This window comes from Carassius gibelio, chromosome B20, assembly GCF_023724105.1.
Source record: "Carassius gibelio isolate Cgi1373 ecotype wild population from Czech Republic chromosome B20, carGib1.2-hapl.c, whole genome shotgun sequence".
In the NCBI taxonomy this organism is placed as follows: Eukaryota; Metazoa; Chordata; class Actinopteri; order Cypriniformes; family Cyprinidae; genus Carassius; species Carassius gibelio.
In genome coordinates, this window is record NC_068415.1 from 21572224 (window position 1) to 21716402 (window position 144179).

At 37.4% G+C, this 144179-nt stretch overlaps 9 protein-coding genes across 16 annotated transcripts in view; 4 read left to right on the forward strand and 5 right to left on the reverse strand.

Annotated features, from left to right (window-relative positions):
• Window positions 1-9415: 9415 nt before the first annotated feature.
• On the reverse strand, window positions 9416-10717 carry LOC127983736 (potassium voltage-gated channel subfamily S member 3-like). Its single transcript, XM_052585993.1, has 2 exons — window positions 9826-10717; window positions 9416-9719 (listed from the first exon to the last, which is right to left on the reverse strand). Exons 1-2 carry the CDS (start codon window positions 10276-10278, stop codon window positions 9690-9692), a joined length of 483 nt encoding a protein of 160 aa, XP_052441953.1. The 5' UTR covers window positions 10279-10717; the 3' UTR covers window positions 9416-9689.
• Window positions 10718-11213: 496 nt separating this feature from the next.
• LOC127983714 (uncharacterized) lies at window positions 11214-19206 on the forward strand. 4 transcript variants are annotated; one of them, XM_052585967.1, is made up of 21 exons: window positions 11214-11274; window positions 12073-12125; window positions 12198-12290; window positions 12373-12497; window positions 12666-12806; window positions 12927-12980; window positions 13452-13619; window positions 13685-13781; window positions 13856-14073; window positions 14149-14299; window positions 14386-14594; window positions 14680-14797; window positions 15705-15907; window positions 16114-16228; window positions 16304-16473; window positions 16545-16636; window positions 17714-17844; window positions 18140-18329; window positions 18405-18567; window positions 18659-18770; window positions 18839-19206. In XM_052585967.1, exons 2-21 carry the CDS (start codon window positions 12086-12088, stop codon window positions 18907-18909), a joined length of 2661 nt encoding a protein of 886 aa, XP_052441927.1. In that variant the 5' UTR covers window positions 11214-11274; window positions 12073-12085; the 3' UTR covers window positions 18910-19206. The 4 variants fall into 4 exon arrangements, with proteins under 4 accessions (XP_052441927.1, XP_052441929.1, XP_052441928.1 ...); XM_052585968.1 differs by lacking the exon at window positions 11214-11274 and adding an exon at window positions 11612-11997 and having other exon boundaries at window positions 14506-14594; XM_052585966.1 differs by lacking the exon at window positions 11214-11274 and adding an exon at window positions 11615-11997.
• Window positions 19207-36966: 17760 nt separating this feature from the next.
• LOC127983721 (ammonium transporter Rh type A) lies at window positions 36967-46454 on the forward strand. Its single transcript, XM_052585975.1, has 10 exons — window positions 36967-37279; window positions 42704-42887; window positions 43020-43170; window positions 43739-43886; window positions 44180-44346; window positions 44445-44582; window positions 44668-44789; window positions 44884-44957; window positions 45389-45462; window positions 45592-46454. Exons 1-10 carry the CDS (start codon window positions 36982-36984, stop codon window positions 45664-45666), a joined length of 1431 nt encoding a protein of 476 aa, XP_052441935.1. The 5' UTR covers window positions 36967-36981; the 3' UTR covers window positions 45667-46454.
• Window positions 46455-48790: 2336 nt separating this feature from the next.
• Window positions 48791-51925, forward strand: si:ch211-22i13.2 (uncharacterized protein LOC553945 homolog). Of its 2 annotated transcripts, none has more exons than XM_052585992.1 (7): window positions 48791-48933; window positions 49249-49315; window positions 49428-49577; window positions 49756-49814; window positions 50824-50913; window positions 51063-51155; window positions 51368-51925. In XM_052585992.1, exons 1-7 carry the CDS (start codon window positions 48931-48933, stop codon window positions 51416-51418), a joined length of 513 nt encoding a protein of 170 aa, XP_052441952.1. In that variant the 5' UTR covers window positions 48791-48930; the 3' UTR covers window positions 51419-51925. The 2 variants fall into 2 exon arrangements, 1 of the variants encoding a protein (XP_052441952.1); XR_008160492.1 differs by having other exon boundaries at window positions 48855-48994.
• Window positions 51926-61573: 9648 nt separating this feature from the next.
• Window positions 61574-68748, reverse strand: LOC127983733 (protein RD3-like). Its single transcript, XM_052585990.1, has 3 exons — window positions 68614-68748; window positions 66372-66685; window positions 61574-63575 (listed from the first exon to the last, which is right to left on the reverse strand). Exons 2-3 carry the CDS (start codon window positions 66656-66658, stop codon window positions 63209-63211), a joined length of 654 nt encoding a protein of 217 aa, XP_052441950.1. The 5' UTR covers window positions 66659-66685; window positions 68614-68748; the 3' UTR covers window positions 61574-63208.
• A 10071-nt stretch (window positions 68749-78819) lies between these two features.
• On the reverse strand, window positions 78820-85004 carry slc30a1a (solute carrier family 30 member 1a). 2 transcript variants are annotated; one of them, XM_052585973.1, is made up of 2 exons: window positions 84164-85004; window positions 78820-81066 (listed from the first exon to the last, which is right to left on the reverse strand). In XM_052585973.1, the coding sequence occupies exons 1-2, from the start codon at window positions 84774-84776 to the stop codon at window positions 80174-80176; spliced, it is 1506 nt and encodes a 501-aa protein (XP_052441933.1). In that variant the 5' UTR covers window positions 84777-85004; the 3' UTR covers window positions 78820-80173. The 2 variants fall into 2 exon arrangements, with proteins under 2 accessions (XP_052441933.1, XP_052441934.1); XM_052585974.1 differs by having other exon boundaries at window positions 84173-84982.
• Window positions 85005-85557: 553 nt separating this feature from the next.
• Window positions 85558-92942, reverse strand: LOC127983723 (serine/threonine-protein kinase Nek2-like). Of its 2 annotated transcripts, XM_052585978.1 has the most exons (11): window positions 92891-92942; window positions 92153-92401; window positions 91951-92074; window positions 91408-91625; window positions 90488-90728; window positions 88215-88297; window positions 87965-88091; window positions 87217-87439; window positions 86872-86926; window positions 86669-86739; window positions 85558-86042 (listed from the first exon to the last, which is right to left on the reverse strand). In XM_052585978.1, exons 3-11 carry the CDS (start codon window positions 92044-92046, stop codon window positions 85831-85833), a joined length of 1326 nt encoding a protein of 441 aa, XP_052441938.1. In that variant the 5' UTR covers window positions 92047-92074; window positions 92153-92401; window positions 92891-92942; the 3' UTR covers window positions 85558-85830. The 2 variants fall into 2 exon arrangements, with proteins under 2 accessions (XP_052441938.1, XP_052441937.1); XM_052585977.1 differs by lacking the exon at window positions 92891-92942 and having other exon boundaries at window positions 92153-92649.
• A 1629-nt stretch (window positions 92943-94571) lies between these two features.
• Window positions 94572-120173, reverse strand: LOC127983726 (acyl-CoA:lysophosphatidylglycerol acyltransferase 1). Of its 2 annotated transcripts, none has more exons than XM_052585982.1 (8): window positions 119634-120173; window positions 118185-118437; window positions 110103-110221; window positions 109868-109963; window positions 109420-109696; window positions 105156-105282; window positions 96871-96977; window positions 94572-96760 (listed from the first exon to the last, which is right to left on the reverse strand). In XM_052585982.1, exons 2-8 carry the CDS (start codon window positions 118420-118422, stop codon window positions 96609-96611), a joined length of 1116 nt encoding a protein of 371 aa, XP_052441942.1. In that variant the 5' UTR covers window positions 118423-118437; window positions 119634-120173; the 3' UTR covers window positions 94572-96608. The 2 variants fall into 2 exon arrangements, with proteins under 2 accessions (XP_052441942.1, XP_052441943.1); XM_052585983.1 differs by lacking the exon at window positions 119634-120173 and adding an exon at window positions 118544-118773.
• A 17008-nt stretch (window positions 120174-137181) lies between these two features.
• The window catches only part of LOC127984296 (rho GTPase-activating protein 20-like), a 16940-nt gene continuing 9942 nt past the window's right edge, over window positions 137182-144179 (forward strand). Inside the window, exons 1-4 of the mRNA XM_052586875.1 lie at window positions 137182-137304; window positions 140383-140468; window positions 140748-140918; window positions 143344-143508. Of these exons, the coding sequence (XP_052442835.1) occupies window positions 137257-137304; window positions 140383-140468; window positions 140748-140918; window positions 143344-143508 (470 nt within the window). The 5' untranslated portion in view covers window positions 137182-137256. The remainder of the gene's footprint in view (window positions 137305-140382; window positions 140469-140747; window positions 140919-143343; window positions 143509-144179) is intronic.

Genomic DNA, 144179 nt, shown 5'->3' on the forward strand with positions numbered 1-144179 from the left:
AATATTTGCGTTCTTGCACAAAACCTCTTTCCCCAGAGAAGAGTTTTTTTTTTCTTTTTTTTTTTTTTTTATTCACTCACAAAACATTTGTGTTGATATGAGGTGGCTATATTTCAAAGCTTTTTGCAGGGAAACATTTCTGGGGGGAATGCAATACTTTATTTTGCTAAGAAATATAATTTCTATTTCCATGTCCCCCTCGGGGCTCCAGTGAATGTCATAGTATTTAATATAAAAGAAAAAGAGACGTAAAAGTATGTGATACTTCTGTAATGACGAAAAACTACTTTCTATAATCTTTAATGTAATCTGACCATTCAGACGCAGTCTAAAAGATTTTCAGATGACTATATCTAGATGTAGTTTGGAAACATCAGATTCCAAAAGAATTTATAAATCATATTCAAATAAATCAGAATTTTGCTGCCTGTCTGAACAAAGCCAAAGTCTAACCCTCAGCATAGGCACAGTTAACACTCCTTTCAGAAAATGTATTCTATAGCACTGGCACAAAACTAATGTCACAACATAGTCACTTCATCCACACGGGAAAATAAAATGACTCTAAACTTGACTTAGTTTGGAGTTTAGATTTAAATAAGCGAATTTAAGATTGCAAAGTCTTTACTGCTTAAAAGGTTGTGCAGAGCAGTTCTACTTCTTAAATGATCCACATTTGTATTTCCAACGGAAATGTTGATCTTGATCCTCGTGATGTTGTCGCATTTGGGGATTCGCATGAAGGTTTTGCTTCTAGACTTCAATTTAGTTTTAGCTTCAGGGCTGACAGAGATTAAATCTAGTTCTGGACTTAATTACACTGTCAAAGAGAGTTTAAAACATCCTTTTATTCAATTGCTAAGGTTTCAAATCCATTCAGCCCAAAAAGGACTCGATATCATTCAGTCATAGCTTGACTTTCATTGACTGACCACCGGTTTTACACAAAAACATTTACAGAGAAGTATTTATAACACCAATCTTCCTCAGTGTTCACCACTCAAGGTAGTCTGTGACATATAAAGGTGCAAAAGAAACTTTAATAATATTACTGTAAATGGTGCTGCTTTATACTCTAAAATGTAGAAGCCCCCCTCCTCTCCTTTCTGCACAGCACTATAAACCACCTTTGGACTTTTTAAAGGGAGGTTTAACACGGTGTCTCAATGCATCTCGGATTATTATATTTACGGTCACTGGTTTGTTGAAAAGAAATTCATGTATTTTAGGTTCGACAGTTATGCTTTTTGTATATCACAGTTTTTCGGTCCAGCATTTGCACAACAATGTGCCCATCTGCCTTGTCACTTTTGAGAATAGAAACCGGGGTCTGCAACAGGGGTCTCTGTGATGAATTGTTGAATTCAAATACCATATTTTCAGTCGGGTGGCAACAACTCCGCTTTTTATTTTTAATTTGGCTTTTTCATTCATTACCTGGATTGTGGGCTAAATTATAACCAACAGCAGCATTAGATTCAGCGCCTTACATTTGTAAATTCAACAGCTATTTAACAGCAATTATTATTTATTTTTACTGGCACAATGATGAATTTTAACTGTCCACAACTGTGATTCCGGGTTTTTTCCCCTGGTTCCAGACCTAACTATCCAGAGATATCCAGAGACTGTTTATCCTCTTAGCATAACGTCTGCTAACATCCATAATACATTAGTAAGCAGCATTTAAATCTCTGGCTTTTTAGCTATTTCCTTTACCTGGCAGCCTTACAGCATCTTAAGCAAAAAGCATTGTGAATGTACTGCCCTGCTCTTGCAAAAAAATAAAAATAGATAATAATTTAAAAATAAAATAAAAAAGGATAAAACTACATTTTAAAAAAAGTCAAAAAATGAAGAATAATTGAAGGAACTGTCAATAAATGTTTCAGCTCGTTTTAGAAATAAATTCAGTCTCGTTGTACTGGAAAAAATAAATAAATTGGGTAATGATTAGTTTTAACACCCCAGTTTAACCAAGGGATAGTTCAACCTAAAATGATTTATTATCATCTTTCTACAACGTGGAAAAAGATGGCGAGATTTAAAAAATAAATCGGATGGTAGGACTAGAGCTTAAAAGTTTGGGTCACCATACCTCACTGCAAGGACAAAAGCAGTCAGGACATTCTGCACAACATCTTATTATATGAGGAACTGATTATGTTTTTGGGGTGAACTATCCCTTGAAGAAGTGAGATACGTTGAGTTTGTAATGCCGTGCTTTTACACTCTGTAGTGGCTCAGTATTACGGTCTCAGTTCTTCTTTCAGTGGACTGAAAGCCCTACATACACAAAGAAATTATAAATGCTTTACAATTAGTCCAAATCGTTTGAGAGAAAGTTATCTTAACTCGTGTAAAAGTTGGATCCCAAATTTTATTTAGAATTTTTTGCTTCACGGCTGTTGCGTTTCTCTTCATGGCAACTGTAAGTCAGTGGGAAGACATTGACTCGCTACCAACTGCTGCTAAATATGTACACTGAGGTACAGTTATCATCTTGCACATTTTATATGAATATATAACAGCTAATATATGATAGCCCACAGGACAGGTGTCTTTTTCAATGATTTGCATATTTTAGTCCATTTTAAGTGTACTTTACAACTAGGTCCCTTTTTCAGAGAAACTTCCAGCCCTGTTTTAAAAGATATTGTCATAAAATAATGTGTACAGGCAGTGCTGACAAGTTGTGGCTAGATGTATCGCTGCTTGTGTAAATGTAAATAGTTGTAGAGTGCCATCAACTGACACATGCCATGTGTCTTTTCTTAATTTCTTTTTCTTTAAAGTAGAGATCTAGATATTGGTGATTATAAAAGGTGGAAACATCCATAGGTGCCTTATAATCAGTGTTGGAGACTTAAAATGATTTGCATGAGATACGACTTATGCAGAGGAAATGTCGCTTATGGTCAAAGACTGGCGAAACCCTGCAGTTTTATTTCTTTGTCATGCATTTCTGATCATCTGATCTTGTTGGGGCTCAAAAATGTCAAAACAGATGCATGATTGGTGGGATCATTGATATTTTGATGAAAATTTGTTTGCTTAGAACGTCATCTCTTGGATTCGCTTGTGCAAATTTGGGTTCTGTACTTCATCAGGACTGTGTGATAGTGATGTGTTCAGTAAAAATATTGACAGCTATTAGGGGTATTAATATAATGTTGTATCAGTATGGATGTCTAAAGGTGCGGTCACATTAAACTTTAACAACCATTCATACACAAGTGAAACAGTGAGAAGTCTTCAGTTCCAAAAAATACAGACCTCAAAGATGCATAGTTTGCAGAGTTATGAAATGGTGGAGTAGATCAAATATACAGAATATCTGGTCAACATTTCAAGCAACTTATGATTATTGGAAAAACGTTCCTAATTACATTTTTGCAAAAGTCCACGTGTTGGGGCGCAGTAATGGGGCGAAGGTTAGGACCATTTCAAGGGCCCTGATGAGGGATTTCTATCGAGGGAGGCCTGAATCAATATTGCAGTTTCCAGCTGACTATGTTACAACCTCAAAAGACTTTTACAATAGTACATGGTTTGTAAACGAACACATTTTGATGATTGCATAACATAACCTGCTCCTTATGTATGGCTTTTCTTAAGTAACGAACTTGCTCGATAGCACACCCGGTATAGCATTTAACTTAAGGGGGGGGGGTGAAATGCTCGTTTTCACTCAATATCCTGTTAATCTTGAGTACATATAGAGTAGTACTGCATCCTTCATAACGCCAAAAAGTCTTTAGTTTTATTATATTCATAAGAGAAAGATAGTCTGTACCGATTTTTCCCGGAAAAACACGACCGGCTGGAGGCGTGACGTGTGGGCGGAGCTAAAGAATCACGAGCGCGAGTAAGCTTTTGCATTGAGAGCGTTTGGAAGCTGTGACTTTACCTTGAGGAAAAAACCATCATCCAAAACAAACCATGCCAACAGTCAGATTCAGCCGTTTATTTATGACCCAGAATCAGATCCCGAGGCTGAAACTGAACGAGAGCAGCAGCAGCAACGACTCGCTCCGAGCGGGGCTCGAACCCGGGTCTCCGGCATGGGAGGGGGACGCACTAACAAGGAGCCAGAGATATTTTAAGCAGTTTTACTCACCGCCTGCGGTTCCAACACACGATTGTGACCCTTTTTCGTTGGGATTGCATCATCCTTAAGAAATAAACGATACGCAAATCCGTCGTCAAACTGGGCCTTGTTTGTAAAACAAGCATCTTCGAAATGCAGGGAACAAACAAAAACACTTGCACAACTCCGTTGATGCTCTGTAAAAATAAACTCCATCCACTGGTCCCTTAATGCTGGTTTTTTTTTTTTGGTAATCTGTGCAGGGTTGTCTTGCCCTGGCAACCAAAAACACACTTCTTTTGTGAATTTTCGCGACACTCTCGCTCTGATCGGTGAATCATTCTGATCAGTGAAGTCTGTTGTGCTCTCAGTGCTCTGCTATACGGGAGCGCGCGCTCTTCCGGCAAAAGTGCCCTCAGGACCCATATAAGGAAATTCCACTCCATCTAACGTCACACAGAGCCATACTCGAAAAAAACTTTCCGAAACTTGTGACAAACTGGAAGGAGTATTTTGGGAACAAAAATACTCCTTCAAACGTACAACTTAATTTTTGAAACTTCCGTTTAGCATGAGAATCCAACTCTTTAACAGTGTAAAAAACTCAGTATGCATGAAATAGCATTTCACCCCCCCCCCCCCCCTTTAAAGTTTAACTTGAAGTTATTACCAAGAAGTTCATAAGAACGAGTCCTATAAAAGACCAGTCATAAGAGTGTAATTGAACAAAAATGGCATGGATGCTTCAGTGTTTTTATCTCATGTTTGCTTTTGTTTACACTATTGGTTGGGTTTAGTGAAGTAAAGTCTTAAGCTCCTTTCACACTGCACATTGGACCCGGAAAATTGCCGGAACATTGCCGGGTCGCCTTCTGTGTGAACGCAAACACGGGGAATTAGTAACATTGCCTGGTTCAGTCCCGGAACGAGCGCTGTGTGAACAAAAACCAGAACTAATGCCGTAAAGTTTGTGTCGTACTGATGACGCACTTTATCACGCCAATCTTTTACCAGGTGTTTTGAAGGCAGATCAATGTTCGCGATGAAAAAAATATGTGCAAACTGTAATAAAGCAGAGATCAGTTAGTTTATCTGCTGAAGCAAAGATCATTCGCTAGCTTAAGTGAAAGTTAATGTGCTAGCGTTTTCGACTCATTCATTACACATAACATCCTGATGTCACGTGTCATTACGGGATCTTTACGGGTTGTGTGTGAAAACACGCACATATCCCGGGTAATCACTGGCAGTGTGAAAGTGCAAAATCTAGCGACCCAGGAAACAATTGCCGTGACACATTACCTGTGTATTTTCTGGAATCGCCGTGTGAAAGGGGCTTTACTGTGACAGAGCATTAAAGGGTTAGTTCACCCAAGAATTAACATTTGTCCACGTTCTTCTCACCCTCGAAGCATCCTATGTGTATGTGACTTTCTTCGTTCAGAATAATCCCCCAAAAAATTGTCCTTGCTCTTCCAAGCCTATCATTGGGGTAAGTGGGTGTTTGTTGTCAACTGCTCAGAAGACGTGAAATAAAGTGCACGCATCTGTAATAAAACGTCCCTCACACGGCTCCACAGGGTGAATAAAGGCCCCCTCTAGCGAATCCAATGCATTTTTTTAAAAAGATAAATATCCAGATTTATTTTTTTCTAACATCTGCGCCTGTGCCTCTGGGAAATGTACGAGCACAGGAGGTTGTTTTCTTTACAAATCCTCATTTTGTGCTCCTAATTCATGACCAGCATTTTGTTTTGTTCGCTCTCCACGCTCGTCACTAACCACGCAGTGCTGACGAACTACGACATCCGTCTACATGTCTTCCGGTTCCCCACAGTCAGCAGAAGAAAAAAAAAAAAAGAAGAATATTTATCTTACAAAAACGCATGGATTTGCTATAGGGGGCATTTATTTACCCCCCGGAGCCGTGTGAGGGACGTTTTATTACAGATGTGCACACTTTATTTCACGTCTTCTGAGCAGTTGACAGCAAACACCTGCTTACCCCCATTGAAAAGCTTGGAAGAGCAAGGACAACTGTTATATAACTTCGATTGGATTATTCTGAAAGAAGAAAGTCATACACACCTAGGATGCTTTGAGGGTGAGTAGAAGATGGACGCATTTTTATTCTCAGGTGAACTAACCCTTTAACCTTTTGGTGCCACTCAATAGATATTTCATTTCAGAACTTCTGTGATACAAAAACCAGTGTTATAAATCTTTGCTTGACTCATGTTCATCTGTTTCATATAAAACTTAAATGCACTATTACCGCCACTCACTTAGTCATTTCACTTTGAAATTACAGTGAAACAAAGGAGAAGCAATATGTTATCATTCTGCAGACATGTCACCACAGGAACGGTTTTCCAATAAGCCTGGGTTGATAAAAAATTTATTTTCTGATTTATCAATAACATCCTGTTGGCCATATTCATTGCACCATCTGACATTTGGTTAGTGTAACCGCACCTTAAGACCGAGGAAAGTGTTAAATGCAGGTAACTTCAGTTTTGATTTATATATGTCCTCTGTTATGACGGACACATGAGGGCTTCACATTGTTCATCTCGACGAAACAATACACAGTATCAGACTAATTGTCAGTGTCCAGCTCTCGCGTGCTTACACACTCTACCAGACTTGCCAGAATGTGCAATAGTGTATAAATACATGGCAGGCACATGGTGTCATTACCTCTTAGTGTGTGGTATCAATGGCAGGACACTACACTAGTGCTAGTAAAGTCTCTCTACTAGCACCGAGTCTCTCTGCAATCAGTTCAAGGCAAACAGAGTGATTTGTCATGCCTTTCAACTATGCAGCAGCTCTAGTCTGACTTTCTGAGTTTCAGAAGAGACGCTTATTCACAGAAACTATATGTTTTACCCGTTTTTGTGAATAGATTTAATTGAGGAATAGCAAAATATGCCTTGCAACCCTGTTGAAAGATGATAGAGCTGATTTAGAAAAGAAAAGAAAAGAAAGATTTAGAGCTGGTTTGATGCTGGTCTAGCTGGTGGACCAGGTATAGCTTTGCTGTTCACCAGCAAAAAATACTACATAGGTTGCCCTACAAAGGCAAAACGCATGAACAACCCTTTATTTTCAAAACTTATTTAGTCCTGAAATCTGGACTTTTAGACTCTGATCTGTACAATTTGGCTCAACTATCATCAGATTCAAATATATATATATTTTTTAATCTTAAATAAATGTATCTCGGTTGCTGTAGTTACTGGATTTGCAGCCGAAAATTGTAATTAGGCGGTGTTTTTTGTTTTGTTTTTTTTTTTACCCCCCGGAGGCGTGTGAGACTTTTTTTTTTTTTTTTAATGGAAGGGTGCTTTTTATTTCACGTCTTTTGGACTGAAGCATTGCAACACCTGCTGACTGCAGTGATAGAGCTTGAAAGATCAAAGACACATTTTAACATAACTCTGATGCGATTCGTCTGAAAGCAGATAATCATATACATCTAGGATGCCTCGGGGGTGAATGAAACGCAGCCTAATTCTCATTTTTGGGTGAAGTAACCCTTGAAGCTAGTTAAAAACGCCACTTCCCGCATCTAAACCACAACATGCTGGTGACCAGCAATGCTGCTTCGTTCAACATGGTTGCAGTTTATTTATTCACTACTTTTCCGGAGTATAGAGTTTCTTGACTATAAAATATTTTATAAAGTTGTGGCCAGTGTGTGCACGGATATATACAGTAAAGCCGCATTGCAAATGCATTACATCATTACAAAAAAAACTGCGCTGCCACTTTCAGTTTACTGACGTACTGCAGGGAAGCCCTTTAATAGGTTTTGTTCGTTTCCGATCCTCCTCTTTGAGGGTCAGCTCCTCCATAATGCAAAGACGGCTATTGTTCTATGAACAATGCTGTTATTTCTTTTACTGAAAATGTGAAACATTGTAAACAACTGTTTAAAAATACATTAAGACGTTCGAGAGGTCAAAATGGTGCTTTTGTCATAGAGGTGTGCTGGATACATTTAGGCTTGGATTGGTTTTACCGGGACAATCAACATGCATACAGTATACTCGCACTCATACAGAAACAATATGTTCAGTAGAGTATAGGCCTCACTGTCTGCCTTCCAAGTGGCATGATTACCTTTTTAAGAGAGAATATATGTATAATTGCTTATAATTACAAAATGAAAGATTATATCCTTTATCAGATGTTCTCTACCCCGCGCTCCATTTTCATTTGTCCACCTATTCAAGGCTTCTCTGCAAAGAAATCACAGTATTATAGACAGCTGAATGAGTGTTCAGCTGTAGAAATTAAGTACAGATGTTTCGCTGCCTGTTCAGCAATAACCTGAGATCAGTGATCATGGCACAGACACAATTCGACATCCTTTCCTTGGTGAAAATAATGATTCTTTAGGATGTTGAGGTCTGTCTTTGGTGCTCCGTTGACTTTTCAGAGCGTGAGGTGGGATTCAAGGCAGTTTTGCTGTGTATTCACAGTTTTTGGTCAACCATAACCTTAGTATAAAAATATATTGGTCTTCGTTTCTCATGGCTAATTTGTCAAGGGGAGGGATTTTCTCGTTTTTGTTTTGTTTTCCAGCACATCTGATGTAATGTGGTTTGAATAAGTGAGACCTCTCATAAATGGGCTATTAACAATGAGTTTTTGAGAATGGTTTGGCTTCAAACTTGTTTTGAATCATAAAATATATCAATAATAAGGATGAATCTAATGCCAAATATACATTGTTTATTTAGAGAAAAAAATACATATATTGATAAATGAATATATGCTTAATTTAAATAGTTTTTATTTGCTCTAACCCATGTTCATTTGAATTTTATCAAGATTATTTTATAGAGCTATGACAGCATGCAGGATCGTGAAAAAAAAATAAATGTATGATTTGATGTTTCATTGCTGTTAGTTGTTTTGGCATTTTACAAATAGTTTGGTATTTGTACAAATAATTTGCTTTTTTATTTTTAATTCACTGAGTCAAATTCACATATCTAAATATGAGATGTTGGGTTTTTTTGCAGGTGAGGATTTTATGAAGGGTTTGGTCCTTCTCTGCTTTAGTTTTGCTTCAGTATTTTGCCTAATTTCAGATTTGATCAATCTGCCTCTTTGAAGAACTGAATATTAAGTATGATCATTTGTTGTACATAGAAATACTATTAAACTTTTTTGAAGAAAAGAAAGAATTTTGTGCTGCTCGTTTTCATTCGTCATTTGAATTGACTTTCAAGTGCTGGTGGATATTCTAGGTCCTTCACGTTTTCCAAACACCTCACATTGTTGTTTAAAATGAAGTATTTAACACTAAGATGATGGATGGCTTTATTTTTATTGATAAATTTCAAGATTGTCAAAAAGTTTAGATTGCAAAAGCAAACCAAAATTTTAAACCACAGGGAATCCATTGACATTTTCCTATGTTTTAGCTTCTGAAAGGCGCCACTTAATTGTATTTTTATCAAAGTACTTTGAAAAGTTGTTCATGATGGTGATGGTGATGGGTAAAGAAGCAACCCACAGAGAATGCAAAGTGTAGCTACAATCCTCCCAGCTGCTGTCCTTGTATCCCCATAGCCCACCATAATCATTGAAATAATGGCCCACCACCGACAAACTGGAATAGAAGAGAGTTTGGAAGAAACGTCTTCCTTTTCAGTGTAGTAGATAAGAGTCGAGAACAATGATATTGCAACAGTAATGAAAAGAATAAGCAAACCCACCTCGCATTGGCAGTTCTTTAGAGTTTCTCCAAAAGCTCTCACTCCTTCTGAATGTTGATGAAGCTTTAGGACCCTGATTAACCGGAGAACCTGAACCACCTTCCCCATGTTGACCAGATGTTGGTTTCCCTCCCCATCCTCTTCATCCAAACTTTCAAAGGCCAGCGTCACATAGAAAGGCAAGATAGAAGCCCTGTCAATCATGTTCAGAGGGTTTCCCAAAAACATCCGTGTCTGAGGAGCTGCTATGACTCGCAGGACAAACTCCACTGAGAAGAAAATAATACAGATGAGCTCCAGAGAGCCCAGGACAGACTGTCGGATGCATACCTGAAATTCGGGCATACTGTGGATACACATGGCCACAATGGAGGTCAAAATGACCAGGACGGAAAACGCAGCTACACCTTTGGAACACTTGGAGTGATTGGGATCTTCAAAGGTTTGCCACATGAAGGTGCGCACATCTGAACACCACGTGCCTTCAAACCTCCTCAGGTCACTGCTCACAGCCGAGATCTCTCCAGACGACCCTGCATTACTAGACCGGCCAGACACATTCTGCTCCCGCTCATCTTTGCGCTCAAGGAACCATTCGAGACAGCAGGCTTCCTGATCCTGTTCACCAATGCCCCAGTATTCGATCTCCTGTCTGAAGAAGAAAACACAGAGCTCCTCCAAAGCATGAAAGGGTCCTGTACGGTAGAAGTTCAGAACACAGTGGAAGACTTGCGGGCTCCTGTCGAATTAGTATTCCTGCTCAGCGGGGCTGTAGCTGTCACAGTTCCAGGATTGTGGCATCGCTGCAGCACTGGATTAAAGCATATAAACTCTAGATGAGATGCAATGATTTGCCACCAATTTGCCAAAACTTAAAATAGTTATGAAATGCCTCGATATTATGTTGAAAAAAAACAAAAAAACACCGGTAATTCACACAGATTCTTGAAAATTCAACAGTAACCTTTTTTTAAATGAAGTAACTGGTCATAGATTACGATATATCAGAATTATTTTAATTATATACAACAGCATTTAGAAAAATGGACTACTTAACTTCAACTATACTGTCAATGCTGTAAGCAAGACTGAAACATAACAACTTCAGGTGTATTATATATTATATTATATCATATCATATCATATTATATCATATCATATCATATCATATCATATTATATTATATTATATTATATTATATTATATTATAGTTTTGGAACAACCCTTTCTAATGAATAGGTTTGACTTTAAAAAATTTCCATGAGTAATGGTATTCTAGGGAACTGTGTGCTTCTAGATTTATAGCAGCTGTTTGGACAGGACCCTTTTCTATTCTAAAATGACAATGCCTGTGTGTATATAAGGCAAGGTTCAAAAAGAAATGAGGGATTCAGTGAGTGTGGAAGAACTTGCCTGGTCTGCAGAAAGCTGATTATGTCCCAATCCCAGGTGAGTTTAGATGCAGACCTTGAGCCAAGAACTCAAACACCGATGACTTATACATACACATATGGACAGAAGTATTGAAACACTCCCTTCTTTAGAACAGAAAAAGGCTCCTTTTGAATCTTGTCTTAAAGGAATTATCATATGTGACCCCAGTCATAAGAGTAATAGGGTAAGCTTTCCATTGATGTATGGTTTGTTAGGATTGGACAACATTTGGCCGAGATTCAACTATTTTAAAATCTGGAATCTGGGGGTGCAAAAAAAAAAAAAAAAAAAAAAAAAAAAAAAAAAAAAAAATTATATATATATATATATAATATAAGAGAGAGAAATCTTAATAAATCTTAAAATATAAAGTCTACTGAAGATCACATACCCACCACGCGCCTCTTCGTCGAAATCAAAATCATTTGAAAACTCTACAGAAACAGTCACTTTATCAATAATACATGGTAGCTATAGGCACAAAGAGTCCGCGGTTTCCCGTTAACTTTTAAATCCAGGTCCACACCTAGCAAGGCGGAGAGTCCCGTCCACGAGCGCTGGAAGCCGCGCGAGCTGTTTGAGTTCCTCACCTGCGCGCAATACTGTGCAATCAGACGAAACGCGCACGAGACACTGTTCATTAATCACCTGCCGCTTAGGACGCTCGCGCGTTTCTGTAGAAGACAAAAGTAAACAACAACAAAAAAGAGATTTCATAATGGGATGCTTTGAGATAGGGTATGTTTTAGGATATGGAAATATGAGTGTTTGAATTCACCAAGAGATGTGTTGATTTGTTTATGATATTTGCAGGGCTTTATGGCTTATGGTCACTTTAATAAGCATTCATGCAGATCCCTCAGCAGGTAAGCCATGCTGTGCCTTCCCTATTTTAAGTCATGTAATTTATTACTTAATGACACGTTTCTTGATTGCAGATGAAGTCCAAGCTGAATGTCTTGGAAATAGGGTACAGTTTACCCTCCCTGGTTCTTTGAGTGCAGGAGGTCCTTTAGAGCTTTATGCAGTCAGTAAGTTAATTATCTCATTGTTCGTGTGCCAATGAGTGTCATACACCCAGCTATCAATTCAGACCTTCTCTGGGTGTTTCAGATGACACACAGACAGTCCTTCTCACACCTCACCTGGCGGCTCAATGTGGCTATACACAGAAATCTGACCCTTTGGGGAACACGATAGTGTCAGCTTCCCTACAGAGTTGTTATGCAGAGAAGCAGGTTTGTGTCTTTTATAAATTAACCATTTCTTTAACCAGCTCTAGTTCAGGAGCTATAGCTCATTATGTAAATAATTAAGAAAATATGAAAGTTGAAATGTGGGAGTGGATGTTTAATAAGGGAATTGGTTTATTTCTAAGTGCACATACCTCACCATTTTTCCAATAGGGTGACAATGAATTTAGAGTAGCCATGCAGTTTAAACCGTATGAATTCCCAACGCTATCTGAGAAAGTCTACGAAGTGTTCAAGTTCTGCAGTCACACCGTGTCTTCACGTGAGATTTTGTGTGAGACAAACTACATGGAGGCAAGTGATTGTTTTCTTAAATGTCATTTTTTAACTTTTGATAAAAACGTGGACATTTCTGACATTATGTGTGGAGGTTACGCATTTCTGCAATGCATTGTGTTATTGCTGTTTTGTCAGGTATCTGTAAGAAATGCGATACCAGAAATCAAGACCGCATCAGTCAAACAGCTGGTATGTATAATAATCTTTGTAGTGGTGCTTCAGTAAGCTGCTGGTGTCCATTTATACTACCTGAATGATGTCTAAAATTGTTTGTTTTAAGGAGTGTGTGCTGTTACTAATGCAAGCAATCACACTGGAATTATTTGCATAGTTTGAAAAATCTCACTAGTTGAATCTAAAACTGTGTAGTTACAAACAATATCGTATTCAGTGTTAGAAGTTACTTTTAAAAGAACTGATTTACAAAAGTGTTACTCCCTGAAAAGTCATTGCATCACTAGTTTCTTCTTATGGGATGAAATGCATTACTTTTTCTCATCTGGCCAGGGCTTGTTTATTTTTAAATCTAAAAAATATATATATTTTTGGCACTTACATTATTGTATTTTGTTATTTATTATATATACATTTTCATAATTCTTGATAGATATTTTCATGTTTTTCTTTGATACTGAATCTTCTGTTGTTCCTCTTTAACAGCCCACAGTTATACCTAACTTGCAACTCTGGAGAATCCTACTCTATAGTCCTGAAGAGAAGTCTTTTGATAAAGAGACCCTTCAAGCGATGGGCTACAGTGTTCAGAGTTCTCCAACACGACTGGTCATGCGAAGCCCATACAACACGCTCGAAACCTTTCTCCAAAATGTATGAACGGTTTCATGTGCCAGCTTTAATTTCTCTCTAGTGCCTGAAGTATTTTTCCTTGCTAGGTTGACGATGTTGATATGATGGTGTTCAAATCGGTGGTCTTGTTCCGAGACCGCTGGATGATGGCTTTAGTCGAGTCGGCAGCTGCCTGTCCAATCAGTGAGATTTCATTCACACACTTTTTTTTGCCATTTTGGTGTTCTACAACTCCTTGTGCTCTGATCTGACTCCAGGTGGAGCTTCATTTGTGGGTCAGATGATTTATTGGAGAGTTCCTCTGCACATAACTCCTTTGGTTTCCTTGGAAGTGGAGATCCTGGATGTGCACATGGGCATCAATGGCAGAAGGCTCACATCTGATGAGATGGAAAACCATAACTATACCATGACTTTCAATGAGTCCCATGTAGTTGTTGAGATTCCTGTTGGGGCTTCTGATGGATACTACAAGGTGGAGTTGTCAATGGTTTTCTGTCTTCCATTTAACTTGAAGATAATGAGTAAGACACATTTTTGTTAATTACAGAGTCACGTTCTTGAGGGCCAGTACCATGTCAGTTACACCATAGAACCCATGCTTGAGTTTCTGTGGAAGGAGGGCCAGGATGAGACCATGTATAAAGTCTTGTTCCCCATCACCACTCCTTTGACACCATGGTCACCCCAAGTTACAGACTGTGAGTGTTGAATTTAGGGCAGAAAGGCTGATATTTTTGTATGCGTGCGTGTATGTGTGTAGAGAGATTAATTATTTTGTGATCAGACACTGAACTTGAGCTGAGGGTATTTGATGTGTTTCTGGGTTTCTTCCCACCTGATGTGGAGCTGCTGAATATCACCTTTGGCTCTGAAATGCTCACGGTCTCTGAGATTAATATTAAAGGCATTAACCTGGAAGAGCACAGCTTTCCGAATAACACCAAAGCCTTTGCTGTCCAGGTTCCCTTCTCTGAACCTCATGTGCAAATAAAGGTATGCATTTCACTTTTGTCCATGCAGCTGTCTTCCCAACTCCTGTGATTTGCCTTGTCTTCAAATGCTTTCATTTGTAATGCAGACGTTTCGGCCTGATTTAAGAACCTACGTGCTCGATTTGGTCTTTGGTTTCGTCATCTTGCCTGAACACACAGCATTTTCACACTCCATGGTACTAGAAGCTTCTTCAGCTGACACTGGTAAGATCTTTAGGCTGCATTTACACTGCAGGTCTTTATGTCCAAATCCGATTTTCTGACTATATCCGATTTTTTTTGACGACCTGCTTACATTATCTTTTAAAAGTGTCCCGTATCCGATTTTTGCATTTACACTATACACTGCCGAAACTACCAAACGTAGACATTCTGATCCGGAAAAGGAAGTAAAACAGCACGAAATACAATGGATGCAGATGCAAATAAAATTATACAGTGTTTTGCTTTCCACAATATTTTGAAAAGTCAACAAAAAAAATCAGCAAAACATTGGTCTCGTACGGCGGAGAATAAAGAGGAGCCCTTGTTGCAGCCTGGGCGAATTTCGCGCCTATAATAAGTCATGTGAGCTCAGTTGGTGGGGTCCCCCTGAGTTGACGTCACTTTTTTTAAATGACGTACGACTCCCATTTACTGGGGAATATCCGATTTGTCTGCTTACATGGCACAAGCAAATGCACGTATCCAATTTATAACCACATATGAATGAGGCCTGAATCCGATCTGAGAACATTGGAATCCATGCGTTTTTTTCCTGCCTACACGTTCACCGGTCATATCCGATCTGTGCCACATGAGAGGAAAAAAATCGGATCTGGGTCACTTGAACCATGCAGTGTAAATGGGGCCTTAGACTGGAAAAGAGTGGAGCAAGGTCCTGCTCCTGGAGATTGATCTTGTGATATCCAGGTAGTATATAAATACAACATTGTTGTTCTAGTGCCGCTTTAAGGCTTCAACATTCAATCAGCATTGTCTGATGGTTAATCTTTTGCTAACCGTTGTCTGGGGGGTGAGGGGCTACAGTAAACTATGCAGATCTCTAGGAGCAGAATTGCGCATAACTGGTTTGTGCTGATTTTTACCTTTTGTGTCTTTTTCTCTGCAGTCCTTCCACATGTAGGGGGAAGTTGCAACGAGGACAGTTTCAACATTTACGTCACATATGGGAGCACCCCAAGTTCCCAAACAAAGATCCATCTGGGACATTTGGAGTTGAATGATAAGATTTTACAGCAGTATGAGCATCATTCGAATGAAACCCATTTAGTACTCATCGTGCCATTCCTAGCACCAGTTGTGGCTTTTGAGGTATTCTTCAGATGTCCTGGGTTGCACTAATGATAAGCAAAGTCTACCAGTCATAAGTGATGCCCACACTTATACAAAGGCATAGTTTACCAAAACATTTAGCTTAACGTAATTTTTTTTTTTTTACGTTTTCTAATAATCTCTATGGACTGTTCCCTACCACCTTCTTAATTCCCCTGACTGTTTTTAAAACTTTGTTTTTCAAGTCTGTTCAGCTGACTGGAATCCTGGGAAGAATTGACGTGGAAATTTACGATTCGTTGAATAACTTGAGCTTCAATGAGTTCTCCCTTTCCTGCCCCTTTTTTGTAATCTTGTCAGGTTGGTTTGTATTTTACTTCGTAATGATGTCTTGTTGCCATTTTACGATTGTGAATCTCTTTGTTGTTGTGCCAGAGTGTTTTTCTAATGGAACAATAACTGTGGTGCTTCCCAAACTGGAGTCGGTTCCACATCTTCTTCCCGGTGAACTCGCTCTAAGAGACCCGTCCTGCAAACCCTCCTACAGTCAAGACTACTACGCTTATTTTCACTTTGGTGTCACCACTTGTGGTACCACACGAAAGGTACAAGGGTGCTCGCATCAAATACCTTATTATAAGTAAAAAAGTGACTTATTAACTCTTACCTTGTTCAGTTTGTTGAGGATACCATGATATACGAGAATGAAGTCACCTGGAAGAGAGATGCACCTTTTCCAGAGACGGTACTCCCCGACCAGGAATACAGGTTAGCTACGTAGATTAATTTTTTTTTTTCTTTCTCGTGTATATCAAGAGCCTCACAAATTTGTCCATTGAAACAAGCATGTAGTGTTTAAACCTGTAACTCTTAGGGTGCTTTCACACTAGCACTTTTGGTGCGCACCAGGGTTCGATTGACGTCAGAGTTGGGTTCGTTTGAATGATGTGAACGCTGTCTTCTGTACTCTGATGCGCACCTGCGAACCGTACCCGAGTCCGCTTAAAAATGGTGGTCTGGGGTATGCTTCATGTGAACTCTGGTACGGTTTGCTGCTTATGTGAATGCAACCGTACCAAATCACGGAAGTGAGCCGCTTTTAATGACAAATTATTTTATGAAAATGTGTGTTTGTGTGTGTGTTTCACTCACTTTCCTAATGAGCGTGACTGACGCGCTGCAGAGAGCTGTATATCTCATTTATGGTCGCCTTCAACGTTCTTTAGAGCATTTTCAGTAAGACAGACGCAAGTGCCATTATGTACCAAAGCTTTATAAACGAACAGTTCAAAAACGCATACAAGTGCAGAGAGTAATGTTATGCATTTGCCTCCTCCTCCTGCGCTGTCATTACCAAGCAACGGGGTAAACAGCTGCTGGCTTGATGACGCAAGCGAACCCTGGTTCGGACTCAAATATTATAATATGAACACAGTCCAGCGGGGGCAGGGGGAGGGGGGAGCAACCGAACTCCGGTTTGGGCCAGGCAAGTGAACCAAGTGTGAAAGCCCCCTTAGTGTTTAACCTTTTGCTAAACCAAATAAACCGACTATTAAAATATACATTATATTTTTATAAACTTGCACAGCAAAATGTCTGATGCCCAGTCCTGGCATTATCAGTAATTCAGAAGGGATAAATTGACTTCAGTTTCTAGGGGTGCTCCGATCACGATCGGCCGATCGTTAATGCCCCTATCAGTTTCCTTTATTGATGTATCCGTGTAAGCTTAGTAATACCTTTCTTTATTGTTACCACAATAATTCAAGTTGTAAACATTAAGAACTTAAATGGTGAAATACGACAATGACTGAAATGTAAATTAAGTCTGCTAATCTCAAACAGGTTCACGGTATCCTGCGTTTATATCGCAAACGCCACCCAAGACATGATCTTTCATGCGGTTTCACACTTAAAAGAGCCACACACAGATGTTGGGAAGGGTGAACTCACTGTAAGCCTGAGGCTTTCCAAGGGTATGCAGACTACTTTTGCTAATGGTTTCTTTGTCCAGTGTTTTGTTTTTGGGAATGCCGTGCAATCATGAAGCATTCACATTAAGTCCAGGAGCGCCCAATAAAGTAAATTGCATACTTTATAAATACATGTTGACTTTTAATTACTTTGATAAGCCAGGGTTGCAAAATGTATTTTTTTTTGCTAACTTGCTTACGTGCTTTCTTGCTAACTTGATTAAGACAAATGCCTGTTAGTCTGAGCAATGCATGGTTTAATTACACCGCCCCCTACCCCCCCCCCCCCCACCCCCAGATATGGTTTACCGGCTCTTCTATCATGACGGCGACTACCCAGTTTTAAAGTTTCTGAAACAGTCTCTATATTTTGAGGTGGGTATGGATCGCTCCAAGGACTCCAGGGCAGCAGTAGTCCTGGAAAACTGTTGGGCAACATTATCCAAGGACAAGGAATCCAAACCTAGATGGGATTTAATAGTTGATGGGTACGTTTGAAACATTGCATGCATTTGTGGAACATTTCTACTTGATGCCGGTTCTGATTCTTCATCTCGAACCAGATGTGCCAGCCCTAAAGTCCCTGAACAGACCATCTTCCATCCTGTAGTCGCAGATGACCGATTGCACATCCCAGATCACTTCAGAAGATTTGAAGTTAAAACATCTGCGTGGAAGGAGGACGATGAGAGTTCTGAAAGTGAGGGTGACACCTCGGCCAGAAGGGTAAGTTGAAAAGTTTCCAGAATTTGTTGTTCTCATGTATTGTGGCTTGAACTGATAACCCTTTAACAGTTAATTTACTTTGCAAACGTAGGTTTTTGTCCATTGTGATGTCATTATTTGTCATGTCGATGACACTGCTGATGGAGGTTGCTACAAAGGGTGCCCAGAAGCTCTGAATCCGGATGGGAGCAGTTCGAATAGAGGTAACTATTTCAGTTCAGTCAGGTGAAAGTGCAGTTTCTCTTCTGTGACCGGTCTTACTCTTCCACAGTTCGCAGAAGTTCAGGCTTTTCAGAGGAAGCCCTGCAGCATGTGTCAATAGGCCCCATTCTGTTGATATGAACCTGTAAGTTTCAGATTTCCAGTTTATCACAGGAAATGCACTTTGAGTAATTCTGAAGGCATCAACACAAGGAAACTTCAGGTTGTGAACACCACTTGGTGCAACATGGGACTCGAATGAGGTCATATATCTGATGCAGATGATGATGTGGACATTCTGCGTTGAATAACCCCTGCCTTGTGGAGTTTCCACGAATAGATGTCTGTAACGGACACTCTCCCGGTGCGATTACTAGATGCTGTGATTGTCCACACGATGGCGTCTCAAGTGCAATAAAGCGTTTTAACCCATTCAAAGTTGGGAGTTTGTTTCAGAAGATATACCACATAACAAAATAATTTAAGAATGCAGACATGGGAATCATATTTGACTGTTAAAAGCAAATTAATGGATGCATATAGGGTTTTCTGGACCATTTAGACCAAAACTTAATTTAAATTTAAAAAAGATGATGTCAAATAAATGGTGAAAATCATTGATTTGTTTCTCCATATTTTTGGATGCATTTCTTATGAATCATTCTGATTATGAACTGAACAGTGTAGATATGAGCGGTGCAAACTTTAAGGCCAGCATATGACCTTTCTGCATGAAGATAATAATTATCTTTTAATAGCAAATATATTCTATTTGATTAAATGTTGACATTTTTTTTTGAATGTGAAACCTGGAAAGTACAGTGTAAGCTGTGGCCAAACTGGTTCCTTACTGAATTTGTCTGACACAAAAATAAATGAATCTTGTATTGAATATTTAAATTTAGTTTTCTCTTTTTACATAAACAATCAAATAAAGATTTATGAAATGTATCTTTTCGCAAAGTACCAACTGAATAAAATGTGATAATGTGCTTTCTGAAAAGCAAAAGTAAAAATAGGTTTTCTGTATGTAATATAGTATATATTTTATAAATATATTACTTAATAAAATTAATGTTTCCTGCAAAAGACCTTTCCAGACCTTTCATTGGTTAGCTCCATATATCCTGATGCAGAAGAGTGTAAGGACCTTGTTGTTGTTGTTGTTTTTACAGAATCCTATTAAACACAATTCATAATTTGAAATGTGTTGTCATTTTTTTATATATCCATGTGGGAACTTGTGATTGTTCAGAATAGTTTAAGAGAGTTCACAGCACCAAAAGTGATCACACTGGTTAACACATACAGTATCTGGAGATGTTTAAACAATGGCCTCATGTAGAACTCACTGAATGAGCCAGTGCACAGTCTCCACTAGATGGCATTATATAATGTGCACAGCTCTGTGTCCATGGAAGAGAAGAATGAACTGTGCGTGAGCGTGATCTGTCCAAGAACAACATAACACACTGCTGCCAGGAAACAGATGTATACAAAGGCAAATATATTTGCAATATATAACATTCAGCCAGACTCAGTTAAGTGAAGTATGCCTTATTTAGTTTTCTGTCATATAGGTAGGAAGGTGCACAAGGGTTTTTGTTTACCAGTGTTTGAAAGCCTTTATGTTTATATATGATTAGGTCACGCCAACTGTCATTGTTTACAAAGGATCAAATTATTATTGTCAGTCAGATTTTTCCAACTAAATGATTGAGCCAGTCCACAAAACCGCACTTCTTCAGTTCACTGATTAAATGATCTGGTCACAGTTATTAAGACCACTGACAGTTGAAGAGATCAACTTTGATTATTTCATTACAATGGCACCTGTCCAGGAGTGGGGCATATTTGACAGCAGAAATCAAGAGTTCTTCAGTTTTAATTGTTGGAAGCAGGAAACAAGTGCAAGAGAGAACGTCTGAGCATCTCTAAACAGCAAGTCTTGTATGCTGTTCCTAGTATGCAGTTGTTAGTACTGTACCTAGAACAGTGGTGCTAGGAAGGACAACCTTTGAACTGTCATCAGGATCATGAGCTCCCAAGGCTCACTGATGGATGTGTGGAGCGAAGGCTAGTCCATTTGGTGCAATCACACAGAAGAGCTGCTGTAGCTCAAACTGCTGAAGAACTTAATTCTGGCAATGATAGTAAGGTATCAGAACACACAGAGCATCGCTTTTTTGCTGCATATGGAGCTGCATATGGACTGTCAGATTGCCAAGACTAACATTGGTTTTATTCCAATTCCGAGCTCAACGCAGCCACTGAGATCCAGTCCATATCCAGACCAGATGGTGGATCAGCACCTAAAGATGACCTCTACAGCCCTTAATGTCAGCAGAGACCATGTCCACTAGATGAGCCTTAGACAGTTCCCCGGCAAAGACCTCGTCGGCCGTCGGCACAAGTCCACGAGAACCAGAGGAGTCCTCTGCACAATCTAACTTGCATCGCATTCTGAAATTAAACCACGCCAGGCTGGTTTCGTCTGGCCTCAACTGAGCCCTTTTTTTCCCCATATTTCTGTCACGATGGACATTTGGTTCCTTGCCATTGTCACCTTTGACTTGCTTGCTTGGGGACACTGTTCTGTTGAATTTTGTTGACTTGATTGCAAAGACACTATTGAAAGAGAACTGAATGGATGACATCACTGAATCAACAATGAACTGACTTTAAAAACTGGAAAACTGACTATTTTCTGTTGTCCTCTTGCATTATCAGCACACATTTTCCCTGTTTAACACTGTTAAATGCTTTGACATGATCGGTATTGTATGAAGCACTATATAAAAACAGATGACTTGATTTAATAACCCCTGTCCACCACTGGAAGTGCTTGCAACGGAGACGTGAGCGTCAGATTTAAACCATGAAGTGATAAGGTTGCCTGCTCTGATGAATCATGTTTTCTTTTAGATCAGGTGGATTGGGTGGATGCTTGTGTTGTTCACCTTAGAAAGAGATGGCAGAAGATGCACTATATTCACTGTAAGACGGCAGGCCAACGGAGGTCTGAAGGTCTGAAACCTTGGATGTGGATGAATACCACCTGCATAAAGACTGTTGCAGACTTCTTGTAGATTGTTCAGGAATACAAAGAGTTTAAAGTATTGCCCTGGCCTCCAAATCCCCCAGATATCCTTACACCAAACCTACACCTAAACATATTACTGTGTGCATTTTTAGATTCTCAAAAAGGCTATTTCTGTTTGTTTTAGATGTCTTTTGAATTAAAGCGTGTATACGCAGACGCAACTAAAATACGGTATAACTTCTCACAGTGCCACTTGTGTTGCTACAGTATTCATACTGTGTTCCAGTCGAGTTTCCAGCTCCACACACTCTCATTATGTTTCTTCAGCAGTCAGGAAAACAATCCTCCTTTAAGACCCTTGACATCAAACATATGCTAGGCTACTTATCAGGCTGAAGATAAAGATTATCTTAATGTTTAAAAAACACTGATCTCCAGCCCTAATGAGGCAAATATCTGCTAAAGGTCTTGAAACTGTATAATGATGTAATACAATATGATATATATGTATTATTATTAAAATATAATCCACATATTGCTAGTGCTTTTTAATGATTAGCTTTTTAGTCACAAAAAATGTATTTAATTAATCAGCATATCATTTAGTAAACATTCGTACACAGTGAAAACAAAATCCATAATCATGCATCAGGTGTTATAGATAATAACTCAAGAGGTTGAACTGGATCAAATGTGTTGAGACTCATTACTGAATGACCCACAGAAGCAGAAGCCTGCTCTGTTTGATAACACTGGCTCCATCATTCAGGGCTTCTTATCACTAACAAAACATTCTTGCCGTTATTCTTCAACTTTTGGTGGCACGGCATGCCTGCAGTGAAGTATCTTAAAGGGGGGGTGAAATGCTATTTCATGCATACTGAGTTTTTTACACTGTTAAAGAGTTGGATTCCCAAAGTTTCAAAAATGAAGTTGTATGTTTGAAGGAGTATTTCTGTTCCCAAAATACTCCTTCCGGTTTGTCACAAGTTTCAGAAAGTTTTTTTCGAGTATGGCTCTGTGTGACGTTAGATGGAGCGGAATTTCCTTATATGGGTCCTAAGTGCACTTCTGCCGGAAGAGTGCGCGCTCCCGTATAGCAGAGCACTGAGAGCACAACAGACATTCACTGATCAGAGCGAGAGTGTCGCAAAAAGTCACAAAAGGAGTGTGTTTTTGGTTGCCAGGGCAAGACAACCCTGCACAGATTACCAAAAGAGAAACAGCATTAAGGGACCAGTGGATGGAGTTTATTTTTACAGAGCATCAATGGAGTTGTGCAAGTGTTTGTGTTTGTTTCCTGCATTTCGAAGATGCTTGTTTTACAAACAAGGCCCAGTTCGACGCCGGATTTGCACATTGTTTATTTCTTAAGGATAATGCGGTCCCAACGAAAAAGGGTCACGATCGTGTGTTGAAACCGCAGGCGGTGAGTAAAACTGCTTCAAATATCTCTGTGTTGTTAACTTAGCTATCGGCGCGTAAGCACATCAAGTAAACAACATGCGATGTTGTCATCAAACTGCACTTTCCACATGTACAGCTAAAAAAAAAAAAAAAAAAAACATGACATAAAGTGGAACTTAGTCATTTTCCAAAACCGCTAAACAAATATATACAGTTTCAGTACATACCACATAGAGATGTCGTTGCTGATGCTGCTCTTGTTAAATTTCAGCCTCTGGATCTGATTCTGGATCATAAATATATGCTGAATCTGACTGTTAGCCATGGTTTGTTTTGGATGGTTTTTTCCTCACGGTTATGTCACTTCTTCGCTCTCAACGCAAAGGCTTACGCGCACTCGTGATTCTTTAGCTCCGCCCAAACGTCACGCCTCCAGCCGCTCGTGTTTTTCCGGGAAAAATCGGTACAGACTATCTTTCTCTTATGAATATAATAAAACTTAAGACTTTTTGGAGTTATGAAGGATGCAGTACTACTCTATAGGTACTCAAGATTAACAGGATATTGAGTGAAAACAAGCATTTCACCCCCCCCCCCCCCCTTTAATGAATTCAAAAGATTTAATGTAGTCGAAAGATGAATGTAGTTAATCAGTCATAATCAGATGGCTTACAGATTTGTTCAAATATATTAATCAATCAGCTTGTCATAATGTATGTTCATCTGCCCAAGGTAATTTTGTAGCCCCAAATATTCATCAAAATCAGTCCAATTGGAAGGTAAACTACCCAATCAGGAAACACTGATTGTGTGGTGCAATCAACAACAGTATATTTATTAATATTGAAAACATATGTGCGGTCAGGGTTTAGATTGTGGCGTTTTCGTAAACAGAAACCTTAAGGTTGTGCTTTTTCAGTTTTTGTTTTTTGTTTTTTCTTCCTGCACCTGGGTTGTTTGGATGTGCACACTTCTTTTTTTTCACCTTTTAAACTCACACCACCAGGCAAAAGTTTGGAATATTTACGTTTTGTTTTTTTTCTCTATCTCTCTCCAATAAATCTCTCGTGCTCACCATTGATCAAAAGTAACAGAAAAGACATTTATAATGTTGCAAATGGCTTCTATTTCAAATCAATAGTATTCATTGAACTTCTATTTATCCGAAAACTCTGGAAAAAATGTCCGTTTTACATGGTTGTAAGCAGCAAAGCATAATTAACAATATGGCAGCAAAAATAACTGATAATACCTGAGCACCAAATCAACATGATTTCTGAAGGATCATTTGATATTGAAGACTGGAGGAATGATGCTGAATATCCAGCTTTGATATCGTAGGGGGAAAAAATAATACTTTAGCATAAATTAGAAATAGATACCAATCATTTTCATTCGTACTAATATTTCACAGTATTATTGTCTTTACTGGTAGTGCATGTTCATCCATGAATCAAAGAACTGGATAAATATTACAGATAAAAAGTGTATTCACCCATGACCTTCTGAGCTTCTTTATGCTATACATACTCTTTTTTTTTTTCTACGCTCACATCCATTACTAAACGACTCTCTAGGCTTCTCTGATATGCGCTTGATACGTGCCTCATCAATTATGATGCTCTAGTCTCGGGTCTTTAACATCTGCCTCTCTGAATCGAACTGTTATTTGACCCAGACGTTTTCCAGGTTTTCCCTTTTCTCCATCCTCCAGGATCTGTTAGCCATTATGGAGTTGCACAAGGAGCCATCCGTAAACGTGACAGAGAAAGGTCAGCTGCTGGTCACACACATGTAGTTTGCAGTGTTCGTGTCTACACCGATAAGCCTCCCTCGGTACTGATTATTACTGCCTGCTGTTTCTGACCGGAGTAAGTTTTGTCATCTGACACACAACACTCACAAATGCAGTAATAAGAATCATTTTAAAAATCGCTCTCAGTGACTTAACACCTTTCTCGTTTTTATAGCCGAGATGTGATTCACACCTATTCACATTGTTCTAGTTTGATTCATATTTGATTCATTTTGATTTTTAGTCTCGTGTAGATACTGTAACATTTATATTTTTGTTTATATTTGCTGATTTTTGTAATGTGTAATTCTATTTAGTAATTCCATTTGATTTAATTCATAACTAGCTGTTTTCTCCTTTATTGTAAGCAATGCAGATTTACATATAAATGATTTAAAGCTATTTCTATTCTTCTCTCTCGTTTATTTACAACAATGCATCACTAATCGTTGACGTCCTGTACACACATCCTGATTTCCTTTTGCTTTGTTTTTTCCGTCTGGCAGGTTGGAGCCAATCCTGTAGGTTGTTCAAAGGCATCCTGATTGATTAAAGCTCTGGAGGAAAGGGTGGATGAGGCCGCTTCAATTAAGCCCAGTTTAAGGAAACTAACATTGTAGACTGTAGAACTACTTTAAAGCCCAGCTCAGCTCTATTGTCCATTAAAGTTAACCGATCGGTCTTAAAAGAGGCATTGCAAATTGCTGTTTGGCTGCAGTTTTCTTTGGGAATGTTTCTCTGAAAAATATTTCTATACAATTGTTTTAAACAAAGAGACGGAATATTTTGAAAGAGGTCGAGATAATCATACATTTCAAGTTGGCAGTGGACTGAGACAAACTTCTGCTTTTGTTATCTGCATAATTGAGGAAAAAGAATTTAAAGATGGTATCTAAAGCTTTACTATCAGAAGAAAAGAACACAGATTTGAATATGTTGAATATGGCTGGGACTTTGCGTTTGATCTGGCGTCAAATTCTTTCAGCTTAAAACAAAAAGGGAATTCATATAATCACAAAATTCATGTGTTAATAACCAGTGTGCTAATTTTAGTACCATTCGTTGCACACAAACAAAAAAATCCTGTGATCTTTGCAGAAGGGAGGAAGACCAGCAGATAAACCAGGAAATCATTTGGAAAACGTAATTAGTTTGAGTGTTTCTGTTCTTCTCGTCTCTCTCACTAAGAATAGAATGCAGAATGAAAACCACTTGGAATATTTAGATTTTGCACGAGGATTCACTGAAAAATACTGTAAATATAAATTATATTGACTTTGGGCCTAGCATTGGCATCTCATATTCTATTTTAAAATTCATGTGCAAACTTATGCTCCGTGCATATCCGAAGAAATCCCCATTGCAACACACTCTTGACTTGATTTCATGGGCTGAAGCCTTGCGTGCGAGTCAAATAGTTGCGCTCGCAGGCCATCCCTCTCTCCGCCATCAATAACGCTCCTGCAGCACATTCCACAGCACTGAATCCAGACCCTCCTGCTGTCAGACGCTCACAAATGATCCCAGGCGCTCTGAGCTATCTTAAAACACATTCTGATTCATGCATTCATATACAGTCCAACAGGCAAAACATATGCCAGGATACATGATTATATATGCATGCAGTTTATATGACATGCATGATACTCAAATCGCCATAGATTCAAATTCTATAGTCAAACCAGATTTTGGCACAGATGGTACAAATATTACTCCAATTTTGTACAAACAAAGTGATTTTCTATAAGTATTACGTAATGGTTAGGTACAGCCTGATGCTAAACAAACAAGATGCTGACTTGTGATTGTTCTTGATTACCAACATCCAACCTACTGATTACTTGCCTGTCTGTGTTTCCATCCTGACCCCCTTATCAGGCGGCACAAGATTTCCCACAGCCCCTTACCACAGGAAATGAGGGTGTGGTGGATTTGGGAAGGGGTGCTGCTGGCATCTCGAATCCTCCAGAACGGACAGAGGTACCACAACAGGGTCTGTTATCAACTCTAAAGCTTCTGTGCAGACCCCATCGCCCACTGTCCAATCATGAGTAATTGGGTTTGTAACTATGGCAAATCAGGAATTTCGTTGGACCATTAGGATTCAACGAAATTGAACTGAGCAAAAATAAGTTGAATGAGATATCATGAATAGACCCAGAAGCCTTTTTTTTTTTTTTTTGCATCTTTGGTTCTAATTTTTGTGGAAATGGATCATACGAGGTCTACACATAAAAGTCTACCACTATCCAGATCTTACGAAAATATATGAATGAGGAGATCCTGAATTAATGTAAGAATTCACATAATTTGCCAAAATTTAAAATAGCTATGAATAAAACAAAATAAAAAAGAACGTTTAAAATAAAAAATAAAGGCACATTGTGAGGATATAAAGAAATTATGCTAATATCATTTAATATTGCAATTGCAAAAGAAAATGTTAACTTATAGCAATACTTGCAATAGTCACATTGTGTGATATGAAATCACAGTTATGGAAAAAGCCTCAACTATGAAATCTAAAGTAATTTGATATAAAACATCACTATTGTGAGATCTAAATTCACAGTTTTGACTTCAGTTCAGATATAAAGTTGCAGCTGTGATACGAGGTCAGTTTTGAGATAAAAAGTCACACACACAAACATAAATGCATCTTGACAAAAAGTCGGCAACACTTTATAATATCTTTCATTAATTAATCTTTATATATAACTTTATATATATTCACATATCTATAAATCTGAGATAATGTGCTTGTTAATGGTAACATTACTAAATGATTAACAGATCATAAATTAATGTAAATTAAAATGCTAACAAATGTTATTAAACTTTCAATATATACATCAAATATTTTGACAAATGGTTTATTAATAATGATTAAAAGCTTCATTAATAAATCGTTAACAAGCATTATATAACGCTTAACGGGTCTTTAGTTTATGTTCACAAATGTCATTTAACTTTCAATGCTTTTTAAAAATCCACAAATGATTTTAACAGACAGACAATATTAACAAATTTATTTGTTAATGTACTTTTGAATGCTTACAAAGGACATTAAACTTCAGTTCAAATATTAGCTAATGCTCATTTTTATGTTTACAGATGTTAAAATATAGCTTAATTAGTCATTTTAAGCACTTCACAAAATATTCATGTTAAAATATTCATTAACTCATAATCACAGTCTGTAAAGATCATTATATCTGGCCTTTGTTTGTTGTGTAGACTTCTATTATTTGCACATCTTAAATCATTTATTAATTGTTTGTTAATGTTTTTGCAGTACAAAATCTAAAGTGGAGACTATGCATCAGTTGTAAATGTTTATAAACAATCTTTATTGGCACTGGACTTTTATCTACTTTATTAATGTATGTGTTAAGGGCAGAGATGTATAGTAACGAAGTAGAACTACTTCACTACTGTACTTAAGTACTAAAAGGCGGTATCTGTACTTTACTAGAGTATTATTTTTTTCTCCTACTTCCACTTTTACTTCGGTACATATTTTCGCTGAGTTTAATACTTTTACTCCGATATTTTTTTTATGTGCTGCATCGTTACTCGTTACAATTATAATAATGTTACGAATCATTCCATTACAAACCACTGCCAGAACTGTAGATGGCAGGTTTGATGGCACATCATTGAGCGAATCAAGCGAGACTGCGCGTGCTGACTGAACTGCTGTGAAGAGAGAGATGAACACCGAGCCGAGCCAGATAATGACTCGTTCACGAGTCAAGAGCCGGTTGCATCGGTTCTCGGATGACCAGTAACGTTAGTTCTTTCTGACAGTTCGATTCAATAAACCAGCTGAAGAAAACAGTTCACCGATTCTTTTGCGCTCGACGCAATGGCGTCATTGGCGTTGACTGCACCTGGGCTCATAACATTAACACAGAATCAGTTCAGAATCAATCACCAAAAGAATCAGTTCGGTTCAAGACGCTCTGTGTGTCGGTTTGCTTCACGCTAAATCACACATGCGCAGTATCATCAGCTCCTCGGTTCACGAATCGGACGCGTCTGACAGAAACGGTTCTTGACTCGTGAACGAGTCATTATCTGGCTCTGCTCGGTGTTCATCTTCAGTTCTCTCTTAACAGCAGTTCAGTCAGTGTACTGTTTGAGTCAATGAATTACTCCGGGATATTGGTTTGTTTGAACTCAGAGAGAGTGTCAGACACATTAAACAAGTTAACAGCTTAATTCATCTGTGGATTAATGCGCAATGGAGACGCGAACTGTTTAAAACGATTCAGTTCGATTTGGTGGACCGTTTCAAAAAGATCCGGTTACATCGAATGATTCGTTCGCGAACCAGATATCACAAACTGCTTTGTTTTTAACTGTCTTACAACAGACACAGAAGAGAAGACAATGCTGAATAAAGTCGTAGTTTTTGCTATTTTTGGACCAAAATGTATTTTCGATGCTTCAAAAAATTCTAAATGACCCTCTGATGTCTTAGGGGTTTGAAACAACATGAGGGTAAGTTATTAATGACATCATTTTGCAAATTGGGCTAACTAACCCTAGTAACCGTTTTTTGTTTACAATAAGTTAGTCAAAGGAATTGTGATTGTCCTTTAGGTTAATCATTTGAAATAGTAAAAACAATATGTTCAAACTTTTGACTACTTTCTTTAATAGCTACCTAACACAGTACTTCTACTTTTACTTTCAGTACTTGAGTAGTAAATTTTAAAATAGACTACTTGCAATACTTAAGTACAAAAAATGTTGAATACTTTAGTACTTCTACTTAAGTGTGGTGCTTAAAGAGCACTTCTACTTCTACTCAAGTCACTTTTTTGATAGAGCACTTGTACTTTTACTCAAGTATGGGTCTCTAGTACTTTATACATCTCTGGTTAAGGGTGGTTAGTTAAGTTTAGCTAGATGCATGGTAAAAACATATCACACATTGTAATTTGGGTGCAAAACATGTTTTTATCACCTCAACAGTTATACTACTGTGAATCATTAAACAGAATATTCCTTGAGTCATACATCAACAGGAGGGGAAAAAATACAAATTTTCAAGAAAATACTGCTTTTATCAAAACAATATAAATAAATGCAATATAAACAGTTTGAATCATGTTCCCTTATCAAATTGACCCCTGCACACTTGTTGACCCCTACCCAACATTAAACCTACCCAGACCACCAAACCAGGAGATCTGCATTCCACATGGGTCTTTAAGTTCAAACCATTATGAAACACACTGTTCATGTGGGACCACGGACAAAAAAAAGAAAAAATCATAATTACTTTTGTTCAAAGCATAATCATACTTTTACAATTTACAAAAACTGGAATTCCATCAAAACACATCAATGGAAAAATCTTCTAACAAGATCAGCCGTCAGTGTTGAATGGGGCATTTACAGCCTGGACTTTCTTCAGGGGTTTTCAGCGTTCTAGAAGCAGATGGAAGTTCATGTTGGAAGGCCTTCGACAAATACATTGGGAAACTTTGTAACTATAGATGAACACACCTAGCGTTTCTGTGAGTATGCAGAGGCCCAGGGCTCCTGCTGACAGACCTGGGCCGGCGTGTGTATTGATGCAGTGGAGCAGCTGTGGGATCCTTGGGGTGAGGAATCGGTGGACAGCTGCGGGTCAGCACAGATTCGCTTTCACCAGCCTCAAACACACAACATGTGAGCTTTGGGATGAGCTTGTTTCTTTCATGTAATGATAAATATGCAATACATATTCTGAAGTACAGGCGGGAGATTATTCTAAGAGTGCTGAATGGAAAACATTGATCTATGAGACATCTTTCATTCCTAAAAGGTCACGTCACAGTGATTGATATCTGCTGTCTCCATAAACCCCTTACATTTTTCATTTTCATGTACATTTATTCATTTGACAGATGCTTTTATCCGAAGCGACGTTGACAATAAACGAGAAGTGTCTGTTATACAAGATTTTAGTCATCATTCAAAATATTAAAAGCTAAGACAGGAAGGGATAATGGATAATAAGTAAATAGAAAAAGTCAGAGATTTTATATATATATATATATATATATATATATATATATATATATATATATAAAATCTCTGATGGAGTTAGGTAGGTCATTCCACAAACAGGGGACCTCTCCAGGGGACCACGAGCCGGCTGCTCATTTGCTGACCACAGACTTTGGTAGGAGATGAAGACGCATTGAAGAGAGCAGATGCAGAAGGGTGTGGAGCCCATGGCTGTTCTGTAGACAAGCACCAATGTTTTGAACTTGATGCAAACCACAACTGATATCCAGTACAGAGACAGAGGTGTCACATGGACTCTCTAGTGCTCACTGAAAACAAGACGTGCTGCTGCATTTTGAATCATTTGATGAGGTCAGATTGCACATGTTATTAGTCCAGCCAGAAGAGCATTGCATTGGTCCTGGCTAGAAATGACAAGCGCCTGGACAAAAAGCTGTTTTGCATTGATCAATTGATGTGATTTGAATACATCTCTGCAATTTATTTGTAAAGCACCATTAAAAACAACAGTTAGTTAGTAACCAATATGCTGTACATCTTTTAAAACATAAACAAAAAAACACCAATACACCCTGAAAGACCTACTTACCTTAAACCAGTGTAGTGCGGTGATGCCCAGCGATGTGAGAGTAGATGGGAGGATTGATGATTAACAGTGTCGAATGCAGCATGAGAACTGAAGATCTGTACTCAGCTTTTGCACTCCGTAGCACATCACTGACTCACAACAAGACAGTTGCAGCTGAATGGCCAGATTCCTTTAAATCCTTAATTAAATGGGATTTAGTTCATATAGTTCACTCAAAACCAAGAGAATAAAATAATAATAATCCATTCATACAGTATGACTTGTCTGAAAATAAATAAATAAATAAACAAACAGTTATTTAAGTTAAAATACTTCATTGCTGTTTTGTTAGTCTTTCTAAACACTGCTCAGAAAATCATGAGATTAAAAAGGAAAAAACACTGGATGGAAACGCCAAGATGTGCATAAATTCAAAAAATGCATATCAAAATCTCATGTGACTTTGCTTAAATGGACGGTATAACTAAACTAACCAGCGTATCTCATTGCACAATGTCTGAAATGTTGTTTTAGTTGTTCTGAAATGCCGAAGTCTTTCATCAAAGTGGTTGGGTGTAATTACCTTACAGAACTGTTTTACACAACGTTCCCAAACAGCAGGCATCCATCTCCAAGCATCAAGATAACATGACCGCATTTACTGCATTTTGTCAATGCACTCTGAGGAACAAGATATTTATCTGAACCAAAAGAAACGACCCATGGTTGCTTCTCCTGCTGCAGCAAATTAGCTTTTTCGTAGTGATATTTGGTGCCAATTTATCAGGATGTTAAAATGTTGTCGGAAACTGGATACCCAATTTTGTGCATCAGTTAAATTAGTTAAATGGATTGAATCATTGCTATTTCTAAAGAAAAAACTATTTGGACATTCTGCTAAATAACTTATTTTGTGTTTCACTGAAGAAAGAACAAGGAACAAGAGTATGAAGACGATGACAGAAATATCCCAGTGACAAACCTGGGTGAAATATACCTTTAAAGGGACTTTGTAAAAACATGTCTTGTCAGTTTGTTCTGTAATTATAATCAATCAGGAACAAATACAGACTACCTACAATACCATAAATAAGAATGTGTTTTTCCAAGAATTATTTGTCTCTGTGACAAAAACACAGGAATGTTTAAATTGCATCTGTCTCTCTTTTCTGCATACATTCCTCCCAGAAGGATACAATAAATCAGAGGCGATCCAGTCCACTGGGTGATGCATGATGTGTGATATAGGACGGCCGCTCATATAGACATTCCTTTCCCACACAGTGCTGGGTTATGTCACATTCACCCAACTAATCTGCTGTTACAGCGCTGACTTTCCTAAGCTAGAGTCTACATTTTATACCAATCAAATGTTTACCATTGAAAGACTAAATATCAATGATGATGACAAGGCTTCATTTTTTTTAAAACAAAACCTCTAGACTTCATGTTATAGGAAAGCATATGATGCTGAGTATCTAATCTTCATATCGTAATCTTTTTACATCCTCTTGAGTGCCTCTGGTACTGTGCTATATGACAGTCAACACTAGAGGAATGAGCTCTGATTTACTTATAGAGGACGGGAAACCCTGAGACGGTTGCATGAGGGGAGTGCTGGGTATGAAATAGGAGAATCCTTTGAAAGAGGCTACTGGTTAATGATTGAGTGACCCACAGTGTCTGCACAGACACTCAAAGCTTGGCTCAAAGCTGCCATCATCCCATCAGGTGCAGAAATATGCACAGCTTTCGTTCAGAACTGGCTAACATTATGATCTAATGAATGTGTTTGTGGTGGCAGAAGTCTTTAAAAAAAGTCTTCTAAGAGATTGTGTTTATCTTAAAGGTGAATGCAAAAATCACTTTTATAAGGTGTTGTGTGGCGCAGTGTGTGAAAGCAACCATCCCATAATGGTAAAAATCCACTCACTCGTTGTATCATTCCAAAAAAGTCATAAACAGTCTCTCCACACAAGCAGTTCCAGACTTTGACGACATAGTCGATGAAAGTCCCGCCCATTTGTGACGCTCTCTGCCCTATTAGCATACAGTATACACAGACCTGAGTGAGAAGCTGCAGTCCGCCATTACTGTTCTCCATAGACCGCTAAGGACACAGTGGTAAACTTTAATTTCCAAAGGAAATGTCTCAAAAAAATAAGAAAACAAAGAAAAATCCTATATTTTGTGCTAACATTTTACACAGGAGTCGACTGCCTAACAAACAAGGATCAGTTCAGCGCTGGGCAAATATTGCTTCTGGAAGAGGGATCAATACCAACGCTTTGTGCACAAATGTCCAAAAGAGATTCTTGGCTCTCTGTAAGGCTAATGTTGCTAAAGCTACCACTAGCCACTTTTCGACTGTCGGGCCAGTGTGAGCCAGTGCTATAAAAGGTCCAGACGAGGCTAATAGCCTCGGACATATAGCACCGTAAGTAATACGTTTTTAATGCTGGTGTTATAGCTGTGAGCTTTATGAAATGATCCGCGGCGCTGACTCTCTCCAGACGCGCAATACTCCACCTTTGTTCTTAACCACTCCTCTAACCCCAGCTGGCCTGTTTGGCCCAAGGTTTTTTTGGTCCAAAAAACCCGGGCAGTTGGCCCCGACGAGAAACGATCAAGCCCCGGAAGTGACAGTGGAAACGTGACAATTGGCAATTTCAAGAAACTATAAAAAAAAAAATTAGATAAAACTTGGCATACACACTGTGGGGGTATCAGAGAACAATTTAAAATATTGTTTCAATGCATTCTATGGCACCTTTAAAAAGTCATAATAACAATAAATAAGAAGCTTCTAAGTTTGTAAATCTACACTGACTCTCCAAGAGTGTTCAATTTACTCCATTACTAGCAACATCATTATTATAGATCAAATGAATATAACTGAATGTTATTCATTGCGACGTGGAATTTTGTTTGCCATACTTTAAAAAAGGACCTAGAGAAAGAACATTTAAGCACTAACAGAATATAATGTTTTCAGGCACTTAAATGCAAGTTATTTACAACTAAAAAAAAAAAAACAGTTAACATTCATGCGAAACCTCTGAAATTAGTTGAGCTTTGGAATGCTCTTTTTGACTTTATATGCAACTTTATAAATACATCTATTGTCTTTGTACTGACAATCATTGTTAGCAAACTAAAATATGCTTCAATATCAATTCTTTGCATATGCAGATGTAAGGCCCACTTTACATTAGGTGTCTATAACTACTGTGTAACTGTGTAAATAAAAAAATATATAAATTAGAAAATAGATACATTTATTTTCTTTGTCTTTCGAAAATGATTACATTTTCTATGTATTAGAATGTAGTAAGTTAACATGAGTTTTGTCAACATTCTAAAACAAAACTAACATTAGAAATGAAATATAGTATTGCTGAACATTTCTGAGTTGTTTAATCATCCTCTGGTGAGATCTTCAGAGATTTTGCATGTTATTTTTTTAATTTAAAGCAGTCTCTGCTTGTTCTCATTGTTCTTCCATCTTTCCTTCAGTGATTTTTCAGTGTTTGAAGGTTTGAAGGTTTATTTGCAATTATAACATTTGAAATACAACTTTACAAATCCATTGAAGAAAAAAAGAAAACAAAATACTGTGCTGGAGAGAGTGAGAAGACCATAAGGTCTTATGAAACCACCTCCCCAAAATCTCATTAAATGAACGTAAAATTACATGATCAAGCAAGACAATACAATCAGTACATCAAACATTTTAATAAACAAATTACCAAGATAAACTTATTTATATGTTAACATTATTTTCAGCTCTCTTTTGAAAGAATTTAGAGTGGTTTTAGTCTTTAAAGCAGGGTCTAAATGATTCCAGAGGGAAGGCCCTCTGTATTTCAGTGTAGATTGGTTGGCTGTAGTTCTACAAAAAGGAAGATAAAAATCTTTGCAGCGCCTTTTGGAGTAAGCATGAACATCCGAAGAATACATGAAAAAGTTATTAAAAACTCTGGGCATAATATTTGTCATATACACATACTTGTACATAAAGGTATTTATGCAATAGATGTTAACATTGAATATTTTCAAAATGTTATATTTTATGAAAAGCGGAGCAGATGATGACAATCTATTTGAATTACTCATAATTCTTAAGAATTTCTTTTGTATTAATAAAATCTTATTTAGATACGTTTGGCATGTTGCACCCCAAACAATATTACAGTACAAAATGTGGGGATAGATCAAGCTGTAATATATTGTTTTCATACATGAAATATCAATTAAAGAACGAACTCTACTCAGTATACCAACAGATTTCATTATTTTTCTGCAAACATGCTGGATATGATATTTCCAGGTTAGTTTATGGTCGACAATGACCTAAAGATTTTATTTGGTTCACTTGGCCAATTTTTAAACCATCAATTGATACCTCTATGTCCTGACAATCTCCTTTGTTTTTTGTGCTAAAAATCATAAAGTTAGTTTTTTTTTATATTAAGAGAGAGTTGATTAATTTTAAACCATTTAGAAATATTTTGTAATTCTTAATTTACTACTCTTATCAATGTGTCAATGTCAGAATGAGATAACAGAAGACATGTATCATCTGCAAACATGAGTGGCATAACATTTTTACAAACACTTAAATCACTGATATAAATTAGAAATAATAGAGGTCCCAAAATGGACACCTGCGGTACCCCACATAAAAGTTTTCCCCTACTTGAGCTCAGATTGTTGAAATAAACAAATTGCTCTCTCTCTTCCAAATAATTTTGTACCCAAGTTAAGGCTATATGTTTAATGCCATAATTCTCTAATTTTGCAAGGATGAGGCAAATCAAAAAATTGTTACGTTTATGTTCAATGTCACTCCACAAATCTTTACTGTTAACATTACAAAAAAATAAATTTCTTTATTTAGGAAGTGAGAACCCAATAACATTATCAACAATACTTGTTTTCTCTACGCTCTACTACTCAGCTCTCAAGCTTCAGGGTGTGTTCAGTCTAAAAGAGGAACCAAAATACACAGATCCAAAACAATATAAAATCAAATTAAAAGCCAATAATAAAAAAGAGGTCATTTTTACAGTGTAAACCCATGAAATGTTTTTCAAATTACAATGTGTAACCAGTCATGTGGTAAAACATTGAATTTCCATATAATACAATCAATGATTAAAGTGTTGTTACATTTATAGTTCCCTAAGGAGACATATAAGCCATATATGCTTGTGTTTGTTTATTTTGTGAATTTAAAACACATTTAAATATGTAGGAGGAGAAAGGAAATCCATTCCTACAAGTACAGTGCAACAGGGGGTGTGACTGTCCCCACTTTAATGATCTCTCTCGTCATTGGTCTTCCAAAACCCGCAGCCAATTCAAAACCACATGCCACTTTCTGCACTCCCCCCACAAGCCCCAGACAGCGTGAAGAGTGAGAGAGGAAGAGACAAGAGGGAGAATCACCCAGAGAGGAAAAACGGCAGAACAGAGAAGGTTTTAAGCATGCCAGCATATGCCACCAACATGAGGCTCAAGTTCCCCATTCTGGCCTTAATACTGGAAGCCGTGACCATTGTCCTGTACGCTCTCCTTGTGGTATATGACACCGGTAAAGCTCACAAAGATGGGAGTCATGAAGAATCGAATACAACTCATTCAAGCAGCCCAATGACCCTTTATCCCAGTAAGTACCCACCTGTTAGATATGTGTTGTGTTGTAGATGTGTGTATACTGTACATCCGGTCTTGTTTTGACATGCAAATTCATTGGTTTCAATTAAGGATAAAATTGTATTTAAACCTTTTCTAATTGGCTCAACTTGAACACATTATGTTATAAGGAACTTTAAGGGCTAGATCACATGGATGTAGTTGGAAATTGCTGTTAACATGTCATTGCCTTCATGCTTTTGGCCATTGTCTGAATAAAATATTTTCTGGATGATTTGTAAATGAATTCATCTTTTTTAAAACAGATATTTACTACAATACTTTGCATTTAAGATTTATGGTGCTACGCACTCATCAGTGTTCACTGAGAGGTTTATTTCTGCAAAGGCTTTGGCGACAATATTTCACTAATGTTCATTGAGCACGCAAGCCCCTAAAAATACTCCCTCTGAAGAGGAGTCAATGCCACGGTCTCTTGGTCTCTTAGGAGCCAGATCTTACATTGAACAGGTGATTAATGTAGGCTACAAATGGGGAAAACCATGACATTTATTCATATTACGATTTTCATTTCATTTACATATTAAATTATTAACAATACACACTGTAGACTGAATAGGTAAATTGGCCAATTTGGATTGAATTAAATTGAATCAGCTGCCTAGAGGTGCACAAAATATATTATGGTTGCACAAACCATTTAAATTTCCATTTTAAGTGGAAGTTAAGTTTATGTTATATAATCTGGGTCATATATTGCATGGTTTTGTTCATGGTTTTCTGTGTTAAGGACTATGAAATGACACATGAATTTGAACCAAAAAACTGATTGGATGAACATAATTTGATGTCAGCAACAAATGTGAAACATTCCCTCTTTCCTTTAAAAATTTGATGAGCCTGTTTATTTTGTGTCGTGCCCCTCCAGTTGACAACCACTAATCTACAGAATCTATTATAAAAGGAATCATTCATTCAAGCAAATACTGTATGTTTCCACTTCGACTTCAATTGCATTCCTTTCATTTTCTCTACATGCTTTGCGTGTTTGCAGAGATGACATGCAATGGTTGTAAATGCCCATACTTTTATCTTCAAATTGCAATTGTGGTTGCTTGCTTAGACACGGTTTGGGCTGAAACCAACTCTGGGGTGTGTGTGAGACCATGCAAGATTAGTCTCAAAGTCACGTGTCCTCAAAGTTTTCATTCAAGAGCATAACTGTTCTGCCTTAGAGTTACACAACTGTCAATTAAACCACTTTAACACATTTTTCATAACTCAACATTCTTAGTTACTTAAGTTTAAATGTGTTGAAGTGGGGCACAATGTGACAACTGAAACAGCATTCAAATTATTTGCCCCCCCAGTGAACCTGATGGCCTTTAAATAATTAAAAGCATATGTAAAAATGAAATAAAAAGTGACATACAGCCATGTATGGTGACACATACTCAGAATTCATGCGCTGCATTTAACCCATCCAAAATGCACACACACCAGTCATTTATGTTGCAGCACCCAGGGAGCAGTGTCTTGCTCAAGGGCACATCAGTCATGGTATTGCCAGCCTGAGACTCAAACCCACAACCTTAGGGTTAAGAGTCAAACTCTCTAACCACTAGGCCATGACTTCCACGACTTCCAAAGCATGTGTTTTTGTAGAATGGGAAAATTAAAGCCATCTGTCACTTTGGTACATACACGCAAAGCATTCCAGAGATGAGTGAGAAAAGCTTCAAAGAAAAGAAAATAAAGGTTGCTTTAATCTAGGCAACAAAGAAAACACATATAGCTAAGTTATGTCACTGCGCTCTAAATTAGCGCTGACAAAATGTAATTAGGCCATTGAACATTTCAAAAGAGAGCAATCTTCCCACCCATTAGTAAAATGGGACCTTTGAGATTTTATCAGCAAATATGTTGCATGTGGGAAATGTGAAAACTTTCACTGGGAAAATGATTCTGTTTGTTGTAGAATCCAACAGTTGGAAAAAAATGGACTGTGCACTTCTACTCACCCAGCACAATTATCTGTAATTTCACTGTGATGCTCTTCCAAAGTTTGCATACATGAAATAGCCAGTGAAAAGTCCTTTAGCCAACCCTATCATTGCAAATATGTATTGCTTAAGATCAACAGAAAGATCAGAGGAAAAGACTTGGGTCATGCAACAGCTGATAAGGGTTGTTCACCTCTGTTTCAGCTGTGTCAGAGACCCACCTAAATGTTTTTGAGAGGTTTTCAACACGATCACATTTTATTACTTTACAACCATCAAAGACTGACAATAACATAAAACGCTGGTCGAAGAACACGACTGTGGTACCACAGGACGTTTTTAGGATGGGAAGGGCTGTGATGATATAACAGAATCAAGTTTTATCACATTTTTGGTATCCCTCGTTGAGATTTTTTTTTCCATGAAACATGAAAAAATGACCATTGAGAATTGAGTATATGCAGTAAAAGATCACACTCAGTAGTTTGTTTGTTTTAAGATGGATTGGGAAGCAAGATAAGACTGAAATTTGATGATTTTTAATCATCACATATTTATCTGAAAGTTTCCTGTTTAGTCTCTTACTGTATCATTGTACAGTGGTTCTTTAAGTACAGTCTGCTGGTAGCATGGACTGTGTTATAAAATAAGGACATGATCATAAAATATATATACAGCAAGCAATAAAAATATGCAGCAAGCAAAGAAACTTCAGTTCAGTTTGATCAAAGTTCCTCTCTGCCAAGCGTTGTTGTTAGTACTTAAAGGGGTCATCTGTTATCTTGATGAGCTTAGCAGATGTCAGACCATGAGCACTATGATTGATGACAATTTGGGTTTGTTCCTGGCAAGTTTAGATGTTGGGTGGATTAGTGAATGGGTGGAGGGATTCGGAGGCTTTCCGAGGAAGTCTGAATGTTTGCCTTTTCAAAACCTTTTGGAGGTTCACGCTTCGTAGTTCCACTTGTCTCTCTTGGGACTGATGGTGAGACCCTTTTTAAACTTACTGACAATGGTAAGTGTGTCTGATTATTATCAGCAGGCACAATGATCGGTGGTTTGTATTGTGTAGTCCGAAAACAGACTTTACTGATGATTAAGGTGTTCTGGACGGTATCCTATCTCTGTGTCCAGGGACTGTATACCTTCCTGAGTTGGACAGTCTAGAACTCATTTCCTCTCTGCAGAAAGATGGGAAAAGTCCAGCAGCACAGCACTATGTGTTGTGATGATAATCAGTGTGCACATTTAGTTATTGCAAATTTTTATATCCTTTTACTCTTTGCATGTCCATCCATCCATGTTTTGGCAGGGAAACACTTTGGATGCATTCAATCAAAATGCAGCAGTGTAATGCACATCATAGTAACTGGATTATTAATCCATGAATCAAAGTCACTCATGTGTTACCATCCCCAATGGTGATTATATATTATTCATCAAAACGAATGACTTCAGGTCACTGCAAATTGCTGGGTATTTTTTTTTTTTTTTTTTTTACATGCAGTGCTTTATCAATCCAAATGAATCCAGTGTGGTTTGCTGAAAATTGTCTTTATATGAACCCTAAACTTTGCAGTCTGATTCACATATTTGTTTATATGAGCATTACATCTATTCTGAACAAAATGTCAGTGCATATGCAATGACTAGTCACCACATTCAGAAACTTAGAAAACTACAAAAATGTTTTATGATTTGTCAGTTTGCTGATAGAGTAATGAAAATGCTGGATTGCTCTGAATGTGACTTATCCTGAAATAAGTATATATTAGTACTCATTAGTCATGTGAAGTGAATAAAATTGCACACACCAACAGGGTCACTAGAGGAAACTTCTTAACCTGTCATTCATAAACTAATAGAAGAGCACACAAGACCTTTGTACAGCGATGGAAAGAACGTGGTTATAGAATTGTTCTGGTGACAGAACAGAAATGTGTTACATATGTTGCTTTCTAACTATTGTGGTTGTACAGTTGTTCATCAATAATTCTTTTACTGCTTAAAATATTATGCAATTTCTGTGATTTCTGTCATTTCCTCACACTTATGTTGAGCTTTCTGTTATTGTTTCCTGTGGATCACATAAAATATCTGACAAAGAATGAAAATATCAAAAGAGCAAACATATCATAAGTAATCAGCCTTTGTGCTATGTTTCCAGTAATCTCAGGAATAGTTCAACCTAAAACTTAAACTCTGTCATCATTTACTCACCCTCATGTCGTTCCAAACTAATAAGACTTTCATTCTCCTTTTTGTACTTGCTTGACGTGCAAGAAGAAACCTTGTTGGTTCTAACCGAAGCCCAAAAGTGCTGCGTAACACATACGAATGAACCTCATTGGTGTGCTTTCTCTAAACAGATCAGTGCAGTCTTTAAAAACACATTCTCTGCGCAACGCGTGGTTTGACAAATCTTCCAGCAAAGTGAGATCAGCCATGACACTATAGATACATTTCAAATGACTTCCCAGCTGTCTTGTATAGCTTTTCACACCAGTTATGCAAATGTCTAGCTTGAACTTTGAAATTACTATTTGTGATCCAGGACCACAAAACCAGGAAGTCTTAAGTCACTGGGGTATATTTTTTAGCAACAGTCAAAAATACATTATGGGTCAAATTATCGATTTTTTTATGCCACAAATCATTATGATATTAATAAAGATCATGTTCCATGAATATATTTTGTAAATTTCCTATTGTATATATAATAAAACTAAATTTTGATTGGAATATGAATTGCTAAGGACTTCATTTGGAAAACTTTAAGGCGATTTTCTCAGTATTTTAATTTTTTTGCACCCTCAGATTCCAGAATTTCAAATAATTGTATCTCGGCCAAATATTGTCCCATACATCAATGTAAAGCTTATTTATTCAGCTTTCAGATGGTGTATAAATCCCAATTTCGAAATTTGACACTTAGGTCCAGGGTCACATTTGAGTATTTGCCATTAAAGTACACAGGGGAAATGTGGCAGCAATTTCTTTTTGTAGTATCACCATTCTACCACTAGATTCACCGTGGAAGCATCCTCAGAGTTGAGCTTTATTTACACGCAAGTTGGTAAATTCCACACTTTGTGTGAAACTGTTCTTATGTACTCATAATGCACACATCTGTGCATACGCACTTTTAATAAATGAGGGCCCACAACTTTGTGAAGCATCAAAGTGATAGTTGTGTAGACTCAACAGAGGGAAAGAAATCTCTCAAATTTCAATGAAATTTTCACTTGTGTCCAAATCAAAGATGACAGAATATTCATGTTTTGGTGAATTGTCATACAACAGTGCTTCTTTTCATTGCTGACCTGTTCAAACTAAAGTTGAACTAGATGTGGTTCTAGAATGCTGTGCCTAATTTTGGGCTTCAGGTGTGGAGAAACAGCTCTTTCTCATAAACTCTTTATCCATGTGTCCAGTGTTTCAGGACGTACACGTGATGATCTTCATTGGCTTCGGTTTCTTGATGACCTTCCTAAAGAGATATGGCTTCAGCAGTGTGGGCATCAACCTGCTGCTGGCTGCCTTTGGCTTGCAGTGGGGTCTTCTCCTCCAGAACATCTGGCACATGCACGATGGAAAAATCAGTGTCAGCATCAATAAGTAAACTCAACTTTTTGGTTATGGTGGGGGGGGGGACTTATGTAATAAAACTGATAATTTCTTCATCAGCTATGTTCAGCTGCTAAAATAAATAATAATAATAATACTATTTTGATATTTCATTCTCTGCAGGATGATTAATGCTGACTTTAGTACAGCAACTGTTCTGATCTCATTTGGAGCGGTTCTGGGGAAAACTAGCCCTGTCCAGCTCCTCATCATGACCCTGCTGGAGATCACTACCTTCTGCATCAATGAGCATTTGGTTGTGGAAGTCCTTGAGGTTTGTACAGACTCTAATTATTAGTTCATATACCTAAATCAGTGCATAGATCATTTGTTTTGGTATTCTGGGGGAATCAATGTGATGCCCCTTCTATCCTCAGTTGAAGTTGATTTGCACCAGATATAAACACTATGCATAATTTCAATACTACTTTTAATTAGGATAAGGATTCTAAACATTGGTAGCAGAGCCTCAAGAAATTTAATGCTATCCGAGTTCCTGCAAGGAACACCTTTTTTTACGAAAGGAAGCTGGGTCAAAGATGAAGGAAAAGCAGTTTAGGCAATGTTCTATCTCCTTCCTAAAGTTGGCAGGATAAACTTAATGTACACACCCATTTTTCCAGTAACAACTGAAAGTGCACAAAGCACCTTCTTCATCTTGAAGATATAGTGCCTGGAGTAACTGGGTATAAAGGAAATACAATTATTATTATTGATTGACTCACAGCATAATCAGGTGGTGTCTCTTTATAGGAAATTAATCATACTTTAAATGTACTTTAACAAGATGGTCATTTACCTTTTTTCAGATGGTATCCATGAACCTTGTTGTCTCCTGACAGGTTTCTGATGTTGGTGCCTCTATGACTATCCATGCGTTTGGGGCTTACTTTGGATTAGCTGTCGCCCGTGTTCTTTATCGCCCTGGTCTTAAGAACGGCCACGAGAACGATGGCTCAGTCTATCACTCAGACTTGTTTGCAATGATCGGTACGTGTAAATCTTTCAGTCAACTATAATAAAGAAACAATCTGTAATCAGAGTTACTAACGAGACCTGCTTACAAAAATGAATCCTAGAGCTTCAGTAAATGTTTGCATGTGTATTTACAGGAATCTACATACAAGCCAACTTACATTTGGTAGATGCCATATTTAACTGAACATGAGTGAAAATGAGGCTCTGGGGGATTGATACACAGTCTGTTTAGAAAGTACTTGTACTTTGGTAGTGTCTGTAGGTACTTGTAAACATTCACCATTCCACTCGTCCTGTGTCTTTAGGCACAGTCTACCTGTGGATGTTCTGGCCCAGCTTTAACTCTGCGATTGCTGAACCTGGCGATGCTCAGCTAAGAGCTGTTATCAACACCTATTTCTCTCTGGCTGCTTGTACTCTTGCTGCCTACGCTACCTCCAGTCTGGTGGAGAAGAAGGGGAAACTTGACATGGTGGGTCATACCGGTCTTTTCTTAATTTTACCAGGTCTCAAGTTTTAGCAGTCTATGATCTTTATGACTTGGGAACCTGAACCTGTTTTGTGGCACAGGTTCACATTCAGAACGCCACGCTGGCTGGAGGAGTCGCTGTGGGTACCTGCGCTGACATGGACATCCAGCCTTTTGGAGCAATGTTGATCGGAATCACTGCAGGCGTTATCTCCACCGTTGGATTTAAGTTCCTGACTGTATGAGTTTCTTCCATATCCCAATGATTCTGATATCAGAATTCAATCATGTATTAATCCATCAGCTTCTTTTTTCTCTCCACAGCCCATACTCGCCTCTAAACTTGGGATCCAAGACACCTGTGGTGTGCATAACCTCCACGGCATGCCAGGGATCCTAGGAGGCCTGGCCAGTATTGTGGCGGCAGCACTAGGAAAGAAACACAAGTATCTGGCAGTTCCTTACATTGTGTCTTTAGATTTTCGCTGTTACCAGTAAGGCAACAAGTGGGTTTAATATAACTGTGCTTGTTTATCCCAGTGTTTCACCAGGTAAACAGGCATGTGGTTTGGCATCATCTCTTGGGTTTGCTTTGGTGGGAGGGTTGGTCACAGGTAGGTGTTAATACAAGGACCATAAAATCTGCAAGATATTGCAAAATATAAAAGGGTTTTGTATAAATTAATACATTTAAAGGAAAATGCCTTTCGTGCATACAATTAATATATGTACAGTTTTCTTTGAAGAACATGAATCCAAACATGAAATATTTGACACGCATTGTACATACTGTACACGTACACATACACACACAACATGATATTATGTAGCGATGTAAATAGAAACATGTATTAAGATTTTTCACAACCGTGTGAAACCAACGTGAATTCAAAAAGAACCTATATGTAAAAACTTGTCACATGGATTTTAAACTATTTTTGGACACACTTATTTCTCATTCAACCAATTAGCATTACTCTGTTATATATCACAATATACACAAAATTGTACAAAACACAAAGTAAAAGATTTTTCCCTTCTCCAGGCCTGATAATGAAGATTCCATTCCTGGGGCAGCCACCTGATCAAAACTGCTTCGATGACTCAGTCTTCTGGGAGGTACGTCTAGAAGATTGAGATGTTAATGCTAGTTTGTAATGCTAGGACATGGTCACAACTGTTTTTATTTCCTAGGAAAATGTCTTACCGCTGTAAAGTTTGACAATTTTGAATGCTTCTGATGTGCAGGTGCCTGAGGAAGAAGAGGAACACGCAGAGCGCTTGACTCACGGCGATTATGCCAAGACCAAAGAGGAGGCTTGAAGCTCTGCGCAAAACCAGCTCACTTCACCGATCAAGAGACCCAGTCCAATAAGCAACTCAGGGGCTTTTTAACGTCAGCATCTACTGCATTCTCTAAAATCCTCAACAGTGAACTCACCATAAGTACTAAGTGATGTCAATTTATTATTATTTTTGTAACGTGTGCCTTTTTTCTAAATACATGCAGCTAAATTAAAAATAAAAACACCTGCAACTCATATTATGACACTGAGAAGTGGCATCTCAACCCTTTTATAATTTGCCATTATGAAATTAAATGTAAGAAGGTCAAAGAATATTACCAGAATGTCACTAAGCTAACTCAGAGCGGTCAGGTTTTGTTGTCGTCTGCTGAACTGCACATAACTGAGTAATTGCTCACTGAAATGTACCAAAAATCTGAGCCGATGCAAGATATTTTGCTTAAGTGTCTGTTATCAAAGTAGCTCATTTTACCTCAAATAAGCTTTTTTTGTACAGACCCAACTTTTATCATCACTAGAGAATTTGACCACTGATTTTTTTATTTTTACGGTCATATATACAAGTTCACTTCCAAAGAGAGATCCTTCTTCAACTTTCTTGCAACAAGTTGCTTATTATTGTGATCAGTAACAACCCTTTATGCAATGATATATGAAGTATTTTAAGCTATTGTATCCTAAAGAACTAACAAATATATTTTTGACTTTTATATTTTCACACAATTTCTAATACTTTAATATGAACTCAGCCAAATACAGTGGCCCCAAAAAGTTACAATTAAAATTTGATATCAAGTATGAAAATATATATATATATATATATTAGTATGCATTTCAAAGAAAGGTAATAACTAAGCCCACTTTTCCGGTTTGTTATGATAACATTAGTGGACCATGTTCATGGTTGATGTGATTATCTTCAGCTGTTGAAGGACACATGAGTGAACTTCAGAAGCATTGAAGAACTTCCACTAATGGATCCAGGGACCACCTGATTAGAAGTAATGACACAAATAAGAAATGAAATCTGAGGAAACACTCTTTCATCATTTGTTTGTCAATGTAGTGCTCAAAAAAGTGTCCAAATTGATTTTGGGGCCACTGTACATTTCCATCTTTGAAACGTCATCTTTTAGTCAGGATTATTGTAAACCTGATCTCATACAGTTAGCCTTAAATAAAAGCTCATTTACTCCAGTACTTGAACGTTCAGCTCATAGTACAAACAAGCAGACGTGATCAGACTGTCACATCTTGTTCTTTGTAAGACTAATAAATGCCATGATTTTAATGCTAAAGAGGATATCATCCTTGCAGACAGTCTTACTGCAAGCTGACTTACTGATTAAACTTTAGTGTAAAATGATGTATGTGCTCCCATATGCCTCACCTCATCACTTCATTGTATTTGAAAAGTATGTGAATGTATTAAAATTTTACTGTCATTCATAAAAACAGGATCTGGACTTTTTTTGTTATATGCTGTTATGTTTCTTTGTGATGTGAGTATAATCAGATTTCGAATCGTTTTTGTTTTTATATTTGTGACCCTAGCAATAGTGTGATTGATTGCCGGCAACGCGTTTCCTCACGTGTTTTGGCCAACGTGAATTACCATAGATGCTCTTACCGCGCGCATGTTTGATATATTTGCTTCCCGGCAAAGAAATAATAATTAAAAAACAATTATAAAAAATAGTCAAGAACCAGATCACGTAAACTGTTAATACTGGCTATTGTAATATCAGCATCAGGTAAGATTATTCACGTTCATTTATGCACTCAGTTACATAATGTTTTAATTACAGATGTACCTTTATGAAAATTAAACATGCTTCTTTTTTTTAAGAAAAACAAGTTAAAATAAAGAAACCACACATTAACATGGTTTTGCTATACTAGCCCTTTAGTATTTAGTATTTATTGTGTAATAATACTAATGGTAATCAGAGCGCGTGATCTCTGTGACGCCCAGATGCACAAAACAGACCCTCCCACCTCTGTAATAAACACGGAGATGTTATGGATGTTAGTCCCGTCCGAATTTGTACCTTCCTTTTACTGTCTATGATTGGTACATGAAAATCACAGACGTCAGGTGGTAAGAATCGATAGGGCTTAATATGATCATACTTCTTGGTTCTAGTAAGAACTCTAGCTGCTGCATTTTGAACCAGTTGAAAATATCATAAAACTATTGTGTCCTGAAAAAACTAACAAATATATTGTCGACTTATTTTAGGCAAAAGAGACGTGACCGTGCGCGCGATGGAAATGTCCAATATTTAGTCTCGGGCGCCCTCTGTAAGAAAGATCATGTATTACAGAAGAATCATTCCCTCTATTTATTATGTTGTGCTAAATTAAAACCAATTTTTATTTTTTTATTTTTATTTATTTTATTTTATAATCTATGGTATAGTTCTAGGTATAATCTACTTGGTCTAGTTACTTCAGATAAACACAGACAAAAACTGTCTACGACGAGACAGATAGTTTCTTTTTCTCACTCGTGTGGCAAAAGAAACCAACACGCGCAGCTCGTATTTCAGCTGAAGAGAATACATATTTAACTGTAGTATCATTTCAGTAAATAAGAAAAAAAAAGGTAGAATATCTTATCTGGAAGTACTTGTTTTTCAATGCTCAGACCAATAAGCGGCAAAAATGTTCTCCAGGGGGCGCTTTAACGGCCCAGAAAGACAAAACCTTCTTTTTTATTAAAACATTTTTTTTTTTAAGAGTTATGAGAGTGAAATAACATAACCGCTATGATATCATTGTTTTCTCTTATCAAATAAAATTGCTAACGTAGTTCGCTAGAGAAATACATACAATTATTTTTGTTAAAACAATAATGTCTCACCTGTGCTTAGAAAAGTAGGCTATCAGCTATCATGTAATGACGCCGTCTGCGTGATGCTTCAATAACGAACTTAACAAATTTATACCTGGACAATGAAACTGTGAAAGTTTAATATTCAGTACACACATTAATCAGATTTTGTTTCTTTCTTTTTTCTTTTTTCTTTTTTTTTTTTGGTGGCGTCGGTCACGCGCCTGCGCTGTTAAACATTACCCGGATAATGACGTAAACAAGATGGCTGCGTAGTGGTGTTTATATTATTGATTCACACGCACTGATCACAGAAATGAAAAAGGGTCGTTTATATTCCACGCAGTTTATTTTCAGCACGGATTATATTCATATCGGGCTATTCCTCTGATTTTCTCGATTTTTGTAGTGGTCGGAAGGACCACATTTCGAAGACAATTTAATATGGTAAAGAACTGCTTAACGTTACATTAAAACCATCGCTCTCGTCAACCCTTCAGATGAAGCTGTAAATCTTTCTTTTGTTTACAAAATGTTGTTTCTATAAATTGTATATGGATAAAGTGTAACGTATCTGTGGAATAAATGAGTATTTGATTGTAGAATGACTACACACACAGAGACAGACTAAATTCGGGTCATGACTTACATTGACCGCGTTGACTGCTCTTCTGCTAGGATTCTCATAAAACACAGAACACAGTCGATGTTTTGAACATTTCAAAAGATCTGGATGCTGAAGTTTTATTTGTTATGTTTCAGTCGGCCAAAGTGGACTCTGTGGAGAGTGAGTCGAGTTCAAAAAGCAGAAGTAGTTCTCACAGCAGAGGTGAGTTTCTCTAGACAGGTGTTGTCTGTGTCAGGAAAGAACAATCACTGACCCTGATCAGTGATTGGGGACAAATGTGCGGAAATTATTCTGCTTACAAATATATTGACAGGAAGAGAAAACCGGAAACGAGCAAGAAGCCGAAGCCGATCCTCCTCATCATCTTCCAGTTCTTCCTCCTCCTCCTCCTCATCATCCTCTTCTGCACATTCTTCATCCAGCAGTTCATCATCACATAGTAACTCCAGCTCCAGTAGCTCAGGTAAGTTCATTAAAAATTATTTATTACATTTCTTTTCAAAATTAAAAATGATATTGTGTGAAAGGAATGTTTTTGTAGGTGTAAAACATCACATACATTATTAACAGAAAAGAAGAAAATGAAACAAAAAAAGATGAATGATGTGGCAGATCAATGTGTTTTGTGCTTTCACTGCTAGATTCTTGCAAAAAACAAAGCAAATCTTCGAAGAAAAGGAAAGATAATCATGGCAAAAAGGTACCTGGCTTTTTTTTTTTTTTTTTTTCAGTTGACAACTCAAAATCAAGAATTTTTTAAGGGGTCATATAATGCAATTTCAATTGTTCCTTTCTCTTCTGAGTGTTACAAGCTCTGGTGCATGAAGAAGATCTAAAGACTAAAGTCTCAAATCCAAAGAGATATTATTTATCAAAGTTAAGACTCTGCCCCGCCCCCCTAAAACGGCTCATTCAAACACGCCCCCACATGTCTATGTCACTATGTGGAAATATTGCGTAATCCCGCCCAAATGTTCACGCAAAGAAAGAAGACGTGGTTTCAGTAACACAGTTAGTGTTGAAGCAGCCATGTAAGGGAGATGCTGTGTGAATCTAGGTGAAAGCAAAAGCACTTTATTTGGCCTTCAGAAAGTAGATGCATTTAGGAATCTTTAAGATTACTTACAACAGAACAGCAACGCATTTTATGGACGACCATTTCGTGAACCTAGGAGAGGAGGTTATTCTGACTTTGCTATGATAATCTGGTATTTGAAAAAAAAATTGAACATTAAAGCATTAAATCTTCATCACCTGCACGCTTTCACATGGGAGTAGCATTAACTACACAGATCCGTTGTTCACTGACAAGCTGTGCAAAAACAGCCTCATATTCATATATATGTTTTGCGTAGCTAGTCCGTGAACAACAGCTCTGTGTAGTTAATGCCACTCCATGTGAAAGTGTGCAGGGGATGGAGATTTACTGCTGATTTACTGACAAGATGTGCATTAAATATCGCATGCGATTTATCCTGCAGCCCTAATATTCTGTTACACCATATACACAAAATAATGATCTTTAAAAAAGCATCATATGACCCCTTTAAATAATTTTTACACAGCTCTTGACATGCAGCTTCAGTTAATGAACAAAGCCTGTCAAACTGAAAAATAAAAATAAAAGCTGTTACATGTTAATTAACTCTTGGTTTGGAATAATTTTCACTTAACTGTTTTAACTATAATTATTATTATTATTATCATAGAAAGGAAAAAAAGAGAAAACACGTAAGCGGAAGAAGGAAAAGGGACACAAAGAGCAGGACGACAGCTTTGGACCTGTTCAAATTTCAAAGGTACTTTTTTTCAACTCAAAACTTCATAGCTGGCATCACATTTTAGCAAAGTGATGTAGTCTCTTTCCTTTAAAAACAAAAGAAGTATTTTGATTAATTGTTTCTGTAATTATTGCAAAGTTTAGTGATATAATTTCTGTCTTCCCCAGTATCTTAAGGAAAAGAAGAAAACCGGCAAGTACAGTATGATTTCAGGGAAAAAGATTAAAATGAAAGTGAAAAAATCAAAGAAGGACAAGCAGGTGAGTTTTTCATTCTGCAGATTACACATAAATACACTAGAGAAAAACAATAAAATTAACCATTTGATTTTATAATAAAAGCATGGAATATCCCTCTGCTGCTTTATTATTATTTTATGATGTTTGGTGAAAATAGTGTTAGAATGTTAACTGTAGTCAGGTTTGCACAGATCTTTCATTGACTTAACTATTTTTTTTTTTTTTTTTAACAGCGGGACAAAAACAGAGCAGAACTGCTGGAGTTCTTGAACTCCACTTTCTGATTCAGTTCGTTATTCACCTGGCCGCCACTCAGGGAAAGACCATCTTCAACTATTAATGGGTTTACCTGATGTTATACATTGACAGTTCCTTACCATAAACTATGTAGATGGTTGTCCCCCTTTTTTTATTATTATTATTCCAGACTGTGTCCTGAAATACTTATTGTATGTCTGATTGACTGTATCCTATAAGAACTGTAGCTTGAATGTAACATTGTCATAGAACATTGTTACTGAAATTGTCAAAAAAACGTGTACAGTTTGTCATCGGGGACATGAAGGTTGTTTATCTAACAAACTATTCAAATTTGAAACAACAGTGTAGTCATGTTGTTCCAGTGGCGTGTTTCTTGTTATCCCATGATAATCTGTGTATTTATTGTGCTGAGTCAAATGCAGAAGCACCACTAGCGGGTAGCTGAACACTTACGATCTTCCTTTGTGACACACGTGCATCTGACCGTACTTATGACAATACTGTTAAATAAATTTCCAGTTTGTGTCCTTCATTTTTTGTGTGTCTTATAAGCAGTGGTGGAAAGAGCACTAAGAAATTATACTTAAGTGAAAGTATTGCTACTCAAGGAATAATTATCTTGAGTACAGGTAAGACTCGAGTAAGAGTTAAGTAGTAGTTTGCTGAAAAGCTACTCAAGCTACTGCGTTACAAAGTACTTTTCTATTATTTTTACCCAAAATGAGGCCGTGTGAGCATTATGGAGCATTTAACACTCACATGTACTGTAATGCCAGTTTCACAAGTGAGACTCATAGAAGTATTAAACTTATCATATTCCAGAAGATTCCTTATATGGACAAAATGCATCAGATATCACTACAGCTGAATAACATGCAGATAGAAATGCTTTGACTGATGAAACATGAAAAAACAATCGCAATGCAAAGTTAACTGATATAGTATCACATAATTCTAAATAATATTTTCGGTCTCATTGTGATAAGAACATGACTCATTTGGAACAAAACATGATATTAGTCTCATAAAGTCTCAAGCTTGACAGTATGCAAAGCAAACATACTACCTATCCCTCTTTCCAGGAGCAACTGTTTTATAACTAATTTTTAAAAGTACATTCAAGTGAAAGATTGTGTGTTTGTGTTTAAGACCGGTAAGTGAGAGGTTTTCAAAGAAATGAGGGTTTAAAACAACAGAAAGGTGCCAGTAAAAAAATTATCTGGGGTATGGGTAAAGTTCGGCATCGTTTTAATTTTAATGATTCTTATTAATTCATAATTCCAGTTCCAATGAGGTAAAGAAATAAAGCATCTTAAAATATCAATCACATTTAAATTTTTTTTGCTAAATATTTCAGGTGTGTGCAGCAGAGAAAACAGAACACAACTTGAATGGTGTATAATTCAAGGGGTTCAGACACACACTCTCTGTTTAAATCTAGATTAAAAACACATCTCTTTCGCCAAGCATTCGAATAATGTATCTCTTAAATTGTGAGTGTAGTTGCATCTGATCAAATGCGCATTCTTATTCTTAAGCTTAATTTGACTTTGTTGAAACCGCAGCTATGCTAATGATGTCTCTTTGTTTCTCTGCCTTGGTAACTAGGATTTACACAAGCTTCAGTCTGTATCCAGAACACCTGAGAAGAGATGATGCTGACCCTCAGAGGACCTCAGATGATGCTAACCCTGAAACAACAAACAGAACTAACAAATATTGCTACAAGTGTGATTGCGTCATATAATAATTGCTGTTAATAATGTTCATCGTCTGGTTGACTACGTCTTGTATTAATTTTTTCTGAAAAATCCTGTCATACGCACACAAACTGACAGTCACCACTTACAAGCTACTACTAAATATTGTAGAAACGTAATTTTCTGTAAAGTTGCTTTGTAATGATTTGTATCATAAAAAGCACTATAAAAATAAACTTGAATTTAATTGAATTATAATCACATTAAAAGTGTAGTCTGTTATAAAAGCAATAAGGTTGATTCCAGGGACGGTTTTGGTGGAATGAAAAACCTTTAATCTAACATGTTAACCCGTACCTAGGCATGCATGGGAATCCAAAATCAATTCGAATTCTGGAATAGGATGCTTAAGGTCAGGAATCATTTTGATTCCTCTTACTAATTCCTTTGTGCACATTTTAAAATGACTTTGAACCATTGAAAATATGACTGAAAATACTAAAATATACTAAAAGTGAACTTATAGGTTTACTGATAGTTTACTAATTAAATACTTTGCACACGTTGAAGTATAGTCTCAGTAAAGACTAGTTTAGTATTTTTATACTGCAAGTATACTCTTAAGTTTTATTTAAGTGAACTTTACATCATAATTTAATATACTAATATGGCCCTATTTAGGTTTGAATTTGTATATATTTTGTTACATGAATATCTGAACATACAAAACATCCAAAGAAAGAACAGGGTATCTGCTTGTAAACAAAACCATTTTATTTTAGCTTCATGCATCCTTTTTTTAAACACTTTAGTGTGGGTAAGTTTCACAAAAAATAAAGAAACAACTTTTGAACAAAAAGCTTAAAAACGTAATGACTTTTATTATTAAAAACGGATGACTTAATTATTACCTCTTCATCAGTCAACATTTTATTCCATAACATTACAGTTTTGATGCTGTTTCATGTCAGATGATCGTGTTAGATTACATGTGTATCTGGTGTTTATTTTTCTCTTCTTCTCTTGTGTTTTTTGGAAATTCTGTGCAGAAGATGTCTACTAGAACCATCACTTCTACTACAAAAGACTGCTTTTTAAGTTATCTTCCTGATGTATCCCAATACTATAGCATATCCAAAACCTCAGAACAACTTGATGATGTAACAAAAACTATGGACTGTCTCTTTTCTAGTATTTTAAATACAGTTGCTCCTTTACACTTAAGGTTAGGGAAACCAGTCTGACGCCATGGTATAATGAGCATACTCACACCTTAAAGAGAGCAGCCCGGAAAATGAAGCACAGCTGGAGGAAAACAAAACTAGAGGTATTTCGTATTGCTTGGCGGGAAAGTAACCTATCCTACAGAAAAGCATTAAAAACTGCTAGATCTGATTACTTTTCTTTTCTTTTAGAAGAAAACAAACATAACCCCTGGTATTTATTCAATACAGTGGCCAAATTAAAAATAAAGCCTCAACAAGTGTTGACATTTCCCAACATCACAGTAGTAATGACTTTATGAAGTACTTTATTCTAAAATCGATAATATTAGAGATAAAATTGTAACCATTCAGCCGTCAGCTACAGTTTCGCATCAGACAGTGCACTATAGACCCCCTGAGGAACAGTTCCACTCATTCTCTACTATGGGAGAGGAAGAATTGTATAAACTTGTTAAATCATCTAAACCAACAACATGTATGTTAGACCCTATACCATCTAAGCTCCTAAAAGAGGTGCTTCCAGAAGTCATAGATCCTCTTCTGACTATTATTAATTTCTCATTGTCATTAGGACATGTCCCGAAAACCTTCGAACTGGCTGTTATTAAGCCTCTCATCAAAAAACCACAACTTGACCCCAAAGAACTAGTTAATTATAGACTGATCTCGAACCTCCCTTTTCTGTCCAATATACTAGAAAAGGTAGAATTACAAACGACCTGCTCTTATCATCTGATCGTGGTTATATCTCTTTATTAGTTTTATTGGATCTTAGTGCTGCATTTGACACTATTGACCACAACATTCTTTTGCATAGACTTGAACACTTTGTTTGCATTAATGGAAGTGCATTAGCATGGTTTAAATCATACTTATATGACTGCCATCAATTCGTAGCAGTGAATGAAGAGGTATCATATCGATCACAAGTGCAGTATGGAGTACCTCAAGGCTCAGTACTAGGGCCGCTACTCTTCACGCTTTATATGTTAGTTACCCTTGGGAGATATCATCAGGAAACATGGTGTTAGCTTTCACTATTATGCTGATGATACTCAGCTCTATATTTCTTTGTGGCCCGGTGAAACACACCAATTTGAAAAACTAATGTAATGCATAGTCGATATAAAAAACTGGATGAAGAGTCGTTTTTACTGCTAAATTCTGAAAAAACAGAGGTGTTAATTATAGGACCTAAAAACTCTGCATGTATTGATATAGATCACTGTCTAAGACTTAATGGCTGCTCTGTCAATTCTTCGTCATCAGTTAGGAACCTAGGTGTGCTATTTGATAGCAATCTTTCCTTAGAAAGCCACGTTTCTAGAATTTGTAAAACTGCATTTTTCCATCTCAAAAATATATCTAAATTACGGCCTATGCTCTCGATGTCAAATGCAGAAATGTTAATCCGTACATTTATGACCTCAAGGTTAGATTATTGTAATGCTTTATTGGGTGGTTGTTCTGCACGCTTAGTAAACAAACTACAGCTAGTCCAAAATGCAGCTGCTAGAGTTCTTACTAGAACCAGGAAGTATGACCATATTAGCCCGGTCCTGTCACCACTGCACTGGCTCCCTATCAAACATTGTATAGATTTTAAAATATTGCTTATTAACTTATAAAACCCTGAATGGTTTAGCACCTCAGTATTTGAATAAGCTCTTGTTACATTATAATCCTCCACGTCTGCTGCGTTCTCAAAATTCAGGCAATTTCATAATACCTAGAATATCAAAATCAACTGCGGGCGGTAGATCCTTTTCCTATTTGGCGCCTAAACTCTGGAATAACCTACCTAACATTGTTTGGGAGGCAGACACAATCTTGCAGTTTAAATCTAGATTAAAGACCCATCTCTTTAACCTAGCTTACACATAACATACTAATATGCTTCTAACATCCAAATCCGTTAAAGATTTTTAGGCTGCATTAATTAGGTAAACCAGAACCGGGAACACTTCCCATAGCACCCTATGTACTTGCTACATCATTTGAAGAATGCCATCTATGCTAATATTAGTCTGTTTCTCTCTTGTTCCGAGGTCACCGTAGGCACCAGATCCAGTCTGTATCCAGATCAGAGGGTCACTGCAGTCACCCGGATCCAGTACGTATCCGGACCAGATGGTGGATCAGCACCTAGAAAGGACCTCTACATCCCTGAAAGACAGTGGAGACCAGGACAACTAAAGCCCCAGATACAGATCCCCTGTAAAGACTTTGTCTCAGAGGACCGCCAGGACAAGACCACAGGAAAAAGATGATTCTTCTGCACAATCTGACTTTGCTGCAGCCTGGAATTGAACTACTGGTTTCGTCTGGTCAGAGGAGAACTGGCCCCCCAACTGAGCCTGGTTTCTCCCAAGGTTTTTTCTCCATTCTGTCACTGATGGAGTTTCAGTTCCTTGCCGCTGTCGCCTCTGGCTTGCCTAGTTGGGGTCACTTAATCTACAGTGATATCGTTGACTTAATTGCAAATAAATGCATAGACACTATTTACCTGAACAGAGATGACATCACTGAATTCAATGATGAACTGCCTTTAACTATCATTTTGCATTATTGACACACTGTTTTTCTAATGAATGTTGTTCAGTTGCTTTGACGCAATGCATTTTGTTTAAAGCGCTATATAAATAAAGGTGACTTGACTTGACTACTAGCACCCTCTAGCGTATTATAATGATAACACAGATTCTAGGAGTATAGCTCAAGTATATTTAGAATTTTTGTCAAGTATACTTAAAGCTGCAGTTGGTAACTTTTGACGCTCTAGCGGTTAATAAACAGAACATCGTAGCCGAAACTACTTCTCTCTGTTTATGTCTATGAAGAATCACAAAGGTACTGGATACTATGTCTATTTTTGAAACAATTGATAGCAAAATTCTGGAAAACATAGTGCAGTACCTAAAATCATCAACCTGCTGTCTTGACACACTTCCCACATCTTTTTTCAAAAGTGTGCTTAACTGCTTAGAAGCAGATCTTTTAGAAGTGGTGAATGCCTCACTTCTTTCTGGGACATTTCCAAACTCCCTAAAAACTGCAGTTGTTAAGCCCCTCCTGAAAAAGAGCAATCTTGATAACACAATTTTGAGCAATTTCAGACCAATATCTAATCTTCCTTTTATAGGCAAAATTATAGAAAAGGTAGTTTTTAATCAGATGAACAAATACTTAAACTCAAATGGATACCTGGACAATTTTCAATCTGGTTTTCGGCCGCATCACAGCACAGAGACAGCACTCATTAAGATAATAAATGATATTCGCTTAAATTGCGACTCTGGCAAAATATCGGTGCTGGTATTGCTAGATCTCAGTGCTGCGTTTGACACTGTCGATCATAACATACTACTAGAGAGACTGGAAAACTGGGTCGGGCTTTCTGGGATGGTACTCAAATGGTTCAGGTCATACTTAGAAGGGAGAGGCTATTATGTGAGTCTAGGAGAGCATAAGTCTAAGTGGACGTCCATGACATGCGGAGTCCCACAAGGCTCAATTCTTGCACCGCTCTTGTTTAGCCTGTATATGCTTCCACTGAGTCAAATAATGAGAAATAACCAAATTGCCTATCACAGCTATGCTGATGATACCCAGATTTACCTAGCCTTATCTCCAAATGACTACAGCCCCATTGACTCCCTCTGCAAATGCATTGATGAAATGAATAGTTGGATGTGCCAGAACTTTCTTCAGTTAAACAAGGAAAAAACTGAAGTCATTGCATTTGGAAACAAAGATGAAGTTCTCAAGGTGAATGCATACCTTGACTCTAGGGGTCATACAACTAAAAAACAAGTCAGGAATCTTGGTGTGATTCTGGACACAGACCTTAGTTTCAGTAGTCATGTCAAAGCAGTAACTAAATCAGCATACTATCATTTAAAAAACATTGCAAGAATTTGATGTTTTGTTTCCAGTCAAGACTTGGAGAAACTAGTTCATGCCTTTATCACCAGCAGGGTGGACTATTGTAATGGGCTCCTCACTGGCCTTCCCAAAAAGACCATTAGACAGCTGCAGCTCATCCAGAACGCTGCTGCCAGGATACTGACTAGAACCAGAAAATCTGAGCATATCACACCAGTCCTCAGGTCCTTACACTGGCTTCCAGTTACATTTAGGATTGATTTTAAAATACTTTTACTCGTATATAAGTCACTGCATGACCTAGGACCAAAATATATTTCAGATATGCTCACTGAATATAAACCTAACAGAGCACTCAGATCACTAGGATCGAGTCAGTTAGAAATACCAAAGGTTCACACAAAACAAGGGGAGTCCGCCTTTAGTTACTATGCTGCCCGCAGTTGGAATCAACTTCCAGAAGAGATCAGATGTGCTAAAACACTAGTCACATTTAAATCTAGACTTAAAACCCATCTGTTTAGTTGTGCATTTATTGAATGAGCACTGTGCTATGTCCGAACTGATTGCACTATATCTTCACTGTTTTATTTTATATAAAATCAATTTCTAACTGTTTTTAAATAGATTTTAAGTAAATGTTTTAATAATTTTAAAAGTTTTAAAATTGCTTGTCTTATTTTTATTTTTTTCTTATTTTTCATGATTATTTTACTTTCTTTGATGTAAAGCACTTTGAATTACCACTGTGTATGAAATGTGCTATATAAATAAACTTGCCTTGCCTTGCCTTGCCTTGGATTATTCTGCCGAGGTACCCCCGAAGCAATCTAAAATAGTCTGAATATAAACACTTATTATAGGTGCACCCTAGTGATTCAGGACAAGCTAAAAACATGGTTTGGAAAATTGATTCATGGTGTACTCGCTTATTATGTTCATTTTTCTACATTTTGAACACACAAACAAAGTTACGGAGCGCAGCTCTGATTGGTTATTTTTTACCGGGAGCAGATGACTTTCTGCAAATGGCAACAGGACCACTGGGAGGAGCCAGAGGAGCTTGATTTTTTCACAGATTATCTGTCTCATATTCTACTGTCAGGAAATAATGACAGGTTTATCAAATATGTAAAAAATATATTTTTACAAAAGTTACCTACTGCAGCTTTAATTGTTATTTTAAGTATATTTCTGAGAAGTACATAAAAAGTAAAATAAAAGCATAATTTTCTATTTAGTTTAAAAGAAGTATACTAATAGCATACTTTTTCGTACTTTTACCTAAATTAATTACTTCAGACTTATTTGCCCTCTAGAAGCTTGCGTTCTGCAAGTGAACATCGCTTAATTGTGCCATCCCAAAGAAGCACAAAGTCACTTTCACTGACTTTTAAATGAACTGTTCCCTCCTGGTGTAATGACCTCACCAACTCAATTCCTTAGCCATCTTCAAGAATTGGCAAAAAACACATCTCTTCCATCTTTATTTGACCCTCTTAACTTCTAGCACCCTCTATTATATATATATATATATATATATATATATATATATATATATATATATATATATATATATATATATATATATATATATAAAAGGAACACATACAGTAGCTTTCTAATCTTTTAGTATTCTATCGGTTTTCTTTTAATTTATTATACAATAAAAAAAAAACTCTAATACTAGCTAGCTCTATTCTATTACTATTCCATCTGTTTTCTTTTTATTATTATATTATTTAAAAAAACCTTTGCTTATTTGTACTGCATTAAAGGGATACTTAACCCTAAATTGTTGAAAACTTTTAGGAATTAAAACATTTAGGAGTTAAAGGATTTATATTGCATAGGAATAGCTCAGTTTCATATGCCTCTTTCCTTTAGATAAACAGATACAAAAAGATCGTTGAACTGGAATCACAGTTCCAGAATCTGACTAGAGACAATCAACGTTGTTTGTCAGACAATGCACTAAGCAAAATCATGGCATTTAGGTCCGAACTCAATTCATTACTGAGATCTAGGGCAGAATTCCTATTTTCAAGGAAGTAAACCAAGCCACTTTTTAGCTCTAAGATTACACAACAGTGAAAAGTTTGTTAATATTCCTGGGTGCCGCAGCATAAAAGTTTGCTCACTGCTCTGGGTGTGTGTTCATGGTGTGTATGTTCACTGCTGTGTGTGTGTGTGTGTGTGTGTGTGCATGCACTTTGGATGAATTAAATGCAGAGCACGAATTCTGAGTATGGGTCACCATACTTTGGCTGTATGTCACGTCACTTTCTGTCCAACCTTGATAGGCTGTCAGATACAGATTCAATATTACCTGGCTGAACCGATCACTCTTCAGGAGCTGGAGTCAAGGGGAAACCCCCAGATATTTCAATTGAATTCTATACTACTTCTTGGTTTGATTTATGCCCCCTCATTAAAGTTATGATACATTTCTCAGTTACTCAAGGCTCATTTCACCCATCCAATAATATAGCTGTTATTTCATTTTAGTTTAAAAACAAAAATAAAGATCTGACCTCCTGTTCTAGCTATCAGCCACTTTCTTTGATAGGGACTAATGTTAAAGTATATGCTAAAGTACTATATCGGCGTCTGGAGAAATTTATGAACAGGCTAGTTCATCATGACCAAACAGGATTCATTAAATCTCACTCAGCTTCGGATAACTTACGCAGGTTGTATCATATTATTAATTCAACGAATAGTACAGCCTCCGCTTGAGCAGTATTATCTCTAGATGCAATGAAAGCTTTCGACCAGCTAGAATGGAACTAATTATGGGTGGTTCTACAGCATCTGGGTCTAGGATCGAGTTTCATAAATATGATAACATTTCTGTAAGCCAATCCAGCAGCCTCTGTTCTCGTAGGTTCTGTTTGCTCTAACCCATTCTTCATACATCGAGGTTCTCATCTTTACCCTATCCTTGGAACCCTTAGTTCAAGTGGTCCGACAATCTGAAACTATTTCTCCAATAATACAAAATACTCGTCATCATATTTCTTTGTTTTCTGACGATTATCTTATTGTTTTTGGAGAAGCCGTTACATTCTATTCCTCATATGTTGGATTTATTTGATAATTTTGTATCTCTCTCTCGGTTTAACATGAATTGTGTTTAAGGTGTTCCTGTGGCCCAGTGGTAGAGTGTTGTGTTTGCAGCACAAATGGTTGTGGGTTCAATTCCCAGGGAACATGCATGCTGGTAAAAAATGTATAGCTTAGATGCACTGTAAGTTGCTTTGGATAAAAGCATCTGCTAAATGATTAAATGTAATGTAAATGTTATTCCTTAGAAAGAACATAAGAGGTAAAATGACTTTTACAATAATCTGAAAGAGACCAGGCATTTGTAATAAAATGTAGGATACCAGAGTTTGTCTCAAAATCACAAACTCTAGAAGCAAACATGATTTTTTATTTTTTTTTAGCTTAATGAAATTAAAAAGCTTTTTGACTTTATACATTTACATTCTACAGTTACACCTGTTGTGAATTCCTGACAAAGGAATTAAATACAGTTCATTTAAATGTTTAGCAAACAAATTATCACTTACACACTTAAACATACATTGACAACAAGCAAAAAAAAAAAAAAAAAAAATCACAAGCATCTAAACATTTCCACTCCAAAAACAGCACCACCTTGTCTTGAAAAATGGGGAATATTACAAAAGTTGACCTGCTCTGGAATATTTTATTATTATTATTAATTTTTTATATCAATTGTAAAACAAAAGGGCAATTTAAAACACAGTTTTTTCAAAAATTCACAAGTTAAATTAGGCCACTGTATTATTTCAGAATAACTTGGCATACAAATTGAATCTGATGATGAGTGATCAGGCAAATATCTGGTTTCCTGTTTTAGGAATTTACTGCATATAAGATATGTACATTTATAGGCGTGGATCAAACACATTCTCACTGCCAACTCCTCACATACTGATGCTTGGTCAGGACCATTAAAAAACATGGACGTAGTGTCCGTGACATCACTCGAAGGTTTCTAAAGAGCATTTTTGAAGCCTAAAGCCATGTCACTCCTGTTCGTTTTCTTCACCAAAAAGTACATATACTACACCCTTAAAGTAAGTAAGCACATTGGGACGCAGCACAGGAGGTTACCGCTTGGTTTGGACCCCTTGGCATTGCTTTTTGACGTTCAAGGTACCCTATTAGCATCATATTTGATGCACAAGGGTATCACATTTCACTCAAAAAAATACTCCGTAGATATTCCTTTCACAAATCTATCATTTTGCCTTGGAAGACTTGGAATATTAATACTTTTTGAATAAATGATGACTGTAGTTATATCTGCCTGTTACATATTGTGTTTTATTGACGAATGGTAGCTTTAGGGGCAGGGGTTTGCTTATGTGTTCATAAATATGTGTACAGTGCAATGTAAATAAAACTGTTGTGACTGTTTACATTGAAAAGTCACACCCCAACATATCAATAATGGCATTATTATATAACTTAATCATGAAGATAACATTTCATGATAAAAAGATAACATTTCAAGCGCCTTTGGTGTCCAAAGGTGTCTTATTTAAAGGGGGAGTTGTGGCCTAGTGGTTAGAGGGTTTGACTCCTAAGCCTAGGGTTGTTGGTTTGAATCTTGGGCCGGCAATACCACGACTTAAATAAATGGCTGCACCCTTCTGTGCGTGCATGCACTTTGGATGGTTTAAATGAGCATGAATTCTGAGTATGGGTCACCATACTTGGCTGAATGTCACGTCACTTTCTTTATCTTAAAAAGCAACTGAGGACCCTGTGTGTCAAAAAGTGACCAAGCATCAATATGTGATGAGTTGGAGTGTTGTCCTTGTAGCAAATGCATTTATTTGCTTTGCTAAGACTTAAGTTTTATTACCCAATATCAACATACCTCTTACCTCCATATTTCTGAAAATATAAATACACTGACAGTGGTGCTGGGAATATCAGGCAGTCGAATCCCACTCCCAGACACTCAAGCTTTCCCATTGATTCCCTTGTGCCGAATCTCCGGCATGCTCCACACGCGCTGCGCTTTCTCTGTTGTCTGACCAAGACCCTTCTCAACATCCCCACACACAGTCTTGACATCTACTCCATCTTCCTCCGAGCCGTAACTGTTTGATTTCAGTCCCAAGGTGCTGCCGAAAGGGTTGATCCGCACGCGAGACCTGAAGCTCATCAGCGACAGGCTTATGGGGCGTCTGTTGTTCCACTGGTGGGTCAGATGCTGCGCCTCCTGCTCGTCGTGAACACGCTCAAGTGTTTCCACAAGCACAGAGCGGAAGAGTCCGGAAACCTCCTGCAGCTCAGGCTCATTCTCCATCAGCACCTGCCGAAACCTGAGCAGAGAGGAGAGAGTGTGGAGAGTTTAGCATAACACTTTAATTTGTCAAAGGAGTATCGTATGCCAAAGCTGAATTCATTACTTGTACTGGGCCTATATATTACTTAACTTTCAGAAAGCAAAACTTCCCGTCCATTCAAAACAAGGCATTTATTGTAACAAAACAGCAACAACGACTCATTCAAGTCACAGTTAAGGGAAACAAAGTCAGAAATGCATTGTTACAATAAATGCAAAATTGGTGAATTATAGTAATTTTTTAAAGAAAATAGCTTGTGTCTACTGTACATACAGTAAGGGATATATTGTTTGTAGCGACATATTAGATTAAATATTTTCTGTCAGTTTGACCACAAGGCATTTACTGTGGTGTTGGAAACATAATTTGTATTAATTATTGGACTTCGTTTTGTACTGAGAGGTAAATTTGCATACGGTCCCTAAAGCAAGCCTAGGCGAATATCAAACTTAAAACTAACTTTACCGCGTTACAAAAGCGACATATATAGTCACATTTCGAGATACAAAGCCACAGCTGGAAGATATTGGAGATATTGTAGAGAGTGATGCACAACCTAACATTTTTTTTTTACTTTCTCAAGTTTATCTAAATCCATATGGGGTTGAAAGTAGATTCATTTTACACTTGTCTATTAAAATATAAATTAAATAATTTTGTCCAAAAAAAACTTGACTGTCAACCTATATTTACCTGTTTCTTGTGCTTTCTCATTAATATTTATAAAAGTAAATCGTGTAAATGGCATCGCTAATGTCATAGAATAGCATAGTTTAATAATAGCGGGGCAAATTGTTCTCCATCTGCGCACCTGACATTTAAAACTTACAAGAAGCAACGTTACAACTGAGAACTTTAAATTCACATTTAGAGAGAGAAAAATCACAACCTGGCAATATAAAGTCGCAAATGTTAGATATAACATTGTGAGACAAAGTCATAATTAAAAGAAACATCACAATTGTGAGATTTAAAGTCGCAATGAAAGATATGAAGTCACAATTGGAAACTATAAAGGCATATTGTGAAATATAAAGAAAAACATACCCAGATTTTACAAAGAAACAGTTACATTTGTGAGCTTTAAAGTCCCATTGAGAAAAAAATAAAGTTGCAATTACGAGATGTAAAGCAGCAGTTACAAGAAATGAAGTCGCCCTTGCATCTGAAGTCACACTGAGGGAAATCAAGTAGCAACGGCAAGATACAAAGTCGCAATTACAAGAAATAAAGTCACAGTTGCAATATTTAGTGTCACTGAGAGATATAAAGAAATATAAAGAGTGAGAAGTCAGAGGTACAAGCAACAGTCACACTTGTGAAGTCTGAGTCTGAAGTTGCAATTACAATAAACAAAGTCACAACGGTGAGATTTAAAGTCACACCGAGAAATATAAAGTCACAACTGTAATATATTAAGGCACATTACGAGAGCATTCGACAGCCACTTTCAGACAGGTTTTTTTGGTAGTGTGTCTGTTTTAATCCCCCATTAAAAAAGGTTTTACACGACGCAGAACATCAGTCTCTCTTCCGCAGGTGAATTGTCACGTGTGGTCCCTGAGAGCATGACATCAGAGTAAAAGCAGCCTCTCAGGAGCCGTGCGCTCTTGCTCCTCAGATTAAGATGTACTTAGGGAGTCTAAAAATAGGTTACCAAGCTCTTATCGTTACAATTAAACCAACAAATCAGTGTTTTCTAAATCGCTCTTCTCCTTTTACTGTTTAATCAACACAATCCTCTCAAAACTCTCACTTATTTTTTAACTAGTCCTCATGAGAAGGACCAGATCATCCTTCTTCTCTTCTTTCAAAAAAACATCCTCTCTGACAAGGATGTAAGAATGTCACTCAGAAATGTGGTCAGTATTTCCTTCCTTTTTCTATGAAACATACACATCACAAATCTTCAGTGACCACAGGCAGACAAACACCAAAAACTACAAAAAAGCGCCATGAAAATTTTAGTAGTCTGATTATTTTTTCTTTCGTTTTAGTGATTTTAGTAAATATATAATTTTTTTTTTTTTTTTTTTTTTTTTTTTTGGTTTTAGTTTTCATTTCAGTTTTAGTCTACTAAATTAACCCTATGAGGAACAGTCTGAAATGACTATATCTTTCAGACTCTTCCTCACGCAAACATGCTGTACTTTGTTAGAAGACTTAGATAATAAAACACAGAATACAGTGCTTTCATAATATCTTTCTTTCCTTTTTAATGCTTGACAGCCAGTGCTTGCTATAAATTGTTATTGAATGGGGAAAAAATATGTGAAATTTCTTTCTTTTGTGTGAGTGTATGTGTTCCATGTAGGAAAAGAATAACAGCATACAATTTGTAATGACATGACGATAAGTAAATAATGAGTAAGTAATAATAGTTCATTAAAAAATGTAAATTATGGTATTATATATACATATATATATATAGCTTTGCAGCAACATGAGGGTGAGTATATGATAGAGATTTTGGGGTGAACTGGTGTTGGTTATCATGAGGTGGCTGAACAGAAGTGAACAGCATCTGTTTGGTCTCATCTGAATCTGTCAGGTGCGCATCCCGTGAGGCCTGTGTGTGATTTACAACGATCACTTCAGCAGGTTAGAGCTGCTTAATTCACCTACAGAAAAAAAAAACATGGCTGTCTCTGTGTGTTTCTTAGCAGTGACATCACAAAGACGGCTTAGTAAATCCCCTAATCCCCCAGATCGCCCTCTCCTGAACCCGTGGTGACGAACATCCTCATGCTGAAAACAAAGCGGATGTCTTACCTCTGTATTACCGATCCGCAGTATGATGGTGGTACTTTGCTACACAGGTCCTCGAGGCCGAGTCTCTCTCCTTGGCTGATGTCAAAAGAGCTGCGTGGGGAGCTCATGAGCCAGCTGTAGTCCACGCCGCTCTTCAGCCTCCGATACTCACTGTCTCGCTCCCGCTGCCGTCTCTCGGCCTCCTTCATCTGCCAGCTCAGCTCCAGCATCAGGGTGTCCTTGACCACTTCAGACGGCTCACGTCTTGGGCTCCGGCAGTACGGCTCGTTCCAGCTGAACCACGACATGCTCGCTGCACTCACCTTGAATTTGACCTGTTAGAGATGCAGTGAAAGCCATCATGGATGCACAAAACAATCAAATGTTGGGTGTGCAATGAATGGTGGATCTTGGGATTGGTTTTTTGTGGATTCAATTCCTTTTCTTATTCATTTTACCTTGAAATTTGGCATAAAGTGCTTGTGCACAAAATGATGTGATCATGTGCTAACAGTTTGCGGTCCTATTGACTGCCATGGTACTATGGTTTGGTGACCAATATTCACTTGCAGCAATGCCATAAAAGAACCAAACATTTTGTAAAAGAACCACTTAGTGTGAAGAACATTTTCATAATCTAATGAACCTTTATAGGTTGTTTATATTGAAATAACCTTTTATACAATTAAAATGTTCCATGGATGTTTAAGGTTCTTCGTTGAACCATATAGATGCCAATAAAGAACTTTTATATCTAAAAGTGTTCTTATACTATGTTTCACAGGTAAAAAAATAAATAAATAAAGTCATGGTTTGGAATGGCATGGGGGTGAGTTAATCACAAAATAATTTGGTCTATTTTGGGACCATCGCTTTAAGGTTTTTTTTTGTTTTGTTTTTTTGCAGCATCATATTGTTGTTGGGGATGAATGTTACCAAGCCTGAACCTCAAAGCACAGATGCTGTTTAACACCTGACAGACATCACAGCACTCAGCTCTCGGCTCATTTGCAACAGTGAATCTGCTCTGATGTGAATTTGTGAAGGACGCTGACCTATATTTCGGCAAAACATGGTAAACATAACTGCTTATCGCACAAAAGTAAAAATGCATCCTTAAATTCAAACACTGACATTAAATTAGTTTCTGTTCTGTCTATGCAAACAAGTTAGTTGCATTTTATCAGTTGCATTTTTTGTTTTAACTCTAAACCAGTCTCTAGTAAATTAACAAATGATTTCAAAGAAACAGACAGTAACATATTGAATTAAACATGACATTTTGAAGCGGAACAACTTTACATGTATTTTCTAGTCAAATGTACTTTAATAATCATTGTTATACTTAAAAAAAATCGATTTATTTTTTTCCTAATTTATTTAATATTATTTATTTATTTTTGTATCAGACCATTTTGGTTCATGGTCCACCAGTTTAAAATCAATTAGATAATAATAAAAAAAGAGCATATTTTCTTAAATGACTAATTTGATTGTAACATTTTGGGTTCACTGTCCTGTGATAATGAGTGTACAGAATAAAGAACAGTTAAAATATATAGATAATTGACCCAAAAATGAAATGTTTTTCAAAAACTATGACTGACTTTCTTTTGAACCCACACACACACACACACACACACACACACACACATATACATACATACATACATACATACATATATATATATATATATATATATATATAGATATAGATAGATAGATAGATAGATAGATAGATAGATAGATAGATAGATAGATAGATAGATATTATTTTATTTCTTTTTTCTTTTTTTTTCTTTTTTTTTAGAAATGTCTCACTGTTTTTCAAAGAAGGTCAGTTGTAAACAAAACCTTTTCTGTACTAAAACACATGCCATACATAAAGACCAGATCATAATTCAAGTGCAACAGTTATAATTTCTAAATATATCCAATATTATAGGTACATTCATTTAGAGACAATAGCCAAATTCACTACTTCATCACTAAGCAGTAATGTTATTAAGAAAATGTATGATCTCAAGCATCAAGAAGGGACTATTTTGCCTTGAACACTGTACTGACAAACATTGCATCCACCTGTTACCATTAACATCACTTTAAAATCACTGCCAGTGATTCTCAAAATACAAAGTTTGACTTCTCAAAGCGTGCTGAATTTGTAAGTCTTGTGTTTTTCTCAGTATTGTCCACCCACTCCTCCCCCGTTCTCCTGTGCCATCTCCTCTTAATTCAGTCCTCATTTGCTGGATCTCCTTACCTTTAGAAGAGACCCGGTTGTCTTGTAGTGCTTGTAGATGTAATGGCCCAGGTCACATTTGCTCTTTGAGATGGCTCTGAAGTGCCTCGCTGTTTGCAGTTGCTATAGAGATGCTCGACAAGCCTGTTCTGCCGCATGCATCATCAGCTGGAAGGCGGACGGGATGAGGGCAGAAGAGAGGGGGAGGACGGGTCACGCGCTGCATAAACAGATTACCAGCATGTGTGGGATATGAGGTCATGTGACTAAGACCAGTTATCTGGTACAAGGCTAACATCGAGGCCTTATGCCCCCCCCCCCCCCCCCCCCAAACACACACACACCAATAAACCTCAAGATCATATTTTCCAACATGCTTTGACAAATTGGCTTAAGTGGCCTAGAAATAATGTTAAATTTCCATGTTTAAGTGTTTAAATTAATAATCGATACATAAATAAGTAAATGTGTGGGGCTATATAGGCCTATATTTTGAAAATGCATCAAAGATGTGTTTTAGTGACCCAGCAGCTCGTCAGTAGACAGGAGGACAGCAGATGGAAGAGGTTTAATCCAAGCAGATGTCTCAGTTTAGCTGGAAAACCACGACATGCATGAGGCCAGTCGCTCAGTTTGGTCTATTAATGAGTCAAATACACTCTCATCATTACGGCTGTAAATAGCTAAGGTTTTAACACTGGTCCTCGACGTTTATTAGCAGGTTGTCAGTGTTTCCAGACTGACTTTTCTTGGGATTTTCGCTGACCTTGTTTTGTTTTTTGGTTTTTGCAGGTTATATCGTTACGCCAGTAGGTGGCGACAAGTGATTGAATCATTCACTCAAACGAATCGTTCCAAAAACTTAATCCAGAAAAGAAACAATAGATTGCCTATAAACGATAGAGATATTCGTGTATTGCAAATAATAAGCAAAAAAGACAGAAGGGATTGGATCTACATTGTAAGTTTCTCAATATGAACTGTTGTTTCTGTTTTCATATCGTGAGAGACGAATTACAATCAGGAACAAAAGTGCTATTACTCGTGTGATATTGCTCATAGTCCTAGAATAAGGCAAAGATGAACTCCAGTCATAGTGTTGTTATTTAATTCATTTCAGAAGTGTTCAAATTGTCCTGTTCCCTTCCTCATGTTCCGCACTCTTTAGATATAAATCCTCTCAAGACTTTATTTTCAGATCTGTTCGACTCCTAATCACTCCTCCCTTCTGAGAGAATAACAGTTTATCCCTCCACACAGTTCATTTGCAGTGATTAGCTTTTACAAGTGTACATTTAAAATAAATAAGAAATGTGTTTTTCTACCCTTTCACCACTAGAGGGAGACAACTGTCTGGCCACTGTAACACAGCAGTTGCTGTGGGTAGCCTACATTAGATGTCTCAAGTTAAGTGATCAAGTACATCAGTGGCCCTATGTTATGTAGAGATAGCCTACATGTGTTCACAGCAACTAACAGGAACAGATGTAAACCATTTGGTGCCTTATATACTTTATTTAATGGAAATTATGTTTTTAACTACGACTTTTGCCTCAATAAACTCCTAATTTGCTGATTATTAATAATTAGTAAGGTAGTTGTTAGGTTTGGTGTAGGATTACATGATCTAAAATATGCTCATGCAGAATAAGGCATCTTTTTAAAGTAATAAACAGTCAGTATATGCATGCTAATAAGCAGCTTGTTAATAGTAAGAATTGGTACCTGAATTAAAGTGCTACAGAAAAATATTTAATCGTATGTTTATATGCTTTGCCCTTAAATCCAATTATTTAGTTATTTTTCTTACAGGAGTATAATAATGATAGCCCCCTAACAATAATTCTCTAAAACTGCAGTAAACCTCACTTTTACAAACAAGCATGAATTCATCAAACCAAAACACTGATTCATTGTTTCATGATTTGATATCTTTATAGACTGAGCCTGTGAAACCGAACCACGTGTCAGCGATGAACATTTTTAGGTGTATATGTGATTAATCTCACTCCAGATGAGTGGATCTCTCCACATTGTCACATGTTTGGTGTGACTGTGATTCAGACTTGTTCATAGCAACAAAGACATTTTGATTGCAACACAAAGGTATTGTGCTGCATTGTGTTACTCTAATCTAAGTCAAGATCTGAAAGTGATTAAAGGAAATTACTTAGTCAACCAATGCCCTCTCGTTAATCAGTTCTGACACATACAAGTTATAATGAGCCCCCATTCCTGCCGCTTCTGCTGTGAGGTTTAGAAGAAATGGTTAGAGAAAGCAAGTAAAATGGAGCGTTTTGAGAAAACATGTTTCATCCCTACACTAAGACAGCATATTTATTATTGCAAACAAGCAATATGCAAATCATAATCATTCACATTAACAGCATTTATGAAACTGAAATAAAAATAAGATATTTTGAAACAAATGTAATGATGAAAAGAAAGAGAAAGTGCCAGTACAGATCATGTGAGCGTTTTGTACCAGTGATAGGGGTTTCCAGCATATGCTTACATTAGCTTTTTTAATGGCCTTTGCTCAAGGACTGATTTCATCTACCAACTAAATGACCCTGGACGGCATATTTACCACACTGCTTATCGTTCATGGAAAATGATTAGGATATATATGTAAATATGTAAATTACATAATTACATATACATATATATATATATATCCTAATCATTTTCCATGAACGATAAGCAGCACATAATGTAATTGATAATGTTAAGCTGTAATAGACCTTAAATGCTTTGGGGTTTTCAAGGAATATTTTTCCCAAAAGTGAAAATCACTCTTATTTAATCGGCTACAGGTCCAGACTTGTATGCCATTATCTTGTTCGTGGAACATAAAAGCATAAAACTTAACAAAGTCCTAACTAAAATATAACAGGGGCTCACAAGCTCTGAGAGAACTCAAAGGATCAGTGGAGTTTCACATCATCATCTGATGAAGTGAAAATTAACCCTTAGATTCCACCTTTCCTTTTTTTCAGGATTTCGCAATTCTTTCTGACTCACTAAGTCTGGCTCATGTAAAAGAAAGAACACACTTTTCTTCAGTATTTCTTTTTGTTGCATAATCCCAGAAATGTGATTCTCGGAACAAGAAAAAACATAATTCTAATGATCTAATGTGTCAGGTCAGCAAGTTCACAGGAGATAGTTTTTATTTCCTTGTTTTGGTCACATGTAAAGGTACTGATGTGCAATGTCTTATCTCAGCACGTGTCTGGCAAATGACTAGTGTTTCTCAACCCTGTTACTGGAAACACACAAGCAGGTCACATTTTGGATGTCTCCTTATTTGACCCTTTCATTTTAGGTTGTGGAAGTGTGATTTTCCCCCTTAAAACCAGTTAAACACAAACCGCCCCACAGCCGATTCAGAAGACTACCTACATTGTGAACACAGAGCTGAAATATATATTAAAGTGCCCCATTATGGATTTTTGAAAATTACCTTTCATGCAGTGTGTAACACAGTTTAAGTAAATGAAATATCCTGCAAAGTTTTAAATCTGAAAGTGCAACATGTCCGTGTATAAAGTTATAGTCTCTCAAAATTCGACTCTGAATCGTTGAAAAAAGTTGTTTTTAAAACGAATCCCAAGATGTTTCAAATTGACGTTAACATGACACATTAGCATATTGCCCGTCCATTTGTTGGTCTCTTTCCACATTGGTCTGAATTAAAATGCTAATTAATTATGTGCAATAGCTGGTGCTTTTGGAGCGGTAAAATAGCGGTTTCCCCGGTAACGGTTGTAAACAAAGCAGCACTGCGCTCACAAACGCTGCTTTATCAGGTATCAAAGGCTCATGATGAAATCAGACAGATCATCGCAGATTAGCATCATGCAAAGGATGGGTTTGGAAAAATGAAACTTTGAGCAGATCGTTTTGGAGTCCTTGGGCAAATAAGGTAAAAATATTATAAGACAATGAAAGTGTTTTTTGACCTTGCAAGCATGTCAACCTGTTATTGGGGCCTCCCAAAACCAAAATAAGACCCATAATAGGGGCACTTTAACCCCAAACTCCAACCTCAACCCTAACTTTAACCTTACACCATAGTAATACTTGTTGACAGGTAAGAATACTTTTATTTCCATCCATATGTTTTTCTGAATTGAATCCAGGAAGTTTTAACTTTTCTTGCCGGGTAGACTAACTGCTTGTTGACTGATGACTTTGAGATGGGATAACTGGTTTGAGGAAAAAATCATGCATCTTGGGCTGTATTTTGAAGTGGCCTTTATAGATTCATTCACAATTCCTTATATTACTGCACTAATAAAGTCCACTGAATAAGTGAGTGAGCAAACTCAGCGAAGCTGGGTTGGGAAACACCTCAATCCACTTTTTTCCAATGACCCATGTTGTATTCATTTTGCATTTGCATTTTGCATTTGAATACTTGAAATTCTAGAGTAGTCAGCAAGCTGCATATCAATATACTGTGGTTAATGTATATAATATAGCCCATGTAATGTTTATAGTTAGGATTCACTTCCCAAGGCAGACAAGCTTAGAGTGATTACAGTCATCCAGGTTTAAATCACGCTCAAATTGATTTGATGTTGACAAAATATTTACACTGAAACTCACAGCAGGCGGCTATGGTAAGGGGCATGACATATCCTGACCAGGCACCGAGTGCTGCCAATCACAACACTCACTGGCCCACCTAGCCAATCACAACACTCACTGGCCCAGCTAACCAATCACAACACTCACTGGCCCAGCTAACCAATCACAACACTCACTGGCCCAGCTAACCAATCACAACACAGACGAATCACAGGACAGACTGGCCTAGCTAACCAATCACAAAACTCACTGGCCCAGCTAACCAATCACAACACTCACTGGCCCAGCTAACCAATCACAACACAAACCAATCACAGGAAAGACTGGCCTAGCTAACCAATCTCAACACTGACTGGCCTAGCTAACCAATCACAACACACACTGGCCCAGCTAACCAATCACAACACAGACCAATCACAACACAGACTGGTCTAGCTAACCAATCTCAACCCTGACTGGCCCAGCTAACCAATCTCAACACTGACTGGCCTAGTTAACCAATCACAACACAGACTGGCCTAGTTAACCAATCACAACACAGACTGGCCTAGCTAACCAATCACAACACTGACTGGCCTAGTTAACCAATCACAACACAGACTGGCCTAGTTAACCAATCTCAACACTGACTGGCCTAGTTAACCAATCACAACACAGACTGGCCTAGCTAACCAATCACAACACGCAGTGGCCCAGCTAACCTATCACAACACAGACTGGCCTAGCTAACCAATCACAACACACAGTGGCCCAGCTAACCAATCACAACACATAGTGGCCCAGCTAACCAATCACAACACACAGTGGCCCAGCTAACCAATCACAACACATAGTGGCCCAGCTAACCAATCACAACACACAGTGGCCCAGCTAACCAATCACAACACACAGTGGCCCAGCTAACCAATCACAACACACACTAGCCCAGCTAACCAATCACAACACAGACTGGACTAGCTAACCAATCTCAACCCTGACTGGCCCAGCTAACCAATCACAACACAGACCAATCACAGGACAGACTGGCCTAGCTAACCAATCACAACACAGACTGGCCTAGCTAACCAATCACAACACAGACCAATCACAGGACAGACTGGCCTAGCTAACCAATCACAACACAGACTGGCCTAGCTAACCAATCACAACACAGACTGGCCTAGCTAACCAATCACAACACAGACTGGCCTAGCTAACCAATCTCAACCCTGACTGGCCCAGCTAACCAATCTCAACCCTGACTGGCCCAGCTAACCAATCACAGGACAGAGTGTCCTACCTAATCAATCTCAACACTGACTGGCCTAGCTAACCAATCACAACACAGACTGGCCTAGCTAACCAATCACAACACACAGTGGCCCAGCTAACCAATCACAACACAGAATGGCCCAGCTAACTAATCACAACACATAGTGGCCCAGCTAACCAATCACAACACACAGTGGCCCAGCTAACCAATCAAAACACAAAGTTTTTCGACATACCTAGTATGAGAGCCTGTTCTAGTACACCCCCAAAACAAAATCAATACCTTGTAAAAGAGCATAATAGGTCCCCTTTGAAGTCTTCAGGATCACTAGAAAGATACAGCCAGGTGAGTTTGATCAATGTTGGAGCCAAAATTTGCAGGAAAGTGGACCAGACTTGAGAACCCCTGGTTTATATGTGTCAACAAATGGCAGGGCCGCGGGAAGTAATTTTGAACAGGGGGTGCTGTGAATTTTTTTTTTTTTTTTTTTGACAAAAAACCTACGAGCCTATAGGCCTATTTAAAATACATTTAAAAATAAATACATTGAGATTTACTACTTTATTGTCATATACACTTCAGTGCACAGCCAGCCAGGGTCTGAAACACACAGACATCAGTTTTCAGATATGCGCAATGCGCTATTAATCTGAAGCAGAAGCAGAATCAGAAATAATAGTTTAATAATCGAAAGAAAACGAAATAATAACTTTCATTACAATTTCAGATAGCCTATACATACATACATGCAACATATTTAGATACAACAAATAATATTACAACAAAATATAATATTAATCAAACTTCACAATAACGCTAAAACAATGCAATCGATTTGGTCAGCTGGCTTGAGTCACTGCACGTTTATGTCACGTTTGTCACACGCGACTCTAACTCCAAAATCTTTTTTACGCACACAAGGAAATAATCACTGACTATTTAAGCAATTTGTTTATTGAACAGTTCTCCACATCCATTACGCAAAGAACACACGCACAGTATAAAGCTTTCTGTCTCCATCTCCAACCTTTTTACACAAACCACAAGGAAATAATCTCTGACTATTTAAACGTTATTTAACAGTTCTCCACAACCATTACGCAAAGAACACACGAACGAAATAATACTCTCCATCTCCATCCCCACCACCTTACACAAATACCATAGTGTACTACTTACAATTGCCTGGCTAGTCAAAGCTGATCCCATTTGTTGCCAAAAAAATAAATGTTACAAGCGCGGCAGCACAATGCTCTTACCTGAGCTTCATGCAGGCGGGGTGCCCTGGTTACAGGTGTCCAAATGTAGAGGTGCGCTGTATTATATAAAGATGGATGTATTCTGCATGGAACGAGCGGGAAACCTCGTTACTCGGCGACCAAACCTGCCTGCCTGACGTTGACAACGTAACTTCCGAACCTGTGTTGATTAGGCCTCAAAATATTAAATTAAAATCCAAAATATACGTAATAGCCTACGTGTTTCAAAATCATTTTCTAAAATATTCATAAGGAATTTATAAATTGTGCAAAATATTTTAATAGGCCTACATTTTTTTTTTATCTCCCTCTCGTCACTAGGGGGTGCTGCAGCACCCCCAGCACCCCCACTTCCCGCGGCCATGACAAATGGGACACTAATTTATTATTATTTTTTTTTCATAGGGGATTGCGGGATTGCGGGATTGATTAAATATCATCAATAATTTTGGCTTTAATAAGATTTCCCCATGAAATACGTAAGAATGGACCTGGTGCCCTTCATGATTTCTGTTCTTTCTGATAAAAAAAGCACCTGAATATGACGAAATGTGTAATTATGACTTCAGAAATGGAAATCTGGACATTTCCCAGAATAGCACCGTGAAGGCAGCATTTCCACCCAGAAACTTCTTCTCAAGCACCCGTCTCTCCAGGTTCACACCCTTGTGTATGTTGTTTCTGTATGTGATCTGATAGTCCTGCTGTGATTGGGCTGTTGTTTTAATCTCTGTTTCTTGTATTATCTGTGAGAGGAATGTGTGTGTTTTGGGTGAGGTTCTATAGCTCACTAAGATAAGTGCATAGTGCCAATAAGTAAAATGTGAAAAACATGAACTAAAACGGAGAAATCACAAATTCAGTCATTTCAGCATGAAACATTGCAATCAAACAAAAAAATTGGGCTAGACGGTTGTTGACCTAATTATGAAAAGTTTTAGTTGCATACTGATTCTGATAATTAAATGCAGTTGTCTTAAGTGCAGTGCACCCAGAGAGAAGTGAGTCATATCACTAAAGTTGACATTTTGATGAAAGATTATGAGGTTAAAAACAAAATCAAAACTTTAGTATAGGGACCAATTCTCACTATAGTTGCTTTTTCTCATGCATATTGTTAACATTTTGGCTTTTTATTAGTTCTTATAATTAACATGACCATATTCTACCTCCCTAAACCATCCCAATACCTAAACTTAACAACTACCTTACTAACTATTAATAAGCTGTAAATTAGGAATTAATTGAGGTTGTAGTAACAAAATGTTGTAGTTAATGGCTTTTTAATAGTGAGAATTAGACTTTAAACCAACCGTTTACTTTGATCTGAAATCTACTGTTATTGCTTGTTACATCACCTAAAGTACCTGACATTGTACTTATTGACCTCAGTGAGATCAAAGTCTGCATGACTGTGGTTTGCAGCAGGCAGTGAAGCGTAATCTCTTGCCACATTATTGCTTTCCTGATCTCACCTTCTATTGTACTAAGGCCACAATCAAATACAGAAATGATTCACATTTAACTTAAAAACCATGCCTGAAGTTTTGTGTTAAGATGCTGATTCATGTGACATGTGCATGTATTAAAAGATCTTTATTCTGAATCATTAACATAAGATAAAGATACTCTATTATTGGAGTATATTGGAATATGACTGCATAATCCCAATAATCTTTAAATGGATATTTAGCATCCTGTATAATATTTAGGAAGAATTTGACTTAACGTGGTAATGGTAATGTGAATCTTTTGGCAGGGAAACAGGTGCTGGGTCATTATGAAAGCAGGCTTTTGCTGAACCTCTGGGTTAGAGTAGAGTCATGTGATGGCTTTGATGAGCCACAGTGCTGCTGTGTGGGATTAATTAACAGGCTGCATGTGGCTTTCATGCAATGGAAATACCTTTCCCTCACATTTTTTCTTTTAGTAGAGCCATAGCTAGTTTCCATCATGACTAAAGGTTCTGCAATAACTGGCTGAATGGAGTCTCTGTCTTTTACCTTTCAGTCACATTTCCTCAAACTAGAGTTGTGCTGTATCTAGTATATAAGGATATTATGTTCAAAATACAATGAACGTTTGTGGCCCACTGAAACACCATTGTAGAAACAAATAATGGAAACTGGAATGTAACGTCAAGATAGATATTGCTAAAGATAGATATACAGCATTGAGACATAATGTTATCACAGACTTCTTTACATAAACCATTTTTGCAATGTAAGTTCTGTTTAGTTGAATGGTCACTGCCTAAAAACTAGAGCGCTTAGCCATACATCTTCCACCATCCAACTGTCCATTGTTTGCAGTTGGCAAGGTTTTGTAGCAGAGGTAGAGTTGTCAGCAGTTATAGCAAACAATGACAGAATCAAGCCTGACTGAGTCATTTGTTTGAAATGTTAATATTGCTATACATTTACCAACTGGAGAGTAAATGAGTCATAGTGCATCTGACAGCAATTGAGTTGAATTGTCAAGGGAATGATGTCCAGAATAAGCAAGTCATTCTGCATCGCTGAATGTTGTTACACTATAATGTAATATATTATGTAATACATACATATAATGTAAGTTTACTTTATATACTCAATGTGGAAGGGTTAAAATAATTGTGAAAGGTAAAATAAATACTGTAATTGAAACAATTTTATTTATCTTTTGTTAAATCAAACAATAACTGGCACATTCCCTGTTACCATAACTTCTATAAATTCACATAACACCATATCCGTATAATCTATTTCTGGATTCATTTGCTCTTTGTCTTGGAAGCAAACAAAAGATTTATAGGTTACATTCTGAATTTACTTCTAAACTGTTACACTAAATGTGATCCGCATTAGAATAGTCTAATAAAATCTCTAATTGTTTTCACTTTGTATCTCTTGGTGGCGTTAAGGCTGAAACTGAAATGAACTCTGATGTCCCCCAGGGATAAATACTGAGTCCGCTGCTCTTTAGCATTTACATGTTTCATCCTGGCCCGCTTTTAAAGTTGACTTGGCCTTTATAATTTTCTGCTCCTTGAATGGTGTTCAGGTACCCTATTCTATTCATTAAATCGAAAACCTTGACTGAATCAGCTTCCCCCCAAAAAAGTGACCAAACAGACATCAATTGAACAGTACCAAACAAGCATGTTTAATTCACAATGAAACATCTGACAATAACATATCAAAAAAAAAACATTTCCGCTGGCATGGTACTTTTAAAATCCTCAGTGAAACAAACACTCTGTCAGCACATTTATACTGTAAGCTCATCTTTCCTACAGATTCCTAAGAAATTCACTATACGACTAATAATAAAGACTAGTAGTATTTCTGTTTTTCATAAATTGCATATTTTCACCAAATGCTAAAGTTTGCAAATATAAATAGTGTCGTGAAGAGTTGATATCATATGTTTTTCCCCAATGAAGGCCACTGAGTTGACTGTGGACACCCGAAATGTATTTCAGAAAGCAACTCCCTTGTCTTTTGGTTTACAAATTTTGCTTGGTTTCTAAAAGCTTTCTGTATACATAAAGTATATTTGGTCATGCACAAATTAATGTTTTCCACAAATCTGAGGAGGCCCGTTCACTTTTTACGACAGCATGGACAAAACGTCACCCTCCAGCATTTTTTTTTCTTTACAGCATTTTAACCTCCTTTTTTGATTGACAACAACAGAACAAACAAGGCATCAGCTTCTATGAAAACAAACAAAAAATGACAATAAGAAAAGGTTTGTCTAGCTCCTACACTGACTAGATTCAGTGCTTTAACACAGCAGTTTGAATTATAGGCATGGTGAAGTACTGTCGAGACATCTTCTGATGTCTAATAAAAGAGATCATCTAAAAAACGTAAAAGACTGAACAGCAATCTTTGAAAACATCATCTAAAAATACTCTCGGTTAAAGTATAGATAATTTGTTGTGAAAGAAAAAACATTTTTTTAACCTCTAATATCATATCACTGAATCTTTAAAAAAAGAAAGAAAAAATCTTAATTACCAATAACTTAAGTACATAAATTATTACAGCTCTCACAAAATTGAAAGTTTGAATATGACTAAGAAAACAAAGTGTGAAGAACACAACACAAAACACATGAGGGTAGAAATAATTGGTCCAGACATTTCTACTTGGTCCAGCAGCTGACCGTTAAAATTGCTTGTCGTTGCATTACATCCACAGGAAGGACACAAATGAGTGATGTCCTGTATGAAGAGAAGCTTTGGCACGGACACACCAATCAGACGATGCGGTAAACACACATGCATAGGAGGTCAGCCTCGCTCTCCAGCCTATTTATTTTATTTATTGTCTGTATGTTGGTGTGGTATTTGAGATAGGATTGTGTGGTGTATGTGTGTTATCATGAGTGTGTTCTTCTCACAGCATTGCAGAAATCAGGCAGCTGATCCAATACACATCGGTACCCTTAACAGAACAGGATGTTCTGTGTCTATCCTGCTTCTCGCTCACAATGACGATTCCACCTCCCTAGTCATGATCACAATGGATTCTGGCTTGCTCGTTTCCTCCACAGACTCGCTGATGATCTCCAGAGATGTAGCAGAAGCACTGGTTACAGTTGGGGTTTTGGCTTCGCATGATTTCTTTGCATCTACCGCTCCATCGGGAGGCTTTGCGGAATCGACGGCGCCACAGCAGAGCTTTGGTGCACACTGCGTTCTACAGGAGAGCTCGCAGAGCGACGTGCGAGAATCAGAGTTCATGGTTACGAATTCCGGTTGGATGGTTGTAGCGTGGATGCCCTCATCATGGAAAAAGTCCTTGATGCGCTTGGCTACATCCATGTAGGATGTGGGGTCGTGGCATTTGATGTGCGCGGAGGCGATTATGCGACTGCCCGCCAGCTGCCAGATGTGCAGCTCGTGCACCGCCAACACGCCCTCCAGTTCCCGCAGGCGAGAGTTGAGCTGATGCATGTCGATTTGCTTGGGCACGGTCTGTAGCAGGATGAGTGCAGACTCCTTCAACAACGGGTATGTGGTGTAGAGGAGGATACAGACCATAATGATGCAGAGCGTGGGGTCAAGATACAGCACCCAACAGGGTCCTGCTATTTTGGTGCCGTTAGTAAATGCACCGCTGCTATTGAGTGAATGGTCTGCGCAATGCTGGCCCACACAAGGGTTCTCACACATTTCGCCCGGCTTGCATGGATTCCATACCAGTATGAAGATGATGGCGTTGATTACCACAATAACTGAGCCGAGAGCGTCGCCCAGCACGTGCAGGAAAACACCCCGCATGTTGAGCTGGGACGCCGAGTCGTGTCCATTCTCGAGCTCTTCGTACGGGGCGCTGCCGTTAATCTGCAAATCCAGGCTGTCACTGGTACACATCTCTACAGAGGAGAGAGCAAGCAAGCAAGCATGAAAATTCCAAGAAGATCTGCACAAAACAACAGTTTGTATTGAAATTAATCAGCAGTTATACTTTGCACCATTTACCTTGGAAAGACAAACTTTTCAACATCTGAGGAAATTTGTAACAAATTTGAGGAAGTGTGGGTGTATAAAAGCACTGGAATGTTTCACTATTTGTACATTTGTGCTTGTATTCACAGCATTCCAGATAACAGTATGGGAGCAGTGCAAAGAGGAATGTGGGGTGGGGTTACATTATTTTTTCACTGGAGTGAGAAGGAATTAATTTTCTTTTTTTTTTTTACTTTTTTGAAAGGCCGTGTTTCTCTGGCTCAAAGAGATTCTCATGCCAACTAGCAGGGACCAAGTAAAGAACAGAAAATTGTAGCTGGAGGAGTAATTACAGAACACTTTGAGAGGGGAGGGGAAACTATTGTTGCTCCACTCACATACTCTGTTCCAGACCAGCTTTTAAATATGTGCTGATATTCTAAAGTATTCTGTGGAACACAAAGCAAGAGATTTAGAAGAATATTTACAAGTTACCCATATAATTCATGCTGATGGAGCCCCCTCCCCCCACCCAAAAAAAACCTTTGGACCCCACTGACTTTCAGTACATAGACAAAAACAGTATTCCACAGCAGAAAGTATTGGATCGTTCACACCAAGAATGATAACAATAACTGCAACAACAACTATATTGACATCTACACCATCACACAATAGCATTCTGTTTATTTTAAGCACACGCTGTAGTGATTTCCTGCTAGCGTTTGTCATAATGAGTGGATCATTGAATAATTGACTCAAATTATTTGTTCAATAACAGATTCATTTAGGAATTAAACATTGCAGTGCTGCTTTGAGATGGACAAAAGCTGGCTGTGGGTGATGTAACCCATCTGTTCATCTCTCATGTGATAATCTCTTCAGATTTCATCTGGGGTGTCTTAAACATGCAAGCAGACAAGGCCTTGGTTGAAATTGCTCTAGATAAGATGAGTGACTGTTTCAGCTTGTATTTGGAATAAACTGCTTTTCTTGAAGGAACATATCTTGTTACAATTCTGCTTATCTGATATACACTGATAATAGCACAGAATGAAAGCTCTTCGCTGGTAATTAGCTGCCATGCCATTACATTGTTGCGAATCCATAGAAACCATGCATTTAACCTAATTATGCAAAAGAGCATGGTTGACTGTTGCTCAAACTATCAAAAAAAAAAAAAAATGAACAGATTAATCAAATAAAGTGTGTGATAATGGACAGGCAAGCAGCAGATGAAAAACCTCTAAGGGTCGTGACACACCAAATCATTGGTCAGTTGGTGCGGTCCAATGGCGGGCCTTCGTTGAGCATCTGTCAGCACTGCTTTTTGCGGTAAATTCCTCACTGTTTGCACTATTCAGGCACCGTCTGTGTTTACAAGGATGCTTCCAGAGACAAACATTTTGACATAATTTTGCGCGAATGTGGCATTTTAAGCACAAATAGATACAGAAGTGAATGTAATTCAATAATTACAGTGTCTCACAGTGTCTACACCGGACGCGAGTGGCGCAGTGCAACACGGCAAAATACATTAAAACCCATTATAATCAGTGATGCGGTCTACATGATGCCATGTTCTATTTATGACTCAATTTAAAATAACTTGCAGCAGTCTCTGCAACTGTTGTGTCTGGTGTATACATGGATGTTGTGTAAGCAAAGAAAATGATTCGTATATAAATAACGCTTAGTACTAGTACAGTAAACGTCGCACATACTGCGATGTTACTATTGCGGATGTGCACATTGTGATATCAATGCTGAAATGATAGATCACGCACCCCTAGTTTACAGTTTGTATATCCGTAGTTCCACTTCTGGTTTCCCTTTTTGAATAACGAATACAGTCTACTGCCACCTGGTGGTACTGCAGGCACATAATGTATGCTATAGTTGGCGTAGGCGTAGTTAACCTCTGCGGTGTGCGCAGATGTGGTATAACACCCAAAAGAAAATATCACGGGAACCTTAATTATTGTTATATCAACTTCAAATTTGGAACATAACTTTTTTTAGACATAAGGCTTCAATTTTATAGCAATTTTGGATTCAAAAAATATTTTGAAAAATACTTATATATATATATATACACACACAACTTAATATTTTGAAATGATTCCAATTCTGCAATAATCTGCATATTGTCTTTATCATATTGTCCAATCATAAGTATGTTCATGAATTATAACAATTTAAGTTTGGATGGTGTATTTTCACATTTATGTTTAAAAATGGGGGTTACACTAAAAAATGGGGGGTTAAGAATCTCAAATGTTAGCTGACCACCTATGTGGCGTAGATTGAATGCTATTTTTGACAGTCCCCAAACAAAGCCCAGAACCGTTACCAGAGCTACGACCAGCGTGATAACAGTGATCATGTCCAGCAGCATTGTGACCCCAAATTCCTACACGGCCTTTATAAAGTACCTAGCTACCAATCTATCTATATAAAATAAAAAAATAAAAAAATATATATAAGAACAGTGACATCTATCTAATACAAAACCACCACAATTCGACTGTAGTAACAGTAGAGTAACTATATGTTAGCAGAAACCATGTTTTTAAAAACAAACAAAAAAACCTGGTTGACTAGTTTTTGCTGGGCTTCAGGCTGGTTTTAGAGGAGTCTTCTTTAGCTGCTCTTCTACTGTATCGACAAAACCCCCACGGAGACATTTCTCAAAATATCTACATTTATGGTCCACAAAACAAAGTCACGCGGGTTTGAAAAATTACATGAGGGTGGCATAAATGATGACATAATTCATTTTGGGGTGATCAATCGCTCGAGCCTGAATGATTTTGTTGCTAGTGGTTACACATTAACACACATTCCCAACGAGAAGCAAAAGCCCAAAGAGGAAAGTGTGCACACGTTTCTCCATTTACACACGAAACTACATCACCCTGCTCCATTCTGATTAATAATACAGACCCGATCGCGCGTGTTCAGTATAATTAAGAATATCTATAGTATCTAGTGACCATATGAATAAATTATGATGACACAAACCCGATGTACCGGATCTGCTCCTGTCCGGATTAACGCCATTAGGGCTGTTGTTCTGATTCGAGACCAGATTATTGGTCTCCTCTCCCGCGCACCGACTGTCCTCCAGCGTCTCACTCCGGCGCACCTTCCCGTTCTTGTGCTTTTTGTGTCCCCCGTGGCTGTGGCCGTGTCCTCCGTGGGAATGGCCGTGTCCGCCGCCTCCGGCGTGCCCATGAAAGAGACAGAGCCCGAACAGGTTGACCAGCAGCCCCGCAGCGCCCACCCCGATCACCACCTCGGGCTTCTCGATCTCATGGGGCTCCGTGAAGCGCTCGATGGCCTCCAGGATGATGGTGAAGCAGAGCGCGGTGAGGAACACGGCGTTGACCAGCGCGCCCATCACCTCGGCCCGGATCCAGCCGAACGTGTTTTTGTTGGTGGACTGGGTCTTCTCCGCGAAACGCACCGCCACCAGAGCCACGACCAGCGCGATCACGTCCGACAGCATATGAAAGGAGTCCGACAGCATCGCTAGAGAAGACGTGACCCGGCTCACCACCACCTCCACGATGAAAAAGCCGAAGGTGAGCGACAGCATGCAGAGCAGGCGGACCCGGTTCGGCGCGCAGGCCATGACTCCGCCGCGAGACGAACAAAGATGTAAACGAACACGATTCCGCTTCGGGTTAATATCTCATAACTGAGCTCGTTCAGGCCGGAATACGGGAGGCGACTCTGTGAGCCGGTTATGGTGCTAGTCTTCTGTCTCCCGTCTGCAGACGGCTGAAACTTTGCACCCGGACCGGCGAACTTTCCACACGGAACACGCTCAATCAGGCCACGCCCATACCCACCTGTGATTGGCTGAGCGCCAGGGATCGAGGAAAATTTAACTCGTCCCAGGAAAAGCGAAGAACTGCATTACTGCACTCACGTTTATTTGACGTCTACTTTTACATCGGCAAGACATTTTGTGTGTGTGTGTTTGCTCATCTGCAATGCGTCTAAAGGACGTTTCCTTTTAGATGCAAAATAGATGTTTATATACGTAAAACCGACATCTTTCATCTCAAGTTGCCAAGACCTTGTGTGTGGTCATTTGGACAAGGCAAGAGTATCCCTCGAGTCGTGATAGCACACACACATCTGCAAGATGTCTGTTAAAGATCTCTTGATCTGGAAAGCATCTGCGGTGTACAGATGTTAAGTTTGACATAAATTCTAAATCATAAACATCTTAAAGACATCTATTTGACATCTGATAGGAAACGTCCTATAGATGTATTGCAAATGAGCAGACGTCTCTGTGATGAACGCATGTAAACCTGAAATGTTAGCGATCACACTTATAAAGACTAAAACAGCAATTTTATTTTCATATTCATTTGTTTTAAATAATAAAATAAAACATATACTATTTTCAACCCTTTATTCCAATAAAACAGTATATCCAAATATATCCACATTCATCCCAGTAATAAAACATCTATAAAATGACAATACAACACATTATCTTTGATAAAATAATCCAGTGTGATGACCAAAAATGAAGTGTTGTTCCACTGTACTGTACAACCGCTGCAGCAAATAAATAAAAGCAGAAATCTTATTTCCTAATGTACACATAAAAAAAAAAACCTCTTGATCAGATTAATCCACCACTTTCAGTAGAACACTGTGGTTCATGTTTAGCGGATGCCTTGCAATTCTCTAAGCTTTGGTGAATAAATCTTTTCTTCTTCACCAAGAGCCTGTGTATGTACATTAGCCCACTGATGCCTCTTGACGAGACAATGTTCTTGAGGTTTAGTGATCGGTCTGCTCTCAGGTCGGCTGTTCTCCTTGCCATCTCCTGCAAAGTGAACCCTCTTCTTTCCCGGAGAGACATTCTCTTCATTCTCTGTCAGAAACAGAATTATGTCATTCTCATGCTTTAAAAGTAAACATATACAACTATTTTCATTCATTAAGGATCTGAACCCAAATATTGTTATCTAAAAAGACTAAATTGAGTCATGCTTTTCCTTGCTGCTGCACACTGCCGCCTTCTGCCTTCACAAGCGCTGTTTGTTAGCCTCATTACTGTCAAGACTTTCAAAATCTTTCTTCACTGACATTATTATAATAATTTATTTTAACAAACAGCCACAACAATCAGACTTTAGCACCTCTTTTTTACTATGTGATTGTTCTGAGGTTAAAATTACAGATTTAAAGTCATAACAAGAAAGAGTTTAATAGCTATGATACCATATAAATAAAAAAAAAATAATAATAATTCTACATCAACAGGAAACACTGGTATCTAACGAAGTCTTAGACAAAAAAAAACAACAACTTAATCAAAAAAAAAAAAAAAAAAACGCATATTCCCAAACACAAAAAGGAAATAAGCACGTCTTATTCTGCATCTTAAACTCCTGAAATATTGGCGTCACTCATTTTAGATCATTCAATGCAATTTGGGAAAGAAACCAATTAAATGTGTGAAATTCTTCATTTCTATACAGAAAAACAGTTTCATACCTGTGTCACTGAGAAGAGACAGTGCCCTCTGCTGCCGGATCAAATGATAGGCCTTCAACAAGCTCTCAGCTCTGTCAGAGGACAATATTATTAACATTACCGTATGTAAACAAGTGCTCAGTAGCTGTAGCTAGTTGTGCAGCACATGACTAATGTTTAATGCATTCATATATTACCAGTTCAGCAAACAATAATATATTTACCTGGCCAGCTTTTCATGTGATTGCTGCTCTCGGACACACAGCTCCTGTTCCCTTTCTGGGGGAGAAAAGAGAAAAAAAGAGAGGAAACTGTGTTTAATATGTTTAACTTCATAACACAAATTAAGATTATTTTTAATGAAACCTGGAAAGATTTCAGGCCCACTAAAAGACCATGCAACCAGAATCTGGTGAAACACACTGTAAAAGTAAACTATATGAATAGAGACACTATCACTTTATTTAATAACAGAATAAAATATGCGGGGTTGAGTATCCCAATGTTTATCACCTGACCAACAGTGACTGGATAAATATAAAAATAGCCTAATAAAAGCGTAGACTTACGCTCTAGTCTCTGCTCTCGCTCTCTGAGGGTCTGCTCACGCTCACGTAGGATCTGCTCCTTCAGCCGCAGCTCTGCTAGAAGCGACGTCTCTGGATGTTTGGGCGGCTCTACATCTACTGACCTGCGCCGCTGCTTCTCCTGAAGCCTCTTCTGCTCCTGGGCTACACAGCCCGAGATCAAGCTGTTCTGCAGAATGGACTCCACCGAGGGCCTCAGATAGTCCTAACAAAACAGCCGGCCAGAATGTGACAAAACAGCACACAAGGCAATGTGAATGGAAAAGCCTAGCTGTGATAACACAGCGCCTTTCAAACAGAATGCATTGTTGCAAATAAAAACAAAAAGAACAGGACAATCTAACAAAGTCTAAAAACATGAATTATAAGTTGATTTTTATATTGTTTTTTTTTCTTGATCAACACAATAGTCCAGCACATTTTAAAAATAATATCAACAAGATAGCAGCACAGTGGAACAGAAACTCTGTCTGTGTGAATGGCCTTGTTTAACTTTGTGATGCTTGCTGTATTCATTGTTCAATTCAAATCTCACAATTCTTTATTTTCACTACACAGTCACACAACTGACCAACAGTGACAACTCAGCAAGCGTTTAATCCGTTAACTGTGGTCAGTCAAATTCACTTCCACTTTGGCCTTCTGACACAAAATTGAGTAAAAAAAAAATATATATATATATATATATATAAATACAAATTCATGGTTCTTCTGACCAAATTGACTTTACCTTCAAGTTGAGCATTTTTGAAAGAACTGTGTTCAGATCATCAGAATATCTGTATGGGATTCTCCTGAACTTCCCTTCTCTGATTTTTCCAGCCAGTTCTGTTTGATTGTATGCGGTAAATGGGGGACTTGGACAAAAAAAAAAAAAAAAAAAAAAGGACTGAATATGCATATAACCAAGTTTCACTATTTTGTATAATCACACAACCAGCCTGTGAGATTTAAGAGGAGAACAACACATTTATACTTACGATAAAGCACATAGTTCATAAAGTAAACATCCCAAGGACCATATATCTGACTTTTCATTGTAGGACATGCGGTTAATTTGTTCCTATGGATACAAAAGGTGCAAAACATGAATAAAACAGAGAAAGCCCAAGTCTTGGAATATAACGAATAAAATGATGAAACTATGGCACAAATAATTACTTCTGCATGTCATGACAAGATCATTTAAAACTACTTTTCGAAACTTGTTTCGTTCCAGTTCTTCTGAAGGGTTGGGTGAGTCAAAAAGGAAATATGCCACCATCAGTGTATAATAATATCTGTCAGTAAATGTGCGCTTAAATGTATATTTTACCCCAAAATTTGCAGTACGTAAAAGTTACTGTACATATATATTTATCTTTAATACATACCACAAGATAGTCACATGGTAATTAAAACTGTTCATGTTCGCTTGGTATCTGTATTCAGTTATACACTGTAAAAACTAATTTTTCAAAGTCGAATAAAGATGAATCCAATACAATTTACAAGAAAATACTATTTCAAACTTTCTACTTAATTTCAAATTTTAATTCAGTTTTGCTTGTTATGTCTTTTTAATTATTTGTGAATTTTTCAGCTATAAAGGTGCTGGTCATATAATTAGAATATCATCAAAAAGTTGATTTATTTCTCTAATTCCATTCAAAAAGTGAAACTTGTATATTATATTCAATCATTACACACATATTGATATATCCCAAATGTTTATTTCTTTTAATTTTGATGTTTATAACTGACAACTAAGGAAAAAAAATTCAGTATCTCAGAAAATTTGAATAATACTTAAGACCAATACAAAGAAAGGTTTTTTTGAAATCTTGGCCAACTAAAAAGTATAAAAATGAAAAGTATGAGTATGTACAGCACTCAATACTTAGTTGTGGCCCCTTTTGCCTGAATTACTGCAGCAATGCGGCGTGGCATGGAGTTGATCAGTCTGTGGCACTGCTCAGGTGTTGTGAGAGCCCAGGTTGCTCTGATAGTGGCCTTCAGCTCTTCTGCATTATTGGGTCTGGCATATCGCATCTTCCTCTTCCAAATACCCCATCGATTTTTAATTGGCTGAAGGTCAGGCGAGTTTGCAGGCCAATTAAAAACAGGGATGCCATGGTCCTTAAACCAGGTACTGGTAGCTTTGGCACCGTGTCCAGGTGCCATGTCCTGTTGGAAAATGAATTCTGCATCTCCATAAAGTTGGTCAACAGCAGGAAGTATGAAGTGCTCTAAAACTTCCTGGTGTACGGCTGCGTTGACCTTGGACCTCAGAAAACACAGTGAACCAACACCAGCAGATGACGTGGCACCCCAAACCATCACTGACTGTGGAAACTTTACACTGGACCTCAAACAATGTGGATTGTGTGCCTCTCCTCTCTTCCTCCAGACTCTGGGACCCTGATTTCCAAAGGAAATGCAAAACTGACTTTCATCAGAGAACATAACTTTGGTCCACTCAGCAGCAGTCCAGTCCTTTTTGAAGAGAGACTCTTCTGATGCTGTCTGTTGTTCAAGTTGTCTTGACAAAGAATGCGACAGCTGAAACCCATGTCTTGCGTATGTGCGTAGTGGTTCTTGAAGCACTGACTCCAGCTGCGGTCCACTCTTTGTGAATCTCCCCCACATTTTTGAATGGGTTTTGTTTCACGATTCTCTCCAGTTATCACTATTGCTTCTACACTTTTTTTTTTCTGCCACATCTTTTCCTTCCCTTTCCCGCTCTATTAATGTGCTTGGACACAGAGCTCTGTGAACAGCCATCCTCTTTTGCAATGACCTTTTCTGTCTTGCCCTCCTTGTGCAAGGTGTCAATGGTCGTCTTTTGGACAACTGTCAAGTCAGCAGTCTTCCCCATGATTGTGTAGTCTACAGAACTAGACTGAGAGACCATGTAAAGGCCTTGCAGGTGTTTTGAGTTAATTAGCTGATTAGAGTGTGGCACCAGGTGTCTTCAATATTGAACCTTTTCACAATATTCAAATTTTCAGAGATACTGAATTTGGGATAGTCCTTAGTTGTCAGTTATAAACATCAAATTTTAAATAAAAAAAAAACATTTTAAATATATAAGTCTGTGTGTAATGAATGAATATAATATACAAGTTTCACTTTTTGAATGGAATTAGTGAAATAAAATAAACGTTTTGATGATATTCTAATTATATGACCAGCACCTGTAGGTGCCAATTTTCTCTCATCACAATCTTCTCTCCTTGAAACTCATTTAAATGAAAGATGAAAGAACTCTTACCGGCGACATGTAATATGGAGTTCCAACAAATGTTTTAGCAAAGCTTGTATCATGGTTCAGTATCCGAGCTAAACCAAAATCACCGAGCTTTACATTCTTTTTGACATCCAAAAAGATGTTTGCGGGTTTGAGGTCCCGGTGCAGAACTGTACTGCTACCGTTACTTCTACCATGGCACTCTTTTAATGCCAGGGACAACTGTGCCATCACACGCAGGATGAATTCTTCTTCCAGATATCGTCTGCAAAGACAATGCAAAAGAAACACACATTGCAGGAAAACAGCTTAAACAACAAAACTACACTAGCAGGGTTTCTGCAGCTAAATTGAAGACGTTAATAGACCAAGTGAAGAACATTAAAACTAATACATTTATGTGTCAATGTATTCTCTAAATGTAACAGTTGTATTTTTAAACTCTGAAGTGTTGCTAATACATCTTCTTATCGATCTTCATCACTTTTTCATTTAACAAAAAATAGCTCTGATTCCAACCTGTAGAAATATGGAAATAACTATCTGATCACACTGCATTAAAAAAAGAAAGAAAGAAAAATAACAAAATTGAGTTTATGAAAATAAATATCTGTAAGTGGACATAGGAAAAACATCTTTAAAAAAAGATTTCATTCTCCATTCACACATATTTGTACTTATAAAAAAAAGAAAAAAAAAGAAAAAGACATTTATTTTGCAATGTATGTATCTTGATTTAGGAAATGTTTTGATATTTATATAGGAGAACAAGACATAAATGATGAGGAAGATATTAATTTTAAGCAAAGCATGCAACATTTAATACCACAACTTTACCAGTTGAACACTTTCTACTCTGATTTAAGACCTTTTCAAGGCCTTTATTGTGAAAGGGTGAGAGAAGACTTTAAGACCCGTAGAAGCCATAAATAGCTTAATTTTACCGTTCTTTGATGCATCGGTTGATGAGACTGGCCAGATCTCCACCCTCACAGTACTCCATCACTATATATAATGTTGTGTTCGTCCTATCTATAATTCTGTCATAATATCGGACGATATTTGGGTGCTTCAGCTCACGGAGCAAATTGACCTCCGACACCAGCATCTGTTTCTCAGCCTCTGCCATGGTGCCATAGTCCAGCACTTTCCAAACCAGAATCTAAAGAGATCAGATGACATGGTCCACATTAACCAGCTGGAGAAGATGAATACAACTACCAGTAACCACAAAGGCATAATTCACAGTACCCTGACTTCACTTCATTATGAAGGGTATTGCACTAGAACACAAAAGGTCACAGAAATAAGCACCTAAAACAAATTATACACTTACTACTTACCAATATTTTGTCTAATAAGTACAATTGTCTAATTAAGTGTTACTTAAATCTCTAAATATTTTTTTCATTTGTTGATACTGATTTAGTCATTACAACTATACCATACTGTTCATGCAAACGGAGTTCAGTCTGTATTTTATTGACCTTTCCATCTGATTTCCTCCTGATTTTCTGGCATTTCCCATAAGATCCGCATCCTATGGTGAGCATCACCTCATAGTCTTCAGTTCTGGACGGCATCACGCGCACAGCAGCTGCACACTTCAGACTAACACAACAGAGCTTCCTTATTTATCATGTACAGACTGTACTTACAAACACAACAGGATTCATTCAGTTCACTTACCGTAATACATTCACTTCTCGTCCTTTGTGCTTATCTTCCTGTGTCTCGTATCGTTTTGTATGTGTTTTAGTTTAAAAATAAAACGTTCCAGTCTCTTGTTTGTGTTGAGCTAGAGAAACAAACTGACGAGATACAAACAAGCCGATTTTCAAACGTGCGCACAAACGCTGGATTCTGATTGGCTGGACTTGATCGTTGGCGGTGATCCCATTGGTCCGTATGAGGACACAGCGTGCACGTTGCCAAGCGCTGAAGAACCGCGAGAACACGCGGGAACATTTAGAAGAGTATTTCTTAAAGGGACAGGACAGCGTGAGAACTACGTTGAACGGTTAAGTTTTAAAACGGAACGGTAAAAACTAAACTTGATTTAAACATTTTAACTTTAAATCATAAATTAGAATTCCTCCCATCATACTTCTGGACAAGTTTCTTTGAATATGTGACTCTGGACCACAAAACCATAAGTAACACGGGTAACGTTATATTTGCAGCACTATAACGTCACGTGTCAAAAAAAAAAACAAAACACGCGGCCATCTTCATAATAATAATAATTATTCTGAGATGCCGAGATACTTATTTATTCAGCTTTAAGGTGATGTATAAATCACAATTAAAAAATACTGCCCTTTGTGACTGGTTTTGTGCGCCAGGGTCACATACACTTTATATTTTGACGCATTTAATATGGTTTCCTTCATTTTAACAAAAACAGGTTACTTCTTTGAAACGTACCGTCTGCAGACTGACCTCTGCGCCCGTCACTTCGTTATTGAAGCTGTACACTCAGTCACTGTAAGTTTACTGTTTGTCCGTGCGGTGGCAGCAGTGTGTGTACCGTGTTCAACGGTTCTGGGTGTGGCAGGGTCAAAGTTCACCTAAAACCCTTTACCGTTTCCATTAGAAGCGTTTACAGGATATGAGCTTTGCACATGCAGCCAGAAAGACAGGAAAAAACTTCATTTCATTGGAAAAGATGCTTTGTTGTAGCTTAATTCAATTATGAGGCACATGTGGGAAGTTTGTGAGCATCTGAATGCTTCAAATGTTTTTATAAAGGCCACACAAGAGATAGTATGGGCATCTGGAAATATTAACTCGCCCCATGACATGACCCCTCAAAAATCTAATCCCTTCTCTTTGGAAATGATCCATTATTTTCTTCTTCCATCTTAATTTCCCATGTTATATTTGCAAGCATCTTGCTATAAACTATTTAGAAAGGCATCCATACAATCATTCAAAAGCTAAATGTGGAGAAGAAAAAAACAACAACATAACATATACTACTCCTTAAGGTGGAACATCTTTCAATGTCAGTCTTATTACAAATTTGCAGCAAGTTTTAGATTTCTGCGTTTAAGGCTTCTTAATTTGAGATTTACATACAGAACAAATAAGCAGGAAATGAATAATAAAATGAGATGGATGTGTTTTGTAAACTAAAAGAGAATCAAATATGACCATGTACTGTCCTACCAGCATTCAATAGACTCAATACAGACTGTGATTGATATACCATTATCACTTGCTTTCGTGTTGATGTGTTTGGCTCTCAGCATGGAATGGGATTCGTGATTTAAATGCTGAAGTAATGGAACCAATTTGTACCCTATTCACAGAAGGGACCAGCTCTGGCTGTTCTTCTGAACATAAAGTGCAAAATACACAGGCAGCTGAGGCATATGTTTAAACATCAAAACTGATATTTTACCAAATTTACTGTGAATGATTCAATGGTGCATGTTAATCCAGAGAACAAACACTGCAATTCACATCAACTGTAAAAGTCTGATCAGAATGATTGAGGGGCTGTTTACACGACAACGTTTTTAGCCAAAAAAGGGAAACTTTTTATGCAATTTGCCTGTTCGTTTACACAACAACAGTGTTTTGGGGAGTAAAAACGCATATTTTTGAAAATGGGTTTCAAAGTACAAGTTTTTTGAAAATGCCAATGTTATAGTTTCAGTGAAAGCACCCGAAACTGTAATCTTTAAAAATGGTGATGCCATAAGCGTGTGTAATACATGTCGATTTTAAAGGAAAGCGCAAACAAACATACACAATAATGACAGAGTGTATGGTACTGTTGTCGCGGTTTAAGAGTTTGATAACGTTTCTTCAGCAAAGTGTGGATTTACTTCACCGATATTACAACCAACAGCAGAGACACATCATATACATTGTATAATCATCACTTCCCTGCAGGTACGGTTTACTAACAAAGTGACAGCGCCAACTACTGGCCTGGCATATGTAATGCAGCATTTTTGGCCGATTTTGTGGATGTGTAAACGCGAATCGTTTTGAAAACGCTGTCGTGTATACATAAAACTTTTTTAAAAAGCAAGAGAAAACGTTTGAGTAAACGTAGCCTCAGATGAACAATAACACTCAGAGAAGAGCCTGTGGGTCACTGCTGCGCATGATGTTTATTCCAGCACAATTAAATTGTGTGTTGTAAAATGTTTGGGTAGCTAGGAAGAGAAAGAGGAGTACAAAATGAAAATTATGGACCATTCTATTGAAATTTGGTTAAACTGCTAATATATAGATATATCTCACACGTTTTTTAAAAACAAAACCATACTTAGGAAAACAATGTTACGTCTCAATCTGACAGACAGCGAGAACGAGTCAAGGAACCCGGCGTCTGAGATCCTCGCGGTGAAGTTCGTGGTGATGTAGCCTGCTCTGAATGCAGTCCGCATCTAACTTGGCTTTAGTCTTCTGGCATCATTCACATTTCAATCTGGCAGGCTACAGAAACACACAATGTTCACTTTCACAGACGACATGGCTTCGGTTAAGGGGGCAAATGACAATGTTTTCATCTACAAATGTCTAATTTGTACATCTAAGCATCATTTCTTTAGAACGCCACAACATGGGCGTTTACTTTTGAGTACATTATTGCTGGACCTCGCCCATATTTCCTTTCGACATGATGATAACCCGTAGACTCGAGCACGCACTCTTCCCCTCCGACACACACAAACAGATCCAATTTCACACATGAGAATCGCAATTTTGTCTCGAGCTCGAGGAGAACGTTTCCATTTTCCTCAAGACAGTCTAAAGCTATTCTAAAATATCTACGCCTCTGATCCCTTCAGCGTGGCAGCAGTTTTAAGACTGTTTCTTTTGATGAACAGAAATGCGCCCACGCGATCGCCGCAGAAGACAGCAAATGGCAGACGAGGTGATGCTCAGATACTGAGAGAAACATAAGCACCTGCCGGGACAGAAGCTCCTTCCTGCTTCCTCTCCAACATTCATGATATTTCAGAAGTAAAAACGTCGAAATCGACCGCAGCTCAGACTGCTTTCTGTACAAAGATTAACCACAGAATGAGGAAAAAGAACGTAAAATCTCAACTATTAAACAGATATTTTCCAACACTCTGATATAACATGAAGCTACCAGACATTATGTGCATCTAAAAAATAGAAAAAAAAAGCAACGGGCAGTCGCACACAATCACACAGGCAGGTTATGCTGTCACATTTACAGAAATGAGACTCAAAACTCAACAAATTGAAATCTTTTTAGGACAATGAACAAACACAAAAGTTCAGTCAGTAGAATGTCCGCCCCCTTTTGACCCGAAGATAAGCATATGGCTTAATATTTGCAAAACTTTGGAAGTGAGGGGTGTTGTCCTATGGAATCGCTCGTGTGGCAGTCATGTGGTGTGCTTGGATGTGTCTGTATGGTGTTGATTGTGTAAAGTTCTCCTTGTTTTAAAACAAGAACCAGGTGCGTCTTGGAAATTCGTCATCAAAACCAAATCCCCCTTCAGTCAGTGTAAACATCACAATCGTTCCACTGTCTCTCAATACTGATAATACACACAGAAAACAGACGAGAGACGAGACACGGCCACGAGGAAGAAATGACATGAGGGCAGCACACAACCGAGGCTCTTCCGTCGAGGGGCGAGAAGGATTCATAGTGCAATGAAGGCCAGAGGAGGCTCTTCAAAAGAGGACAGCGGTCTCTGAAACATATTTCAGTCATCCTGTTTGGGAGTTAACGATAAAAAGAGGGGTAAAGCTCACGTGGCAGGACATGAGAGAAATAAGAGGACGTGACAGATCTATCTCTGGCTTATTCCTGAGCCTAATTTTGATTATAAGTAAAAACAAAGTAAAAACAAAAAAACTAAAGAGGTGTGTCCACATGTGCATGAGTAAACATTTAGATGTGCATAATCTTCTCTCTGCATGTGAGCGCGCATGTGTAAACATGTTGAACTGGTTCTACGCAAATCTAAAGGATAAACGCATGTCTGGGACTGGGTGGATGTGTCTGGGCCGCGATCGGATACAGCAACTGGAGTCGTCCTGCGGGGTACATTCAACCATCCGGCAGAGGAGACAGCAATCAGGGCTCATGGTCTCTGGCATGCGCTCCTCCATCCTGCACGCTGCGCTCTCCTCAGAGCGCTCAGAAGAACCGGCAGTAGATGTGATGTAGAATGCTGTACCACATGTAGCCTGAGGCATAGGCCAACGTTTGGACAAGAAACAGCCAAGTGTTGTCAAGGGTCATGTTTCGGGAGACCAACTCTTTTTGGCCTTCTAGAGGAGGGAATACTCCTGCGAGATGAAGGAAAGATGGAGAATTGTCAGCAAGTTTGGTTTAAGCTGGAGGATGAATATGTACAAATCAATAGATCTCTATAGAAATGCTTTCGTTATCAATCTACCTGTCTTGTAGAAGTGAGCCAGAAGTTTCTCCTTCTCCACAAACCGCTGATATAACCAATCCGTCAGCGCTTCTTTTTCTACCGGGACGTCCTTTATGGGGTATGTCCTAAAACAATAACAAATAAGTACTTGTTATACAGAACAGAGAAACATTCAAAAGAAAAATTATAAAACTATACCGACAGTTGGTCAATGCAGCATTCTAGAGACCAAGATTAATAATAATCACAATTATCACATTTACAAAATGTAAATAATAAAATATATTAAAAGCAGCAGCACTAGTACTACTAATACTAAGAATAATCAATCAAATATCAATATTATTTTATTACAATTCTATATTTACATTTATTATAAATAACAACTGCATATGAAGGTTTTATGAATACAATTTAGACTGCATTATAATGCATTTACAAAAATAAAATACTACTTTAAATGTAGAATGCAGTAGCAACAGATTGTATTATAGTACATTACTTTGCAATAAATATAAATTTTGACTATATATATATACACACACACAACCAAACACATACGTTTGCGTGGCCCACTTCAAAAAAAATTAACTGACCCGGCTATTGTTGTGTTAAAATTAGTACTCAGAAGCTAGATTGTTAACTATATTTATTGAATGAACTAGGGCTGTGCGATATGGACAAAAAAAAACAAAAAAACAATTATCGCGATTTCTTTGATCAGTTTTGCGATTGTGACACACGATATGCTTTTACAGTCATAAATGCATTCAGGATTAATTTTAAACATATTTCCAGAAGAAAACAAATTAGAGCTTTATCAAAAAGTTGTAATGTCTCTAGAACAGACATAAGTCAAAATTATCACTATAGTAAAGATGTAACAAAATGTATAGACTTGTGGCAAAAAAACTAAAACAAAAAAAAATCCTGTGTATAGGGACTTTTTTTTTTTTTTGGCATGCATTGTTCATCGTGCTCATTAATTGTAGCGGTGCCTCAGGTGTTTGCAGTGTGTATACAGTATGTGTATGCGGTCAGCAGCGAGAGTGCATAAATATAATGCGAAAGCACATTCAAATAATGCACGAGCACGAATCTCTCTGTTCACACGCAGATTTCCTTTGCTCTGTCACAAAACCAGACGTGCTTGCTCAGATACACGCTGTTCTGCTCGGAGAGAGTGTGCGCACTTAAAACGTGTCTCCTCTCACTAAAACTGTGTCCTGTGCACTCACAACTCTCTCTGTGCTCATGTGTTAGATATTAAATATTTTGCACATTTTAATTTCTAGCCTTTTACTGCATGCAGTGTGAACGCTCTGATCCGTTAACATGGGCTCAGAAAAAGGGCGCATCACAGACAGTGTGTGAACCTGGAGTTAGGCATATGCCCAGTCTGTTCTGTTGCATTCTGATTGGGTCGGACAGCATACTGCGGGAGGTCAGGGCAGTGGAAAATCGTCCTATAAAACGATTTAGAAATCGCGCACGCTCAAATCGCCCTAGACTGAACTGGAAATTAGCAGAAAATATTTGGCGGCCCGCCTGCAATACCACCGCGACCCACAGGTTGAAAGCTACTGGTATACACGAAGCACAAAACAAATGTACTAAGTGAAATGTACGGTACTATAATGAAGGTAATTTAGGGAGGCAATGAAGACAGCTTGACGGAGAAAATCTAACAGGCACTGAAAAAACAGATGAGCATGGAGCTCAAATTATCCAAATTCTCAGTCTTCATCAGATCTCCCAGAGTTAGCATGGAGAAGTGGAGAGCTCAGCTCTTCAGGCTTTGAGCTGCGTGACAGATTCAGTGTTTGTGCTGAGGAGACGCTTCATCTGATGACAGCAGTTTTCTGCTGAAACACTGGCCGAGCTCTGCACAGACGTACAAACACACGACTGACTGCAAACGTGTCTTACCAAAACAAACAGTAGAGGCTGTGATCGGACACGATATTACAACATTGTGAAATTAGAGTTTCCTGACTGATCCAGCTTCTGCTTTTCCCTTTGTTTAAGAAACAGTCGACTTCCCTCTGTAAGTCTGTAATAACTGTACTAGTAAATATTTAACCAAATTCAGTAGATTCACATTAGTCTGTGATAATGTATCACTACTGAGAGACTGTAAATTGCCACTGCATTGTTCTTAACTAACAACCTTCCTTTGGTACAAAAATGTTTTCAAAAACTTAGATTAATACATATACATTAGAAGAATCTGCTTATCAAAAGGACATTCAATTAAGTTGAAATAAGCAGATGTGAGAATAAAAGACTGATATGTAAAAACTACTACAAATATGTTGGTATAGTATGTAAGTATATATATCCATAATCCAAAAATACAGTAAAATATTATTACAATAAAAAATTATATTTGGATATATTTTTTAATTAAAACTAGTCTTCAGTGTCACGTGATCCTTCAGAAATCATTCTGATATACTGATTTGATGCATTTTTTGGTATTTAATGTTCTGGTTATTATTAATATTGGTGCTTATTATTTATTGGGTAAAGCTTTTTAAAGGTACTTGATAAACAAAATTTGGGAAACTTGGGAAATTAATGCAAAAACCCTATTGTATGATCTTTCCCTTCATATATTACTTAAAGAGAACTATGTTTTACTATTATAACCTCTTTCTAAATCTCTGATACCACCAAAGCTGTTCACCCATTTATTTACATCCATCCATACTGTATATCCATAGCTTACGTTTTCGACTTGGCTCTCTTTCCATCTACCACACACAAATCAATAGGTGTGGAGTAATAAGGCCCTTGAGGGACGAATTCCAGAAAATGCCTGGCAATAACACGAGATAAGAGCCCTGGGAACAGAAGTCACCCGAGACACCCAGAAGCATCTAATGCATCAGATCACATGTTTCCCACTAGGAGGACATACAGCTCCATAAAGATCAGCACCGCACACTTCTGTCACGTCACGTTACTCATGCATCCCACAAGCCATGTCTGAAGGTTTTATGTTCTTTAGGGCAGGTCAGCTAATGAATGGGGATATACAGATACAGCTCTTTCTTTTTGTTCAAAGCTCAGGATGATTTTATTGAAGTTGTGAAAACTGCAAAAGACTTATTAGAACAGACTGGAGAGAAAAAATAAAATAAAGCAATGCTTCGCACTGTATGCCATCACAAAAGTGTTTATGAATACTCCGCTTTCAATTGAGCTTTATTATTGCAAATGAAATAAAACGTTCCTTTTTTTTTCCTGGTAAAACAGGTGAAAATTATTGCAATAATTGTATCTGAACACAAACAAAGACATGTTATTCGGTATACTAAGGTGCCTAGTATAAAAATCCTTCTGACACGGATAAAACAAGGACTTAACCGATATTTCCAAGATAGTTCATGTGATCGTAAACGGTGACGTTAATGTGCTGACGCTGAGGACCGCGATACATTCCCTAGAGAATCTGTAAGTCTTGCTTGAAATGGAGCATTTCCACCAAACCAATTAAACCTCTCTGTGCCTCAGAGATTTGTTTCAGGGGGATTTCAGTGGACTCTGTATCCACAGAGCTAAACTCTACATTCTGCAATGTCTGTTAAATAGTCTGTACTTCTGGACAGGTATACATTTATTCATCCATGTCAACTATTGTTGATACTAGTTGAACTATTTTTTTTAAGTGGAGTGTCCGTTTATGTAACATGGTGTAGCTTATCTGGAGGTCCACACCTTATTCATTTTTTTTTCTGTCAACAATTAACTCTATTCTTGTCCATAAACCTAAAAGGCCAACTATGTATCATATTTTCTAGCAAATTTCTAAGGCCTCTAAATTATCAAAAAGTAAACGATCTTTTAGTGCAATTGTAAAATAGTACACCTTCATGTTGTTTTACTTGATTAGTCTGTCATACGGTTATACAATTTTGTAGTACATTACAGAACTATCAGAATGTCATCTGACTTTAATAGAAATATCAGAAACTTTACAAAATTGTGGAGAGATCTGAATAAAATTGTTTTTTTTTCTTCAAGTATGAGCTCCATATTCTTCTATATGAAAAATGAAATGTATCAATATATATCAAACAAAAAACAAACAAAAAAGGTTTCTGACGATTATTTTTCGTCATGCTTAGAATTTTTTTTTAGAATTATTGCATCCAAAATAAAACAAATGGTTTACATAATATATGAATGTGTACCATGTATATTCATTATGTATATATTAGAGCTGTCAGTTTAACACATTAACCAATTATGAAACATTAACGTGATTAAAATATTTTAATGCAGTTGATGCACTGGCCCCGCCCCCAGAGTTTTTATCTCATATTTGTATCATAAGCAATACTGCTGATTTTGTCCCAAATATGACAAGTTTAAATGTGAATTTAGACAACAGTTCAATATTATTAAAAAAATATTACCTTTAAAGCCATAGCAGAAATGTTGCACGTCTCAGAGCAACACAGCGGTGTTTAGTTTCTGAATGAATCCACGTTTTGAACTAATCATGTGAATCAATGATTCAAAGGCCCAATCACATAGAGAGCCGTTTACTGAATTCCTGAATGAATCATCCGTTTAAATGAATGATGGATAATGATGAATAAATGAATCAACTTAAAATATACGCCACCTGTTGGCAGATGGAGTTCCTTATTTTAGAGTATCTTTTCATAAAAAAATTAATTAAAATAAAAAACATTAAAGGGATAGGCCTAGTTCACCCAACACAGAATGCAAGTGACCAACAAAGCATCCTGGTTAACCATTTTCATGTGGCATCCTATACATATATAAATATTTAACTACAATGACTGTATTTTTTGCTTCCCTTGTAAAACTTCATTAACTCGACACTTGTGTTTCTTGTTCGTCTCTGAGGCCGTTTCAGGGCAGGTGTGGGGATAAAACTGATGAGAATGTAAACGTTAAGGTGCTCATAAATCACAGCAGTGCTGTCTGGACTGAATCAGCAAATACTGCACAGCAGAATAAAAGACAGTTTGCAGGGAGGCGTAACATTTTTTAAATAAAAATCTAAGGCAGTTTGTTGACCCAGTGTGATCATCCATCCACCTGGCACTAAATTCACAAAGGGCTTAAACTCAGTTTCAAAGCAAAGGTTCAGAAATGGGGAGTAACACACAGAAGGAGATTACGAATCATTCCCCATCATTTTCATCATCTCTTGCACTCGTTTAACCTTTCTTAGTTAGATCATGAAATGAATTTACCATGTAATGAAAACAGTTACACATACTCGTACTGTGACATTACTGTCAGATCCTATATAGTCGGCACAGCATCGTCTTTGAATTTTGATCTACTTGAAAATCCTGCATCAAATTGTGCCTTGTTTGTAAACGAATCCGTAATAAAATTAAGTAAACAAAGGACTGAGTTCTTATGATGCGATCTGAATCTTCATTAAAATGTTGGGATCAGAAAGAAAAATGTGTGTTTGGGATCAAACACTTTTTTCACAACTTGACGTCTTGTCTTCAGATCCATCGCTTTCATTTGGTTTCTGCGTAGACCTGCGTTAGCCTCTCTTATAAACACTACATGCACAAATCAGTGGGCATGAGTGTGCATTCAGCAGTGCTGTGCATTGTGATTAGTTGATGGGAAAAGTATTCTTAAAATGCATAAAAAAAATTCTGAATAATTTGTAATAAATAATTATTCACGGCATTTACTTTGAAGTGTCTATGATAACAAAATTGTGCATATTCATTATTGCGATATATCGCATTATCGAAAACTGGCACGTCTAATTTAGCAATGTGCTCAGGGTGCTCTGATCAGGATTTTTGAGGCCGATCACCAATCACAGTCTGCCAATATGAGCACCTATACCAATCCCTTTAAAGCCTTCCTTTTATCATACAGAATTATTTATTGTGATGATCCAATCAAAACTTTTAGACATTTATTTTATTTTTTAATTTGATGAGTGGAGAAGGCATTTTATTTTAAATATATTTATCTAACATAAATGTTTGATCATGCACTGCATTTTTGTTTTCACAATCGTGTAATGGTTGACATAAACAGCAAGGCCTTTTCTTTTGCATATAAATCTTTATTACAAACACAGGACAGAGAGTGAGGCCGAGCCGCTGCATGTCATGCCAAACCTCAGCCGATAGTAATTGGTAGCGGATTAATTGGATCACCCCTAGTAAAAAACTTTTCTTTTTTGCAGTAGCATTTTCTATTTCTGAACACACATGAACATCTAAAAGTGAATTGGATTCATCCATATTGACAAAATCTACGGCATGTAATCATACCTATTACAGATAAGTAATAAAGCATGGTTAATTTAAAAATTTTTTGTGTCCAATAAGTTAATTTATTAGATTTCTTTAAATTAACAAAGTGCTCACATGCATTTTTCACTGATTATATTTAACACCATGTTGCTCTTTGTCCCAACCAGGCATGACGTTTGCAAGTACAATTAATTTAGCCGTCCAAGATAAAAAGTGAAAATGTTGCACAACCAACACAATTACAGCCAATGAGAACATATTTAAAGTAGGGCTTAGCGATAAAACATTAAAGATATTTATCTCATTTGAACCATGCCACACAAACCATTTGTCCACTCAGGTCAAAGTTAAGACGGCAGCGCAGCTTGAGTTTTCTGAAGCAGATCTGTTCACTCACTGATAAGTCACGGTCACATGTGGGGCTGTGGCGGTTGTCTACTACCACCAGTAGTTGTGCACGTGACATCATGCACTCTACAACAAGCATGATACAAAGTTTTGTATACTAGTGTAATAACAGTAATAATTGTAAAGTCTATGGTAATTCACAAATTACCTCAAACGCCATACAACAGCTTTTCATTTAGATTGGCAAACGAGTGAATTGGTTCATGAATCAGTTTGAATGAGTCGTTCAGTTCCCTGCCGCACGCGCTGAGCGTCTGAAGCGGATCATTTAGAGTTGTAACGTTTAAGAATATCAGCAGCGTTGAAAACGGGGCTATGGAACTGCACTGAATTGAAAGCAAATCTGCAAAGGCTATTATTTGCTTGCGATGGAGGTCCTTGTTAGATGAACGTGTGTGCTGTCTACTTTTTAACAGGTAATAAATTGGGCTACATTCGATTACAGTAGGCTACACGATACCACTGTGATATTAGTTTGTTTTACGTGTGTGGCTTATAACAGAGGGGAGTCAAGTTTAATGCAGCTTCCAAAAGACAAAAAATAGCCGATTAAGATTTTATTAATTTTAATACAATCACACCAGTGCGAGTACGTTCAGCAAGTCATAACATCAGCTGCTAAATTCTGATCTGTGATCGCTTGCTGGCGCTGATCCAGAGACAGACGCGTTTTTACAGCGCTGCGCATTAACCAATCACACACGGTTCTGTTGAGCTTATTAAATTATTGGCCAATCAGAGGTGTTCCGATGAGTCATCGCTGAAATGCCGGTGCTTCCTTCACTCGCTCACTTACTGAATACCTCTTTCTGGCGAATTCTCTCGTCAGAAACAACAAAGTGCAGATGTGTGTACGAATCTATAATTAAGATATTGATTTCACAGTGTTAACAGTTTAAGTGATTTTAATGGGAGTTTCTGAGAGTGATTGAAATCTAAACTGTCAGTGAAAATGTTCTTTAATAATGTAAAAGTTATTTGCTCTCTTTCTGAACAATGAAAGATTAGTAGCAATATTTATATCACATTAACTTTCAATGTTAAATTCACATTTAATATAAAGTCAGTCGTATTAAAAATATGTTATGGCATGACACCTATCTCTTCCTTAAGTAAACAGACAGGGTTTTATAATAAATTACATAAATTGGAGTAAAGGCTGATGAAATATATACATTTATACACACACACATACATTTTATCTATATATCTAAATAAAAATAGGCTCCGTATATATGAACCAAAGTAACTAGTAACTAACTACTTGAGTAGATTTTTTATCCGATACTCTTTTACTCTTACTCAAGTAACTATTCAAGACTAGTACTTTTACTTTTACTTGAGTAAATATTTCTAGAATTACTTTTACTTTAGTAAAGTTTTTGGGTACTCTACCCACCTCTGTTCTAGACTTCATGTAATGAATGCACACACTCTACATTTACATTTAAACATTTCGCAGATGCTTTTAGTAGATGTGTTTTGAAAGGTTTTTGCGATATACTCGATAACGTTAAATCGCACATCGTTAAAACAACAATTACACTATTATCGCAAACGATATATATTGCACACCCCTACATTTGAGAAACAATATTACAGAAGAGTTCTTACCTGTAGTGTACATGTGTTACTGTTGGATCTCTGTAACCAAAAATCCATGTCTGAATGTCCATGGGCCTTGCATTAGGGTAGGCTATGGTCACATCTATTACCCACTTTAGTCCTTTTGCTTTGTTACCTGAAGATGAGAAGACACAAAGACTTGAGTCAGAGAAAGAGCTGTACCAATGTCACCTTCAAGGACAATACACTTCAATAATGAAACAAGTCATTTAAACAGTTTTTTTTTTTACACACTGTGATGCATTTTCACAGTTATTAACACCACAAAACTAGATTTTTTTTATTTTGACAAACAATTTTGGTGTATTCAATAACTACAATTCTCAGCGTGAACTGAATGAACCCCTTTTAGTCCTTGAGTTTAAGATTACAAATGTGAAAAATATTTTTTTCTATTCATTACAACTGTTCATTGTGTTGTCTGAATGACGAGTCGGTCTTAAGAAAGCTCTGTGTAATTATGGTCCAGCAGACACCGATTAGACAGGTTTTTTAGGAGACATTCAAATAAGATGTGTTCAAAAACAGTTGTATGGGGAACAACAGATTGGAACAGAACATACAGTTGTTTAAAAGTTGAGCGTATTTTTCGGACTATAAGTCGCACCTGAGTACAAGTCGCATCAGTCCAAAAATACGTCATGATGAGGAAAAAAAAACATATATAAGTCGCACTAGACTATAAGTCGCATTTATTTAGAACCAAAAGCCGAGAGGAAACATGGGCGCTCTATGTCTTCAGTGTAGACTACAGGAGCACTGAGCAGAATAGCCCTCTCGCGGCTATAGATGGTAATGTTTTCTCTTGGTTCATGTCTTTTAGTTCATGTCAAATTAATTTTAAAAATTAGTAGCACCTGACTATATGTCGCAGGACCAGCCAAACTATGAAAAAAAGTGCGACATATAGTCTGAAAAATACGGTAATTGTATTTAGCTTGACACATTGTCTATAAAAAGGTGTTGGATGTCTAAAGTAAAATCCAACCAAAACAACAGCATGAAAAGTTACGCCACTGGCTGTCTAAAGTAATTAAAGACATAGTGATTCCAGAATTCTAGAACACGCATGCCTTCAACAGATCAAAATAAATAAAAATAAATGCATAAAAATAAATCAATAAAAACATTAAATGTCCTACTATCAAATATCTTGTATATACCTGTCTGTTGACTAAAATGGAAATAAAGCTGAAATAAAATAAATATGCAGTTAAACTGAAATAAAATGTTCACAGAAAAAAGTTGAAGTTGGAAGTACTAAAACTAGGGATGCTCCGATACCACTTTTTCCAGTACTCTGCCAATACCGATACTTTTATTTCTGGAACTTGCCGATTCCGATACCAGTATTTTCACTGTATTTACAAATGTTTTAAATATTGGGTACAGAATTCAAAAGAATATGTATAATGCTAGTTGGTTATCAAAGTGATTTAAAAAGTGAAGTCTAACTTTAAATGTATTGATGGTAGGGGTTTTTATAGTGTTTAAAAGAGATATACATTTTAGAGATGTAACTCCTAAAGAGAAGAGTCACTGCTTAAAACAATACAGCCAAAAACTAGTCCACTTTAATAGCCAACTAGGTGGATACTCAGTAACTATGCTGCTTTAATCTCCTTAATCTCTAAAATAATTGTTTACTGGTTCAGTTAACATGTCTTCATACTGTCCTTACAAATCCCCAAGAGGAATTATTAAAATGAAGATGTACATTCTGTGTGGGCATGTCCTCTGATACGTTCTGAGAGACTGTGACGGCTGTCTCCACATATTTACTGAGAGACAATACTAGCAGCTTATTATCTTACTTAACCAGCCTTAGTGTTTCTTTGTTTTGAATCCATGCCTGTCAGAACACAACATCTCCAATAACGCAATAACAGCAAGTCCACCATTAAGCAGAGCAAATATATGCACTGCATAAGCGGTGCGAGGAGAAACAAAAAATGGAAGATCCACCCAACAAGGAAGTTCAAGTGTGGTGGGAAAATATTGACAGTATAGAATTAGAAGACACTTCTGTCAACTCACAGTCATTGCACTGTAGTATCTGTCTTGTAAGTTTATTATTATTATTACCATTTTTATTAAACGAATGTATAATTTATCCAAAACATTTAAAATTCTGTTATTTACTGACTCTAATGTCATTCCAAACCGGTATGCATATGTTTGTTCAGTAGAGAACAGTATTCACTATTAACTAGCTGCTTACTGCTGATTACAAGCATATTAGCTAATTATTAGTACATTTAAAGCACATTTTAACATCCCTTAAACCTACCACATATCTAAATATAACTGCTACAACCTTAATATTAATAAGCAGAAACTTAGGAGTTTATTAACTCTCGATTAACAGTGAAAATGTGGTCTCTAAAGTGTTAGTCAAAAAAAAGTATAGTGTTTTATCAATATAATAAAAGTCACTGAGCCCACGGTTGTTTACTTCTAATATTTAATCAGCCCAATCAAATGAAAGAAAACAAATAACCACAAAATATGTATCTTTTTTTATTGTTTTGATGCTGAACCATCCATTCAGCTTTCCAGACATGACAATGACAAATATTTGCACTGAAATTGAATAATGCGAACAGCTTTGGTGCAGTGAACAGTCTGAAAATATTTTATATCGTTTAGTTAGATTTTTTAGAAACTGGTCTTTATATCTACATAAAGTTGAAAAAAAATTATATATATATATATATATATATATATATATATATATAGATAGATAGATAGATAGATAGATAGATAGATAGATATTTTTTAGTTTACACGTTGGTATTACACATAATTTGACCCTACTTTAAATTCTAGGTCTAATAAATAATAACATAACTTCTGCCATTAAACTTGCAATGTTCCATTCAAAAATTCTCATTAAAATACTTTAGAAAAAACAACAACAACATAAAAGGCTAAGAATCATGTTGTTCCAAACCTGTAAGACCTCAGTTCATCTTCCGAACACAAATTAAGATATTTTTGATGGAATCTGAGAGCTCTCAGACCCTCCATAGACCGCAAGTGTCATTACACGATCAAGGTCCAGAAACATTTCATTTATTTATGGTTCAAATGTAATTTTAAGAAGCTACGAGAATACTTATTGTGAAAAAAAAAAAAAAAAAACTTTATGCAACAATTTGTCTCCTCTGCGTCACCCTATAGCATAATTTTGGAGAATATCCACTGAACATAAACAGTGTATGCCGTTCTGTGTTAGCTGCACCACATGAATACGTTTTCTAGGGATGCACGAACATGATTTTTCATGGCCGATTCCGATATTTTTTTTTATCTTTAAGCAACAAACAAGAAAGAAGGAAAGTGTGCATAAACAAGATGTTTATTTGGTATTTAACAGGCCAAACTGGCTTTTGGCTATTGAAAACAATAACCATAACCATCTGAAATTAACGACAGTAACTGCACAGTAAGTAGCCTACATTCAATACAAACACGGATTGTATTTGGGATTGGGTTGAAACTACATAGAACTGGCCTTAAATTTAAAGATTAACTGTAACCATGTGAAATTAAAGGCAATAACTGCATAGTTCTACAATCCAAACAACACACTCAACACACATTCAATAAGATGTTTCTTAATCAGCATTCAGTATTTGTTTTAGTTTTTAAATTTGGTTTCACGGTCTACATGTGTTTAGGGCACGAACCCATGCAGTATACGCTCACGCAGCTTTAGTGCGCGCAGAAAAGGGGCTCTTATTTGTGCGTCAGTACACCAACGGCTGTTCGCTTCCTGCTATCTGTGCCTCAGACATGAAACTCTGCATTTCCAGTGCTGAACAACTGCCCGTGTCCTACACACAGATTTCGAAATATTTCCACACAAACGACATGATAGCGAATGATTACAATGTAGTATGTGCATGCGGGCGCACTTCCGGAAAAATTGGCTGAAAAAAGACCAAAAACCAATTTATGGCCGGTCAACCGGTGCATCCCTAACGTTTTCTACATTGTCTGTGCTTTGATCTGAATGAAAGCAATGTATCTGTGTAATGCATGTGTTATCAACATCACTGATTACATCAACAAATAGTTTTTTTCCTAGTAGATACCATAATACAGATATTACTCATGGTTTTGAAAAGGACAAGGGACTTACTGTAAATGGTATACCATTTGGCAATTCATGCATGCACAGAACCATGGGAAACGTAGTGAAAGACCCTATCTGTTTAAATATAAAAGAGCTGATTTTTTTCCTTACTTTGACTGTGTGGGCTTCCCTCTGTTCCCAAGATGCCGTTTTCCTGCTGGGGTCCTAAGGTCTTCAGGATGATCTGTGTAGCGCCCAGTCGCGGCAGTGTTACATGAGTCAAGGAAGGCAAGTCGTTCTTTTTGGCAAAGGACTGACTTGTCTCTCGCCTCTTTCTTAGGAAGCCGCCCTCAGGAAACAGCACAATCCATTTCCTGTCTCTGCTGTAGTAATACTTGTCTAGGTGATCCTTCAGGTAAACTAGTTGCATTTCTCGATAAGCTTTGCCCTGTTGGTAATGACATATCTCATCAATGATGGCTAAATTTTCCCTTGCACTAAAAACAATTGATTTATTTTTTAATAAATGCAGACAAAGGAATTTAGAATATCAGCTCACTATCCTTGTCACATTACATAACAAACGTCTATTTTTTCTTTCTAAGTGAACAGGTCTTACCTGTCTGATGAAGAAATCTCCATGAATCAGGGACACAACCCCAAAATTGGTATATTTAAAAACATGATCCATCAACCACAGCATCTTTCGTACAACCTGGAAAAGAACATGAGATTTCATCTTGTTGTCTGACTATGTTCTGGAATATTATCACTGTGACATCAGCCAATATTTAATGTACAATTCACTACTATGAGAGCAGTACTGGCCCCGACACAAGCAGAGGCGTGCTCACCGTGCCCTTGTCCTGCAAGCACATCATTAGGGTGCACACGTCTCCTGTAGATTGATGGTTAACTATGACCATGGCTTCATCTTCAGACATTGGTCTCACATCATCACCCCATTCTGTCACTAAAAAAAAAAAAAAAAAAGGAAAGAAATAAAACATTAATCAGAAATCTGAAAAAGCTCAAGTTGTCTTTAGCGCTTTTAAAAACATGAATAAATATAATACACTTCAATAAATGAAGCACATCCCCTTTTGCAAAAGTCATGTTACATGATTTACTGATTTGCATTTGAAACTGGGCTTTAATAGAGGAACATCACTGCTGGAAAGTAGGGCTGGGCGATATTTCTATGGATATGATAATACACATCTAGTCAGTAAATTTGGTTCCGTGATTACCGCTAAATCGCCATCACCTGCTTAAATAGTCAGAGCCAGATCGCTGACAAGCTACGCAATATCGCATTCATTATCCCAGATGTATCGCCTTCGATAATGAATGCGATATTGCTTAGCTTGTCAGCGATCTATGGCTCTGACTATTAAATGGCGATTTAGCCGTTTATGGTTTTTGAAAGATTTATTTGATCAAAAAGACAGTAAAATTAGTAATACTGTAAATATTACACTGTTATACCATTTTATTAATACTAATTAATGGAATTAATGGTCTAAATTTTTGTATTTGTATGTCTCATTCATCATGAAGTTGTATAGTGTGTATTAGGATTATATCAGTCATTTAAAATCGCAATTCTTTTTTCTTATGATACTGTATCAAAATTTAATATAATGTCATACTGGTTCAAAAAAAACAAAAAGGTCAACTTAATGAGCATAAACTCTGAGGCTGATGATTTCCAGTGCAATTAGAGCCACTTCTAGAAGTCACAAGACCTCAAATATGTTCCCTCTCACAGATACACAATCATAATAGGATTATAATATCATGATGTGCTGGCCTGTGATTCATGTACAGCTGTGTGTATCATATATCATGAGGTAGCTGCTGATACCAATAATGTGTCTGTTAGTAATATCAGTCACCCTACTCTCAAGAAATCTCATTTGTCTTAAATAGAAAATATTGACTTAATATTAATATAATCCTCAAAAATACATAACATTACAAAAGCAAGTTATAGGAGTAAATAAAAGACACAAGATGGGGTGTAAATCTTCCCTCTGTTACCACTGTACTTTGCCCTTGAGGGCAAGTTTAAACAACCCTATTAAGAGCAGGAAACCCATCGGATCTCTGTGAGAGGTCATGCTCACAGCTTCTGCTGCTACCAGCAAGTCAAAGACCACAAACAACATAAACACTTACAGCACCTCCACCGTATCAAGCTCAGGGGTTGAGGGCACCTGACATGACAAGTTACAGGTCACCCACGCTTGCTAAAAGATACCACCAGACCTTCTATCAACAAAGAGTATTTACTTACAGACTTCAGGACAACAAGAGGGGCTGCTACCATTTCAGACCGGGACATTCAATATCACAAAACCCTGTAAACAGCTCTAAGAGTGATCACCGACTGCTTCTGAGAGGAAATCGATTACGAGAGGCAGCAAGTGCAAAGTCCAATTTTAATACTGTAGCAATATATGTGGGCAAATGTTTTGTTAACACGCAAAAATTCCAGATTGTGTGGATTCCTATTGAAATGACTGAATTTGACAGGGGAAAAAAAAAAATAATAATAATAGACAAAAAGCAATTTTTTTGACAAGCAAAACCACAAATGTTTAATAGCTACTTAATAATTAATAATAGTTAATAATAACTAAAGAGAAATATTAATAGGTTTATACTAGGGCTGACAGTTTAACGTTTTAATTGTATTAATTAGTTATGAAAAATAATGCAATTAAAATATTCAAATGAAGTAAACGCACTGGCCCCGCCCCCAGACCTGTACATCATCTTGCATTTCATACAGATGACTCCTTCCAAATATAATGCAGGGCAACAACCACTCAAGTGTGGTTAGTTGCAAATGTTATTTTACGCAACAGTTCAGTAAATAATAAGTAGTTATATTTAAACAAAATCTGTTTTTGTTCAGTTTTGCCAATGAAAATATTTCCTGTAAAGCCACCGCAGAACTGAAATTAAAAACATTAAATGGGTAGTTCACCCAAAAATTAACAATCCTGTCATCATTTACAAACCTGTATAAGAAAGAAATTTAAAGACTTTTGGTAAATAAGCTGTTTTGGTTCCCAATGACTTTCATTGCATGAACAACAAATACTGCGATGTTTCTCAAATTATAATTTACAGTCAATTAAATACAATCTTTCTTTCTAAAGTTACTATTGGTAATAATTACATGATACTTTCTCATTTAACACAATAATAGCTTTAAAACAATCTTTTGTGGGTATTTTCACAGGCAAATTTTGTTTGCGATTCAATTAATCGCCACATCATGTAATTAGATTACATTTTTTATCGACTTACAGCCTTAGTACAACTCTTCATTTTATAATAAGTATGATAATACATATAATTGGCCATTTATGCAGAACCTACATAATACATCTTTGTTTCACATATTCACAATTCATTACTGCAGTTATACCTGTAGTACAATTACAATGTTTGTTGTTGTTGTTGTTATAAATATGCAGTTCTACAACATTTTGAAAAATTAGTTTTAGAGTTTTAGAAAAAAAAATAGAATAAAATAGAATGGTGTATGACTGCTTCACTCACTGTTACCAACTCAAAATAAGGAGTAAAATAGTGTCAAAGTCAAAAGATTGCTTATATCACCGTTTTACAAACCAAGTCTTTACATATCAACCAATCAGAAAACTTCAAGTTCAAGGTAAAGCGATCACACCCCCAAGCTGCTGCTTCATGACAAGCTCAGCAATATGTCATTCAGGAGCAAAACTGGACCCTTAGACAGATCAAGCCATTGAGCTGCATCAGGTCTCTCATAATCTCATTTACAACCAGTGACTACAAAAAAAGGTGATCAAAGTCAACGATGTTTAGAATACTGATCGTTATATTTATACTTTGCTCACACACAGATTTCTCGTCTACACTGGATGTGTCGTGCCGTCCCACGTTGCAACAGCTAAAGTCTGTCTACAACGGACGCAAAAAAGTGACCTTTGAAAATTATTCAGTTTAAATCTCATGTCAGGTTCTTTCGCAAAGATTTTTAAATGTGACAAACACGTCAACCACAAAGCGGAAGGAGACACAAGCGAGACACAAGAGTCCGAAGTCACATAATGCAAGGAGTCAGGAGTGTTTTGATTTGAGGGCGCGTGCTAACGTAAAGAGAACATCGTGGCATGTGTCCATTGCAAGATAGAGCTGGTATACCACAACTAGGGCCCTATGATTTCCGCGATGCAGACAACGCGGAGGGAATCGCGGAATCCAGTCATAAAAACGGAATTTACAGTTTAACGTGGAATGGCACAGAACTTGCCAAATTTTGAATGAATTAATCAAAAATAGGTCATTGCACTTACATCAAATCACGATATGGGCTAATATCTGTAAATATTAAGCCGGAACAGTCTATTTAAATATGAATCCTGCATGTTCTGCGTGTCTCTGTTAATGAATGGAGCAGAAGCGCGTCTTCATTCATTAAACACACGGAAGCGCGCGTGACGCTCGCGGTGATTTCAGCGTCTGCTGTCTCACTAAATAAGGACGTAAACACATGAACAATATCTCCAGAACTGCTCTGACAGTCACTTCATGAGCATTTGACCGTTTGATTGGAGTAAAACTAGTACAGACATAAACAATGGGTAGCAATTAAATGTTTATTTCTGATGTATGCATTACATTTACAATGTTGATTTATTGATATACACAATCACCTCAATCGTTGATTATTTTTTCCCAAATAGAGCTATTCAAGTCATCTGGTGATCACAATATATAAATCGCAGAAAAACTAAATAAAATGAGTTTTTTCCAATAGCGTGCAGCCCTACTGGAAAGGATATTTTGATCCTGCTTGGTGTAGTTCTCTCATATCAGCAAAACAACTTGGTCAGCTTAAATCAGCTTTTTAGAGAACAATATACAATATCCCTCCCATTGTTTTGCATGTAAAACAGGAGACCTTGTGGGGAAAACCCATGCAAACGCAATGCAAAAGCAGCTTTTCCTTTCTTGTCAACTATGAAATCATCAAGAGTGTAAGAACAATCTGTGAGATAAAATGCATAAAAACTGGACAATAATTAAAATGCAGACAGGCCAGGGAGAGAACTTGAGTTGTATATTGCTTTGCAAAAATTGTGACATCATGCCCATCTATTTAAGCACGGCATTCTTATATTGCCCATGTGACCTGTGCTGCTATTTGCAGATATCATTCCCAATCTCAAAATGCCAATTGCAGTAGTGGTTAGTTTGACTTTCTTTTGGCTTGCTCAACTATTAGTTTCTAGCACAAGTTCCTACTCAACTTCTGCATCCAACTGTATCAGCCAGTGGTTCATGGTCTCCACTGCAGCTGTGAATCGCGCCACTGCTCATTTACATAAAGCTGCTCGCAATGCCAGCGGTTACTGTCACTCACGTCACTTCAAACTGGTAACTCTCAATGACAATAAATGACTTCACAACTTTTTGTCGCAGATGATCATTATGTGAAAGCAACTTTGAGGAATAGTTCACTCAAAAATGCCATATTCTGTCATTAATTACTTTGTTTTCTATGCAAGTATACATTAGATAAGCATGTTTGACCACCGCACTCAAGTCCAGGTCTCTAGAGTGGGACCAATATGGTACTGGCACTGGTAGAAACAACACAAGACATTACTACCACGACTGTCAAGAGTGGCTCGACAGAGTTTAAGTGTCCCGCAGCACCAGCAAAAGTTAATACCATAAAATGGGGAGGGGGGGGGGGGGGGGGTTGTAAGGAGATATTTGAATTATTTACTAATAAACTAGTGTTTTCTGAGTCTGTGTTGCAGATCCTGGCTCGCCATCTCCTCAGATAGAAGTTCATCTTTACGGATTATGATTATAATGAAAGAGTTTTTGTTTTCGATTTGTTTTATTTAGTTAAGTAGTCATTTAAAGCTTTCTATAGATATATTTATTATGTCTGTCAGGCATGAGTTTCGGTTCATTTTTGTACTCCTGTTAAAGACGACACGCAGAAAGTGCACCGTGATTGTTTTCTTTATTTTATAAAAGCACGTTTTGTTGATATTTTGAGCGCACAACATCAAAAGTAGACCCTTTGCAGTTACGAATGATGCATTACTCTTACTTTATGTGCAAAAAGAACCAGATTGTTAGTTACAAAAATCATTTAGGCTACAAGTCAATAGTGTCCTTATGCAATTACAATTACAAAAACAATGTGAACTTGTAAAACTGCGGTGTTAACCAGTGCAAAAAGTTAGTCTAGAGCCCTGAAGTCTTTTACAGCATCTCACCCTTGGCAGTGTTCTAACAACAAAAAAAATACCTTTTTTTTCTTCATCCCATTGTCCAGTGTTTTGCATCTTTGTGTTCTGTGTGAATGGCCGTTAAAGAGATATGCTATTTGTAGGTGAATCAGACAAAAGTCCAATATGAACTGGGAACAAATTATGAATTCCACACACTACTCAAACTTGCATCATAATAAAATTTCATTTGAAATGCTTTTGCCTGATTTATCGCAATGTTGGTAATAAGACTTTATAATGATTTAAGTTAAAGTAGTATGCGGGATTTTATCTTTTCAGGGAAACATAAAAGGAGAACTGGATCATTGAGTCACTGAGTTAAACTTAAGAATCAGATCATTTAATGAATCATTCCTTTGAGCCGTTTCTATTCATTGAAGCAGTTAATTGGGATCAGAATTCCAACTGAATCAGCTGTACTCATTAACTAGATTTCTGAGTTAAAAACTGACTGGAGAGAGACATTTCGGTAAATAATTACTTGAATTTTTATCAGTTCCTCATATACTATGAAGAAAAGTGCACAAGTAGTATGGAAATCTAGTTATGATACTTTGAATGGTGCTTGACATTTCTTTAGTGTTACACTAAAAAAAATGGCAAATAAACTTGGATGAACATAAGGTTGATTAAATGATCACTAAATGTTAGTTTTTGAGTGACGTGTTCCTTCAAGGCACGTGAGATCTGATCTTTGTGCTCTCTTTAACAGGAAGCAGTTGAGCAGGTAAATGACACACAGATTTGACCTCTGCCAGACATATTTATCTCCACCGGCTTCATCGGGCCAGCCTCTTATCAGCAAGGCGAGGCGTCTTGCGAAAAATTCTAACCTGGTGAAAAATCACAACAAGCAACTTTAACCTTGACTGACAAATATGATCAATTGCACCCTTTTTATCCTCAATAGTTTATATTTACCTGTTTTTTCCTTTTAGGGTTCAAGAACAGCGTCTAAACTAAAGACGCCGTCCACGTGACTCGCAACTCGGCTACATGAGCAGGTTTTCAAAAGGAAAACCACCATTAATTATTTAACACAGCTCATCCCAATTTGTGAGCATTTAGCTCACAGCCTATCGTAACCCAAAACTCACGCTGTTCCTGTGAGAAGACAAATTAAAATAAAACTGATTTTGATTTGGTGCGCTCTTGTACTTCTAGATTCAATTGTAGAATTAAAGCATGTCAAACCAACTCCAAACATGACAACAAAGAATTAAGGAAATGTGTTATACATAATAAAAAAAAGAAACTCCAATTTTGAATGTGAGAGGGAAGCCTGTCTAACCATCACTTCAGTTTATGAAATCCAACTTTTGTTCATCATCAAACAATGATGAAACAATGAGCAAATTCAATTAAACACCAATCTAATTTTCCAATCACAATTATCTAATGCAGCATGAAGCCAGGTTCAATTCATGGCTTTGAGTACATCAAAGAGAGTTGCTTACGGAAAATCTCTGATATAGGCCTAGAATATTAGAGATTAAAATTTCTGTTGCAAAAATAGTGTTTGATTGGGCCAGCTTGATTCTTTTCTGTGAGACAATTCAAAATAGTTCTATTCCAAATTAATTTGTTTTCACTCAAAAAACTGCATTGAATTCTTAATGCATTTATGTTATTTTAATAATATAGGTAGACAAATATAGCCGTTTATTGCATTGTTTTGTGCAGTGAAACACATACCTAGATTATCTCCAACTAGATTACTATTATTACCATTTTGACAAAATGCAATATTAAAACATTCTAAATGTACTTGTCCACAATAAACATAACAGCAAATACTTTAGTAAATGCATAGTTATGTGTAGTTTTACTTTAGTCAGGTATATTACCTGGTCACCATATCTTTATAGGCTTCACACCATTTTATAAAATTTTTTTAAAAAAACACTTTACCTTTTAAAATATAAATATGAGCTTATAAAATCTGCACGTATGAGAAAATCGATTAAAATAAATTTTTAATAAACACAGCATGTAAAAATGAGAAACACAGCTTAATGCCACGTGAACTCCCTTTATCTGTCATCTTGTAAAAAGCTGACAAATCGTCTTATCTGTCTTCATGATCGTCTGACTGTCCCAGCCCTTGTACTTCCATCTCACGGTCCACATAATAAATCAACAATCAACACCCTGGTTACTCTTAGGACCAGCATGCAACAAATGAAATTACCCATGAAATGTGTGAGTAAGCAGACAGCGTTTAACCTCTCGTGGATTCAACAAGCCATAAATTCAAATCGGCTTTACGAGGAAAACCCAAAATCACTTTCTAATGAAAAAGTCCAATTCAAATCGATACTTGTAACAATAAAGTAATACAGGCAACACTTCCAGGCTCTAATGAATGATGATGTGGATTCGTCAAGACCCAGTGTAACCGCTTAATCAACCTTGTTTCCCAATAAAAAAATGGAGAAATCAATCCAAACACAGGAAACCCTAGAGTCATATTTTGGCGCCACTAGGTGAAATACTAGAGATGCTGAGTGAAGTCTGGTGCCGTGTGGCTTACTTGAAAAAGGTTGTTTTACACAAAATTTTACATTTAGGGCCTTTCACTGGCATGTAAAGAGTCCGAAAAGAGAGGAGAAGCTGTCTTACCTGTGTAACCCGCACACCAGCCCCAAGACGCCACCATCGCCAGTAACCACCTGAACATGACCCCCTCGATATGCCAGTACGTGGGGGCATCTACGAGTCTTAAAGGCTGCAGGACTATCAGGTAGAGACAGTAGGACGGGATCGCCACACAGTTATTCACAAACATGAAGGTGAAACGGATCAGCGACTTCATTAAGATCCAGAACAATTTGCGGGCCGTGTCCAGATGGGGAGCCATACTGTACTGTCCCGCCTGCAAAAAAAGAAAAAAAGCGAATTAAATCTCAACACTTTAGCTGATGCGACGCATCAAGCCAGTGAACGCAAGACATGGAGGTGACAACAAACAACAGACTCACTGTATAGAGATGCTGCTTACGCTTGTGAACTGATTTACTAACGGACACTCAAGATACCACAGATATAAGTGTGCCGGTTCATACTGACACCCTTTAAGCCCGTCAGACTTTGATATCTGTGATTCAAGCAAAACAAACAAACAAAAACATTGGTTCAAATTAAAGCTTCTTTCCTGATAAGCATGTTGAGGAGGAGCTACTTCAGGTTAACAAAAGAAACCAATAACACCATGCTTCATCCTATATTTGTCCTGGGTGATTGTATGATTTATAAAAAAAACCTGTGCACAATAATAACGATAAGAATGATGGAGAGTATAATTATTCAAATCATAAATGTATTCATAACTATGATGTTTATCATAACACACATTGATAGGACACGCAGAGCCTGATTAAGCTTAACACACTTCAATTCAGTTATCCGAGTCTGCATGGCTTTCATTCATTTATTTTAAGGACAATTTGAGTAAAAATCCTTTGAATGAAGGTGAAATGTTTAAATTAAGTCTTGAACAGCGCTAACGAGGCTAACATGCTACATACAGTTTCAACTGCTGCTTAAAAAAAGCAATGCCAATTTATACCAAAACGGGTATAATTTTCTAACAATTCAAATGTAGACATGTAAATAAATAAATAAAATATTATGATATATATATACAGTCACTGTTGGTAAATAAAGCAGAGCGTGTGTGTGTGTGTGTTTGTGCCGCTGTGCTAGCATGCTAAGCTACTGCGAAGCAAACCCCAGTCACAATTCAGTTTAACGGTCACTTCATTATATGATTATTCATTCTTCAAACGAGCTCTTTGTTTGAGTGGCTGTTTCATTAGTTGTGTGTCTTCATGTTTATATAATCCCCGACTGTCTGTCCTTTATACACAGTGGCCGGTGTCTGACTGATTTGGTGATTTAATGAGATTTGGACTAAAGTCCTTGACGGATCAGAGACGAACCGGATCAGCAATGCGATCCAGATCTGAATCTAACCAGATCTAACCGCTTCGACGGTTAAAATGACATCGATGATCTGAAACGATCTCTTATGATCAATCCTCTAATCTCCCCGTGGAGGTGTTTTCTCACCGTGCTAACGCGCAGCCAGCTGGTGAAGCTCGGGAGGCTCGGTTCGGTTCGGTCACATGTAGCGGACGGAGTCGATCGGTGCACCCGAGAGCTTTAGGTCGTCGGCTCCACGGCTTAACTTGGTTCCGAGAGTCGGTGTCCTGATGGGAGGCATGCGCTTCAGTTACACACGCGCGTGTTTCTGGAGTCACGCAGCCGAACCTCTGGATCGCACGCGCTTCAGATCAGGCTCGTAAACCCATCTCTCCGCTCCGGGCGAGGCGTGTCGTGTCGGGCATGCATTCACTGGGCCTCTCCTCCGGGATGAGGAACGAGGATGATAGTGATGATGATCTTCGGCTCCGTTATTCTGGACCTCCCACAGGCCGCGGGCACGCGCAACGGTACCGGCTCTGTTGCTGAAGAATCTAGATGTGCAGCTAATATTAAGGAACAAACTTGCAAGTCTAAAAGAACTGAAGTGTCCACACAGTAGACTCACTTTAGAATAAAAGAAGCTTAAAAAGACAGATTTTTTCCTCACCACATTCTACAAACAAAGTGAAACCAAATCACATCAAGGTGTTTTTGGCAGTGTTCCGCGGGAGCTGTATTAGGAAAAAAGTTGGCAAACCATGACCCCCAGTGGGCAAATCAAAAAGTATTATCTATCTATCTATCTATCTATCTATCTATCTATCTATCTATCTATCTATCTATCTATCTATCTATCTATCTATCTATCTATCTATCTATCTATCTATCTATCTATCTATCTACATTTGGGTTTCCATTTGCAAATCTGGTTTTAAAAAGCCCCTGTAAACCTAACGTGGAAGCAGGTGAATTTTTGAGAAGCATAATTCTCTTTTGTGAGATCTTTGCACTAGAATGCATAGAGACGTATACGTTTATTATTCACTTTAATACTTATAATACTTTGTTTATTATTCTGTTAATACTTCTTACTATAATGAGCAAAAATGTATAAACAACACACACACACACACACACATATATATATATATATATATATATATATGTGTGTATATATATATATATATATATATATGTATATGTATGTATGTATGTATGTATGTATGTATGTATATATATATGTATGTATATATATATATATATATATATATATATATATATATATATATATATACATACATACATATAGAGAGGAACTTTATCAGTGTTTTTAATAAGTTACATCCAAAAATACCTTTGAGCTGGAACATGACAGACTTGCCATATATATATATATATATATATATGAATGAACATGCATAGGCAAAAACAATTTTTTTTTTTTTATTTATTTTATTTTTTTTTTTTTTACCTAACTTTGTATAAAGATGATTCTCAACTATGTTATAGTAGAGTGATTCAATATACCATTTTTCTTTCTGCAAAATGTGTTTAAAATTAGTTTATGGCTTTTGAAAATAAACATGCTTTATTTAGAGGCAATAATGGGGAGACCAAATCAGATGACCAAGTCTCTGAGGACGTGTGTTTAAATCAGTGTTTAAAATGGGTTTTCTCATTATATACAATTTCACTATCCACACCCAGGCCTGATTACTGCTAGACCTGTTGAATCAAGACATCACTTAAATAGAACAAGTCTGACAAAGTGAAGCATGCTTAAAGAGCAACACATCATGAGACAATCTAAAGAGATTCAAGAACAGACGAGAAACAAAATATTTGGCATGTATCAGTCTGGAAAGGGTTATAAAGCCGTTTCTAAAGCTTTGGGACTCCAGTGAACCATGGTCAGAGCCATTATCCAAAATAAAGAAAACTTGGAACAGTGGTGAACCTTCCCAGGAGTGGACAGCTGGCCAAAATTACTCCAAGAATGCAACAGCGAACAACATCTAAAGAACTGCAGGCCTCACTGGCCTCAATTAAGTAAGGTCAGTGTTCATGATTCAACAATAAGAAAGAGACTGGGCAAAAACAGCATCTATGGGAGAGTTCCCAGGCAAAAGCCACTGCTGACCAAAAAAAATACCCACAAAGGCACGTCTCAAATTTGCCGGCTTTTGGGCAAATATTCAGTGGACTGACAAAAGTTGTACTTTTTGGAAGGTGTGTACCCCGTTACATCTCATGTAAAACCAAAACAGCATTTCATAGAAAGATCATACCAACAGTCAAATGTGGTGGTAATGTGTGGCACTGCTTTGCAGCTTCAGGTCCTGATGACTTGCCATAATTGATGGAACCACGTATCAGTATCAGAATCAAAATCAGAAAGAGCTTTATTGCCAAGTATGCCTGCCCAGACAAGGAATTGTATAAACAATTGTGCTATAAATTATAATGGAATAGGATTGAGTAAGATGCAGGGATGTATTAGGATGGAGGAGTAACAAATAAATATAAGGATATTGCATGTTTTTATTGAATAAGTGGGGAATATTTAACTGTTCATGAGGTAGATTGCCTGAGGGAAGAAACTGTTCTTATGCCTGACTGTCCTGATATATACAAGAGCTTTAACAATAACCCCCCGGAACCAGTTTAAAAATACATAACAATTATGACTTTTAATAAAGTTTTTAAAGCAAAGAGTGATATTCATGAAGATGTGGCAGTGGTACGTCTATCCTGTAGCCTGGTTACGAATATGGGTGTCTCTCAGTCTTCATCTCCTTCTCTATTTCCTTCTCATCCTCCTCCGCATTCTCCTCTTTCCCTTGTGGTCAGTGTCATATTTTGTTTATTATAAAATGTACATAGTACGAAATATCCACTGGTTATAACCAACGCTTCTATATTTAGCTGTAGATAATGCTGTAGACCATTACTCTGCTTCAGAAGCCTGTCCATAATCGGTTCATAAGGAGAAACCAGGCGGCAAGGAAGTCGACCGGAAGTTGAAGTCGGCTGCCTGCTGCCATCTTGTAGCAGAACTTCACTTGCGTTAGCATTCCCATTGACTCCCATTCATTTTGGCGTCACTTTGACAGCGAATAACTTTACATCTGAGGCGTTTAAAGACTCTGTTTGTCCATTATTTATTTCTAAAGATACACAACAATGTATAAAGGGCTCCATTACCTTCTGTGTTACATTATGGCCCCGTAGAAACAGTTTTTGTAAAAAATAGGCTAACGATTGCATCATGATCACTCGACTCTCTGTCGCATTACCATACAGACAGGAGGAGAAGCTCGCAGGCAATTAACTTAATATGGCGTACTGGCGTTACATTTTAAAATACTATACAAAATAATTAATCAAAATACTTACTCCTGCTCACTCACGACAAAGAACTCCCCGCTCAAGCTCGCTGTCTCTGCAAGATTAACGATGGCAGTTTGCACGCACAGCCACTTAGAAGATTTACATCTGTCAGACAGGTTGCTGACGTCATCAAGCTTCGTTTGAGTCTGCGTGTCAGAAACGGAAGTGCTAAAAAACGCTAAAAATGGGCTTCAATTGTCTCAGTTGAGTTCCAATGTGGTCGCTGTGTCCATTTCTTTTACTGTCTATGGGAGAAACAGACATGTCAGCCGGACACTCTCCTACTGTCATGGCACTCATGCGGTGCTCGAATACTTATCACTATAAAGTAAATAAAATGCAGACTTGACAAATATGCAGGCATTTCAGAACATTTTGTGAGCACAGATACTCTGCACTGCTTAATACGGTGCCATATATTTCAAGAATAAAGTTCACATGGTCATATGCTTTTTTAAATGCCAATACAGAGGGGTATATGCGCTTTGATCAGTGTAGGATGATGACGTGACTCAATACAACAGCTGACTACATTGAAGCTTTTACCATTCTAAAACGCAGATTTGTGGCCATTATTGGAACTAAAATGTTGAATAAACACCGAAACACACGTTATCGTTGTCATGTGGTGATTCTGACCAATTGTGACAGCTGTGTCGTCATCAGCGCTCCAGCAGTCACTCTGGCTGCTCTCGAAAAACTCTCGCGATACTTGAAACCACACATGCCGGTCATGTGCATCGGCGCAGTCTCAGTCGGACAATATTCTACCCGTTATGCACTGATTCAGTCAGAGTGCGATCGATTTGCAAAGTGCTGGTGAGTCAAACATGCTTGATGCTCAGCGAGTCAGCTGCCTAAGATCGGATGCAGCCAGTACCTCTCACTAGTGATTCCCGATGGTTTCAGATGATGGTTAGTCCTTGTCGCCCTCTGTTGTTCAGAGAAAGGTACACCAGAGTTCTTATGCCCTCGAGTATGGTAAATCCAAGCACTTCCAAAGACATTTAATTTTTCAACACTTAAGACTGGGTGAATGACATGAATACACTTACTTTGTTAAGCACATGCACAGATACCCCACGGACACCCTTACTTGTAAAACGTTTGGATTTTAAGGCGCATTCCCAATTTAATTGTTGTAGACAAATCATCAAATTGCCAACAGGCGGTGCATTTGGACCGGTACAACGGTTTGTAGGAATGTCCTTACAATAATGACGTCCTTAGAGTTTTGTCACAATAGCGATTAATGCTTGTGGGAGAATGACACATCATGTTCATACATCTTTCGATATGTGATTTCTTATAGCATAACAGATGACCAAGATGGCGGCGCGAACACATCACGACGCTCAGCGTCTCTCCAGTTTTTGCAATTTTGCAGTTTTATTCCTGCTCATCTCGGGTCTGTTCGTACTGAACAGCTTTGCTTTAACATCATACACCCGACAGGAGCTTTTGGATATCGGTGAGGACTTTACCAGCAGTTTTATCACCAATCTTCGACTCATCCCTGAGATCGCTGGAACACCCGAGGCTTCGCACTCTACCCGGCCGGGCGGAAGTGCTCGCAGGCGGCGTCGAGATCGTAAACAAAGGCGGGGGAAGCGCGGAGGTCTAAGAGCTAAGCTAAAGGTAACACCGCTCCGGCTTTCTTTACCCAGCATTTTTCTCGCTAATGTGCGGTCACTGGTGAACAAAATGGATGAGTTACGACTCTGCATCACCCACAGTAAGAGACTTCTGGGCTGCAATGTCATGGTTTTCACAGAAACATGGCTACACAGCGACGAACCAAACAATGCCATTGAGCTAGCAGGACGCTACACGCTCCGGGCAGATAGAACGGCAGATGACTCCGGCAAGACAAGAGGTGGTGGATTGTGCATTTATGTCAACAAAGCTTGGTGTACGAACACTGTCATTGTTGGGAGACACTGCTCAGCTAACCTAGAGTTTCTCATGGTTAAATGTAGACCTTTTTATCTGCCACGGGAGTTCACTTCCACCATAATAACCGCAGTCTATATTCCACCGGATGCTAATGCCAAGCTTGCTTTGAACGAACTTCATGCAGCCATTAGTAAACAACAGACTGCTCACCCGGAGGCTGCTTTTATTGTCGCGGGTGATTTTAACTGCAAATTAAAAACAGTACTCCCCAAATTTCACCAGCATGTTTCCTGCCACACCAGAGGAGACAAAACTTTGGATCATGTTTATACAAACATTAATGGAGCTTACATCGCGAGCCCCCTCCCCCACCTCGGACAGTCTGATCACCTTTCTTTGTTTCTCACCCCTAAGTATTCACCCCTCATCAACCGTGTGAAGCCATCAGTGAGGACCATCAAAGTGTGGCCAACTGGAGCTGACTCTTTACTTCAAGACAGGTTTCAACACACTGACTGGAGTATGTTTGCTTCACAGGCTGCATGTTGCTCTTGCATGGACATTGATATCTACACCTCCTCTGTACTGGATCACATCAAAACCACCACTGACAGTGTTACAACAGAGAAACAGATCACAAGGTACCCTAATCAGAAGCCATGGATGAACAAGGAGGTGCGACTCCTGCTGAAAGCCCCCAACACTGCCTTCAGATCAGATGATGCTCAGGCCTACAGCTAATCCAGGGCTAACCTGAGGAGGGGCATCAAAAAGGTCAAGTACTGCTACAAGCTGAAGATAGAGGAACACTTTTCAGACTCTGACCCCCGATGCATTGGCAGGGCATCCAGATCATCAGTGACTACAAGCCAAGCAACTCCACTCCAATGGTCACAAACGTCTCCTTCCTTAATGAGCTAAATAACTTTTATGCTCACTTCAAGAGTGAAAGCAAGGTGACGGCCACCAAGATCACATTCTCAGCAGACCACCAACTGCTCAAACTCACCTCCACAGATTTCTACACTGCATTGAGCCGGATCAATGCACGTAAAGGCTGCTGGCCCCGACAGCATTCCTGGATGTGTGCTTAGGGCATGTGCAGAGCACCTTGCAGGTTTCTTCACAGACATTTTCAACCTGTCCCTCACCCAATAAGCCAAACATGCTTCAAGTCCACATCCATTGTGCCAGTGCCAAAACACACCTCCCAAACGTGCCTGAATGACTACCGCCCCATAGCACTCACACCTATTGCTATGAAGTGCTTTGGGCGAATGGTCCTAGCACACCTCAAGGACTACCTCCTACCCACACTGGACCCACACCAATTTGCCTACCATAGAAATAGGAGCACAGAATGTTTCAACCACCTGCCAACAAAGTGTAGTCAAGACAGCGGCACTATCAGAAACGGAGGACAATGCACAGATCAAAGGTTTAGCCTTTATCCTCACGCGGAGTGTGATCAAAGCTACACTTTGTATACAGCCGACCGTTGCTACCAGAATTTTTTGCGGTACCAAACACATTCTTATGTGTATGTACACATTCATCAGCTAGAGCAGCTAATAACGGCAACTTTTGCTTGTTCACAATCAAGAGACTCTTCCACTAACAAAGAAGAATAAATTTCCTGAGTTTACCCCTAGAGAGAAGACTGTAACAACATGGGTCAAAATGATTTTGGCCACTTAAGATTGATGGCCACAAAAAATGTGTTTACCTCTTGTTCTCTAAAAGGAGGAACAAATACGAATCCTTAAGTCGAAATCAGAAACATCCATTACACCCCTTTCACCCCTCTCAACTCGATTTCTTTGGGGCGGAAAGCTTGTTCCATCTATTGTGCTCTTTCGCTTGCAACTAGATCTTCTGAACTACCCTCATTTGCTTCAGGATCCTCATCACCAAAGACGCCCCGTTTAGGCAACTAATCAACACCTGAAGTTCACCTTTAAAAACTGTGTATTATGAAAACTAACCTTATAATGTGCAGCAATTTTCATAAGATCAGCCCTGCAGTTTTGGAAATATTCATCTTGTGTTGAATTCGCAGTAAAATTATTCACCTAGATGCAATTCACATAGATGAATACTACTTTCAAAAGAAAAGCAAAATAAATAAAAGTGTTGGTGTTTGTTGAAGGGAATAGAAAAAAACAAGAGAAAAAGGAACAACGAACTACTATTTACCGAATCCAAAGCAGACTGCATATTACAGAGAGTGTAAGTCTGCATATTCCAAATAAACAAATGTTGATATGTGACCAGTCCACTTCAATGCAGGACATGTCCCCCCATAAGGTCCACTGAGCCAAAAGCTTAGAGATTGAATCTTCTCCCCATAAGCCCGAAAATTAGTAATAATAAATACAAATAAATAAAATAAATCATTACTATTTACCAGTCAGTGGATGAACGTCCAGGACAGGGGGAAGATTCCAAAAATAAATTGACAAGTGTCCATGGCCACCTTGTTATTGTCCTCTTCAGGGCAGTTAGGATCAACATAGACCTCATCTCATTGAGCTGAAAGGATGGAGACAGTTCTGTTGCCTTCCTGCTGCTTTGTAGCACTGTAGAGTATGTTTTCTGCCAAACACCCTTCAGGATTTTTTAGTGAGTTGTTCTAGCTGATTACTTTAAGTTTGTAAATGTCCGCCTATCCTCACGCACAGCTGCTTGAACAGAATCGACCCGGTCCCATGCCTGCTTTGCTGCGTTAACCAGCTTTTCAACATCTACTTTTAGCTCTTTTACTGAATCATTGGTCATTTGTTTATCCATTCTCTGAATGCGCACACTAGACAGAGACTCACGAGAGTAAATTTGACTAGAACAAAAAAAAAAAGGAGAACAATCAATGTTGTCAGCTGGCTCTCTGGCACACATTCTGTTGTACAGTTAAAAAAGTATAAAAAGAATATAGGTGTTGTATTTGGCTTTTGTGGCGTGTTTGTGGCTGCCAGATTTCAGCTATAGAAGCACACAACATCCGGTAAGTGACATGAAGGAGTGACTGCCGAGTTGCCATATCCTTCATACTGATATTATATTATATTATTACATGATTTCTTGTTTGACTATTAATCAAGTTATAGCAAGAGTGAAATGTGTAACCTTATGTGTGCTGTATTTCTTTTCCTCAAGATTAATGTCCACATATTATGTGTGTGTATCCAACCGTAATGATAAGACGCTCGCCAGTGCTAGAAAGCCTTGAATTTTAGATAAGTTCTCTGTGTACGTGTGTTAGTATCTGTCTGTACAGGGAGAAGCTCAGACAGTCCCAGGACAAACGATCAACTGCCAGTGTCCAGCATATCAGATATACGTCTTTGGAGAGTTTTATCTAGGTTTTGGAACCAATCAGAATTTTGTTGACTCATGTATTGACGCAATTAGTATCCTCTGTCAGGGTATAACTGTGGTTGATTTTGTATTGTACTGGGGGCGGCCTGCGAACTCCTTCGAGAGTGTTGAAGCTGACTTCTGCTGATGAAATTGCAAACTATTTTCTTCAAGTAAAATTATTATTATTAATTGAACTCATCTCTGAGTCCTGGTCTTCATTGCGACATATCTGGTCCTTGGGTTTTAACTGTATATTCCCCTACAGTTAATGGTGGAGGATCGGCGGGCAATAGTTCTTTGTTGACATCCCTGATCAATCATCAAACCAAGGTAGGAAAGATTTTAGATTTAATATTATTGGTTAGGAACTGTCTGTAAGTGGAGGGGGTCGAGAGAAGGAGGAACGATAGACTCACTCAGACGTGAGGGGGTAGACACCAGCTCCAGGGTGGAGTAGGTAAATTGGTGTCACAATATACCTGTAAATAAGTAACCTTGTGAGTATAAGGGGTACAAGTACACATCGGTAGGTCTTGATATAAGATATTTAGAGATGTGTACAGTTACAGAGGGAACAGGTGCACACCTATAGGTCTTAGAGAGAGACGTAAAAATTTGTTTCTAGGTGTGCACAGTCCAGGGGGGGACAAAAACGCATTCTTAACAGGCATGTGAACCCGTAAAGGGCAGTGCTGGGTCAAGCACCGAGGGACAAGGGACACATAGGGCCGTAAATAGGCAGTGCTGGGTCAAGCACAGAGAGCCAAAAAGCACGAGAGGCCATAAAGGGCAGTGCATTTACGGCCGGGTAAGCCAAAGTAGGGGTATGGGAAATCCCGAGAAGAATGTAAGACGCTAGACGGGGGTTCTAGTCGTATCTCGCTCTTCCAACTCTCGATCACCCACCATTACAGACAGGGGCGCCCCGAGCTTAGAAATAGGCCAGGTCAGTGGTTAGGGAAAAGAGTATCCAAAATTAGTGTTTAAAAATAAATAGTGATAATTCATATGTGCACCTATAAAAATATAGGGATATATGCAAAGGGAAAGTATTGATTGATCTGGGATGCCTCAGGAACAACCCCAAAAGAGCTAAAATGTAGTTTTCATGACCCTGATTGGATTGGACCAGTATATGGAAATTCTGGAATATACTTTGCAATTTCATCACGCAGAAGTCAAGTGCTGTTGGTAAGATCGCCGCCTCAATATGTTTTTGGTTTATGATAGAAATATGACTGACAAATTAGGTAACCTGGTCAGCCCTGATAGAAATAATGAAACAGAAGAGAGCAAATGCTGTAAACAGTTTGGCTCTGAAGCTCTGACTTTAAAAATATATATATATTCTCTGAATTCATTTAAAGAATGATCAGTCTGAGCTTTAATTCTGATTGTAATGTTAAAACAAAAACTTGATTGGCTTTAAACTTAGAAAGAACCTGAGAAATAAACATTTATAAATGTATGTGCCGATTTATTAAAAATAATCCCATAAGTAACTGAGTGATGATTTAATCTGATTCTCTGTGCATAGAAGGTTTAAATGACAAAGAATGATATCATAAGACCTGTTCCAGTTCCTATATAATTGTTGAAAGTCCTGACAAGGAATACTGAACAGAATTCTGGGTTAGTGAAAAAAAAAAACTGTAGGCACACAAATTGGCAGTGGCATTTTGGAAAAACTTAGAAGCTTATGTTTTGTTAAAAAAGATAAAATTACTTTGACTACAATGAAGCCGTTGTTTTATCTCATGCTGGCCCCCACCATGACTCTGGCTTAAGCTTTGAAAGTACCAGAGACATGTTCTGAGTAAAAAAAAAAAAAAAAATGTAATTCCTATATTTACTAATGTTTGGCCAAAAGAGTAATTTTATTGTTGGATTGCAAAATTGTAGTCACGCAGCATCATAAAAAAAGAAAAAAGAAGAGAAAAGAAAATTATTTTTTGTTTATGAGATGATAAAGTTGTAAACAAGTAACATAAACGGGGGTTTCAAAGTAACTTTGAAGACAGCATGCTAGCAAGACCCAAAGTAATATACCTGGGTCAGATAACCTCTGACAGATTTAAAACCAATGTTGAAATTCAGAAGCCATGGCCAGAATTAAGTGAATGGATAAATACAAGTTGATGTAAAAGTAATGACAATGACTGCAAAGAACTTTGAGAAACATTTGAGTTGCGAAAATAAAGTAAAAATACAAATATAAAGATGTTTATTTTTAAAATGCATATAATTTCTGACAAGTTTTAAACTAGGCTAGAGTAAAATGATAGTACAATGAAATTATGTTAAAAATGAATGAAAATGCATTGTTACGAGTCCTGAATCCCTCAGAGTTCTCTCTCTCTCATTCAAAGTAAGCTAAAATGCCGTTATCTGAGCTTATGTTTAAGTGATAAGATATTTATAGTACAGCACAGTGTTTCAGTCAAATCATAGGCACTGAGATGCTAAAGGACATGATAAAAAGAGTTCAGATTTAATGCATTAAGAGGGCAATTGGTAGTTAAATGTTCAACTGCCCAATGCATGTAAGAAATAAGAGATTATAAAAATAATGAATAACAATTTAGGAGCAATTGTTGAAGAGACATGAGGTCTTTAAAATCATAATACAGACCCTGAGCTATAGATGTAATAATTTTGAATAGTTAAACAGTTGTATTGCTATTTGTCCTATGACCAGTAACTTATCTGTCTTATTTTTAGTCTCCACCATCATACAGGGCCTGATGGCTGCAGCTACAGAAGCAACAGAAAATTACAATGAATGGACGGGTGTGAAAAATAAATTCACTGAGTAATCTCAGCATGATAGTTTGGAGGTATCCAATTGAGTTTAGCGATTAAATATTAGTTTGATTAACCTTTTTCAATGTTTTAACACTAGTAGGTGCTGTCAATGGCTCTCATGGTTCTTGAGTGCACCTTTCCTAAGCTGCAGGAAATACTGGATTCTGGAAGAAGACTGTCGAGGATGTTGCAACGGGAAAGAGTGGTTACCAGTGTGCATGAGGTGATTTCTCAATGACGGGTAAGATCCTCTTCTGGCCAATAGGGGACAACCTAAGGCAGGGGGTCACCGCCACTGGGCACCTGCCCTGAAGGGAGGTGTTATATGTGAGATGGTAGTGGAGTTGAGCGGATGCTTGATAGGCCTAGAGCATCATTAAGAGGGGAACTGTATGAAGTACAGCAATCTGCCTCAAAATGTGAGCTCCTCCAGACCTGATCACCAGCAACCGCATTCCTTGACTGATTGTTGTGACAAGCGTCCACAACTTGATGCAACTATGCCAGTGGATCACACCCTGAGGACAAGGAGCTTATTTATAAAAAGTTAATGGCAATGGGCTTTCAAGAACCATCTGAGACCATGTGATGACAGCCATTATTTTGAGACAAAAATTTCTTATGAGGCTAAAATGATATTGAAATAATATGTCTATATCATAGTCTTTACTCATGCAGGTCATTAGGCATGACACAAGATGATAACAAGATATGGTGGTGGCTAAAAATGAAGACTGCTTCTGCTTAATCAAGAGATGGTTTAGATAACAAAGGTTAAGGGAATTAAGCATGTAAGGTAAAAATAATTTTAAAGAAATGTTCCTAGCATTATGTATTTTAAACAGTTTAAACTGAGATTTTAGATCTAGAAACTTTGACATTTTTAACTTATTTGAATAATTTAGAGTTATATGTTGTAATGAATTTTATATTATAGTCTAAGTTAAAGTTTGGCAAAAATTGTCAAAATAAATAAATAAATAATATTTTGCACAGTAAGAGAGAGAGAGAGTGCTTGAGTGGAGGCAGGGATGGTGCTCTTCTTCTATTATTGGCCTGCTAAGAAAGAGTAACCAAAACAGAGCAATAATTTTAAGACCAAAACAACCCAGCTGATTTTTCTCAAAATAAAAATCATTAATGAACAGGCAAACTTTGAGATTAGATAAGAGATTAGGTACAAACTTGGTAAAATGCACAGACAATGTTTGAGTTTAAATCCTTCCGATTTAATACCAAAAGGAAAACCTTAAATATGAGCTGTTAAAATATAAATGTGTTAAGTATGTGCATGCATGAGGATGGCTATATATATATTATTGGGGGACAATTCTGTTCCTGTTTTGTTTCAATTGAGTCACTAACCTCTGGAATGAGTGTTTTATCATTACAGATGTGTTAAGTGAAATTACTTTACAGAAGTCGATAATTCTGAGTGAAACTAATGAAAAGACAATGCCAAACATGGGACGAGCTTTAAGTGGATTGGTTATCCAGCTCTGTCTGCTACTGGTAATAATGACTTGTTTTGTCTTTTATAATACTGATTTAAATCACTCTCTGGATTAATATGTTAAAGAGTGTTTATATGATTGGATTTGTGAAATTTAAGTTTGCCGTCCAAAATGGGTTTAAAATCCATGCCTAAATTTAAATGAGGGTCTAAATTTTAACAAGTTAACACTTTGTTGTTTGAATGGTGAAGGTAAATATTTTAGACTTGACGGCAGAAAAACAGTGACAGATTGGCTACGTCACTAACCAAATTATCCAGAGAGCACCCTCACATAAAGAAGCCTGGTGGGAAAACAAAGGAGTGAATCCTGCTTGTGTAATATAGTGCAAAAGCTTTATGTAGTGGTTTATGTAGAACAGAGATAAGTTGAACAAAAACATGTGGATAGCCCCTTAATGGAGCAAATCCATAACAAGAGGTTTGAATTAATTGAAATAGCACAGCAAAAAAAAAAAAAAAAAAAAAAAAAAAAAAAATTTTGTTTGAACAAAACAATTGTAATAGGCTCTATGGAGCTGCTTATGAACACCTGTCAGGTCAAATCAAATTAATATTGTGAACACTGACAGGGCTTTTTGATAATGTATACTGTTTCAATACAGATTTACAGAAACTGAGGATGTCTCTTTAATAAATATTTGGGCGTTTAGAACTAAGTAATAGTATTGTTCATTTAGTAATAGTATTGGGAAATCTATGTGCTCTTTTTCAGTTTATAATAATTTTGAGTAAATAAATATCACTGCCAAATGACAAACATGAACAAGGGTTTTAAAGAAATTGATCACGTAGCTGATGTGTAAGCATTTATCACTGACAAAACAGTGAGAACTAAATTGACTTAATACGAGGTATTGAGGATTTGCTTCTGAATGTGTCATTAATATAATCGGAGTACAGTAATATGGTATGATAATTGACAAGACTTACATTTAAAAAAAAAAAAAAGGGTAATAATAAGGCAATGAGTATGGTTAACAGTAATGTCCTGGTATAAAATACATGCATGACAATAAGTGGATAGGTTAGTTGTATTTTTGAAGTTAGACACTTCGATACTTAAAATGTAATTTTGATCAAATGTTGTTAACAATGACAAGTTTGGGTTAATGGTTAATGTATGTGTAAGCAGCATGTGAACTATGATGACTGCAAATGGATTCGTGGTGAAAGTAAAACTTAATAAAAGGGCTATTAAGTAATAAACTAGGAACTGCTCTAGGTTTTCGAGGAAATAATGATTATGATTATGATTATTTTTATTTTTTTAAGATGGCTCAATATTGATCTTACTTATTTTTGGTTTGTTTATTTTTGTGTTTTTAACACCAAGTTTGGAATGAAAGGGTAAAATGGATAATCAATCTCTATAATTGTACCATTGATGGGGAAAATTATAGATTTTCATAAAATAAGGGTATCTTTACTGGGATTTAGGTTATAAGCAATGTCTATATTTGGTATCTGTGAGGTGACTGAGGGTCTGACATATGTCAGGAATGCAATAACAGTGGTTATTCATTTAGCCCGGCTTCCAGAGAATAATATATATACGTTTATTGTAATGAGTTTATTTTAAGATATGACCAAATTAACTAAAATTCATCATAGTTGTATAAAACATGCTAAAAGAAAACAAATAAGGCAAATATCCTTCTTAAGGGTTAAAAAAAAAAAATGAATTGGTTATAGTGTATGCGGTTTTCTTTAATGATTTGTTAAATCTGGTTAATGAATATGCAAATTTAGTCTTGAGGCTGTTGGATAAATGTTTTGTTTTAGAGGGTAAGTGTGAAGTAGCTGTAGTAGGAAGAGAGGTATTTACAAAGATATGTTGATGAAAGTATATATGGATGGAGGACACTTTTCCAGGTTGAGGGACACACAGAATGATTCACTGGAAAAGACATTATGTGAAGAAAGACTAGTGCAAGTGCAGATATTGTGGGTTTAAGTAAGTAGATGAATGTATATGGGAAATAAAAATGTATATGGGAAGTATTTTGTACAAAATAATGTGTTTATTACTAGAAATGTCAGCCAGTACCAGAGATCTTAAGTATGCACATGTTTAAGTTGACCAACAGTCTGCATTCTTAGCATGCATCACAACTACACCTGACCTCATTTATTAGACCAGATGTGGGGTATTAGACCCCACATTGATCTAAAACGGGGGACTGAAGGAGTGACTGCCGAGTTGCCATATCCTTCATACTGATATTATATTATATTATTACATGATTTCTTGTTTGACTATTAATCAAGTTATAGCAAGAGTGAAATGTGTAACCTTATGTGTGCTGTATTTCTTTTCCTCAAGATTAATGTCCACATATTATGTGTGTGTATCCAACCGTAATGATAAGACGCTCGCCAGTGCTAGAAAGCCTTGAATTTTAGATAAGTTCTCTGTGTACGTGTGTTAGTATCTGTCTGTACAGGGAGAAGCTCAGACAGTCCCAGGACAAACGATCAACTGCCAGTGTCCAGCATATCAGATATACGTCTTTGGAGAGTTTTATCTAGGTTTTGGAACCAATCAGAATTTTGTTGACTCATGTATTGACGCAATTAGTATCCTCTGTCAGGGTATAACTGTGGTTGATTTTGTATTGTACTGGGGGCGGCCTGCGAACTCCTTCGAGAGTGTTGAAGCTGACTTCTGCTGATGAAATTGCAAACTATTTTCTTCAAGTAAAATTATTATTATTAATTGAACTCATCTCTGAGTCCTGGTCTTCATTGCGACATATCTGGTCCTTGGGTTTTAACTGTATATTCCCCTACAGACACTTGCTCGCTCTCATTGGCTATTGTGGGTATACCATCAGAGGCAGCCAGATCAAGAGTCAGAAATATCAAATATGTTTGATATGTTTTTATGATTTGAGTACAGGGACACTCTGTTTCAATCAAGAGCAATTAAACAATCGTTATGACACAATGACAAAAAATAAATAAAAATTGCTTGAGGCAAGCCACCCATTAACAAGTGATCCTTCATAAGCTTACACACAAGGGTCATATTGGCAGATTGGTCTAAGGTGCCAGACTCAAGGCCTCAATTGTTGAGGTTTCTGGCCTCCGAATTGAGGTGCTCGTTAACATCCCACTTTTGACAAAGTTGCTTTAGCGTGATCAAACTAGAATAAGTGTTTGAAGTAAAGTTGAGGTTTTAAATCGAGGTTGGGGAACATTGATCCTGGAAAAGCAAATGGCTGTTTTAGAGTGGCCTGTAAGCTGTGTTTTCAATATCATTTCTGACAAAAGCTCTTTTAGAGAAAATGGTCTTTCACATGCTTGTATCTATATGTCAGACTGGCCAAGAGGTCTAAGATACCAGACTCATGGAATTTCATATTTTTCAGTTTAAACAAACAAACAAAATAAAGTGTAACCTTAATATTTACATTTAGTCATCTAGCACACTCTTTTATTCAAAGTGAATACAAATAAGGGCAATGGAAGCAATTAAAATCAACAAAAGCGTAATGATATACAAGTGCTAATTTATTAATATTTATTAGGAATTTACTGATTAAAGTTCCAACACCATTTCTTGAAGTGCAAATGACATGAACATGAGCATAAATGCCACATTTTATGAATAGCTCATGTTAAATATCATGCTAAAATCATGCAGTGTGTTTTGGGCTATAGCAATAATTAAGAAACCTAATATGCGGGAGAAGCATTACTTCAAATTTGCATTTGCATTGTGACTGCATTAGACAAATGTCCATTGTCCACTTAATTTTTACTTTCTAATGAACATTTATTGTATTGGTATACCTTGTAAATTTTCCTTGAGACTGGGAAATATATAGGCTAAATTAAACATTATTATTATTATTATTATTATTATTTGGCCAAAGAAATTTTGTTAAAATCAAATATTTCTTTAATAATTTGTGCATTTTTCAAACGTTTATTAAAAGTGCAAAAAGTAATAAAAAAAACAAAAACTAAAAAAACATTGTTTTTAGCTTTAATTGAGTGCAGTTTGCATTGACACACCAACATTGACTGAACATTGTTTCAGTGGTTGCATGCTATCTTGGGCAGGATCACATTTATCCAGCTCTGTCCTCTATCACATCATTTCACCCTCTCAGGTAATCTTGTGTCAACACTTGCAGGTTCAGAGTCAGTCGTCTCCGCTTTAATTATTACATACAATTAGTTTGGCTAAAGAGGCTAAATGGTTCTTTAAATAATTCCAAAGCAACTATAACTTCAAATGTCTCAAGGCACACACAATTTGGTACACATCCTTTAATTCTGTTTTTTTTTAAGTGTTTCAATCTTCGTCACCAAACATAATTGAAAAAATAAAGATTGTTTTGCATATGCACACTCTGTCTCCTTTGGCTGTAACGTCAATTAAGGTGGGGTTTGCTTGTTGGGTGGGTTTGAATCACTCTTATTCCCTTGTTGTGATTTTAAACCACAAGTGTTGTTCTTGTGAGAGCTGATCATCATTAGCTTGTAAACAGAGAGGCAGCAGGTTCAACTGTGTCAGGAAAAACATGACTGAAAAAGCCCAAAGAATGAGTGGCTGCCACAGCGGGCAGGTTTGGCCCAGGTCAAGCGGAACCGCTCTCGCCTCCCATTCGTCCTCCCTGGTCCTCCATTGTTCTCAGGCTCATTAGTTCCTGCTGAAGATGCCAGTCAAGAGAACCCAGTGTTCATTTTAAACTAGATCGCAAGCAGGGTGCGGAAACTGTTCCCAAACAGGACCTTCAGGAAAAACAGTGTGAGACTCTGGACGTGGGCTGCGCTGTTGAAAGAGTGCTCAGGATGAGGAGGAGAGGAAGTTATGATGGCACCACTGCCCCCTTACAGCCAGTGAGTAGATACCCAATCTCTTGCGTTGCTTTTAAAGCTACAAAGTTTATTTTAATATATATATGTAGGACTATATCAGAAAGAAACTAATCAGAGACTACAGCTTCTCTGTCTCAAGTTTCACATCCAGAATTATATAGATAGAATATTACACAAAAATACAAATTACAGAATCTTTTGGTAACCCTTTATTTTAAGGTGACTTTGTTACATGCTACATGGAATATGCCATATGTACTTACTATTATAATAACAATAAATGATGCACAATTACATGCAAGTAACCCTAAGCCAAACATCATATTAAATACATTTAATATTACTTGGTACTTAAATGTACACTGTAAGGACACCTTAAAATAAAGCGTAACCATATTTTATTATGTTAGTTATACAAATTTTAATAAGAACTATTATAGCACAATTAGATGTTTGTGGCATGCTTTATGCATGACGTTTATGCTAGTTGCAGGCAATGTTTTAATTTGTATTAATATCTGGCAACCTTTTAAATAACAATTTTAAAAGATTTTATTTTAAAACTTAATAGCATGCTAATAAATGTTGTTACCTTTGCATGATTGTAACAGGAAGTGGTACAATACAAAGATTTAACTTTTAAAATATTTATTTATTTATTCCTTTAGTAATTTAGATATTTTGTACTTATTGGCCAGACAGAAAGTTCAGTCACCATATGGCTGTATTAGAAAGTCAAATCATATAAATATATATGTGATTGGATATTGGATGATTGTTTAATTTGAAAGTTTAGCTTTTAAACAACTAAATAAATGAATAAAAAGGTGACTTCTATGTTACCTACGGTAATAAAGTGGGATATTAACAGAGAAATCTGATGGCATAGAATTGACTTGGCTATGAATAAAGTGCCTATTTCTCCTTTTTGCAGCCAGAGTTCATTGCCAATCTCAGACAGACTGATAAATTGGCTCCATGCTATACAAATGACACGGTCTTGTTTTTCACTGGCTGCGTGAACAAGTGATCATTGTTTGGGGTCCCATAATTGCCCCAGAATGCAATAGTGCGTAAAAAGGTTCCAGGAAGGCTCTGTAATTATGCCATGTTGCATTAATATATCCTAAATAATTGATGCATGCTGTGCTTAAATAGTGTTTAGTCCCTCTATAGGGGGACTCATGTCAAGTTTCTAAAACCCTGATGATACTTGAATATTAAACTAAAGGGAATGCTTCATTGTTCACATATATGAAAGCATAATTAATTATCTATGCAATCACTTTAGAAATGCATCTTCATTATCCAACATGCTTGCTTTAGAAACCTCTTGAACGTGCTCTTTGTATTTCATAACTACTAGTTTATTAAAAATATAACACTGACTCCCTCAAAGGGTGAAATTTATTAGCATTTTTCTGTGTGCAATATGGCTCCAAAACAACTTTCTAAGAACACCTGCAGACTCATTTGTTAGCATTTTGTATCTCATCCAATGCCATTCAGGCATTTTTTTTTTATTTTTTTATGTGACCTAGGGGACCAGATGCTTTGAGGTCACTGTGTGTTCGAATTTAGCTGGACTGTCAATTAAGAAGCCAAATCGGTGAACATCAGTCACGAGTTTTGTGATGGAAAAAGAAAAGAAGGTGAAAGAGGAGGTTTGATTTTTCACAAAGTGTAAATGACCCTTGCTCAGATTAATGAACTTTTACAAACAAAGAGTGTAAAACTGTGTTCAGTCTGCGCCAACTCTGGTCCTAATAAGGGAACCGAATGTTCCGTTTCATTTTAGATGTTCAGAGGTTTACAAAAACGAATTTATTTGAAAAGAAACAATGAGACCCACACTTAAAAGATCAGAATCTAGGCCTGCTTTCTACACTAGAGCTCATTCATTCCTTAACCAACAGGAGGTGCACAAAACAAGCAGTTGTGTAATGACTGAGAAGATGATTGCAGAATATTCAAAGACTTTAACATGCACATCTCTTAAAGGTCAGTGTGTTTACTTCTACCGGTCTTAGTTACTATGGAAATGGGAACTGGAGCTGGCCATTTGCTGTCATAAGTTACCTAATTTAGTTTTAAGAGCTGTTATGGAAAAAAAAAAGACAGGATTCTGGTAGCTTTGGCAGATCATACACTCATTTATGCATGCTTTACAGAAGCCATAGCATTTTAGTGAATACATTCTGATGTTGTATGTCTGTGCCTTATAAGCAGTCATCCAAAAAATGGCATTATGTAAATTATGATTAAAATGATGTACAATCACATGATATTAGGAGTCAATGACCCAAGAGGAATCTTACTGTGCCTTTAAAAGAGTGAAATAAATAGTGAAATAAAATTGCAAAAATTGGCTTTTCTTCAGGAAACCCGTTGTTTTATCTTGCATTTGGAGCCTGGTCTTTTTTTCGTTCATCCTTATAGCGTGTAAAGACTTATTTGTACTATTTTGCCAAAGCATAAACATAATATCCAAACAGGCAGTGGCAGCTGTAATGCTGAAATAAAAAACCACAGTGACCCACATCTCCAATGGCACAAATCAGGATGAATGCCAGGACATCAAGCGCAGAGCGTAAAAACACGATGATCACACCGTGAGCCACTTCCACCAAAACACAGCCATGGCAGAGAGAGAAAGAAAAACCTACACAATAAAAAAAAAAATAACAAAACAAACAGCCGTGCATGGCAGAAGTTAATAAACAAACTTCATTCTTTACACCAGTAGGTTTCAGTGTACAATTCAGTACCACTGGGAAGATGATCCGGGGAAATGAAACGCTTGTGTTAATGCGTAAAAGCATTTTTTTTTCAGATATTCACGAAGAAAGATTTTGGTTGCACTTTATTTTACAGTATGTGTACTTCCATGTACTTATAGTGTACTTACAGTGTATTTATCTAAGAAAGTTCTGGTAACACAAGGTAACTACATGGGGTAGGGTTAGGGTTAGGGGTAGGTTCAGGGTTAGTACCTAGTTATTACATAGTTATTGGAATTACTATAATAAGTACATAGTATGTACATGAGGAACAGGACTGTAAAATAAAGTGCTACCAAGATTTTTTATTTCTATACAGCACCTGCGGGGTCTGGCTCAGAGGAGACGTTCTGCACCAAACCTGCTGCTGGGCAAAGCTTTAGGGATGACTTGGAGTCCAATAAGGTATGTTTTATCAAATAAAATCTAGTGTTGTTCTTTTGTGAAATCTAATGATCTTTCAGTACAAACACACCATGAAATTAACGTGTGTGACACGTACAAACAATAACTCATGCTCCTCTTTCAGATATTCCAAGTGCTATTGTTCATTGATTTTTTTTTTTCAAAGTGCTTTTAAGCCAAAGTAACCACGCATTATTGGATTTTCCCAATTGTATTATTTTTCATTGATCTGTCCTTGTCGAGTTGGTGGTTTATAGTGAGAAGTTTTCTGGTCTTCAGGGAAGAAGCGCAGTGTCTGGTGGCGGTGGATCAGTGTCCCTTCGTGCTGGGATTGACCAGTGAGCACTCGGAGCTGATCCTGGATGAATGTGCTCAGCTGACCGAAGGACTAAAGACCAGAGATAGACACCTCTTCCTCCTCAGTGACGCCCTAGTCATCGCCAAGCTCAAGTGAGAATCCTGAACTCTGCTCATATGCATGCATAAAAATACTTTTACAAACTGAAAGTGTCCATAAACCGTCCGGTTATATTTAGAGCTGCTTTCATTTCTTATATGATTTGGGAATCACCTAGCAAACAAAGATTTTTAATGGGATTCCCCCATAGTCTAGTTGAGGCTAAATTCATCACTTTATTTTCATTCTATATCTTTTGATTTCTTTATTCAACCTTAAATTAATCATTAAATGCAATGCAAGCGAAACAACATATGCAAATCATGTACCTTCTATTATGTTTATTTATTTATTTTTTTAAATAGGCTGAAAGCTTTAGGTCTTATTACTTTATTATTTAATATTTATTTCATCTTTATGCTATGGGACTTGTGTTTTCACTGGTCAGCAATTTGGTGTTTAAATGTGCTATTTAAATACAATTTCTTATTATTAATTTCTGCAATTATTTACAGATAATTACCCCCAACCCACTCTTAAATGTAACCATACCATTAAATAGACAAGTTTTTATGATATAGTATGACTCATTAATAAACAAATTCACAAATACATCAGGATTCTTTATTGTTATATCTTTATATTTAGTAAATTTCCTACCGTAAATCAAAACGTAATTTTTGATTAGTAATATGCATTGCTAAAAACTTCATTTGCACAACTTTAAAAGCAATATTTCCTCAATATTTAGATTTTTTTGCAACCTCTGATATCAGATATTCAAATAGTTGTATCTCAGCCAAATGTTGTCCCATGTTGTTTGAGAAATTAAATCTTAAATACTGGATATTTTGAGGTCAAATTTGATTCCTAAATTTATTTTTAAAAAGGAACAGAAAGCTGCAATGTGAACGATCTCAGACACATGGCGCTGGCACGCTCTTGTTTTATTTTCATATGTAAACTCAGTGACCTTTATTTATGATTCATTCCTACACAGCAGGTTTGATTATATCTGTCTTGCACACATAGTTCTTCTGGTGCTACAGAATGCTAATTTTAAAGTGAACTATCCCTGTAAAAACTGTTTTTACATCAAGAGTATTTTCATTTGGTAAATAAATGTAACACGTCACCGGGGGTAAAACAGTAAAAGGCAGAAGTGTTGGATTAAAATGTAGGGTTAAGACTTTTAAAGATAACCGTCTTCTGTATCGGCTGTTTAACCTTAATGTGAAAAAGTACAGAATTGATGCTTGGATGGTTCGCCTGCGAGTCACCACCCGTGTAAACTCCCATGCTGAAGGCACAAAAACAACTAATAAAAAGTCTTAAATCATAACACAAGGAATGCACAAACGGCTGAGCGACTTTGGTTTCTTGTAAATTTGTGTGATAATATATTAATTTATTTTCAGTTTCAGTTTTTGGAAAGTGTCTCTTAGCCAACCTAATGAAATGAATGTGTCATTGAAATGGGGAAATCAAGCACTTCCTCCTTTTTCTAAATGTGGCATTTAAAGTAATGCTGGAGTTGCATTCGTTTCATTCATTATTTACTTTTAAGCAGCGGTTATACATAGAAATAAGTATAAAATAAACACTGTATGTAGTTTTATACCATCAAACTAAGTCTAATCTTCTGGTGATGGTGATCATGATGTTTAAGTTACATCAGAGCTAAAGGTCCCCAATGAGGAAAAAGGCCATTTTGATTGTATCTTCTCCCACAGCACTAAATAAATGACAACAAAAACAACTACACAACTTTACAGTTATGAAGTGAACTCACAGAGTTTATATCCTGATTTAATCATATGGAAAATGATGCCAAGCACACTTTTTTTCACCTCTGTCTCAAAAGATGTGATGGTTTCAAAGGTTTCAGTTTTGCTTTGAATGTGATTAAATCAACAGTTTTTTAGGTTACTACGTTGTTTGGGTCAAGGTCACAAAGGCAGATTTCAGGATGACTATGAATAAGCAATAACATGTCTCTCATCATGTTTAGAGAATAGATTTGTTTTGAGATGTGCAAAGTTGTCACATACTGTAGTGACTGCTTCAATTCAGATACGTTCAATGAGGATTGTTCTCACACCATAAGCAAGTTTCCCATGTTTGACTGATAAATATTTATGTGAAATGAGCCCGAAAATTAAACCTGTAAATTATAGCGATTGTGCCTCTTCAGAATACTTGGAATAAATCGGTCAGTTCATATGGATGTCATTTTATAATGTCTTTGATGAAAGCATCAAACTAATTTTACTGGAGGCATGGACTTTCAATAGAGAAATAGAAATCTGTCAGGTTTTATTAATTTGTGATTTATATATGAATAAAAAGGGATTTGGAAAAAATTGAAGGCGAATAACATTTTCAAGTGAACTATCAGACGACTATGACCTATGCCAAATTTAATATGCATGTGCCTGGAGATCATCACCATATTGCAAAACGTTTTTGTGTTTACAGGTCAAATGCAAGTTACAGACTGAAACACAGGATTGATCTGAAGGACCTGTGGGTGTGCGGCTTTGAAAATGGTGACGACGAGGCAGAGGACGAAGATACAGATGTTGATCTAAGAACATCTATCGTATTGGCTTGGTCTGTTTATCTTAGCTTGGCCTCGTTCTGGTGAGGATCAATTTGTTTTCATTTTAAATTTTTTGAAAAACAGTGCAAGTTTGGAACTAAGCTTTGCAAGTCAATAGATCTCCAGACGTATTACTGAACACTCATGAGTGTGTTCACACGATCATGCAACAAACAGAAGAGCATGTGGGTAGTCTGTGGGCATGCTGCTGTCACTGAAACTAGGTTGCTTGCCAAAGACGTATGTAGCCAGGATGCTACTGTTAGCATATGACGGCAAAGCACAGGGCAATTAGAGCAGGTGTATGAGGTCTTTGTGTAGTCATTGCGAGATAGTGAGTAGGTGTTCTTCGTAGCCTCTTTTGAAAGTGTTGCATGTAGGTGTTTTCACAGGTGTTGGTAGTTGGTTGCAACCCTGAAGAGCAAATTGTAACACAAAGTTTGGCTGACTTGAACTAGTGGAACCCATTAATGTAATAAACTATGAAATCAGAAATAGCAGATCATTCACACGGGTTTGGCACAGCATCAATATGTGGTTTAAGGGAGAAGCCATTAAAGGGAAGTTCGTGATGATCGTCCACCAGCGTTTAAATGGCAGATATTTTAACAGGAATAGTGAAGTTCAGCTGTGTATTCGGTCACATGATTTAAAAACCAACAGAGACTTTCCAACAATGCCGCAATACTTAATAGGAATCAAGGCAATGAGA

What these genes read in the sequence shown, in the direction of transcription:
- si:ch211-22i13.2 (XM_052585992.1), top strand. An exon ending in CTCCAGCTCCAGTAGCTCAG is followed by an intron (nt 49,578 to 49,755) that starts GTAAGTTCATTA and finishes TTTCACTGCTAG; the next exon opens with ATTCTTGCAAAAAACAAAGC. An exon ending in AAGATAATCATGGCAAAAAG is followed by an intron (nt 49,815 to 50,823) that starts GTACCTGGCTTT and finishes TTATTATCATAG; the next exon opens with AAAGGAAAAAAAGAGAAAAC.
- LOC127983714 (XM_052585966.1), top strand. Translation starts at nt 11,978, where the DNA reads ATGGGATGCTTTGAGATAGG. An exon ending in ATGGGATGCTTTGAGATAGG is followed by an intron (nt 11,998 to 12,072) that starts GTATGTTTTAGG and finishes TGATATTTGCAG; the next exon opens with GGCTTTATGGCTTATGGTCA. An exon ending in GTCACCCCAAGTTACAGACT is followed by an intron (nt 14,300 to 14,385) that starts GTGAGTGTTGAA and finishes TTTTGTGATCAG; the next exon opens with ACACTGAACTTGAGCTGAGG.
- slc30a1a (XM_052585973.1), bottom strand. Translation starts at nt 84,776, where the DNA reads ATGGCCTGCGCGCCGAACCGGGTCCGCCTGCTCTGCATGCTGTCGCTC. An exon ending in GAGCAGATCCGGTACATCGG is followed by an intron (nt 81,067 to 84,163) that starts GTTTGTGTCATC and finishes TCTCCTCTGTAG; the next exon opens with AGATGTGTACCAGTGACAGC.
- LOC127983721 (XM_052585975.1), top strand. Translation starts at nt 36,982, where the DNA reads ATGCCACTTTCTGCACTCCCCCCACAAGCCCCAGACAGCGTGAAGAGT. An exon ending in GGTGGGAGGGTTGGTCACAG is followed by an intron (nt 44,958 to 45,388) that starts GTAGGTGTTAAT and finishes TCCCTTCTCCAG; the next exon opens with GCCTGATAATGAAGATTCCA. An exon ending in ATGACTCAGTCTTCTGGGAG is followed by an intron (nt 45,463 to 45,591) that starts GTACGTCTAGAA and finishes TCTGATGTGCAG; the next exon opens with GTGCCTGAGGAAGAAGAGGA.
- LOC127983723 (XM_052585978.1), bottom strand. Translation starts at nt 92,046, where the DNA reads ATGCCGTCCAGAACTGAAGACTATGAGGTGATGCTCACCATAGGATGC. An exon ending in AACCGATGCATCAAAGAACG is followed by an intron (nt 90,729 to 91,407) that starts GTAAAATTAAGC and finishes TTGTCTTTGCAG; the next exon opens with ACGATATCTGGAAGAAGAAT. An exon ending in GTCTCTTCTCAGTGACACAG is followed by an intron (nt 86,043 to 86,668) that starts GTATGAAACTGT and finishes TGTTTCTGACAG; the next exon opens with AGAATGAAGAGAATGTCTCT.
- LOC127983736 (XM_052585993.1), bottom strand. Translation starts at nt 10,278, where the DNA reads ATGTGGCAAACCTTTGAAGATCCCAATCACTCCAAGTGTTCCAAAGGT. An exon ending in TAAAGAACTGCCAATGCGAG is followed by an intron (nt 9,720 to 9,825) that starts GTGGGTTTGCTT and finishes CTTCTATTCCAG; the next exon opens with TTTGTCGGTGGTGGGCCATT.
- LOC127983733 (XM_052585990.1), bottom strand. Translation starts at nt 66,658, where the DNA reads ATGTCGTGGTTCAGCTGGAACGAGCCGTACTGCCGGAGCCCAAGACGT. An exon ending in TGCGGATCGGTAATACAGAG is followed by an intron (nt 63,576 to 66,371) that starts GTAAGACATCCG and finishes CTCTCTGCTCAG; the next exon opens with GTTTCGGCAGGTGCTGATGG.
- LOC127983726 (XM_052585982.1), bottom strand. Translation starts at nt 118,422, where the DNA reads ATGGCTCCCCATCTGGACACGGCCCGCAAATTGTTCTGGATCTTAATG. An exon ending in GCTTGCAGGACAAGGGCACG is followed by an intron (nt 109,964 to 110,102) that starts GTGAGCACGCCT and finishes GTTCTTTTCCAG; the next exon opens with GTTGTACGAAAGATGCTGTG. An exon ending in GGGAAGCCCACACAGTCAAA is followed by an intron (nt 105,283 to 109,419) that starts GTAAGGAAAAAA and finishes TCTCATCTTCAG; the next exon opens with GTAACAAAGCAAAAGGACTA.